This window comes from Saccostrea cucullata, unplaced genomic scaffold, assembly GCF_032062105.1.
Source record: "Saccostrea cucullata isolate Sc308-1 unplaced genomic scaffold, CSIRO_AGI_Scuc_v1 ctg2263, whole genome shotgun sequence".
NCBI classification, from domain to species: domain Eukaryota; kingdom Metazoa; phylum Mollusca; class Bivalvia; order Ostreida; family Ostreidae; genus Saccostrea; species Saccostrea cuccullata.
This window is the reverse complement of record NW_026921474.1, coordinates 1-134,323: the sequence shown is the minus strand read 5'-3', so window position 1 is coordinate 134,323 and position 134,323 is coordinate 1. Positions and strand designations below refer to the sequence as shown.

The 134,323-nt window shown below is 33.3% G+C and overlaps 9 protein-coding genes across 9 annotated transcripts; 6 read left to right on the top strand and 3 right to left on the bottom strand.

Annotated features, from left to right (window-relative positions):
• The first annotated feature begins 2,653 nt into the window (after positions 1–2,653).
• LOC134260071 (uncharacterized) lies at positions 2,654–17,408 on the top strand. The gene is made up of 8 exons (XM_062742656.1): positions 2,654–2,897; positions 4,187–4,251; positions 12,736–13,125; positions 13,236–13,392; positions 13,536–13,658; positions 15,414–15,551; positions 15,763–15,912; positions 16,315–17,408. The coding sequence occupies exons 1-8, from the start codon at positions 2,816–2,818 to the stop codon at positions 16,485–16,487; spliced, it is 1,278 nt and encodes a 425-aa protein (XP_062598640.1). The 5' UTR covers positions 2,654–2,815; the 3' UTR covers positions 16,488–17,408.
• Positions 17,409–18,951: 1,543 nt separating this feature from the next.
• LOC134260063 (tripartite motif-containing protein 2-like) lies at positions 18,952–20,707 on the top strand. The gene has a single exon (XM_062742649.1). The coding sequence runs from the start codon at positions 19,064–19,066 to the stop codon at positions 20,570–20,572; it is 1,509 nt and encodes a 502-aa protein (XP_062598633.1). The 5' UTR covers positions 18,952–19,063; the 3' UTR covers positions 20,573–20,707.
• Positions 20,708–37,807: 17,100 nt separating this feature from the next.
• On the top strand, positions 37,808–47,669 carry LOC134260070 (FMRF-amide neuropeptides-like). The gene is made up of 3 exons (XM_062742655.1): positions 37,808–37,879; positions 40,016–40,158; positions 46,068–47,669. The coding sequence occupies exons 2-3, from the start codon at positions 40,029–40,031 to the stop codon at positions 47,378–47,380; spliced, it is 1,443 nt and encodes a 480-aa protein (XP_062598639.1). The 5' UTR covers positions 37,808–37,879; positions 40,016–40,028; the 3' UTR covers positions 47,381–47,669.
• A 5,748-nt stretch (positions 47,670–53,417) lies between these two features.
• On the top strand, positions 53,418–69,863 carry LOC134260069 (lysine-specific histone demethylase 2-like). The gene is made up of 20 exons (XM_062742654.1): positions 53,418–53,492; positions 54,507–54,573; positions 54,788–54,925; positions 55,180–55,269; positions 55,664–55,880; positions 56,076–56,117; positions 57,090–57,249; positions 57,648–57,826; positions 58,142–58,327; positions 59,598–59,675; positions 59,843–59,977; positions 60,311–60,482; positions 60,667–60,725; positions 62,529–62,729; positions 63,029–63,103; positions 63,409–63,525; positions 63,838–63,966; positions 66,550–66,672; positions 68,064–68,216; positions 69,493–69,863. The coding sequence occupies exons 2-20, from the start codon at positions 54,551–54,553 to the stop codon at positions 69,592–69,594; spliced, it is 2,379 nt and encodes a 792-aa protein (XP_062598638.1). The 5' UTR covers positions 53,418–53,492; positions 54,507–54,550; the 3' UTR covers positions 69,595–69,863.
• Positions 69,864–74,797: 4,934 nt separating this feature from the next.
• LOC134260066 (uncharacterized) lies at positions 74,798–96,371 on the bottom strand. The gene is given in 14 exon segments (XM_062742652.1): positions 74,798–76,021; positions 76,197–76,364; positions 79,420–79,593; positions 80,109–80,247; positions 80,943–81,099; positions 84,425–84,452; positions 86,850–87,095; positions 87,229–87,372; positions 90,406–90,433; positions 92,791–92,806; positions 93,554–93,605; positions 93,957–94,208; positions 94,533–94,710; positions 96,142–96,371. Coding segments are annotated over 14 exon segments (2,349 nt in total). The 5' UTR covers positions 96,145–96,371; the 3' UTR covers positions 74,798–75,257.
• Positions 96,372–98,417: 2,046 nt separating this feature from the next.
• On the bottom strand, positions 98,418–113,519 carry LOC134260068 (xanthine dehydrogenase/oxidase-like). The gene is made up of 34 exons (XM_062742653.1): positions 113,390–113,519; positions 113,126–113,189; positions 112,868–112,964; positions 112,062–112,170; positions 111,720–111,846; positions 111,515–111,573; positions 111,337–111,384; positions 111,117–111,191; positions 110,767–110,905; positions 110,340–110,504; positions 109,983–110,062; positions 109,625–109,721; positions 109,123–109,217; positions 108,847–109,031; positions 108,404–108,542; positions 107,935–108,121; positions 107,281–107,459; positions 106,407–106,526; positions 105,586–105,807; positions 105,410–105,473; positions 105,115–105,184; positions 104,435–104,522; positions 104,033–104,092; positions 103,477–103,668; positions 103,186–103,331; positions 102,971–103,052; positions 102,495–102,590; positions 102,146–102,274; positions 101,931–102,005; positions 101,755–101,807; positions 101,426–101,510; positions 101,143–101,229; positions 100,477–100,644; positions 98,418–98,631 (listed from the first exon to the last, which is right to left on the bottom strand). The coding sequence occupies exons 1-34, from the start codon at positions 113,423–113,425 to the stop codon at positions 98,443–98,445; spliced, it is 3,807 nt and encodes a 1,268-aa protein (XP_062598637.1). The 5' UTR covers positions 113,426–113,519; the 3' UTR covers positions 98,418–98,442.
• Positions 113,520–121,063: 7,544 nt separating this feature from the next.
• LOC134260062 (perlucin-like) lies at positions 121,064–122,291 on the top strand. Its single transcript, XM_062742648.1, has 5 exons — positions 121,064–121,197; positions 121,479–121,576; positions 121,655–121,751; positions 121,845–122,076; positions 122,204–122,291. Exons 1-5 carry the CDS (start codon positions 121,149–121,151, stop codon positions 122,232–122,234), a joined length of 507 nt encoding a protein of 168 aa, XP_062598632.1. The 5' UTR covers positions 121,064–121,148; the 3' UTR covers positions 122,235–122,291.
• Positions 122,292–123,844: 1,553 nt separating this feature from the next.
• On the bottom strand, positions 123,845–125,469 carry LOC134260061 (uncharacterized). The gene is made up of 2 exons (XM_062742647.1): positions 125,182–125,469; positions 123,845–124,131 (listed from the first exon to the last, which is right to left on the bottom strand). The coding sequence occupies exons 1-2, from the start codon at positions 125,402–125,404 to the stop codon at positions 123,986–123,988; spliced, it is 369 nt and encodes a 122-aa protein (XP_062598631.1). The 5' UTR covers positions 125,405–125,469; the 3' UTR covers positions 123,845–123,985.
• A 999-nt stretch (positions 125,470–126,468) lies between these two features.
• LOC134260060 (uncharacterized) lies at positions 126,469–134,316 on the top strand (the record flags this gene model as incomplete). Its single annotated transcript, XM_062742646.1, has 13 exons — positions 126,469–126,566; positions 126,943–127,021; positions 127,958–128,044; positions 129,281–129,298; positions 129,865–129,924; positions 130,720–130,756; positions 131,235–131,322; positions 131,528–131,612; positions 131,825–131,893; positions 132,129–132,204; positions 132,929–133,094; positions 133,649–133,845; positions 134,138–134,316. Coding segments are annotated over exons 2-13 (1,096 nt in total), but the record flags the coding sequence as incomplete, so codon positions are not given.
• Between the last annotated feature and the right edge of the window lie 7 nt (positions 134,317–134,323).

The window sequence follows — 134,323 nt, the reverse complement described above, 5'->3', positions numbered from 1 at the left end:
CTCAATTACTTACCCCCCCCCCCCCACCCCCACCCTCACCATTCACTTTTTAAAAACGATGCCAGGTCCCGGATAATTTTTTGTTTGAAATAGATAATATTTCAATAAATCTTCAAACAATATTCATCTTTAAAAATATATTTTAGATAATGAGAAATATTCAGTAATTATGACGTGCGATCAACCAGTCAATGCTTCTTTAATTTGTTTCCCCTTTAATTGCATGTATTCAAATATAATATTAATGAACATAAAAATTTGAATTTGTAAAATGTTCGAGTATTATACTTAAAGTATTCATAAGACTGTTCACTCATTGTCGAGAGGTGAGAAGTGCATGTAGATGTGTTAATCGTTTTAATGACTTGCAAAAGCTTAATAGTTTTAAATCGAATTCTTGTGAACCATATTACAGGCAATAAATCTAGTAATTTTTATAAATTTTCTAAAATATTTCCATTAAAATTAAAAATGCGTGTGTTATAATGCAAATGGTGTTTGTACATAACCCATTCATAAAATGTTTTACGTGTGTAAATTTCTTTCTTGTTCAAGGCGTCGCACGTATATAAAATCATCGCTTACTGTGTCAAAATTGTCATTTTTTGAAGATTTGTTTAAAACTAAGGCACTTGAAACCTTTAATTCTCTGCATATTACTTAAATGAATACATCAATATAAAGATAAAAGAAATATATAAATTTTATTCTTTTACAAAACATAAATTTCATTGAAGTTTATTGACGTCTAAATTTTAACAAAAAAATGGAGCCAAGGAAAACCAAATATCTAGGTCTTTAAGACAACTGATCATTATTTAAAAAAAAAATCTCTTATACATGTTTTGATAATTCTTTTTATGATAATTATGATTTCATAACTGATAAATTGTTGACAGTACGCCTGTTGGTCGGGGGCTCTATCCCTTCACTCTCTACCTGCGTAAAGTATTTTAAATACGGAAAAAATTTCCTTCAGATACTGGTTGCCCCCCCCCCTCTTCCCCCGACTTTCAAAACTTTTGCTACGAGCCTGTTCCAGCCCCTAGCCCCTAGCCATATATGGCTTTTACTCATAGGAAAATTACTTTTCATTCCAAATTCTCACAAGTACATGTATGTATAATTTTGTATGTACATCATTTGGTTTTAATGTTGATATCTAATATAACACTTGTGGATGTAGAGGGGGAGGGAGGCTGTGTCCAAAATTATAATAAAAGATTTACTCAGTCAGTTTTGTTTAGTGTGGCTGTGGGGGCCTAACCCGACCCCAATCTGCCCCCTTTTTCAAGATTTCTGAATCCGCTACTATATATGTAAATGCTTTGAACTTGAAAATACAAATGGCTTTGCGTAATACATCTGTTCGAAAGACGGTGAAAGGGGAAAACATGCAAGTGTGCTCGTGCTTCCTGTGCTTTACATCCTTTATTTAGGTTCAAGTGTGATATTAATTTGATCCGCCACATGTCACTGTAGTCTCTAAACCAAATAAAATCTGCGATCTGCGCATGCTTAGTACCTAGCGGAGAGGTCTTAGTCTTAGGCCCAGTCTTACACCGCTTTCTGAAACGCGATTCAGGCCCGTCTAAATTTTGGCGTATTTTTTTTAGTCGGACTAACTTAAGCCAAAATCTACGACTTTTTGAGAAACGAGCCCCAGAGGTGAAACAGGTGCCATGGAGGAGTGAGCATCCTCTGCCGACCGGTCACACACGTTATGTGCTCCTTGTCATAATCGGGAAACCGTCGACAATTCAGTATGTAAATAATAGTAGTCATCAATTGAGTTCAATATACAGTCGTTTGTATTTTCTGACAAGGTCATTGTATCGACTATAAAACTTACGAAATGATGACTTTAAACGAAACTGCTGATATCCTTATTTCATCAACTTGTTTGTCTTTAACTCACCTCGTTTTTTGAAATTGTAAATACATAGAGCATGTTCTTGCGGATCGAATCAAAAGAGAAGTATAAACCCTGTATGCAGGCAATAAGGGTATATATGGCTGCATAAGTAAGGGAACTTGACGATTGAAAAGTCATCACGTAAATCAAAGCTTTGTTAGTTTTTTAGTATAATATTTTTCTTGTAAAATATCCAAGCATGAAATGGACTCTATGTCAGACTCTGTAGTAGCTTTCATTTCAAACTCACCAGGATATATGGTATCGACATAAGAATGGAAATAATTAATCATTGTTAATTGACAATACATCTATAAATGGCGAGTTGAAGGCCACAGAGAATATCTTCTATTCACATATGTTTTTGAACAAATTCTACTTCCGATGAGAATAAAAATAGGTCTGCCAATAACGGGGTGCAACGGTACCCATGGGAATTCCAATGGATTGTTGGTCTGCCAATCAGAAACTCGAGTATCTTTTTAATTTCAACTTCAGAGTACTTGTGTGTACATGTACAAAGAAGTTTTTTCCTCAGTATATGCGTATCATTCAAAGATATGAAGCTACCACTATTCAACTAAACCAAAAGAATTTTGTGCCATACACTTTTAAAAAGTTCATAAACTGTATATCACACTTAAATATGGTGTTTCATTTTCGGCTGCCACTGTAGTTGCACTTGGCAGCTTCTCGTTGCACACACCCCTGTAGTTCTCACTAAGTGATACCACATTATATACGATCATCATCACTACAAGTGCCTAGCTAGATCACTTAATTTCAGGCAATCGGCGAAGAACCTGTGACGATATTAATTTGTGATTGGACCCCTCATTATGTGATTCTGGGGCACTTTATTTATACAAACTTTGAAAAAAGAAACTGATTTTTATCAAAATGATCCGTAATATTTATTTTGTTCTTCAGTTGGGATGTTTAGTGTCGGTAGTTTTATCCCTTAGTATTGGAGTCGGGAAAAGTAAGTAATAAAGTACATTAAACTTTATTCAGATCAATTACTACCATAAATGGTTTTTTTTCTTATTTCTTTTTTGGTTATTTTTTGAGTTATGAAGACCATATTATTATATGAAAAATGTACAAGTTTTTCAAATGTAAAGTAAACACATGTATTAATATTCATTCCAACTACGACCAGTCTTTTATATCATCATCTTTATCGTGGTATAGCTAGTATACTGCGTTAAAAATTGAACAGGTTTCTAACCTATTCTTGTACGAGAACCCCAGAATTCCTTCTTCATAAAGGACTTCATTGTTAATAATATTATATAATCTTACCAAATTCTGCGGTGCACATTTTCGACGAAACAATCTATGGTGTATGTCTTAAAATCTTTTTTCAGACGTAACATATTATTCGAAGCCATACGAACAAGACCTTTTTGAACTGTTCAATTGATTTTAAAATAGAATAGGTATTATATAGATTAAATGCATGCAGCAAGTTGATTGATAGACCTCAGAAATATTCACTAATCAGGAAAGATTTTTTTTATTAGGACAATCATTAAAACACCGGTTCTTTAACTCGCTTAAGCATACTGGAAATTGGTTTATATATATAAATATAAATATAATAAATCTTTAATAGAAACAGAAAGTTAAAAAAAATAACACATCGTTAACTGTAGACGCACCCTTAATAATGCAGAAATCAAGATCCTATTTCCTCTTTCGCCTATTAAACAATTTGTGTAGAGTTTTGTGGGTTTGTTGTTTACTAATTGGTATATGGCTGAATCGTGGTCACATTGACGTTTGAAGTGTGCATTTTGCGGTCAATGAATACTAGGCGTAAAATAAATGATTATTATGGTTCTTTAGCTGATGCGCTTGTCTAATATTTTGGCTGATTCAGTAACCTTTGATATATCCTTGAATATGTTTACAACTCCTGTTCCAAAGATTCGGGTTTTGTACTTGATAACACAACCAGAAGGCTTTTATTAAGAATTCAAGGCCAGAAATGATACATCCAAGTCAAACTCTCTTAGCTCACATTGAAACTAAAGAAAACTGTGACTGAGCGAATTTAATATTTGGACAGAATTGTTTTCACGTGTGAAAGGACAGAAATGTGGACGAAAATTCCCTGTATTCTCTTAGTTTGATCGAAGCATTATTATATAACACCGTTGTTTTCTTTTTACAAAACGCTTCTTTATATATCCCCTTTCCTTATCGATATATACTGTAAGATGTAACTACACTCTTGAGTAAAACTCTCCATCATTTTTGTTTTAGTTGTTCAGAGAAGGGAAAAACCAGACCGAGTACGTCGCTCACCCCAAGATGGCAATGACTTACCGGTAGGTATACATACTCAGTATTCTTCCAGGGTCCTTCTCATTGGTCGTATTCGGGTTTTTTTTCATCACTTTTTATTTTTATTCAGTGTTTTTCTCTGATTAATCATGAAATATCCTTACTATAAGAACATTTTCAGTTTCTATACTTTGAATACTAGAAAGTATCTGTAGCTAACGGGAAGTATTTATTGTACTATCTACCTTTATAAACATTTCTTCTGCCACTGTTTCGAATACAAAACTAACATTTAAGCTTTCTCCTATTCTTGCACATAATTTTAAATTTGTTCAGAAAACCCAGTATCGATATGAAACTCGATCCAAAGCCATGATAAAAAGCATCAGGAGTTATTCACCTATAGAATCTTACAGATCTAACCTCTTTCCTCTAATTCAAACTTTAAGGATTATGTATATCGTACTCTTCGTTCAATATGCAAAACTCAGAATTATTGAAGATATATTTCAACAATACTGGATCTTGGTTTAGATTTAGCTTTATATGATAAACGTATTGACTTACTTTTCAAATTCAACTTCTTATACTTATACACCAATATACCCTTATCGTCTGCATATATAGGGTTTATATCTCTAAGTTGATTCGATACACGCCTGTGTATGCTATACGTATAAACATTTTTAAAAAGGGATAATTTATTGACTTACAAGTCGACGAAACAAGAATATCTACGGTCTGGTGTAAAGTCACCCTTTCGTAAATTCGTTAGTCGATATAATGACATTGTTAGCAATTTATACAACATATCATTAGTCATTTTTCATACTACTTGTTAGGCCATTATACGGGACGTTCAATAAAGAATGTCATCAGCTCGATGACATATAACATAGAAATCATATGCCATTAAGTTTGACTTTCTCTAATTATTGAATCTTTAATGAGTTGATAACAGTTTAAGTGACCACTTTTCATCACATAATTCCATTGTGAGGAGCTGGAAAATAAGGGCTACTCAAAGACACTGCATTTAAAATGAATATAGTCAAGAATCAGTAAACTAGAGTGAAAATAAACGCTTCATTAAGCTGCAGTAAAAATTGTTAAGAATCCCAAAGATATATTAACTGAAATATGTGAAAATTACAGCAACCAATACCTGTTTTATACACACATGAGCAGGTGGATTTCAATGAACAAAAATGATATAATGAGCATCAAAAATGGGTGCCGTCCTTGGCTACAAGGACATACAACAACCAATATATATTTGCAAAAATTCAACAAATTATAACTGATATTGTTTGATTGTCTTTAAGGCACATAGCAAATTTGATAGACATCATTTTGGGGGTAATGCACTCTTTTTTAAAGAAAAATTCGATAGTAAAAAAGTTTAATACTCAAAGGTAACCCAATATTTTGAAAAATGAGTGAAAACGACAGCGTGTAGGAAAATCTAAACAATTATTTAAAAATTTAAAAAAATGTTCTTATCCATGTTTGTCTGAAATTCAAACAGATAGTGAAACTTGAATCCATTTTGCTTTAACCCCCTTCCCCGCAGTCACGCATTTTAACGCATATACCTTTTCTTATTTCTAACGCAAAATCACGCATATACCGTTTCCCCGCAATCTCACATTTTCACGCACTTTAAAGAGTTCATTTAAACTTAAATTAAATGCCAATTTCCTTCTATTTTATACCTGCAAAAATCTCCTAAAATAAGAAAAGTTATTTTTGTATTAAAATATAACGTCAGAATATTATTTACGCTAAACTTTAGAGAAACGTGTACCACGCTAAAGGGTGCTTGCGGGGAAATGGTAAATTTCTACTTCTATGACGTGGACATTAAGCGTATGTTACATAACAATTCAGTAAGTTGTAAAGAGTTAAACCCTCAAAACAAATTAACAATGAGATACACTTGACAAAACAGCAAAGGGCTGAAAAGAGCAAAGGATTGCAAAAGCACAACAACAGTTTTATATGCTATTTTCTCAAATATTAGTGGTCTTGTTGTTCAAATTCGTATTGGGGGAGTAATTTCAATTTCTGTAAGAGTCTAGAAACAAAATGTTTGCAAAAAAGTGAGTGGTTTATGAGAGGAAGGAGCCAGAAAGAGGAATTCACTACATTATATTTCCTCATGACAGCGTCCAAACCCACAGGCCATGAAGAGTAAAGGAGTTCTAGGGATAAAAAAGTTAATGTTTTGTCACACCAAAAATATTGGCCAGCACTTTCAACGTTTGACTTGTTTCATTTCCTAAACTTGGAAAAAACACCTTTTAGAAAGAAAAAACAAGTACAGGAAATCATAGAATACAGAATAAGGAATTCACTACATTACATTTCTTCATGACAACTTCCATACCCACAGGCCATGAAGAGTAAAGAAGTTTTGGGGATAAAAACAGAAGGTTAATGTTTTGTCACACTAACAAAATTTGCCAGATCTTTCAACCTTTGACTTGTTTCATTTCCCAAACTTAGAAAAACAACCATCAGAAAGAAAAAAAACAAGTACAGCAAATCATAGGATCTGCCATATTCCAGTATACGAAGGGTCATGCTCAAAAATGTGTTCTAAAAACAATTAGAAATTGAATAAAAATGTTACGGACATGTGTTTTCATTAAAAGAGAATATTTTAGTTTAATCATGAAGACTAAATCATAGAAAAGCGTTTTTTTTTTTTTTTTTTTTTTTTGATTTCTTTCCGAGCACCGATGACATTATTTATTGAACGTCCCTCATATATCGACGGATTTTTCTGTTATTTCGCGATCATAACAAGGAGTACATGGGGGGTTTGAACGGTCTACAGGGGATGTTCATTATTCCCTGACACCTGGGGGTCGTAGCATAAAGGCTACTTAAGTCTAAGACCGTGCTTAAGTAGGACTAAAGTACAGTCTAAAACGTAAGACCGTAACTAGAAGCGTGCTAAGATTTGGTAATCTTAGCAGAACTTAGGCGGCCGGTAGAGGTGACTTAAGTATATCTTAACTTTCATGTACATATATTTATAATTATTTAATGTTGACTTTCGATGTTAAAATATTCCTCTGTTCATATTATGCATTAAAGAAAATAATTATCTCTATTTGACGCCGATTTAAGAATTTTACTTTTTCGTTGGGGGGGGGGGGGGGGGGGGGTTGATCACTGATTCCAATATCACTCCCAACAGAGCATACATGTAAATAAAAAATTTAATTTTAGGGATACGTCTGAAATTAGTGGGACCTCGGTTATAGAAGTAAAATAAACCATGGATCTGTATGTTCGTTTTGAAAAAATGAGTTGAAATGATTTGTTAAAAACAGAAAAGAAAGAGGATGATGACAGTATATCATAAAACTTCTGCAGTTTTTGCTTCTGACATGCATGGCCTGATACATAGCGGGGATTCAACATGTATTGAACTCTTTAGAGTTTCAAATTTAAGTAGATAGACGGTCGATTATCTTTTCTTGTCTGCGATAATAACAGGGTAAGTGAACATTTGTCAAAACAAAAGGAAAACTGAAAACATCTCAGGTGATAAAATAATTGCCGTAAATTTACAATGAACCACAACTCGCCACTTTCTGACCGTGCGGTATTTGCTTCCAAACATTCCGATTAATTCATAACATAATTATAAATTTTAATACGAAATCTAATCTAACATAACTTAAACCAATAGGCAAGGACGTCAACTTCAATATGTAATGAATTAAAACCCTAACCGAATCACTTTTAGCAATATATCTATATAAAATCAAAAAACATAGGTTGGCTCATATGAAATATTTTAAACATAAGTTTGACTTAGCTAAGACCTAGCTTAGTTCGCTTTATGTTACGGTTTAAGACATACTTAAGTAGTACTTAGACAGGTCCTAAGATTGTGCCTAAAACGTACTTACGACCCTACTTAAGTCAAAAACTTAGCAAGCTTTATGTTACGAGCCCCTGATCCCAGTTTTGTTGGTTCAGAGTTCCCTGTCTGTTCCTCTGATAATTTGTGTTGTTTAAATGGGCCTTTGTACTTCATTCTCCATATATTAATATTTCATATTCCACAACATACCTTTTTAAACAATGTTAGTTTTGTTTAATTCATGGAATATCGGTGGAAGTACGAAAAAAAAAATCGGCTGTTATACATACAATTAAGGGCCGCCAAAAATGCCAAATATATAGAAATACATAGTTCTTGATCAGCCTATAGTCATAACGCCAACAATGCAAACGAACATTATTTTCAAGAACTTGAGGCGACATTTATTTCATAGGATCTTTATTCGTGGTGGAATCAAATTTGTTTACATGTTTATCCCATGCATCAGAAATACAAGATATACTAGAGGTTCAAAATTTAAGGAATATACTTGAAAATAATTTAAAAGTATTCTTCAAAGTTCTTTACCACAATACGTCAATGTTTTTTTGTAATTTCTGATGAAAGCATGACAATTCATTCTCTTTCTTTCCCATGCTTCAGCTATGTTGTCAATAAATGCTTAGTCTTGGTTTTGACATAACAATTAATAGACATTTCCTTTAATTTTTTTTTTAAAAGTTAATAAATCATTTTCAGGTAGAATAAATTCCATTTTTCTGAATGTATGGCCTCTAGTTCTGATAAGAACCAAGAGAGAATTTCAAAAGTTAACCTGAAACACTAATTTCACCAAGACAATGAGGGTACATTTGAAATTACAGTGAAATTTCTTAATATCGTCGGGTCAATTATTCGTGCTTTAAAAAAAACATTGGTTTGTGGGAACTTGGTTCGTTGTTAGAGAAGTTTTAAGTTGTTAATTTAAAAATTGTTCATTAAAAATATATGCATGGAGAAAACGAATAGTATTCAAGCTCAGAAGTCCAATAAACAATACAAAATAGGTGCAGAGCAAACACGGAACTCCGAAACATTAGAGGTTGGGTCAGGTGCCATGGAGGAGTTCAAAAACATCCCCTGTCGACCGGTCACACCCGCCATGTGCTCCTTATCATGATTGGGAAATAAGGGGAAAATCCGTCGTCAATTCAGTATGTAAATAATGGACTAACAATTAGTATGGAAAACTCAGTCACCATTTGACTTAATGACAACTTGTATTTGCTGACAAGGTCATTGTATCGATCATAGAACATACGAAACGATGACTTTAAACGATACTGCTGATATTCTTTTTTCATTAAATTGTTTATCGATAATTTACTTCCTTTTAAAAATTGTACATACTGTCTTCCCACAAAATTTTATTGAATAGAACATTTGGTGTTATGACTAAAAATACTCATTACACCAAATTTTCTATTAAATAAAAATTTGTGGGAAGACAATAGAGTATGCTCTTGCGTTTCGAATCAACTGAGACTGAGATATAAACTCCGTATGCAGGTGATGAAGGTATATTGCTGCATAAGTAAAGGAAGTTATTGTCCCCCGCTTTCGCGAAAGCGAGGGGACATTAAATCTCATTCGTCTGTCTGTCTGTCCGTCTGTCCGTCAATCTGTCAGTCTGTCAGTCTGTCCGTCACAAAAACTTTAACCTTGCCCATAACTTTTGATTTAGTGGAGCTATGACTTTCATATTTCACAAGTGTGTTCCTTGTGACAAGACCTTTCTTTGGGTACCACCAAATTTGACCTTTTGACCTTGGAGTTTGACCCACTTTTACACAAAAATTCCAAACTTTTACTTTGGCCTTAACTTTTGAATAGTAGGTACTAGGACTTTCATATTTCACATATGTATTGTTTGTGGCAAAACCTTTCATTGAATAACAACAACCTTGACCTTTTGACCTTGATTTTGGAGATTTACGTACTTATGAAAAAACTTTAACCTTGACCATAACTTTTGAACGGTGAGGACGAAGGCTTTCGTACTTCACATATATAATCCTTGTGAGAAGACGTTTCATTGGATACCAATAACTTTTGCCCTTTGACCTTGACCTTGGAGTTTTAATTACATTCTAAAAACTTTAACCTTGGTTACAACTTTTAAACAGTAGATACTAGGACTTTTATATTTCACATATGTATTCCTTGTGGCAAGACATTTCATTGGATACCAACAACCTTGACATTTTGACCTTGACCTTGGAGATTTATGTACTTATGAAAAAACTTTAACATTGACCATAACTTTTGAACGGTGAGGACTAGGGCTTTTGTACTTCACATATGTAATCCTTTTGAGAAGACCTTTCATTGGATACCAATAACTTTTACCATTTGACCTTGACCATGGAGTTTTAACTACTTTTTAAAAATACTTAAACTTTGGTCACAACTTTTGAACGGTAAATACTAGGACTTTTTTTTTACATGTGTATTCTTTGTGGCAAGTCCTTTCATTGGATATCAACAACTTTGACCTTTTGACCTTGACCTTAAAGATTTATGTACTTATGAAAAAACTTTAACCTTGACCATAAATTTTAAACAGTAAGGGCTAGGGCTTTCATACTTCACATATGTAATCCTTGTGAGAAAACTTTTCATTGGATATCAACAACTTTGACCCTCTGATCTTGACCTTGGAGTTGACCTACTTTTAAAAAACTTTTTACTTTGGCCATAACTTTTTAACGGTCAGGATTAGTGTTTTCATCCTTCAAAAAAATCAACTTCAGAGTTACTTTCTAAATAAATGACATATGATAGGATGTTCATATTACACACAATATGTCATAAAAATAAAGTTTTTGTGACGGACAGACTGACAGACTGACAGACTGACGGACAGACGGACAGACAGACAGACGAATGAGATTTAATGTCCCCTCGCTTTCGCGAAAGCGGGGGACAATAACATCTCACCCACAAAGACACCGAAAGCGGGGGACCACAATTCTTTGAATTTGCTTGTTGTATTGTAGATATGAATTCATGAGTTTCTTCATACACTAAAACATTAAAAATTAATACCAACGAAATTAAGTAATTTTACAGTTCATATTCCTTAGATTCCAAAAATTTGATTGAAAAAAAAGACATAGCTGCGCATGATGGAGATTCATTATAGTAATTTGTCATTAATTGTGTGTACATGTAGCCGACATTACTGCCCTTTCGTTTGGTTTGTAAAACATTTATCTGAATGAGCAATACGCTTCCGAACAATGTACCACAGTTTATAAACGGTTAAAAAAGTTCCAACGTGAGATAAGAAATTATGTACAGCGTTATCTATTCGGTTGTGGTTCTATTGCTTGCCAATAATAATATTTGAGCTTCACAATGATAAAGAATACATCGTTTTCTTTAAAAGAGCTTTGCACTTCTAGCTTTTAAAGTTGTTATCGTTACATTTTGTATCTCTGTAACAGGGGAAAAGAAATTGTTTAATGATTTATCTTCTTACTTCACAGGTATCTCTTGTCAATTACCTCAAAATCCTTGGAAGGAAAATCCTTATAAAATCGATTTAAATGAAAATGAGTTCATAACATTTAGAAAAGTCATTAAACAATGTTTAATGTTTAAACTAAATTAATGTATGGTGCACCTGTAGTCTAATTAAAATTATCAATCTCTTGTTCAGAATTCGAAAATTATTTATATCAATTCAAAAAAAAAAAGTTAAACTGCTTAATTCACAGAATGAAGTATGAGTTAATATGATCGAACAAGTTCATAATCAATACGTCTACTTATTCCCTTACATTCTTATATTGACCCTCTTTCCCTTGTGCATTTCTAAGCTTGAATCTGAGAAGGTAGATTTTCTGGTAGAGGTCTCAATCCCAATGAGTTCTTGAACCTCTTATCTCTCATTTCTTTGATTGCAATAAAAGTTCTACAAAAGTAATAAGCCACTTATTGTCTTTTAATGATTTAATTGTTTCCCAGATATTAACTTCTAGAAACCCGCTAAGTTCTCCACAGTGTTCTACTGTAAGACATTCATGTGCTCATTATGGAGGACGGTAGATGTTTTACGTCACAACATATCAAATGTGAATGCTTTAGATTAGATGTAAACATTAACAACTGCTCACTACAGAGGTGTTCGAAAATGAATACCAGTCACCCATCCTCTATATAACTTCTTCATCTATTCATTATTACCTCAAATAATATATATGGATTGGTTGCTTTTAAATTCATTCTTATAAAAAAACATTTATTAAAATAAGACACAAGTTATTATCATTATTTTTTTTTTTGCTAGATCTTTATTTCAAATCCGAGTTGCCATTTTTATTGAGATTGCCTGATCCTGAATATGCTTACTATTATAAAAAATAATCAAGGTCACTCATAATATGTAAGTTTTACTAGTACGAACAAGGGGACGTTTTCAAATTGTATGTTAAGCATGCAAATCTTAAAAAACCAAGCCTTCCTCGAGTAGAGTAGAGTAGAATCATATCATGACTCCAACATGAACTGGATGAAGCAGAGACCTGTTAAATATTTTAGAGGGCTTGTTGCATAATAATATGATTACTTTGAATTATAATATCCTCTCTACTTAAATTTTCCTTCCTATTTTAAAAAGCCCCTTCCAATGACAAGTGGATCAAACCAAAGAGGAAGTTATCAATCTTCAACAGGATACGGAAGTGACGCAGGAATTCAAATACCGAATTTCGAACCCGAATATCGCTCATATGACGTTTCACAAGGACAAAGCAGTTCAGGCCAAACAGATTCTGGAAGTAGCAGCAGGATCTACAACAGTCGACCGGACACTTCAAGGCAAACAGTGCACGAGTCCAGGGGAAGAACTTCCTATACTAATTATAATCCTGGTAACACGGGTGGCGGAACTACTATTTATAGAAACAGTGGCGGTAGTTATTATCCGTCTGGAAGCGGTTCTGTGGTTTATCCTGTAAGCAGGGGCCGCGGAACGTCGCCTGTCACCGGCAGAATGTCCAATGACCCGGTATAACCTTATTTTACCTTTTTTTCTTCATAATTGTAATTTTCATCATTGATTCTTTCTATGAACGATGTTTTTAACAGGCCTTACTGTATTTTTTTTTCTCATTGAAGAATTGTCCGGCGGCTAGCGGGTATGACGTTTACATTAACGGCTTAAGGTGCAATGAGGCCGTCCGAAGTTTAGGGAAGTTTATTTGTTACACGTATGAAAGAAGTTCCAAAGACTGCTGTGAGTCGTGCCTTGCTGTCAAACAAAGCTACAACAGAGGCGAGTGAGAACATCTTTTAATGTTTAACGTCAAATTTAAGTTAATAACAAAGAAGTTGTTACTTGTCTTGAGTTCTAATTCTTTATTGGTCTTTTAATCGAGACACTTCTACTAGTTCACAATATAACCTGCTGCATTTCAGGATGTGAATATGGAGACCGAAGTTACCAATGTAGAAACATTGAGCCATTCGATTGTTATGTGGACAGAACCCGGGAAATCTGCTGTGATCGGTGCGCTCAATACTTACGTCAGCTTAACACAGGTATGCTCTTAGGACTGTCCAAATTTACTCAATCACACGTAGATAAGGGGGAAAACTATGTCAAAACTTCCGGTTAAAGAGTGTTTGATAAAAATTCTCTTTCTGGAGTTTCCACGGGTCTAAACTATAGTTTTATTGTGTGAAAACTACAATAGCGAAACTCTTCATTTTTATACCATATATAGCTTACATTAACTTCAGTGTACATGCAAAGTTTGGGGAAAATCTACCGTCCATCTATGTTTGAGGGACCGTTTCAAAATACAGGTATATTTACTATTGGATTATATAGGAAAATGCAAATTATACAAATACTACAATAGAAATTTTGTTCAAACTACTTACGTCAGTTAATACAGCAAAGAATTAGCAAATTTTACTATTTTTATAGAGTATTACAAAATATGACGTACACAGAGGATTCAAATGAAAACATTATAAAAATATTGGAGATATTCTCAAATATCTATGTTTTAAATTTCAAGAGCGTATGTTCATTACTTTTTCTTTAATAATATTTTTATTACCCCTTTCTTTAAGAGCTACAGATTATCATAACATCAAAAACACACTGCAACGACGTCAACCTACCTATCAATTGAAAATCGGTTAAAAAATCCGTTATATCAAATTGTAATTACATTTTTATACCTATAATTTCTTAATTTTGTTTAATTTTAATAATTAAGCGAAAAAGTTGCATTAAAACAGTAAATAAGCTCCATTTTACTATGATGCGCGAAATATTGCGCAATGGAAACTATAGTCGGCCCCCTTAATTCCGCCGATTCACAATTTCTGTTCAGTTTGCAAGTCGAAAATTATGCGGATTTCTTGGTTTGCAATGTCTGAAATGCAATTAAAATACCACCAGAAAACCCACATTGTGTACGTAACTGAATAAAACTTATGCGGGAAAAGTTTGTCAAAGGTGTTTAATAATTATTAAAATGATAACTATTTGATTCAAAATAACACTGCCTATCAAATTGAAAGAAGTGTTTAGCATTTAGTCGACAAATCACAAAGCAAAAGCGCCAAGATTTGTTTTGGGAAAATTTAGAACTTTTTGAAATCAACCCGGATGTCGCGCGTCATTGCGACGTCGACCTTGAAGCCGATTGGTCGCAGTCACGCACCATTGCCCTTGAAGTCGATTGGCCGCTAGAATCTCTAGGTCAGTAGTTCACGATACGTACAATAGATCACTTCCACATGCTGATGTCGTTAAATTACTCAGCGGGTAATTGATCTTAAGAGGGAAGTAATGAGGAACTAATTGTCGCGAATTCCTGTCGCCGTTGAGTTTGTCGACATCTTGAACTTCAAAGACAGTAGTACATGCAGTAAGGCACCGGTAAAGTGCATATGGTTACCCTATCAAATTTGAGACAGAAGTTTAAAGCATTCTTTTAATATTGTTTCGTGAGGTGATCTTTTAGCTTCTTTTGTTCAAAAATCAAAAGAGCTTATTATAAAGGCATCTCAATGGTAGTCCATTCGTCTCTCTGTCCGTCTGTCTGTCAGTTTTAATGCAAAAGTTTGATTCAAAAGTTAACGCTAATTCTCTTTCATCATGTACACCATTTCATTTTCAATATAAATTAGGATTTAACTAGTCTTGTTTTCATTAAGACTTCTTGCTTATAGTTCAAATCAAATTAACAGCCTCATAATACGAATTTTTCCGTTGAAAACGAAGTTTCTTCTTATCATCTTGTACGAAAAGTTAAGTTTGTCGGAATTTTATTCCAGGGGTTTCAAACTGTGCCTATGGTGACCTGACCCCCCGCTGTACAGTCGTCAACCAGAAGCGCCATCTATGTTATTTACCAGAGAATCAGAGACTGTGTTGTATTACATGTCCACGAGTTGCAACCGATTCTACCCCAGGTAATGGCGCCTTCAACATTACTTACACTTGTTTCCATGAAAATCATTTCTGTAGAAGCCAGGAAAAAAAGACTTTCTTAATCAAATTAAGTCTTAAATTAGAAAATTAAAAGCGGTAAGAAACTTTAACATTTTTTGTCATTTTGAAATTTTTTTTTCGTCCTTATAATTTTTTCTTCAATGTGACATGGTACGTCATTAACAATTCCAGGCTGTCGGTGGGGTGATCAGAACCCTGAGCTTTGTACACCGTATACCCCTGACGGTCAGCTGAGGATCAACTGTTACCAGAGCTCAGTCAGTCAGGTGTGCTGTAGAACATGTGACCACATCAGAAACAGCGTCCGCAGCCCTGTAGCGGGTAAGAGAACTGAAGAAAGAGAGATAACTCACACACGAATTCTTACACTGAAATGAAAATTGCTGTGATTTTTTCCTTATTTCTTTAAAAAATATAAACTAAATTACTTCTATTCTTTAACTTTGTTTAAGCAAATATATTACTAGTAGTTCATTTTAACAAGACTTTTTTTTTTTGCTTATTTTTGATTATGAGTCGGATATTGCATTTTCACTAATTTTCATATTACTGTTATAGTTTTTTTTTCGTTATTTCTATGTTTTTCATAAAAAAAATATGGATAGTATGTAAAAATAACATATTGAAGAACCTAATTAACAAGTAATTATTATTATTTTCAAATTAATAATATTTTTTCAAAGAGAATTTCAAAGCTAATACTCAACGTTTTATCTGCAACAGGTTGTGAGTATGGGGATAAGCCAGTATCGATTAACACACCGAGAGGCACGCTGAACTGTGCGGATTACATTCACTACGCCGGAGTAACGGCGTGCAACGACAGTGAAATTAGGAGTTATTGTTGCCATACATGCTACAGGTACCAGCAAGCGAGGGCAGGGAGTGGTCAGTGACGTCATAGTGACGTCACATCGGACGGAGTGGTGTCTGAAGATTAGCCTGGTTCCCTGTCCCTGTTGTGTTACGAGTACTCTGTCAGGGAAACAGGCTAGATGTTGATGAAATAATGGAGACACGTTGAATTTAACTTTTTACAAACAAATAATGACTAATTCGTTGTACATATGTTTTTTTTAAAGGAGAAATTTAATTGATAACTTATCATCCACATTGTACACTTTGTTATTTATTTCATATTATTCCAAAAAAATGCTTATTTGTTGCATTAAATTTATTTATCATTTTTAAATAGGCAAAAATAGTATTTTATCTTTCTATTAAATCATTTAAATCTAGTTTTCATGCCTATGTCAAATTTACAAGAGTAAATTAAAGGGTTTTTTTTTAATTCAAAATCTTGAATTTATTAGGGATGGACATACCTATTAAATAATCTCGTAACGAATCTTCCTGTTCAATATCTATTGACTTTATATCTCAGGCTATTTGACAGAAGAATGAAGGTAATAATTTTCTATGATGAATTACGTATTTCTGAAATAAAATATTGATGTTTTGTTAAGGCTGGGAGCGTTTATAGATTCAACTTATCTTATTATTAACTCATTAATTCAGTGAATTTAAGAATATCCATGTATCAGTCATGTATTTATAATAATTTTATTTTTGTTTGTTTGTTTGTTTTGTTTTGCACACTGCATGATTGTAAGGAAGATTTAAATTTGTAATAATCTTAGTACATCTCATCAGAATAGAATCTATGAATTGTTGTTAAAAAGTCAAGTTTCAATTTTTCTAAGTTAGTAGATTTGGAATAATCAAATGTACAATTATTCATGTAATGTCAATTAAAAATTAACATATTTGTGATTTGATATTGAATTTCATAAATAATAAATTCAACGAAAAAGTTATTTGTTAAAACTTTAATTATATACTAAGAAAAAAAACCCATTTACCTTAAAGATTAGTTGAAACATACCGAAAACATGATTGTTTCTTCTATAAAAGTACAGTCAAACACCTTTATCTCGAACTCAACAGCACCGACAAAACCCTTGATATCCTAGGATTGGAGACATTGAGGGGATATAAATAAAGAACACATGTTTGGAATTTCTAGATCACTTCGAAATTTTCGTTCAAGAAAACGATTCTATATACCTAGATAATCTGTTAATACACCTTCGTAATTTCTGATCAACACAGTAAATTATTTTATATATATTGATTTGATTAGATTAACTCGGTAAATGTTTCAACGATATTTATTTTAAAAAGGATTTTCATTCCAAAATTTCTATGCTTAGTCAAAATCAGATGAAATACTATAATATACACATCATTATTTAATTAATAATCACATTCGTAACCCATGTTGATCATACTTGTCAAAGTTTATTCAAAAATGTTACTGAAACGACCTGCGGAGAACAATATTCTTATACAAGATGAAGAAAACCAATTCAATTCTTAGTTATAGTATACACATTTGCTGTTATTTAAAAAATCACCAATCTAAACCCATCTGACAACTTATGATATGATAACAATTATTTACTCCCATAACTAAGTTATGAAATCCAATTTTAGCTAAGAAGGCTTTTCTGGGGCACAAAGATTCAGTTGTACTAGCCGAGATTAATAACCTCAGATCTCATAACGTAAAAAGAGTAGAATATAGGCTTCGTTTATCTTCGTAAAACATAACTGCGTCACATGATATGTCAATCTATCTTTCAATCAATAGGGATTAAGGAATATATCGTTTTATGTATTGGAAATAACAGATGATCAATGCAGGGGGACGGTCTAATCAAGCGCTGCGCGTAGTATCGTTACCCAATTATACATAAAGTTTATTTCTTAAGTCTCCCGAGTAACTGAAAATTATTTTAGTTCGAGACAAAATAGACATACGTCAAAAATTGTTTATATCACCAATTTCCTTCTGAATAATTCTAAATGCCAGCGGAGTTATAAAATCTGAACCGGGCACGGAACGGAATCGATTTGAGACTTGTAAAAAAAACCAAAGAGAGGGATTTTTGGTGCTGTCTTGTTTTTAAAGTTTTTTATCCTCTATATATTTCTCTAAAAATTACCGTGGATGACTATATCTGATGCAAATAATTAGCTTATCAAACTTTTTGCAGTATCAGACATTCGGTACTGTACGTTAAGATACTAAAACTTTTTTGTTTTACTAAATAAGAACCAAAGGACATTCATGACCAAAAATAGGTTCAAGATTATTGAAATACTTTAAAATTTGTTCATTGTAATAATGAAGACGATGGGTTTTACAAAGAAATGAAAAATAAACCGATTCAAATGTACGCAAGTGTATCGATGCGGGCGGACGCTACTATAGAAATTTCCCATGTTAAATTCCTAAGTGAAATAAAGAAAGACGTAAACGAGCAGTGATAATTAAATCATTAATGACCCTCTAACAGTTTCAAGATCGAGTTTTTGTTTTTAAGTATGATCCTAGCCGCTGGGGTTAATACCACCAGCGCCTCATAGGAGTTATTACTACGAAATGATTTAATTTTAAAGTTGTGAAATGGCAGGCCAGATCGATAACTTGATTAACGTCTGCAGCTTCCATACCGAGGAGGAATTGGATCACTACTGTAAAACCTGTGCTAGAGCCCTTTGTGAAGAATGCATTAAACTAGACCATCGCGATCATGACTGGTGTAAACTTAGGAAGGTCGCCCAGGACGTTCGACGTTCTACAAGTGATAAAATTACCGAAATAATCAATCAAGACATCCCCAAAATAGAGTCTAACCTAAAGGCAATAGCTGAAGTTGAAGAAAAGAATAAAGCCACTAAAACTGAGAAAATCAACAGGATTAAACATCGCGAGAACGAATTAGTTTCCGCGGTCAAGGTCATCTCAGACAACTTAATCAAGGAACTTTCAGAAGGAGGCTCTAGCGTAGCAGGCGAGCATGACAGATCTTCGGAGGACAACGATATTACAACATTGCACAAATTAACTGGGTACTTTACAGAAAACAAAGATAGTGCAGATGACATCGTTATTGTTAAAGTACACGAGAAAATTCGGAATCGGCTGAGCGCCATCAAATTGCATGACCCACAGAGGTCAGAGGACCATGTGGAATTTAACGAAGGTCAAATCGATATCCACTCCTTAGAACATATGTTTGGGCGCATCGTCAGGGATAATTATCACCACTCCCAAATTTCGGCAGCTGAAATCGAAGGAACAACCTTGACAGAACTTTTTAATTTCCAGGTGACATCTAATCCGGTTATTTCTATTGCCGAAAAATCGCTGGAGGAAACGTGGGTGTATGGAAGGAACGACAAGGAGATCAAATTATGCAACACAGATGGCAATATCCTCCGGAAGTATGACCTGGATAATGTATTCATCAGGGGCTTCGTCCGCCTTGACAACGGGGACTTAATTATGGCGGATAGCGGCAATAGGGTGTTAAGTCGATGGTCGATTAAAGATGGCGAAATTAAAACTATAACGAATTTGTCACCCTTTGAGCCCTTGGGGCTGGCACTGTCACTGAAAAAGGAGTTACTTGTTGGGACGAAAGATCGATTCAATACACGTAGAATTGTCCAGAAAATGGCGATCAATGGACGCGTCCTGCAATCTTATGAGTACGAAGAAGGTCATCGAGAGTGGATCAAATATTATTTGTTTAATTCTCCAGACAGGGTGGCTGAAAATTTCAATAGGGATCTCTGTGTAGTAGATACGATGAGTCGAAACACGGGCCGTCTGCTTATCATTTCGGAGGCGGGAAAACTCCGCGTAATCTACGAAGGCCAAAATCTTGGCAGAATGTTCAAGCCTTCTGACGTCTGTTGTTCAAAAAATTGTGAAATTATTCTGAGCGATCCACGAAATAATGCTATCCATGTCCTTGACAAAGACGGGGCATTCCAGAGATTTTTACTGACGGATTGTCTCATGCCATCTGCTCTGAAACTCACCCCAAAAAGACTATTGGTGGGGTCCGAGAACGGAAGCGTGCATGTTTACGAATATGAAGAAGGTAATCAATCAAATGGAAACTAAAGGACTGCGCGCATGAGTAAAGAAGCGGCTGATGCATTTTAATGAGGAAACTTTGAGTAATTGCATATAAAAAATATGCCTGTAAATTTTCACTGTAAATGAAATATCAGATGAATCCTGCACTTGTCATACATTTTGCTGGCTCCAGTTTCACTGTAAAGACCTTTATGTAAAAAAAAATTAAGCGGTATAATGTATTCAACTTAAAACTTGAGTACATTTCTTGTAGATTTAATAAAATTTTAAAAATCAAAGCTATGCTCTGAAAGTTACGGAAGCCCGTTGAGGCCAGTTCAGAGAGAGAAATATTTTTTATTGCGTTTAATCGCAATAATTATTGCGTTTAATCGCAAAACTTTGCGTTTAATCGCAATAATTATTGCGTTTAAACGCAAAATTTTGCGTTTAATCGCAATAATCATTGCGTTTAATCGCAAAAGATTTAAACGCAAATGTCACGATTAAACGCATAATATCAATTAAACGCAATAATTATTGCGTTTAATCATTTTAGCGTTTAATCAAATTTTTGCGTTTAATCAAATTAAAACGCAATAATATTGCGTTTAATCGCAACTATTATTGCGTTTAATCGCAATATTTTTTTGCGTTTAATCGCAATAATTTTTTTGCGTTTAATCGCAATAATTATTTGCATTTAAACACAGTAATTTTGCATTTAAATGCAATACTCTTTGCATTTTATCGCAATAATCCTTCCTTTTAAGGATCATGTTGCATTTAACCATAAGTGATTCAGTGCTGTAGTTTGAAATCAAACATCGGCTTGCCAAAAATTATTATGAATACTATGGTCTGATTCTTTTAAGAAGAACCTTTTGGTTCTGTGTATTTTTGCAAAATGTTACAGTGTGTGAGATTTGAAGTTTAACAACTGCATCCTAAGTAAACAGCCAGAGTTTTTAAAACCTATTAGAACCCAACACTTTAAAAGCAGCCATTAATCAATTCCTTAGGTATCACATTAAAAGAAATTAAGAATATTTCAGTGGCATTAATAGCCACATCAATTTGGTAGTACAAATCGATCAATCTGTTTTCATTTGATTTATTTTGATTTCATATGATTTCATCCCCTAAATTTTCGTGTTCTCGTATTTACTTTATGTGATGAAAGGAAAGGTGAATATACAGGAATATAGACATCTATACATGCTAAAGCTTTGTTTCATACTAAGGTTGTCTTTGTTTTTACAGACCGACACTTCTTTCATCTCTTTAAATCCATAGGAATGATTTAATCATTCAGACTTGTTCAGAAGAATCTGAATCTATTATATGCTTAACAATACACAATTCTCCACATAGGTTAAAGTACAAAAGAAAAAAGAAACGAATATCAGCGCGGAACAATTGCACTCTTCAAAAATCAATAGAAATGATTGCTTTTAAATACAAAGATTATTGCGTTTAAATGCAAAAAATATTGCGTTTAATCGCAATAATATTACTGCGTTTAATCGCAAAAGTATTGCGTTTAATCAATGTTATGACTTATTGCGATTAAATGCAATTTATTGCGATTAAACGCAATAATATCCTTAAACGCAAAGTTTTGCGATTAAACGCAATACTGGAGTAATTATTGCGATTAAACGCAATAAAAATATTTCTTTCCCTGGACTGGCCTCAACGGGCTTCCGTAGAATTGTGTATTGTAAGCTTTATAAAATCAGATTCTTCTGAACAAGCATTTTCTGAATGGTTAAATCATTGTATGAAAATATAAAAACAAAGACAACCTTAGAAAGAAGAAAAGCATGCAAAACTTTGCAAATAATTTTAAAGGAATTTCGAAATAAAAGACTAGAGAAGAAATAATGATGGAAAAACTATCACTCCACGTTGCGGTCACAAAGTTTACATCATGTACCTTTATAAAGGGCTTAAGGAAACGACTGATGAAATGTTAAGACTTATGTATATGTACATGTACATATTATGTATATGTATGTTCACAACTTTCCTTTGATAACGTACAGTAAACACGAGAACACGAAAATTTAGGAGATGGAATCATATGAAATCAAAAATAAATCAAATAAAAAAAGATTGGGCGATGTGTTCTACTAAATTGTTATGTCAATTAATACCACTGAAACATTCTTAATTAGCTGTGATACTTAAGGAATTGATAAATGGCCGCGTTAAAAGTATTGGGCTCTAATAGCTTTGAGAAACTTGGTTGTTAGGATGCCATTGTTAAACTTAAAATCTCACAAACTGCGAAAGACACAAAACCAAACGGCTCTTCTTTAAAGAATGAACCTTTACAAAAAATTATTTGCGATTAAAAATTAGCTTAAACGCAAAAAATCATTGCTTTTTGAATTTGAAGTTACTGAATCATATTGCGTTTAAACGCAAAAGATTACGTTTAAACGTTTCAATTGCGATTTAACGCAATGTTTTGCGTTTAAACGCAATAATTATTGCGATTAAACGCATCTCTCTCTGAACTGGCCTCAACGGGCTTCCGTAGAAGTCAACATATTCATAGAAAATAAAGGAACAGTTCATTATAAGTGAAGCTTGGACCTGTAGGATCGGGATTGGTTTTATTCTTTGTAAAAAAAAAAATCTTGTCGATTTCTTATATTTCTCATTAATCATTTTAGTTCAGTATACAGAGACAGAATGAACCTTTTCGGAAAATTAGCTAGGGAGCTTTTCGAATTTGAAGTTACTGATACTGTTTCAAAACTATCTGAGTTATTGACATCGAATGACTTTTTACAAAAGTACATGTATGTATTGCTAAATATATTAGCTCACATGATTATTCTTTCCAGAGCAGTGACTAAAAGAAGTACAATTAGTACAGAGGAAATAAAAGCAATGCAATACATGAATTGATAATATTTAAAGAGTATATACATTACCAACATGTGTTTGTTAAACACTGATGTACCCGTATGGAAGCTTATGGCGAAGGTTGAAGATTCTCAAAAGCAAGTCCATCTCTAAGGTCAAGGGCAAAAGATCAAATGTGTTTTTTACCCAAAGAAAGGATTTGTGTCACTACTTGTGAAATATGAAAGCCCAAGCACAAACCATTAAAAATTTATGGCCAAAATTGAAGTTTTTTCAAAGTAGGTCAAAGTCAGTGGGTCTAAATTGATGATACCAAGAGGAAGGCATTGTCATACAAATTAGTTAAATTAGTGCAAATTACACAAGAGAAATAAAAAAAAACCTTGTCATCGGTACCAACTGTTCAAAAGGTATGGAAAAGTTTAATGTTTTACAAACTTGAGGTGGTTCAAACATCAAGGTCAAAGTCAAAGGGACAAAATAGTTGGTATTCAAAGGAAGGTCTGGCTACCTGGAATACAAGTGAAATTTAGAAACCCAAGTAGTGACTGTTCAAAAGTTATGGCCAAGAATTTGGCTCAATTTAAAAAAAAACTTTAATCTTGGCCCTAACTTTTGAGGAGTTAGTACTTCGGCTTTTATATTTCACAGGTGCATTCCTTGCAACAAGATCATCCTTTGGATGCCAACAATTCTGCCCTTGACCTAAGGGTCTGATATACTCTTGGAAAACTTTAGTCTTGTCATATCTTTTGAACATTTGATGCTAGGGCTTTAATGTTTCCCATGTATATTTTTTATGAAAAGGCCATCTCTGGGATCGGATCTTCCCCTGGGTAACTTTAATTCGACTCTTTGACTTTGACCTTGGATTTTGACCCACATTTTTGATAATTAAAACCTCAACCATAACCTTTGAATGATTAGTGGTTGGACTTCCATATTTCTCATTGAGGCAAGCCCTTTCTTTGGGTAACAATATGTTTTGACTTTTAAGTTTGATTTGCATCTGAGATACTGTAATCTTCCATCAAAATTAAAAGCTACCAAACGTTGGCATCAGTGTTTCACAAACACATCTTTTTTCCTTGAAACTTTGTAAATGTTGCCAAAATCAAATTGGAACGGATCTACTCTGTTTTACTTTATGTTACAGCTATTGGACCATAATTCTAACGGTTATTGTTTGGTTGTTTGCTCTACGTCCGTTAAAATCAAGATGGTAGCCATTTGTACATTAGGTGACGTGTTTTTGTTTGTGGTGGAGATGCCTTTGGATATTTCTATTTAAACGCCCTGGGAAATAAATATAATTTATAAAAATTATCAAATAAATGGCATAGAATGAGACATAGCCACCTTTCTGAACCTAATCTCAGGTCCTACTCACTATAGCAAACTTTCCATCAAGTTAACTTAATATCATAGGCCAATAAAGCCAAAACACCTTAAGGAACATTGAAAAATGATATCTTCAGGCAATGAACCAAAGGCTATGCTCATTTCTACAGACTTCTCGATGGGATGTTCTACACCAGACACTTGTTGTTCCCACAATGAAGCTTCAGGGACCTCGTAACAATTATAACAGAAATGAATTAGCCATCATTCGTGAACAAGTTGAAAATGAGCGTTGGTATGATCATATTTATTTGGTCTTAATGGGATGGAGTGCTAGATGCTGGGTCACCATTAGGACAATAGTTATTTGTATAACATCTTGAGACATACGAGAACGATTTCAAACGTGTTGTGTCAGAGATGAAAAGAAAGTCGGATTCCAATACTGCTCATTGAGCAACTTTAATAACTTAAATATTGTATACATGTATAATCTCTCTCAATCTGAAACACACAATTTACTTGATACAATTTATACAAATCCAAGTATTTAGATGTCCGTTTCAATCTTATAATTAGCTGTTGTTCCTTTTGCAATTTTGGTTGATTTGCAAGAAAGAATACATGTACATATTGTTTCGGGACTCAGCTTCAATTTCGATTTTTTAAAAGGTTGTGTATATATATTCTTGAAAGGCAATTTGGTCATAAAAGCCATTAAATATAACCTTGTGAGTGTCAAGCTAAGTGTACAATTTTATAAAAATCCTTTTTCATCACATGCAGTATCTTCCAGATTATGTTTTTATCAAGGCGTAAGGATATGTTTATTAGTTCTTTGTGTTTTCAAAGGAAATTATTCAAGTTGTTTACAATGTTATGACTTTTTATATTCTTTCTTTTACCATGTGGATAGAATTAAGAAGTTAACCAGTACTGAGAAAGGATCATTTCGAAATTCGATATTTTAGCAATATTTGATCTCCCATAATTTTATTTTTTGGTACCGGAGCATCAATTACGTCACAAAGAACGATTCCGCGAAGCAATCAATCTCAATAAGAACCTTTCTCATTTTTGTTTACAGTTCTTTGTAATTGAATCTTTACTATGACGAAGAAAAATTTCGGTTTTCTGTGCATTCTTAAATAAGGAGGAACGCGAGGAACGGCGGACGCCCTATGATTGACATGCCTCCAAATAAGGCCCAGACATGCGATTTGAAAATACAGCTCTCTCTTCATGTTCCATGCACACATCCAAAATAATTATTGCAAAACGGCGATAATCAGAGAATTGACAACGTTAAATTGCCCGCTGCCAAAACTCCATCCCTTCTGGAATTGTAATTGGTCATAGACTGTCAAGCAACAAACATATAATACAAAATCATTGGCTTTCGTGCTTAGTCTTGCCAAAGTTTTTGTCTTTGCTCAATTATAGAATGGCTACAAGGTCGTATTTGACGTTGACCAACGGTTTCAAATGGCCGGGCTGAAGGTCGATCAGATTGTATGGCCAGCAGTCAAGTCAAACGTATATTTATTTAGTATGGGTTTTATACGTCTCTGGACGGGGGCGTTAGTCGTTGTTTCCAAACATAACGATGAACGTAACTCAATCACATAACAATAATCGTAAATCGTAATATCATGACTTTTAGTGAAGCATCCACTATTTTCTCTCAAAAGTTAATGCAAGTGCATTAATCAGAAATAGGACTAGAAAAAGTTAATCTTTCCGGTCCAGATGCTGCAAATGTTTGTTTTTAATGCAGTGTGCAGTGTATTTCTAAGATCAAATTACTCATCAATTTGAAAGTCAATTAGATTTTAAATGAAGTTTTGAATTACAAAATGGTAATTTAAATAAATTGAATTTCCAGATTTCTGCACAATAGGAAATCTAATTTCAACTTAATTTCAACACAATTGAATGTTGACTCTTAGCTTCCAAAAATTCACAGATGGTTGTACTATGAAGGCTTCGGGTACCAGACTTCTTTGTATGGCAGTGATCCTCAGTATAAACTTTGATAAATGTTTCGATATTCTTTGATTTTCAACAAAATATGAATCAACCTTATCAACATCTAAAAAGGAAAAATAAGATAAATGGTACTAAAGTTCTTCAATATTAAATACATGAATATATTGAATATACATGTATGTAGATGCGATAATGTACATGTATTAGTTATTTTAATTTCTTCTCCTTCGTCCTGCTTTCATATACCGTTATTAATAACATGTGAAAATCTCCCCAGAGTCTAGGGATTGGTTTTGCTAAGGTTCATATTGATGTGTCACTGGAATTTGGTTCGTCTTCCTACGACCAGTACCCCAAACACTGGAACAGATCCAACTTAATTCAGATTTCCTAAGAATCACAATATATAGATTGGGCACAGACAGAAAGAAAATGAAACACAATTGGTGTAAAACTATAGAATAGAATACGGAGTACAGAATATTTTAAATTGGATTTTAATTTTCTTCGAAGGATTTTATGTACATGTGTGTAATATATCATACTTTTTCTTACAAAAAATGTCATTTTTTTCCTGGTCTATTTCAATCCAAGTATGCCAAGAAGCAACAAACATCGTTTAAAGCACTCATATACATGTATTCACTTTGTCAGAAATATCCATGTTTTACAACCAACCACTAATCCAGCATTCCATTTTTAGCCAAAATCCTTATTTATAAACCTTCTCGTGACCTGGTTTGGTTTGCATGCCTAATTTGGTACACTCTATCTACTCACGAGATCGCCATTTTGACTCATATGATATTTGACAGGACTCGACAGAAGGTCTCCCCCGCAAGTCTCCCTCGGCCATCTCCTCAGACTACTGCCTTGCTCCTTTATGATGATTGTTAGATTCCGAGCGAATCAAGCCACCTATATTGATTGGGAGGCCCAGGTCCCCAATATTCAATAAGACTTCCACTTTCTACACACTTCTCTTTGTAAAATGAGATTTGATAAATGGACTATGAGAGATATTTAAGAAGTTAGTCATAAAACAGGTCAAAGAAGTGGTTCTGTCTGCGCCTACATGAATACAACACAAGATTTTGAGCCAAAGCGCTCACTGATCATAAAATTCTTTAACGACAAATGACTCTAAAATATGTACTTAAATTCTTCATTATACTCTCAAATCGAGGATCATGATTTCATGATAAAAATTGTTAGCTTTCTTTTCGGAAGTTAAAATCATTTATGACAATTTTAGTAACAAATCATTCTTACCTACAAACTACCAGGTAATTACCAAAGATCTTGTAAAGCTAACTGCTCAAATTTTTGGGAAGCATTACATGTATAGACTACAAAATACAGAAAATAGCCTTTGCCTAGGATATACATGTACATGGATGTCGCACAGTTGAGTCAGGAGCTAAAACTGTGCTGAAACCGATAATGATAGTATTACTCTTCCTGCAGTTGATTTCTGGTATTTCTGCTGACAATCTTACATTTAAGTCTTACATGTTACGTTGGAAGTCAAGATCTTAATATCTTTTTTGTGCACCAATAGATACCAGACGATATATAAGTAGACTACTAAATGTCTATCAAACAATAATTAAACACCACAGATCTGGAATGAAGGCCTTGACTGATCTATAAAACATCATAATACATCATGATAATCTCAATTTGGATGCCCTTGCGTATAAGTAAATTTATTGAATTTGAAAGCCAGATTGCTTCTTGGTTGTGTGAATGGTAAACTATTAAATAAAGAAGATATTCATTACTAATGCATTTATGTCTTTTACTTCGAGACGATTGAGAAATTATAATTTTTACCATCGATAATACAATTAGGACATTCTCAAACGCCTAATGTTGTAAATTTACTCAATATAAAACTCAGATTTTCCAGCCGTCAATCGATATTTATACCGATGATAATTGAACAGGGTTCCAATAATTCAAGGACTTTTGATTTCTTTTTTCAGTAGAACTGTATGCATTTAACTGCCAAATGGTGACAAGGATAGGGTCTTACTTACATGAATCCATAGGCCTATATCAATTAATAAAAATGAAATAAAAATGGTAGTTGCTACCAAAAGATTCATCTAAGACGAATTATTTTGAAATTATTGTGTTACACTGTTCTCAGTTCTTTCTACGATGCCCAAGTTTAAATTCAAAGCTTGCAGCAGGTCTATAAGTTTTTGACTAGACTGGTGCTGCAATTAGTTTTCTGTTGTCTGCATAGAGATCAACTTTTCATTGCTCTCTGAAGCTCGGTGATACATTGGCCGAATAGCGGTTTTAACGGACCGATGCACTTTTGGAACTACATGTACGATTTTGGTCTCCCTTGAACATTTCTACAAGTCTGGTTAAGCGATAAAGGAGCAAAATGAAAACAAACTATCCTTCTGTGTTCAGTATTTCAGAAGTGAAAAAGAAGTAGAAAGATCACACAATCAGTATGTACTGGACCCTGCTGACAAAGCAGGTAACAACATTGACTTTATTTGTAAGGCTCATTTTAGAGAAACTGGAATTTAATTCTAGTGGTAATCCAACTTATAACCAAAGCTCCTTTTCTGAGGAAATTTTGCAAAATCATATGTCATTTTTTATTTCATATTCTTAACAAGCAGAATGAATTTGAATGACCATATCTATACTGGATGTGAAAATACATAAAAATCCTTACAAACAAAGATACATGGATTACAGATTCCAGTAAATGCTCTACCAAGCCTCTTTTTTTACTCCCTACTAAAATGTTAACAGTGTGAATTAAGGAGAAGCTTAAAGAGTTCTGTAGAAAAGTGGTCTAAATCAGATGTGGATAATTAAAAATCCAAAGAAACTCTTGGAGAATTTGAAATCACAAACTTTTACCAAAATCAACAGCATTAAAACATGACTTTTCAACTTTATATACAACCATTCCCAACGATAAATTAAAGTCCATGCTTTTTTATATCATTGACTTCTGCTTTTCCAATAAAAATGAAAAAGATAAATGATAATTGTTCTCACCTTGTCATTGGTCATTTGCAAAATATTCTGTTAAAAAACAGGCTGATTATACACACAAGTACTCTGAAGTTAATATCAAAAAGGTGATTGAGTTTCCGATTGACAATATCTAGGTGGTTTTTGGAGACCAGGTTTTCCAGAAATCTATTGGAATTCTTACATGGGTATTAATCGAACCCCGTTAGTAGCAGACCTGTTTTTGTATTCATATGAAATAGAATTTGTCCTCAATCTTATACATGAAAAGAAGAAAACACTTGGTGTGGCCTTCAACTCGACATTTAGATATATCGGCGATGTATTAATTGTCAACTAACAATGGTTATTTCCATTCTCATGTCGATACGATATATCCCGATGAGCTTGAAATAAAAGATACCACAGAGTCTGACACATCTGTTTTATATAACGATATTTTTTACTTGAAAAAGATGTTAATGGTAATCTAACAACCAAGCTTAATGACAACTGAGATTACTAACTTTTCAATCGTCAAATTTCCCTTCCGTATGCAGCAATATACCTTCATCACCTGCATAAGGAGTTTACATCTATACGCAAGAGCATGCTCTTTTAATATGAGGTAAATCATTTACAAACTAGTCTCTGAAACAAGAATACCAGCGGTCTCGTTTAAAGTCATCATTTTCGTTAGTTCTATGGTCGATACAATAACATTGTCACCAAATACAATTTATCACTAAATCAAATGCTGACTTATGTTTTTCATACTGATTTTTGGGCCATTATATACACACTAAATTGTCGACGGATTTTTCTCATTTTCCGATAATAACAAGGAGCACATGGGTGGGTGTGACCTGACCGGTCGGCAGGGGATGCTCACTCCTCCATGGCACCTGATGTTTTAAAGGTCCGTGTTTTCTCTGCTCCTATTTTGTATTGTTTAATGGATTTTTGAGCTTAAATATTGATCGTTTTCTCCATATATTTCAACAAAGGCTCAATTTGAAATCTTCTTGTTCCCTAAATACTACCTGTATGTGTATTTTTGTCCTGCAGAGAAAATGTTATAAGAAATTTTGCGAAGATATGTTTCTGTTTCTTTATTAAAAATATGCCATGAATCTGACACAGCCAAAGTAAGTCGATCGAAAATCCAAGTAAATGTTTCACTTAGAATAGCAACACGGTTCAAAGAATTTTTAAAAGGTCAGTGCTAAAATTTTTAAAATACATAGCAATATAATTGTGCTTCAGAATGCATTTAGAGTCGTGAAAAGATCTGTTAAAATTTTGTTTTACCTAAATGAGGATTTTTATATACTAAAATGAATACGTTAACTTAACAGTAGTAATATCCAACATATACATGTAAAGTGATTTTTTTAAAGTCGTAAAACGAATTTTGAACGTAGATTTGCAACAATGCCATTTGATTTAACTTAGTTATGACAAAACATCATAAATAATCATTATTTAATTTCCCAGAAGTTTGATTTAAGGGACAGAATATTTATTTCTCTTTTGATGAGCATAATTTTCTGAAAATGATCCTGATCGATCATAGAAATCTCCTTCTAAATAATTTTTTATCATTTTTTATACTCAAGATAGAGTTTCTTAGGAAAATGTCAAAGGGTAACATATTGCTGCAAAGAGAATGAAAATAATGGAGGATTTGTGTGACTTCTATTTTTCTTTATTTGTCTCTGTTCAAATAAACAATTGCCAAGAAATCCATCCACTTAACTGCACGCAAATTCTTAAAGACATCTTAAATACGTCGTTATTCTTTGTTTTCGCAAGGAAAGTTACCAATCTAAAACAAATGATGTCTCAAGGATGTAGGTATTTTTGAAAAGTCTCCTAATGAATGATAATTAATTAATGGAATAAGTAATTAAACATTAAGACACGTCCTGTCCATGAATGTCTCATTGACTGTGGTTCAAAAGTACTTGGGTGATGGTTGATTTTTTTTACTCTTTTTACCAATGATATTGGATGAAAGCAAATGGTTCATTCATGTTTGTCAGCCCCATAGTTGTCATTTTTACGGTTATTTTTATAGACAAAATTCATCATCAAAAATCGAATACAGGATTCCCTCTCTACTAATACATGTTTTCTTCCGGTCATTTTCCAATAAAAATAAGTTACAACCCCACCCCCCCCCAAAAAAAAATCTTTTCACAACTATATTTGCTATCTAATTATGAAATGTATCATTAGAACAATATCTACCCTTTATTGTCCAGACTTATCTTTTCACGCGATTTCGAGCATTATTTTAGCTAAAAAATCCAGTTATTATATTCCAATAATCATTTAGAATTTATATGAGCCAAAATTTACCCCCTTTATCAGAAAAAATTGGATTTTGTTTTAAAAAAGATAATTTATTTAAAACGTAGATATTGGAAGAAGGAAAACCCATTTAGGCAGTTTGATACATCCATAACGTATTATTAAGCAATAGTTATTTTTATTTGTAAATCATCTGGACCTATCCCTGCAAAATCGAAATAAAACTACAGAGTCCATTACATGTACATCAATCGAAATAAAACTACAGAGTCCATTACATGTACATCTGGTCCATACTTGGATGATTTACTAAATATAGACGACAAAGGACAACTAATAACTTAAATATACGACAAACAAGCTGATTTTTTTAGCTCACCTGAGCCGAAGGCTCAAGTGAGCTTTTCTGAAAAAAAAACTTTTCACATTTTCATCTTCTTCAAAACCACTGGGCCAATTTTAACCAAACTTGGCACAAAGTATCCTTGGATGAAGATCAAGTTTGTTCAAATGAAGGGCCACGCCCTTTTCAAAGGGGAGATAATTATGAATTAGAGAAAAATTAATGGCATTTTTAAAAAATCTTCTTCTCAAGAACGACTGGGCCAGGAAAGGTGAAACTTATGTGGAATCATCCTCAGGTAGTGTAAATTCAAGTTTGTTCAAATCATAACCCCCGGGGCAAAGGTGGGGCCAAAATGGCTGACCCAAGTTTTACATAGGAATATATAGGAAAAATCTTTAAAAATCTTCTTCTCCAGAACCACTGGGCCAGGAAAGGTGAAACTCATGTGGAATCATCCTTAGGTAGTGTAGATTCAAGTTTGTTCAAATCATGATCCCCGGGGCAAGGGTGGGGCCAAAATGGCTGACCCAAGTTTTACATAGGAATATATAGGAAAAATCTTTAAAAATCTTCTTCTCAAGAACCACTGGGCCAGGAAAGGTGAAACTCAAGTGGAATTATCCTCATTTAGAAAAAAAATTGTTTAAATCATGATCCCCGGGAAGGGTGGGGCCAAAATGGCCACATAGGAATATATAGGAAAAATCTTTAAAAATCTTCTTCTCCAGAACCACTGGGACAGGAAAGACGAAAATCATGTGGAATCGTCCTCAGGTAGTGTAGATTCAAGTTTGTTCAAATGATGACCCCCAGGGCAAGGTGGGGCCAAAATGGCCGACCCAAGTTTTACATAGGAATATGTAGGAAAAAATCTTTAAAAATCTTCTTCTCCAGAACCACTGGGCCAGGAAAGATGAAATTCATGTGGAATAATCCTCAGGTAGTGTAAATTCAAGTTTTTCAAATCATGACCCCTGGGGCTAGGGTGGGGCCAAAATGGTCCACCCAAGTTTTACATAAGGATATATATATAGGGAAACATTTTAAAATCTTCTTTTCAAGTACTTCAAAGCTATGATTAGTGTTACTTATATGGAGTCATCCTCAGGTAGTGTAGATTCTAGTTTTTTCAAATGATGAACGCCTGGGGGGGTGTTAAATTCAAGCCCGATGTGCTCAGGTGAGCGCTGTGGCCCCTGGGCCTCTTGTATCGTCTACCTATCACCGACCCAACCCTTTTGAAAGAAAAAAATTCCACAATACCTATAGTGTTATTCATAAACCTCCTTAGTGGTTCGATACGCAAGATCATGTTCTGATTAACTTTTCTTACGAAGCAGATTAATAGCAAGTAAATAAGTATCAATATCTCGTTTAAATTCAGTATTATGCTATTTTTGTGGTCATTCTTATGACCTTGTTTTAAATATAATCGAACAGTTGGCCGCACCATCTCTGGCACGATTCCCTGACCAAAAAATGTAAGCCCCTTTGTTTTTATACCATCATGACTCCCTGATGAATGAAGAGGGTCCAGCGCTGCTGTCACCGGCTGCTTACTCACTCTAGGCAACTGATCCCACCTTTCCAGATAAGAAAATTCGTATGCTTTACTTGATTAATGAACTTGATTACTCTTCTGCTATATTACATTTCATGAAAAAAAATTCAAAAGTATCAAACAGGAAGGGAAGTAAAACCAAAGACAACAAACCTTACCATTTTTTATCTATACTGAGCCAAAGATACTGTATAGTTTTTTTTTATTGTACCTGAGAATCTGATTCAATTAAAGACTAGGATATTATAAGTAAGTTAGTGATTTATTTATTTATACCGACATGCGTACATAAATTTATATTCAAACCTGTATAAAATAACAACACCCGGACCATCGAGCCTATATGCTATTTTAAACACAAACTTCAGAAAATTTGGAAAATAACGAATGCAACATACAGGCGCGTAGCATCGTTTTTGAAAGTGGGGGGGGGGGGGGGGCCCCCCCGGTATTTTTTTTTCTTACCTGAAAAAAGTTGACAAGCAAAAAAAAAAAAAATTGCCCAAAGTCGAAAATCCTTTTCGGGGGGGGGGGGGGGGGGGGGGTAAACTTTTTCTCAGTGTCAACTGCTTTCGGTACCCATTTAATACAACATTTTCGGTACATCACTAAAAGTGGGGGGGGGGGGGGCAACCAGACTTTCAATTAACAATTCCTATAGTATAAGTAAGGTTGGGAAAAAAAGTGCTACGCCCCTGACATAAAGAGATAAACAAAAAATACCATACAGATTAACATAATGATGAAACAAATACATTTTGTAAGTATACTCTGTATTCTTTGATAAGAAGAGTCTGGTTTTAAAAAATGTTAGATAGATATTAAATATCTTCTTATTTTCTGAAAATAAAACATGAAACATATGGAGATAACCGTACAGTATTCAAGATCAAAAGATCATAAAACGATACAAAACACGAGCAGAGCAAACACGGACCTCCGAAACATATATATAACTGATTATATTATATTAGGGATAAGGCTTGGCTTGTCTAGTCCAGAATTAGACTAGTCTTATATTTTTACACTGGATTAAATAACACATAGCCTAAGGCTTGTTGGTACATAGCCATAAAACAAATTTAAATCCCTGATTAGGATTGATGCTTTTATTTTCATATTTTTATTTATGCATATCTTTCAAAATTTCTATTAAAACACGTTTTAGCTTATTTTGATGCATATTTCTGTCCTATAGAATACGTACAGTATACAAAGAAGGGCATTAAAACTTTGCAAGAACGATGAAACATTTTTCCTGAGAGGACTTATACATGAAAATGAATTTAAAATATTCAACATTTTCACAAATGAATTATGGAAATGACGAAAAGTAAAAAGGCTCAAAATAAAAGTCCATATAAACAATGCAAACCAAGAGCAAAGCAAACAGGTATTTCCAAAAAAGTTTAAAACATCAAAGGTAAAAAGATGCTATGGAGGAGTAAGCATCCCCTGTCGACCGGTACTAGTGACACTCACCTAGTGCTCCTTGTCATGGTCGTGCAAACGGAGAGCGTAGACATTTCAGTGTGTAAAACATGGCCTAAGTCCTCACAATTAGTATGGAAAACATCAGTCAGCATTACACATAATGATACATTGTATTTGTTGACAATGTCAATGTATCAAACATAGAACTTGCCAAGTGATGATTTGAAACAAGACTGTTGATCTCCAGGTGTCATCACCTTGTTTGTCAATAGCTTGTTCGTTTAAAAAAAATGTTCTTATGTAGAGCTGGCTCTTACATGTGGAATTAACTGGGAGACATAAAATCCATATGTGATAATGATATACATTGCTACATAAATAAGGAAAGTTGGTAATAGTTTGTATAGGTATGGTAATTCCAAATAAAAAGAAAACACCGATTATCAAATAATTAAAATATATTTTTAAAAAGTCTCTTAACCCATTTTATTCGAGATTTCAACTTTCTAAAAATACAATTGACGTCGGGGTTTTCTTTTTCATTTTGGCCCAACGTGACGTAATTTTCTTTAAAAAAATAATAATATTTTTGATATTATGACGCCAGTTGAACGTGACGTAATTTTCTTAAAATTCATAATATGTTTGATATTATGACGCCAGTTGAAAGGTTTCCTAAATCATTCTTTTATTTTCACACCATGGTGCTTCTTTTTAAATATATTTTTATAAAGTTTAAGACTGCATGGGTATTGCACAATGGAAACCCCAGCCCCCCCCCCCTCCCCCTTTAAATGAGATGAAATGAAATTAAAAAGATGCAGTTTGCATTCTTTTAAGATCGCTTAATTTGAGGTATTTTTTTTTCATATATGCGTTGATTTTTTTTTCAAATCATATTCTAAAAAAACAAAATTAAATGTATCCTTTGAAGACACATAGACGTTACAGTAGATTTCAAATTAGAAGTGAAAGAAACTAATCATGGATGGTTTTTATTATACATCCTTAATTTATGAAGTAAATTTAATATAACCTTTCGTGTTGCAAAAAATTAATATTTTTCAAATGACCCTGTGCACATGAGCACAATTTTACAAAAAGAAAGAAAGCATTATCAACGTTCGTAAAAAAAAAAAGGAAAAAAAAATGAGATTTAAAGCCAAATATTGCTTACTATTTAAAACATATTAATATTGGTATCAAATTTATTTGAAACAAATGAAACAAAAAACCCAATGCCCTCATCATTGAAAACGTGAAAATTAGTTATCCTAACCGTAGATATTGGTCGCACATGGTTGGAAACCAAATTTTGGTTTATTTCATTGTTGGTTATATTATAGTTTGCTTGATTTTGTCGTTGTTATTTTTAATTTCACAGGGCCTTCACAGGGCTTAAATTCTAGTGTGAAGAGCGGCAGAAGTACATGTACTTTATACTAACAGAACAATGTAGAACCCGTCTTGAAAATAACTTATTTATGGTACTGACTAACCGCTCTACCCAATGCCTGATATAACTGTCGATACTATGCCATGACGTTTTGCAGTAATGAGGATTTGTCTTGTTATTGATAGACAATACGTCAAATATGAGGGGTTAAACGAAACTACAAACAAAGAAAGTCTAACAGAAAGAAAAACTAAGCTAATTTGGGTGACTGGAAAAGAAAGGCATGGATTGAAAAAAGACGATAAAAAACGTTTTGGTCAAAATGATTGTATTTTAAAAATACTTTATCATTGTCAGACATTTATAATGACAAAAGATTGTTGCCATCTGGATTTGGAGTAGATTATAAAGAATGATTAAAAATAAAAGTACTTTTATCATCACGTTCTTAAATTATCATTATTTTTATTCTAAAAGTTGCCATCTTAATTTCATGCATGAAAATTCTTCAGTTCTTAAATTATCATTATTTTTATTCTAAAAGTTTCCATCTTAATTTCATACATGAAAATTCTTCATCAAACATTGCTTATTGTACAAACATCCAAACAAATCTTCACGAGATCAATTTCTACAGCTAATAAATAAGCTCCTCCTCAAAATAATTTTTTCAACAAAGTGTAACTTTCAAAACTTGAATACATTCGTCGTCTCTTAGATTCTCTTCATTAACTCAAACATATTTCTTTCTGATTTCAGACTCGCCTTCATTTCCAGAATCCTACAAGCATAAGTGAATATAGTATTCACATACTACTATTTACAATTGACCTTTTCTTAATGAAATCATATTTACTAGTCAATTGTTAAGAATGATTAGGACTGTCTTTTGCTTGCAGAATATTTACATAAACAAAATTTTCGTCCATCGATCCACAAATATTGTAGGAGGTTTCGCCGTCTTTGCCAAGCGTCCAGCGGAACGATCACGTGATTACATCTTATTTAAACACAATAGAGTCATTTACGAACAATCGTATTTTGAAGAGAAAGGGACTAAGTCTAGAAGACCAGCACTAGGGCAATAACTAACACACAGTAAGTCAATTATATACAGCTCTTAAAGCCTTTTTAATGTAACTTGGTATTTGTTTATCCATCATGCTGTAAAGTATTTATTTATATGAATTGCTTTGAAGAATTTTTAAATTTTAATTAAAATTTGCTTTCTATCTATATTATTTTTTTAAAAGACAAGAGACCAAAGACACGGTGTTGCTTTTTTTTCTTTTCCATTTTTTCTTCTTAAATTAAATATACTTTTATAAACATTACTTGATATAGAACGTATTTAATTTACAAATCAAATATTAAATTACTTTTACATCTCTTGAAATTTAATGTAATTAAAGAAATGGACTTGTAAACTTTGTGTTTATATGAATAATATATATAAAGTAATTATTTTGAGACAGACGAGACAGTTGTAAAATAGAAATGATAAAATCGGTTATAATAAAACGTCCCAACACTGCACCCATGGGAAGATAAAATAACACCAAATGCAGGAAATTTTGGATTATGGACCAGGTCCTGTCTTGTATCAGCTTTATTGTTATTATCAGAGAAGACAGAAAGATTCAAATCTGCTGCAACAAGATAGACTCTCCATAGAACTATTCACTTCCGGCAGAGAAAATCAAACATTTCGATTGTGTTTAATTTGGCTCAAATTCACAAGAGAAAAAAAAAACACAAGGGTTTGTGGGAGTCCAAAGATTTACCAATTTGAAGCATCGACATAATGTTGCTTCATTATCAAATATTTAAATGTTGAACTTTTGATATGATAGTCTGCGGTCAAATGCATCTCAAAGGGAATTGGTGAGTCTTCCTTGTGCTTAATTCAATAAGAAAAGGAATACTAAGCATGTAGTTTATTGTCCGTTTGTTCGAGAAACGGGCTTCTTTGACCCAATGTTAGGAAATAGTCAACATTTTAGTGGTAAATGTAAAATTACAATTTATAACTTGACCACTTGCACGCACTTGAAATGATGTTAAAAAGGGATTTTTAAATGGAAAAAAATAGTGATAGATACAGTGTACTACTCGTTCTGTCGTTATTGTTTCAAGTAAAAGACTTTTTAGTTTTGAAAACCGAATTTCAACAACGCTCGGTTTCACATAAATTACATATGGTCAATCGTTAAATATTGGATAAATTTGGTTTCCATTTGTTGCTCTTATCTGTACATTCAATAAGTCAATAATAGAATAAATGATGAAAATCCTTGAACCTTAAATTCTATTAAAGTTCATCATATCTGTAAGGGCCCTAGGCGCGCCATTTCACCTTATTTCGTAATTCAATATGATATGAATATCAAATATCCGAATCAAAAGGCTGGTCATTTGAATTGTACTGGACCTCTGGGGACCGTGTTGACGTTTATATATTAATTTGCACTGTCACTTTCTGGTAGTCTTGAAGCGTTCGTCTATTGATAAACTAAACGGCATATTGAAAACATAAAATTAATTAATCATAAACTTAGATATTTGTCTCTTTATATTTAATCAGAATGTTATATAGAACAAAGATCAGATGTCAGTTTGACATATTTTAAATTAATTTTAATTTAAGAGGGAATCCTTGCAAATTATAGTGGAAAAGACTCAAACCTTATTTTGGATAGACCATAATAGAAGATAGAGTGCAGCTATCTACATTGCCACCGTATAAAATTCTTGATAAATAATGATCATGGAAATTAACATCGTATTATAGTACCAATCACCGCTTTTGTCATAGATGACTAGTTCTCTAACAAGCAGCGCAACCGGCGGTCTTTCATGTTAATCGGAAAAGTGTCAAGTTCAATAAAATTCCAGTCAGGTTTGACTTGTCTTCCATATTTGTAATGAGATTTAGGATAACAGTATATTTTGAGTTAATGGAAATAACGCATAATTATGACTGAGGAAAAAACGAAAAGTCATAACCTAGGAGCGTTCGATTCCCGCGTCTTTTCGGGTTGAAACGCACGATAACCGGAAACGTTCACAGGAAGTATAAAAAGGCAAACTATAATAACTGAAAATAAGCCCAGCATGTAATTTAATTGTTACAGCGAAATGCAGGTTTCAGTTAAATTTGGTTTTTGTAAAGCTCAGATCGAAGATTTTTTTTATTGTCATATACACATTAAATTTTTCCCTTTTGTATTTCAGAAAACAGCAAGGCATGGGGACGTGGTCATATGCGGGTTTGCTGGTCGCTTTCTTATTAAACTGGTTCACAACCGAAACATCTGCAATAACTGGTTGTGACTATTTTCCAGAACTCTGTGATCAAGACATAGATGTATACTTAGGTAGGAACATAAAAATGAAATATTAATCATTATTAGAGTACAATTTATTGTCAAGAGAGTAGATTTTGCTTTATATTCATGTTAGACTTCTTAAGCAATATAACATACCAATAGTAGTCAATACGTAAAGATCTAAATGAGAAACACGAATTGGTCAATTTTGAAGTCTATGTTATTATAGAAAGTACACAAATACTGTAGATTTATACTGTGAAATTATCATTCTTCTAGAAATTTTAAATTTTGAGGCTTTTCTATCAGTATGTAGGCTATGTTTGGACAGTTTTCATCAAACCGATTTTAAGTATTTTGTTTCAGTTTTGTCATTTGTCAGTAGAGTGCGTTGAAAAATTTGAGTTTACAGGTTTATTAAAAAAAAATGATTTCCAAAAAAGACACAAAATTACTATAGTACTTGCTACATTTTTCCATTGTTATTCCAAATAAAAAAAAACATGCAGCAGAAACAAACACAACGCTGTTAAAAATGCGCTAAGGGGAAAAAAGCCTTCAATAATTATTTTCAAAAACATATTGCTCAAATTATTTTCAAATTATGAATCCGTCAGATTTAACGTTCGATACTAGGAAACAAGTCGTGGATCTCGGTCTGTTACCTCGACTGAAAAACGTATAAATTTTGTATCCAGAATGGCTTATCACGAACTCCCAATTTTATATTATGGAAATGTTAATCAAAGAACTTTTAAAAATAATTGTCCAGTTTTCCAAAGAATCATGAGCCTATGTAAATTAATGTATGTCTTGCAAAAGTGGAATATTTTATGCTTTTCCGCATCTTCTAACTTGTCCATTCCCTTGTACTCTTTTAAATTCAAGAAGCTTTTCAACCTTTGGATGCTTAAGACAAAAAAATCATCTTCCTATAAGCGGGAAAGAATTGATTTTTATGGATTTTAATTTGATGACTATTATTATCAGAAAAATGACATAATATGAAATAATATGTTAAAAAAAAGTCGGAGATTGTTCAAATAAATGCATTTATTCCGCCTTAAATTTTAAGTTAGGAAACACACAATTTTCTAAACAATTTGGGTAATACTGGGTTTCGGAATTCAAACTTAACAGTATTTTGACAGTTACTCCAGTTCCCTAGCATAGCAGACACCCTATTTAATCAATTTTGCGAAAATAATTTCAGGCTTTGTCTTAAACATCAAACGCAGTAATCATGGCTTTCAGAAATTGTCTTCCTCCGCGGTTATTTCAGGCATGCGTTATCAGGTTTTACAAAAGACATCCGCGGTTTGCGGTCACGTCACATGTACAATTGCACATAATTTAACTTTTTAGATTTCATGGTAACATAAATATGTCATAATGTTCCTGATATTTATTTATCTGAAATCACAAATGAATAACTAGTACCTGAAAACCAAATTTGTCATAATACATTGTGGAATTATGAACTGAAAAAAATTCTAATTTAAAAATTGATCTTTTGTATTTAAATGTGCTTAGACATAGATTCGAACTTAATATTTTCTCAGATTTTCTGTATAATATCACGACTTATGCACTGCAATATCATTTCACACGAAAATATAATCAAAAACTCATTTTATCTGGAAATTATTGGAACTACGAATTCCGGGACCCGTTTGATTAACACATCCTTGCACTTTCACAATTTTTAACTTTATCCTTAATATTTAAGAGAAGTAGCAATTTGGTTGACATTAAGCAGAAAATTTTAGAAAATATTACCTTCAAAACTGTGTCCAAACACCTTTTAAAAAAAACTAAAGAAACACAGTATTTAATCTACTAGTATTCAATATTCATTTCCTAAATTATCAGTGAAAGTAGTTCGCTACAAATTGGCACTTACGTGTTGCACTGCCTTTGCTCCTGGATTTACAAAATAATTTATAAAGAAAATGTTTGATATAATAACCTCAAAATACGCATAGAAATAATTCTTCTAATAAGCACGAAGACTTTTAAAAAACGACACAATCAATTTTCATACTAGTATGCTGTGTTCTCATTGCTTTTGAATTATAGGAAAGGGGGAAAGTTGTTTGTTCTACACTGTCCTTCTTACAGCAAAAAAGAATTACCTTTAATAACCTAAGCCAATTTTTAATTTATAAAAGATAATTCTAAGGAAATGTTATTATTTGGGGGGGGGGGGGAGGGTTCAGCATCACGAAGAAAAGATTTTCTTCATGCCTCAATTCAAAAGAGTTTAGATAAAAATATATGATAGTGGTTTATTTAAATTAACTTTCCTTCTTGGGTGTGAAGATTCAACAGTAACTTTTTTACATAAAAGATGCATCTTAATTGTAAAATGTTAATTTTATGAAAAGAATATGCCTGAATAAAGATATAATTCATTATCACTTGAAAATCCTTTAGAAATCAATTTATATTACACATCGTTAGTGCTGTAATTTTTCATTCAAAGATTTTGGAGATATTTCATTTTGCTATCAATTCTGAGTACAACATTGTTCATGGGAGAAGTATGAGAATAATTCTAAAAACAACAATGATTCAAGTTTTAATAATAAATTATTATTCTAATATTTTTGTATCTTTCGAAAGTACAAAACTTCATTGAAATCAAGAACTAGCTAGTAGTAATCCATGAATTTTTATTAACATTAGCATCCTTTCCGATGGAGTCCAAGGGCGTTTATGATGTGATTAACTTAAGTATATTCGTCGTCAATCCAGGGTATTAAACCTCCTGGACATAATGCCCTTTTGCAATAATGTTCTTTTCATTCTATTTCGTTTTCAGTGTTATTGGAAATGGATCCGACATTCTTCTTCGTTTACTCTTATGAATGAACCATTTTTCTCCTGTTCATCCACCGTAAGAGATCAATAGAAATTGTGTGACATCTTTATTAAAGGTGTAAACCGCATGACGCTAGTCAGTGTTCCCTCTTAATTTACTCCAGAATTTGTAAGAAATATAATTAACCATGTTTCCACCTTCTCGGAATGTCTCTGTGGGTTTCGATAGCGTGACAAAGTTCTGTTCCTTCCTTTCTAGTGGGTTTCATATGGCGGTTTTCATCCCGCGAACAAAATACTTGGATGATGTGCGCAGTGTTTCTGGATAAAACGTATTGCTTCTTATCAGCCGCTTCCAACACTTCGTTGTTTTTAAAAATAGAATAAAAACGTTTCTTTATTCATAATTTGGTCTCTTGGCTACTATTTACATTTTGTTGATATTTCACGTACGTTTTGCCATACCGTACATTTTTGTTCATTGTGTCTTGCGATCGAGAGTTTGTTGTTTCATATCTTCTTTCCTTCATTGCATGAAGACATTTTAATTAAAGTATTCGGTCATCCCCTTTTTATTACAACAAAAGAGTTCGAATAGACCTTGCGGGCTGTATAGTCCTAAAGGCCAGCCAGAGTCTAAGACCATAAACCATGCTTTATTACAAACTTAGTAATAAATACAGATTCTTTGCATATGCAATATGGCTGACGTCACAATAGACGTATCAGCCCTGCAGGGCTGATACGGTTATTGTGACGTCAAATCACACCCTCAGTAAATTAAACCACAAAAACAGTACTTGTGATCATACACAATTTTTGGTGGGTTCATATTCTCTTAATTTTAAATTTTTGAAAATAAGGTTAATCTTAATTTACAAATGCATGTAATAGATTATTTTCAAATTACGGATCGAGTGCATTGAAATAGAAGTAGAAACAAACCCAAATCATATGAGACAATAGACCATGTACATGTATGTAAGAATTTAAGTCCTTGCATGATTATTTACTTTTTTCCTTCTCAACTTAAGGCATGCTGTATTTTATTACTAAGTATGTAATAAACATATTAATGCATACCCTTTTCCACATCACATCCTGACCAGCCAGAGTCAATATCAGCCCATAAACCATCTGCTATATTACATAATATCAAAAGGGTATGTATTATTCTCTATATATTACATAATATTGAAATACGAAAGCATTATGAATTTTTTTTAATTTTCAAAATCATTTCAATAGTTCTTTCAATTTTATTATTATATTCAAATACGAAAACATTATGAAAATTTGTTTCATTTTCAAAATAATTTCAATAGTTGTTTTTTTTTTCAATTTAAAATCTCAAGTTTTTTCTCAGCTTATAGTCTTGGGGCCAGGTAATTTTTACTCAAAATGACGAAAGGGGCTCTTAGTGATACAATATGAAATCGATTTGATACAGAAAAAATAAGCATAAATTGGCAGGAACATTGTGTAGATTGCAAAATCAACAGCTTTTTACATCAATCAGATGAAAACTGGTGCTCCTCTCACTATTAGACATTTTTTTCATCATCTCTTCCCTGAAAAAGAGATCGTCTGCCCCCATTTGTTCATTTGTTCGTCAAGATCGTTGAACCACAATCAAATAATGGTCAGTCCGGCGTCCCAAAGAAGAAGGCCACGTGATCTGGGGGGACTTCATATTAATACGATAATGACTGTGTAATAGAGACGGAATAACAAAGATGATCTATTGCTGTTCATTTGGGGAACTCGATGGATAACCTCGTCTTTGGGATTCAATTAACTCCTGTGCTTTATTTCAAAGTCAAAATGATATTGATTGCCTTGGCCAATGATTCATTACTGTATATACTCATATAGGCTCTACGTAGACTTGTTTTGGAACATTTTGCAATTTCTTGTTTACCTATCATGCGCTGTTGCTTTTCAACTGCTTTCAAATTACGTCACTGAGAGGAGGCGTAGCAGAATGACATCATCAAAGATGAATTGCTGGGTGCTACCGGCTTCCATTATCAATTCCCTCTGCACTTCTTTAAAAGTTTTTCTTTTCTGAGATTACTATATAGGGCAAACATCGATAAACTAAATAACAAGATAGGGGTCTGATTTAAAGAGCCGTCCTGCCATCATAAATTCTCTCTTGATCTTGTTACGTACAATTTCTTGTAAGGTCGTCCCATACTAGTCAAGCATACTGTATGAAATGATCAATTTATCTCTCTTAGGCCATTTACGTTGTTACCAAGAGATTATCGATACGATTTTTTGGGTCTATATGTGCATTAGAAGGCTTTTGCAATTGAATTCTTTTCCAAATCATGAAGAAAATAGAATGTGTATGATATGCTGTTTTTAATGCTAGAAAATCCATGAACTCTATACACAGTACTTTACATATTTTTGAGTTCATCGTATAAAATAATCAAGAATTAATCTCAAGATTTTCACTACCACCTGTCAAAGCAGCTTAACTTTCAAGGATAAATTTTTGACATGCGCAAATAAGTATTTCTCGCTAAATTATGAAAGATTCTTTTATGTGCTGGCTATTCCCTCAAAGAGGTCCTTTTCTTTGTTTGACTCTCTCTCTCTCTCTCTCACCGTTTTAGGATCTGTCTTGCCTTCCGATCTTGTCAAACAGAAATTTCTGTGTAATTTATACCAGTGATTGCCTGCATCACTCTACTGCAGCAATATGGACTGTTGTCATTGGATATCCTGCTGCGCTGAATAAATCAAACTTAGTGAATGGTCGTCCAGATTTATTTCCTTTGCAATGAAAAGAAACAATGAAAATATTTGGATTGTCCCTTAAGAGAAATTTATTGTGGTTCTTAATTGAGAATTCTAACTGTGATCATAAATAAGATCAAATAAACATAAATATTTAAATGACTTTTAATTAACTGAATGTAAAACTCTTTTAATCATATTTTTGTTTAAATTCCTGATTTAAAACGTTTTAAACATGTCTGGTTCAAGATTCACTGTATCTATATGAGCGAGATACCAGAAAAATTGTATCTCATTATGAGTACTTTTTCTATAAAAACTTTTCCCCACAGAGAATATTACAAATCTGCATTTTTTATCCATACTACATGCATATTTTGCAGGTGAACCAAGAGCCCCCGAAAAGAGATTTCTCAGATTTGGAAAGAGAGCTTTGAGTGGCGACCACTACATCAGATTTGGTCGTAACAGTGACGATAAGAGATTCCTCAGATTCGGCAAAAGGAGTCAGGAATCCAGTGTAGAAAACGATTTACGAGCGGCTCTAAATAAAGTCCTTCAATTCAAACAGGAAACAGGTTTTCAAATAAGAAAAAGAAGATCAGCCGATCCACCTCTAATCAAAGATGTACCAGAACCAAAGGATAACGACAACTCCACAGAAAAAGAAGAGTCCGAAAAACATAAACGCGAAGCCGGTGAAGTTTCCCAAGACAAGCGATTTATGAGATTTGGAAGAACTCCTTCTGCTGACTCTAATCAAGACAGCATCTATATGAAAAGATTCATGCGTTTTGGAAGAAATCCTGGTTTTGAGAAAAAATTCATGCGTTTCGGTAAAGATGGAAATGAAAAAAGGTTTATGCGATTTGGAAAAAGAGAAGACGGCGATATGGTTACAGACGATAAGCGGTTTATGCGTTTTGGGCGTGATCCTAAAGATGACACACTGATGGAAAGATTTGTTCGCAACGGACGGAGCGGAGACGATAAGCGATTCATGCGATTTGGAAGAAGCGGAGAAGATGAAAAGAGATTCATGCGATTCGGCAAAAGAGAAGATGATGAGAAAAGATTCATGCGATTTGGCAAAAGTGGAGACGAAGAAAAGAGATTCATGAGATTCGGAAAGAGTGGGGACGAAGAAAAAAGATTCATGAGATTTGGCAAAAGTGGAGACGAGGAAAAGCGATTCATGAGATTTGGCAAAAGTGGGGAGGAAGAAAAAAGATTTATGAGATTTGGAAAAAGTGTAGATGACGAAATACAGGACGATGAAAAGAGATTCATGCGATTTGGTAGAAATAAATTTGACGATGAGAAACGTTTCATGCGATTCGGAAAAAGTGGAGACGAAGAAAAACGATTTATGCGATTCGGAAAAAGTGGAGACGAAGAGAAACGATTCATGCGATTCGGCAAAAGCGGAGACGAAGAAAAACGATTTATGCGATTCGGAAAAAGTGGAGACGAAGAGAAACGATTCATGCGATTCGGCAAAAGCGGAGACGAAGAAAAACGATTTATGCGATTCGGAAAAAGTGGAGACGAAGAGAAACGATTCATGCGATTCGGCAAAAGTGGAGACGAAGAGAAACGATTTATGCGATTTGGAAAAAGTGGAGACGATGAAAGTAGATTAATGGGATATGACCAAACGGACAAACGTTTTATGCGATTTGGTAAATCCTTGTGATATTTCTTAAGTTTTCTTAAGGAACCTTAAAATATTTGAATGTAAGCAGAGTATGCGATACATGTATTATATTGTAAATATTGGGCTTTAATTTTTTGATGAGAATGTTAATAAATTGTACATGTATGTCATTTCCGGAAATTACATTCAATAAATATTATTTTCTTATACATATAACATATATTCATACATAATGTACTTAGTATTTTTGCCCAACTATGTTGAGCATGCTTGGGTATCATGCTTCGTTTATAAAATAGTTGTTAATAAAATTATTTTTACTCATTAATTTTAGACTATTTTCAGGTCCTGTATTTTTCGTACCAGTTAAGAATGGATAAAAAAGAGAAAATATAAGAAAAAATATACCCAAATCTGGGGTAACCCTGTCAGACCGTCATCCGCTTCCCCTTTTCTAGAAATGTTTAATGTTCAGCTTTGCCTTCCTTGGAATTTGCGGTCTGGGAGAGATAATCCTAAATTTTGTTTTCGCATAAATGTTTACATTTTTTGGTTTTTCGACGCATTTGGTAAAGATTAAAGAAATAAATAACCTTTACCCGAAACAGATAAATAGTGAATTGATGGATACTACATTTCTGATTTTTAAAGTGAGTACGTGTAATCGCAGCAATGTCCCGATGGTCTTATTTTATAATTAAGAATGGTTAAATACAGAGCCTTCTTTCAATCCTTGCTTATTAATTTGCTCTCATTAATCTAATGAAAAGACAAACAACAGTGATTATAAGATGAATTTTAGAATTAAATAACTCGTAAATGGATCAACGGGGAAATTTAACCTAAGACGTCCCGAAATTTTAGACATCATCTCAAACAAAATAATACTTGTGTTCATATTCCAGAGTTCATTTGATAAAAATAAAATCTGACAAAAAGGACGAAATACATGTATATCGATCAGTGGCGGATCCAGAAATCTTAAAGGGGGGCAGTTTTGGGTCAGGGCAGGGGTCCACAGACACACCAAAAAAACCTTGATTTATCAAATCTTGTGTTTTTTTTTTTTTTTTTTTTTTTTTTCATTAAAGGGGGCCCGCCCCCTCTAAATCAGCCAGTGTCGACCGTAAAACGTAAATGTAAATCGGGAACTAGGACCGTTGGAACTGGGGAAAGAGGATATAGGGATCTAATATTACACCCAACCATGCACCCTCAAAAAAGGCGGCATATTGCTTGGCACCTGTCGATATGTCAGATGGTCATACCATATGTCGTGCGATAAATATATCTTGAAAAGCATGTTTCCTCGTGAAGGGTAGATGGTCCCTAAAATCAATTCACCAGATAAAACTTTAAAGGTCAAGAATCAAACTAGTCTGCGTATAGAAAGATATCTCGAGAATCCTTTATTTTACATCAAACTTTTAACACAGGTATAACTCATAAAGTAAATGACCCTTACTGAATTTGAAGTCACAAGGTCAAGGGTAGAATTGCTAAACACTTAAAGAATATTGCTCAAAATCTTTAGAACATTTATAACTTGACAAAGATTAAACATGGAACCCCCTACTGAGAAGATGACCTCTATTAAAATTGGCAATTTCTTATTCAATATATGATTTTGTATATTTCTTTCCAAATATAATGAAAAAATACGTATTGAAGTTAAAAGTAGTAATAATTATATTTGTAGAACAGTTGAATTTTGCATGAGCTATAACTCTTTCTTCAGATTTTAAGTACAGGTATCTGTAACATTGAGGATATTTGTTCGTAGAATTTTTTAAAATAAATTTATTTGCTATTTTAAAACAAATATGTGGGTGGGGTACCCATCTTAATTTTAAAAATCTGGATCCGTTCATGCTATATGTACAATGTCATTTCTCTTCGTATTCTTTTGAAGAACATAGGTTTGGGTCCGATGATAATGTACAATCCCATGTGACTACTGCTTACGAACTGTTGCATTTTTATTGTTGATGGACTTACGACATTTTTGACATATGACTAACATCAAAGAATTTAAAATCTAATACAGTAATTAATGGTAAATTTCATTCTGAAAAGTTTCTTCACATCAATGCAATTCGTTGATTTTGGTAAATCGGACATGCAGGTGCGAAATATACTTACCAAAAAGGTGACCAGCATTTATATCTGTGGCATATTGCTTTAAAATTGGCTGACCCGGTGGATTTTCTCCAGGAAACGTCTGGCAGTGGGCATGTTTAATTTCGTTAATCTTGTTGACGGCAATGTGCCAAACACTTTCCGGTAGGAAGTCATAATATGTCCTCCGTCCTTTGGGTAAGGTGTAAATTGCTTTGTGGTAATTACAACCTATTTCCCTCGTCAACTTGACTTGATTATGGAGATAACTGTTATCCACGACGAAGATGCTACCAAAGAGTTTACAGAAGGAATAAGTGTTATTTATTGTAAGCGCACCGGTTTGGGCGTAACTTATTATTTAAAAGTTTAGAAATAAATGATCAAAAATGTACTTTTTCAATCCTCTGATTTACAGATTTAATAAAAATAATAATAATAATAATATCTCTTACTTACGTTTTCAATGGGAGTGATATTATTATTCCAGAATTTACATAAATTATAGCGAGCGCAGCGAGCGTCGCGAAGCCACGCTAGTCACTGCGAGCTCTTAAAGCAACGCCTGTGCGAAGAGAAAATTCGGACTACTGCATATTCATTCGATAGAATTTTTTGATGCAGTAATTTGGACCCACAATGCATCACTTGTTAAAGATACGTTCTCGCGAGAATAGCAGGAAAAATTTCAACTAAAAGTAAACATGTCTTGATTTAATGGATAAATATTGAAGATAAATAGTAAACGAAACTTTCTTCATTTACTTTCAGCACTGTTCAGGCTTCTTTTTGGATATGTAATGCCCTGTTCACACGGAGAGTTTAATTCGAATTAAACGTAAGTTTACTGCGAATTAGCTAAATTCACTCTAAATTTACATGCGAATTAGTTTAATTCGAATTAGTTTATGTCATTAAATTACTTTAACATTAGCTCCATGTGAACGCTAAACAACTTAATTTATTTAAATTTCTGACGCATGCGTAATGGCAAAATTTAGAAATGCCACTTGTCGGTGGTCAGCTATAGGTACTTGTGCTATTTTTGAGTGAAAAACTAAGGAAAATTTTGTTAATCATCAAAATGTGCATACAGAAACTTTGCCATTATGTCAAATGGATCTGCTTCTGCATAAAGTGACGTGATCTGCAAATGACGTCATAATAGCCGTGCTGACGCCGGGCTGCAGAAGTAAAACTTTAATTCGCATTAGTTTACTTCGAATTAGCTGTCGTGTGAACGCAATTTAATTCGCATTATTTTAATTCGCATTAGTTTACTTCGCATTAATTTACTGCGAATTAAACTCTCCGTGTGAACAGGGCATAACTTACATACGACGTCATGTGACGTCAGAGTCTAGACGCACCAAATATCGCGTGCAGTTTGACGAGCCCGATCTAAACTATAACAAAATAAATATCTGCGCTCACCATAACGGTCGCACCATCAACATATTATTTTAAAAAGTCAGAAGGGATAATATCATGTTGTAAGTTTTGAATTTACAAAGTGGGGTAGATGAAAACGAATTGTAAATTTCGCCTTCATCCAGTAAATTCAAATTTTCAACATGATAAATGATCTCGTCAAAACGTAAGCCGAAGTTTTCCACTCGATTTTAATATTTCACGTGCCATTTGTGATAATCAAAATATTGAAAAACGTGTTTTTCATACGTTTTGTACGATTTTGATATTTAGTACGTTAAATATGAAAATGGTGAAAAACGCCTGAAAAACGTCGCCAAAGAACCACTGGATCAGAAAAGCTGAAACTTATATAAAAAATTCATGCGGTTGTGTAGTTTCAAAATTGTTCAAATCATGGTCCCCGAGGTAAGGATGCGGACACAATATGCAATCAAAGTCTTATACTGAAATACATAAGAAAACTTTCAAAATCTTTTTTCTTCTCAAGAACCATTGGACCCAAAAGAGCTGAAACTTACGTGTACGTGGAAACTTATGAGGCAGTGAAGATTGTAAATTGTTCAGATTATTGCCGCTGGAGTTAGGGTGGGCCACAGTAGAGAAATTAGATTTTTATATTGAAATATATGAGGACAAAAATCTGTAAGGACCCAGGGCTGAAACTTTTGTGGAAACTTTCTGAGATATATTGTGGATTTTTAAGTTGTTCAAATCATGATCCCCAGGGTTAGGGTAGGCTGCGATCGAGGTTTTAAGTTTTATACTGAAATACTAGTATATAAGAAACATCTTCAAGAATTTTCTCAAGAATCACTGGGCCAAAAAAATTGAAACTTGTGTGAAAGCTTCCTGATCTGAGGTAGTGTAGCTTCTAAATTGTTTAAGACTTATTGGCTCTTGTGGGAAGGGTGATGTCACAATAAGTAATCAAAGTTTTACATTTACATTGAATTTTCAGCTCATGGTCCTCTTGAATCTACTGGAACGCACTTTGAAAAGATTTTCAACACACTTTGAAATTTTTTTTCAAAGTGCGTCAAATTTAGGACAACATTAACGCACTTTGTAAATATTTTTCAAAGTGCGTTAAAAGTGTACATCAACAATATTTTACCATGGAGGCACTTAAACGCACTATGAAAAAATATACTTCAAATAAAAATTTTCAGAATTAGATTTTAATAATAGATATGCAGCATTTTTTCCTTATATTTCTTTCGAAAACCAGATGAATTGATTTATATCCTCATCGAGAAAGAGGAAATGACAGGTAGAAGGAACCTCAACCAATTTCTTTATTGCAGCCCGGAGGACCGGGCTGCTCTATACATATAAGTTTAAGTGTTGGTGTATGGAGATTGAGGTGGGAGAAGTTATTCAGAATTAGAGGTTTTCAACATTAAAAAGATTGTTAGCCATAAATTACGATATACATAATATTTAGCCAAAGTGAATCTGTAATATATATATTTAATATATAAAGTTGCAATTTATCAAAAATATGAATATGAAATGCATATTTTTTTTTTATATTCTTAAAGTGAAATACATTGTTAAATAGGTTATGCATATGTCTATTTAAATTACTTTACTTGTATAAAGTTTAAAAGGGCCATTTTATCTTGCACAGGAATTAGAAAATTTTATATACTTCTAAAAACTTATCAATTAACTATAAAAAGACCGTTATGTTGTGATAGAGGTTTATTTTTTAATCAGGATACAAACTTTGACTCCATTTTGTTGCATTTTCTTATATCTTCAGATCTATATCGTGATCGTAAGCAACAAAAAGTTATTAAATTTTTTAGCCAAAGTAATAACATATTCAAATAAAATTTGCAAAAATATAAATTCTTTATAAAATTTGCACATTTTTTCAAAGTACATGTTAATATGATAGGCTATATTAACGCACTTTGAAAATAAAAATTATTTTCTCAAAGTGCGTTAACTTGGTCCCAAATTTAACGCACTTTGAATTTTTTTTTTTTCAAATTGTGTTGTAACAGGGGCCATAGTAGAGAATCAAAGTTTTACATATAGTGAAATCTTCGGTGGAAGCGGTGGGATGTAGTGTACTTTATATTGTATGGTAGTTATATTTTTAAATTTCAGCTACTGAACATGGTTGGGCACCAAAATTTTACACATGCAAAACTGGAATTACATGTATATCACAGACAATAGTTTCTGTGATTATTTTTTTATTGTGATAAAAACATTTATTATATTATGTGTTAACAAAAATCAGTACTGAAACAAGTGCCTGCATGCGATGTCTATTGGGGAAAATCTGATGCAGAGTCAGGTGAGTGTTGTAGCCAATGGGCTTATTTTTAATATTAATCAGGATTGAAAAGGAAGTCTAATTTCTTTAGTTTGTAAATATTTATTAAGACACGCTTATATCTTTTATTCACCAAAAAAAATTAGTCCTGAAAATTAGAAAAATGTCCTGAATATGTGAAGAATGAATTCGCCGGAATTAATTCTGCCAACAGTATCTCCTCCGTTTATTATACAAACCGGATGTTGATTGTTTATTTCATATTTCCCGCGAGGCGACGAAGGAACACCGTGACCACCTTCAAAATACGTAATTATATGGTTCTTTTACTTTATCTTATCTTATCGTTTGGTTTGCATTGTCGTTTAATACTTTAATGAATATAGTGCTCTATTTTCCGCTTATTTATAGGAAGAATAACAGTTGTATTTCTAAGTTTGAATTTCCTTTAATTTATTTTTTAGATAATGCTTTTATATGTTTGGTATGTTTTAATTAATTTTCTATGTTTACAACTTATTACAAGTCATTCAATATAGATTTAGACGTTCATATAACCATTTTCATCTGACATTAAAATTAATATAAATCCCCAGGGCCTGTATGGCTGTAAGTCAGAATATGTACTGTACACTTTCATATGAAAAGAATGATAATAAACAAAAATTGTAGCAGGAAAGCATAAGTTACGACTGAACAGTGAATCAAAGCTGGGATTCTTAGTTTACCAATCGGAACATCACTTGGACTTTTCCGTTAAGTTGAGGAAAAAACAACTAGTTTTTTTCTCAACTTGACAGAAAAGGTTGAATGATGTTCAAATTGTTAGTTTTCCAGTCATGCGCCTAGAACATTAAGCCACCCAGGCAAATACCCAGAATCCATATGTAGCCAAAACCACCATCCTCCCTCCTTAGATAGTGTTACCCTCCAAGACACAGAAAAAGAATTCTTTAGCCCTTGACTGGACAATTACCTGCAAGGCCTTTTGCGGTCAATGGCACCAAATGCAACAGGTCAAAGAAGAAAATTGTGGCTGGACCAGGAATCAAACCCTGGGTCTAGCATCACTAGTCACTGTCAGTAGTCCGAAAAATCTGACGTTTTCCTGGCATGTAAAATATCAAAATCGTAAAAAAAGCCAGGAAAACGTAAGTTTTTTCGGACAAACTGTCAGGCGCTCTAACCACTGAACTATCTGCACTGATATCCAGGGTCCATACAATGTAACTCCGTATAGCACAAAACACTACAACAGAGAAAATCTCTTGAGTAAGGTACAGCATGTTACTAAAACTGGAAGATATAATTTATATTTTACAGGTTATAATGTGAGCTGATATATTTTTGCTGAGTCAGTGTCAGTCATGTCTACTGGAGTCTCCTCCAGGTATGTCTTTCTTTATATACTTAATGTTTGCCTTTTATGCATGTTAGAATCGTTAATCAGAAATCGAAGAATCCTTCAAGTGTTGTCATTTTATAACATGATCTTGAATGATAAAGCAAACACAGTGTTGAATACCTCTTTCTTAACAATGTTTGGGTTTTTTTTGTTCCTATATTGTTTATTGTACACATACTTTATTAAAAATATTTTGCAGTGGTCGTAGAAATGTGAAAAGAAAAACACTAGATAACACTGAACCTGCATCGGATCCGTCATATAAAAACATCCGACGTTGTCCTCACAGTGGCTGCCCCACCAAAGTCCCTATTTGTTTTGTGGGTGCTACAGAGAGGTGGGTAATTTCTGTGTACATGAGACGACAATTTTGGTCCAAATTTTAGATCCAGAAATATTTAATTTTATAAGTTGATATGCAGCATTTTTTGCATAATGCAAACCATGTGTCTTGTGTTAATATTCAAAATTTTATATGTCCATGCAGTTCAGTTTATTTATTCTCTTTGAGTGATAAATTTCTCATCTCTAGAAAATATATTTCATGAATCAAGTTGCATTTAAAACAGATGATTGAATTTCTCTACACAGATGTGCTGGGAGTGGCTACACATCACGCTGGTATCACACGAGTGCCGCTGAGCACTACTGCAATGAATGTTTTGATCATTACTATAGATGGTGGGTATTGCATCAACATACTGTTTATGCATATGCAGAGTTGTAAAGGGATTTAAATTTGTTATCTCTCAATTTTGTGCATATCAACACAAAATTAAAAAATATAGCTTGTACATTGTACAAGCACTGTAAAAGTGGAAACTTTGAGTGATTTAAATTTGTTGTAAAAGTTTTCTCGTCAACTTTCACATTTGTGCATATCATTACTATAGATCATCAAATGTTTCCAAAATTACTAAAAATTTTCAACCCTTTAATATAACCACTTTTACAATATATCTGTACAATCATGTATTACAGTTACGTTATTTGAATTTAAAGTTGAACATCTAGTAAATATCTTTTAGTTTTACAACGTGCAAATCTTGTTAATATTTTTAACAAACCATTTTAGCCACAAGGATGGTTACGAGGTGTACCTAGCCTGGAAGAAGTCTTGGAGCACACACGGGACAACGGACGCTAGCATCAGGATGTTCATGACCAACAGTATTCTGCCATTCTGGGTCCAGTGTACAGATTGCCACAAGTGGAGGCAGTGGTCCAAAAGCTCTACGCCTATCCCAGAATTCTTCAAAAATTATGTCTGTGGGACTATGGCCTCGGGCAAAGTTGGTGTTTCTTTGGATATTTTTTAAATCTTTTCATAATTTTGCAGAGAATGACTGATTAGCTGAAATATATCAATTATCAATAGATTTAATTCAAAAAAAAATTAACAAAGCAAAAGAATCATTTAACATGTACCACTGTAGTTCATTTTATTGGGTTAATATATCGTAAATATCTTGTTTTTTATATCCTAGAAATCCAAACTGGAAAATCCTTGTGAAGTTCCTGAGGATCAGGTATGTTTGTTTGCCCTGTGTTTATGAAATACAATGTTCACTGCTTACACAGTTATGATAAGGCTGTCCGAAGGCTTAAAATGCCTAAAAAATATACATTTTATTTTGAGCTAGATTTTAATTTTGATTTGTAATCCTTGCTTGAAATTGCAGTCAACTTGAGATAATAGTTTAATTAGGTTTTATTTTCAAGCATTTTTGAGATGTCACATGACTGTGTTGATCACGTGACGTAGATTTATTATATTCCTAATTGTTGCACAAAAATCGCTTCGGCACAAGTGCAAAACAAAAATATTGTTCAAAGTTTGTTACATAGATCAACTCATTGTGATCTCTGGGACACAGAAAGTGCTGGGGGCAGGTTTAATTTTTACTCGTTAAACAAATATTTTACTTCAACTTTTTTTCCATATCGCGATTTATACAAAAATGGATAAACCACACAAGCAAAATTCAGTTAGAACATACTTCTCTTGTTCTCACAGAAGCCCTTGTTTATCACTTGTGCCAGTCCAATATAAACAAGATTCTTAAATTCTAAGTCTGTCTACGGACGTATAAGGGTAGCATTTCACACATAGTTTTTGGTTATTGTTTGAATATGTGCATATCTGTATTTAAATTTCAAATGTTCAACATAACAGCACATTTGAAATCCTACAATAAATCTACATGCTATTTAAAAATTATGACACTTTCCCCGGCTCAAGTACTTTGATGTCATACTATTATGACGTCATATCTAGGTAGTTCAGAGAAGTTACTACAACTTGAACAGTTTGATATTTTTATGGGTAGCCTTATCCTAGCTGCGTACTTTGTTATGGTATAGCTTTAGCTAATCTAGGCCAAGCATTTTGCTTTATAATATTAAACTGCTAAGCAATTGGCACAGTTTCCAGCAAATTTGATGTACAAGTGTATATGTAATTCTTCATGTACATACATCATTATATTTCACCCTTTCAGAGAGTAAGCTTGACACGAGATCCCTCATGGACCCCCCTATTGAGTAGTCTGTCTTACATGAAGAATTCCCCTGCCTGGCCCCACCTTACCTCTTACTTTCCAGACAAATTAGGCATGAGTCCATCAGACCATGAAGTCTTCAAAGAAAGAAAAACACCAGGTAAATCCATGTCAGGAGATTTTATAGAATAAAATAAATTCAAATCATATATATCTAATTCTTGCATATTATTGTGCCATGGGGATTTCTTTCTGTGCAGTAATTCATTGGTATGGAAGGAAATAATTTGAAATGAAGTAAAGAAAAGAGCGAATCATAGATATGCTTTAATTTACATTCATTGAATTTTTTTTTAGATTATACCATATGGTTTGAGTTGACATGGATTAACAATAAAATACAGATTCTGTACAGTTTACACATTTACTTGTGCAGTTAACAATGATTGAATTAAAAACAAAATTTTTATAACAAAACAAAGTACTTTTAAACAATATTTGTACAATGAGTCAGTGACCTTGCATTTTTGCATTTTTACGCATTCCTTTCTGTTTCAGTGATGAACAAGTACCTGCGGCCGTTTGTCGAAGTGGACAGTCCGGAGATAGCCAGTGGTGTGGTGCCTGATGTCATGGAGGAGCTGGAAATGGACGAATTCCCCGAATATTCAGCCATACCTTCCATGTATCTAGCCATTAGAAATATTTGTCTAACTCTGTGGAACTTAAATTTTAAGGTGAGGTATTTTGAGTACTGTATAAAATCACACATTTTCATGGGGGGGGCAGATTTCATGATTTGAAAAAAAAAATATGGATTCATGGGGAATTAATGTCATTGATGAAGAATACGGTAATTGTGTAGTTAGTTATGTAAAAAAAACATGTACATTTCTTAGTGGACATAGATTTGTAGGCCTTGTCATACCTTGAAAAAAAAAAAAAAAGAAAATTGAACTAAAATTTTTGATTTCCTAGTATTATGTTCATTATACATGTATATTATTCTTTTAATAGTAATTCTAATGAATTGATTTTTCTCCTCACGACAGGAATGGTTAACGAAAGAGAGGTGTGCCACCCAGATCATCTGTCGGGGTTTGGGGAGGGTGATGTATGTAGAGAGTCTGGACAAAATCCTGTGGTTCCTCACGAAGCGGGGCCTGATCAATGTGGGGCTACTCAGTATACCCAAGTCTCCTCAGGCTACGTATATATCCAACAAATTCATCAAACCTGTAAGTCTGCCATGTCTTAAGTGGTGGGTAATGTCATTATTTGTTTTTGGTCGCCCATAATGTTATATGGGAAATAAATTTTCTAGAAATAATCCTTTTAAAAAAATTCTTAAAAGATAATCTTGGAATTTAATTTTAAAAAGATTGCACAAAACAAATTGCATGCACCTTGGTATGTTGTTAATGAACAATATTATCACCCGATTATGTTGTTTTTGTCCTGTCTGTTTGTCTGCCTGTCTGTTGTCAACTTTAACCTTCGCCATAATTTTTGAACCATGAAAGATAGAGACTTCATATTTGGTATGCATACTCCACAATAAAGTTCTTTCGATTGACACCAAGGTCAATGACCTTGTGACCTTGACTATGACCTATTTGCTAAAAATAGCTTTTTCGAATAACTTTTGAACCATGAGAGATTTTATATTTGATATGCATACTCCACCAATGACGCTCTTTCAATTGACACCAAGGTCAATGACCTTGTGACCTTGACTGTGACCTTTATGCTAAAAATAGATTTAACAAACTTTCTCCATAACTTTTGAACCATGACAGATAGAGACTTCATATTTGGTGTGCATACTCCACTACTGAAGATCTTCAAATGACACTAAGGTCAATGACCTTGTGACCTTGACTGACCTATTTGCTAAAAATAGCTTTTTCGAATTTTCACCATGAGAGATAGAGACTTCATATTTGATATGCATACTCCACCAGTGACGCTCTTTCAAATGACACCAAGGTCAATGACCTTGTGACCTTGACTGTGACCTTTATGCTAAAAATAGATTTAACAAACTTTCTCCATAACTTTTGAACCATCACAGATAGAGACTTCATATTTGGTGTGCATTATAATTATCAATGACCTTGTGACCTTGACTTATCTTCTGAAATTTTTTTTTGAACTTTGTTGTCGTCGGGCGCATAGTGTTTCACAAACACATCTTGTTTTGATTTATTTACAGTATTACGAAGTACATGTCTTTTGTGTTTATCTATAGAATTTATCTGTGATAGTGTTTAATTATAGAATTTATCTGTGATAGTGTTTATTTATAGAATTTTTCTGTGATAGTGGTTAATTATAGAATTTATCTGTGATAGTGTTTATTTATAGAATTTATCTGTGATGGTGTTTATTTATAGAATTTATCCGTGATAGTGTTTATAGAATTTATCCGTGATAGTGTTTATTTATAGAATTTATCTGTGATAGTGTTTATTTATAGAATTTATCTGTGATAGTGTTTATTTATAGAATTTATCTGTGATAGTGATCGGGGCAGGAACAGCTGGTTTAGCGGCAACAAAAAGACTTCATGAACTGGGAGTAAAGGTAAGAGAGCCAGGAATTGAACTTTTCAAAATATATAAAAACATGTATCCATAAATCAGCAGTCACTTGATCTGTGCTGTCAATTTATATCTTCCATTGAAATATTACAATTAATATGATAATTCAGTGATCACCTGCGGCTTTGATTAATGTTGCTTTATTTTTAGGTAACAGTATTGGAGGCAAGGTCAGAGATAGGTGGGCGTGTCTGTGATGACCAATCATTAGGTGTATGTGTTGGGAAGGGTGCTCAGATACTGAATGGAGCTGTCAATAACCCAATAACCATTATCTGTGAACAGGTAAATTTTATAGTTAATAAGTTTTGTTTAGGATGAGGTATGAATTAAACTACAATACTACAATTCCATTAACTATAAATCACTTATATTTGTGGGAAGTTTATTTTCTCTTAATTTAACAAGACAAAGTACTTTCAAAATTTTCAATCTTGTTTATATTTTTATTAGTAAAGATTATATACAATAATGACCTGATTTTGTGAAAAATTTGTGTACATTATGATTTTTTTTTAAATACACATGTACTTTTCTTGCAAAATTAAGGTATTGCAAATATTTGATTATTTACAATAAGTATTATTACAAAGTTTTACTTGTTTGTGGTATAAACAGGCTGGTATACCCGTAGTGAGACTGTCAGACCGGTGTGAGTTAATCAGTGAGAAGGGAGAACTGGTCGATCAGAAGACAGACAGTAGGATGGACTTCCATTTTAATGCCATTCTAGACATCATAGCAGAGTGGAGGAAGGGCAGGGAACTAGCACAGGATACCAGTTTACTGGGTAAACTGATTTCAGCTTTTGAATGCTATGAAGTTATTTTAAGCTCTTTTTAATTCTGGTTTTCAGAACATTATGTCACAAATATTGTAGTTTATAAAGATAAGGTTATGAAATGATATTAAAAAATTTAAAATTGCCATAATTTAATGAATATTATCCTATGTTCTGGTGTTGTCAATTTCAGCCAAACTAAAGGAAATGCATCAGCAGTTTTTAGATGAATCTCAGCTTTCCTTCACCACAGTAAGTACTGTGTAAAGGTTCATTAAATGTATATACTACTTGCATCTAATACCGCATGGCACTCATCATGTAGCTATCTGCATATTTCACTCAAAAGTCATCTTTGATTTTCAATTGATTCTTGATTAAAAAAACCCCTAATTTTGAACATACTTGTCCAAGAGGAGTGCTTACACTTCATGTATACCCGTATACCCAATGTCAAAAAAATATCTGTCCATCCCAGCATAAATCTAATCATAGGCCACTGTGAATGCTCCAAGAACCAGATTTGCAAGGATGATACAATTAGGGCTGTTCTCTCTCAGTAATGTTTAATAAATGTTAAAGCTTATGTATCCTACATTTTCATTTGGACTGGCCATATCCATGTTCTACCCTTACTTTCATTTACATGTACATGTATGCATTGACTGCTCTCAAACAAAGCTTGGGTGGTATATAGAAATCATAAATTAGACTTTCAATCCATGTGTGAGTCTCTCTGTGGAGTCATTTCCAAGATATAACTGAGAAATACTGAAAATTCATACTTGACACAAAAAGGGTCATGATCTTGACCTTAGTTATTTTGGCAAGGTCAAGGCCACTGGCAGAAAAATGTTTAATCAACCCTAGTCTGGTCATTAATTTTGAAAGAATTGTTAGCTATGTTACTTCTGAAAAAAGATTGTTAGATGATTTTAAGTCCTGGTTGGTCATACATGTAGTTTGAGAAATACATAATAGTCATATGACTAAGAGAGGCCTTTAATTCTGCTCTCTCTTGAAAACATACATTGTGTCATTCATTTAAAAAAACAGAGTGAATTTATTCAGGAATTGAATCTAACTTGGCAATTTTAATTGTTTTCCAGGATGAACACCAGAAGATGATTTCTATGTTCATTGTTAGGACCTAAATCTTTGTCCTTCCCCCTCTCTCGAAATACATGCATCATTTTGGAAACATTTCATGGATATTTTGAAAAAAATGTAAAAGTTTTATTTTTTAATCTAGTTATTATGATGTATCTTGAATCATTATTGTTATTATCGATCTCAAAAAATCAAGTCCTGCCAGTACATGTTATATCAACAATTTCTAAAAAAAAAACTTCAAATACACAGTTTTTGCAACAGTGCATGCAAACAAATATAAATTTAGCTCTGAAAACTACAATTGAATTCCATGATAGTTGTGATATCATATTTAACTAAATATTGCATGATGATAACGTTAGTTTGATTGGAAGAGCTAATGGTGCACTTTTGAATGATTAGTCACATACTTTCGTGACTTGCAAATGCAAATACTGTGCTTTATATCAAGACCAAAATGATGAGCAGTATTTCCTAACAACTCCTATTCCATGCTAAATTTATGGAGAGATGGTTGTGCATGAATTTTGTTTTTAGTTATATTTTTTGGTTTTCATATTTGCATGAGCAGCTGTGTATGGGATGTCAGGGTTGGAATCATTGGAAAGTTTGTAATTTGCAGACTGCAGTTTCTCATATTTATTACTTTCATCAAAGATTTCTCTAAAAAACCTTATAATTATTAAATCTTTATAATTTTAAAAATCAAATAAATTTATTAAATCACTTTTTTTTCCCTAGAAATTTTTTTCACTTAACTACCGGTACTTGAAGCCGTCTGATAGGTAGAATTTTGATTTTCTCTTTTTGGCAAATAAGCAAATCACAGCTTTAAAAACTTAGCATTTTATTTCATGTTCTTTTAAAATAAGTTCTTTGATTCAAAAACAAATTCATGATGGCCTCCTCCTCTTACAATGGTTTCTGATTATTGTGTTAAAGGAAGAGGAGTCCCTGATGAATTTCCACATCAGTAACCTGGAGTACGCCTGCGGAGCCAATCTGAAGGCCGTGTCTGCCATCCACTGGGACCAGAACGAGGACTACCCCCAGTTCTGTGGGGACAATCTCATGTTACCCGAGGGCTACTCCCAAGTGTTATCTAAGCTGTCAGAAGGGCTGCACATAGAATTGAATACACAGGTATGAAATAAAGGACGATTACTATACATGTACAATAAGGGCTAATGTTCTCTTGCCCGCATTGCAACTGAATAATCAAAATTTACTCCATTTTGTTCAGCCTCAATCTTCATCAAACCTTTGTGGGTTGTATACTTGTATTTCCATGGTTACAATAAAATATAATGAGAATTTTTGCAAAAATACTGTATACAGGGACACTGTTGCCTTAACCATGTGTAAATACTTTTTTTACATGTTTCTTCTATGATTTTTATGTTTATTACTATGATTCCTCTATATTCTTGCATCAATCGCAGGTGAAGAGAGTAGAATATGGGGAGGAAACAGTAACTGTCATCTCAGAACAGGGGAAGGAATGGAAAGCTGACAAGGTATATAACTCCTGTTTGTAGAGTTGCCTACTGTGCATAATTGACTGCTCAGATTACATGTTAATTTTGTTTTTCCCCTACTTTCTGTTGAAGTATAACAACTAACATATTTTAAAATAACATGTTATAATATGATAAGTTTTTTTTGGTCATTCTAATCTATATACAATATTTGATTGTTGAGCCAGAATTCATGATAATACCTTCATTCCATAAATAATTCATGTTTGATTTATTTAAATTTAATCATGAAGACTTTTATTGAACTATACATTACTTGAATAGCTTGATGTTCTGTCTGACAGGTGTTGGTGACACTTCCCCTGGCTGTATTACAAGATGACGATGTGGAGTTTGTCCCCATCCTGCCAGAGTGGAAGTCAAAGGCCATGAGGTCATTAGGGGTCGGGAAGATAGAAAAGGTAAAGTACTGTAGATGATGAAATTTTTGTGAAATCTTATTTTGGTGAGATTGTCATTGAATCTTGATTGGTGAGACATAATTTTCACAAATTGTTATTCCTCTATATAATCATAAGGAATTCTATCATACACGAGAATAAAATTTTTCCGAGCTCATTGGCTTGTGTAATTATGCGAAAAGAAAGTTCTCACGAATAAAAAGTGATTTACAGTAGATAATATTTTAAGGCTATTTTGGATGGATTCTAAATTTTTAAGATGTAAGAAAATAGGTTGATTTTCTTGAAATTACCACTGCTCTTTTTTTTCAGGTCATTTTGAGATTCCCCAGACCCTTCTGGAGGAATAAGATTAAAGACTGTAGAGTGTTTGGACATATTCCTAATGAGCTGGAGAACAGGGGATACTTCAATGTCTTCTATGATTTCTCTGTGGAAGAGGTCAGTTTTAAACATTTACATCATGATCAGAAATACATGTTAGAGAAGAAACACTGATATCTAAGATCCTTTTAAGATTTTCAAATCATTTAAAGTGAAAGTAAATGTATGTTCTGAAAAAAAAAAAATCAGGATTGAAAAGAAGTTTGTTAGATAACTTCAAAGATTATTATCAGTATTAACAAGTAGAGCTTTTTTAAAAAGCTTCCCGTCTTTAGCAACAATCTTAAACTGTAAACTGATCTACACCTATCAGGCCGTATAATTCTTTTGAATTTCTTGATTTTGTATTTCTACATTAACTTTTTACTGGCATTAGCCCTACCACGGTTGTCGCTCGGTCATCTCCGTAAACTTTGACTCGCCGAGAGCTTTCGGCAAACCTCGGCTGATTCCATTTCCTTCTTCAAACAAGAAAGGGGAAAAGAATAATAACAAATTGTAAAGCCTGCAAGCAATAAAAATCAAAGTTTATTTATAATGAAGTTAAAGAGATCTTGTTATTTTTTGCTATACAAAAAATCATGTTATTAGGAATTAATTACTGCTGATTTTGTTGTTCGTTTTGTCAATTTTTTTAAGATTGAAAATCTTTCAAAATTGTTAAGTCGTACGAAAATTAGATCATCAGAAAGTTATCTCCCTTGCCTTGAACAGCATTTTAACCAATGAAATAATTGAAAATTTTCTCATCATGCATTTTCTACCAATCACAAAAGAGAGGAAGTGCATAGTCCGAAGACTGTAAAAAACTTCAACTATACAATACCGTCTTCCAAGGAAGACGGTAATTAAAGTAGATTTAATACTTAGTGCAGTTTTCCCTAATAAACCAAATCTATTGATTTTTATACGCCCGTCTTAAGACGGGACGTATTATGTTATAGGCTTCATGTCCGTCCGTCTGTCCATTCGTGTCCGGCTCATAACTTGAATACTATTAGACCTAGGATTATCAAACTTTGACAGTTGATACTTCTTGGGTAGACGGTGTGTTGCGCACAAAATGTAGGTCGCTCTGACCTTTAATAAAGATGCTATGGCCAAATATGGAAAAATCCTGTCCGGCTCATAACTTGAAAACTATTAGACCTAGAGCTTTCAAACTTGGCAAAATTATACATCTTAGGTAGAAGGTGTGTCGCGGCCTATTTCAAGGTCACTGTGACCTTTAATTTAAGTGAATTTTTTTTTTAAAACGAAGTCTTTAAAATTTTAAATTTCATAATCCTAAAAAATGTAAGAATATAGTTGTATCCTTGTTTAAAAATGTTAAATCAAGTAAAAACTTATTTTTTCATCAAATACTTTACAGCAATCTGTAACAAATGTTAATGTTTTGAGAGGAATTCAGTTTGTCCCATGGGCATAATTATCAAGCACTGGTCAAGAAGAATTTTGATAGCAGAAATTTGCATGTCAAATTAGAGAGCAATTAATGAGTTTATTGTCAGGAGCTAACTGGTAGAGCAGATCTCTGATAATGCAGCTCTTACCTTTATCTTTAATCTCTTGGGAGTTGGGCAAAAAGAAATGGCCTCATAGTTGCTTGTGTTAATTAAGAGTTCTTGATGGCTAGTTCATAAAAAGATCTATCAACTGGTGTAATGTAATTAAAACAAATTGATGCTTTAAAATAAAGTGTATGATAAAAACTAAATTAATATTGTATAATATAATTAAAACTATAAATCCTTAATAAAAAATGTTAGATTAAGTAAAAACTTATTTTTTCATCATATACTTTAACAGCAATCTGTAACAAATGTTAATGTTTTGAGAGGAATTCAGCTTTTCCCATGGGCATAATTATCAAGCACTGGTCAAGAAGAATTTTGATAGCAGAAATTCACATGTCAAATTAGAGAGAAATTAATGAGTTTATTGTCAGGAGCTAACTGGTAGTCTCTGATCATGAAGCTGTTATCTTAATTTATCTCTTGGGAGGTGGGCAAAAAGAAATGGCCTCATAGTTGCTTGTGTTAATTAAGAGTTCTTAATGGCTTTAGTCCAGATAAAGATCTTTCAATTGGTGTAATGTAATTAAAACAAATTGATGTTTTAGTGTATGATTAAAACCAAATTAGTATTGAATAATATAATTAAAACTAATTATACATGTGTTCATTGAAAAAAAAAATTACATTTCAATTTTTATTTATTTGCAACAAATTGCAGTCATGCCTCACTTAGAATTTTATAGTCTAAAGAATAATTTATTTTTGATTATTTTATTAGACTGTAGCATTTCCATTATTCCATAAAATATGCAATAAACAATTTAAAGCTGCAGATGGATATTTGTTAAGTTCTAACACAGCCAGTTTAGAATTATATGATGTATTATTTGTTATAATTAATCCCTACACTGTAAGTCTCTTAGAGATGTATGTACAATATTTTAAACATGATAAGAAATGGAAATCAGATCATTGAAATCTGTGTCAATCTGTTAATCAAGGTTATCAGATTTTCTTGCACCTTAACCAATTTATGATTATTGAACAATATATTTGACGGGCGTATCATGCTGTGGCGGGGCACTTTATTCTCTATTTTATCCAAGTCTGGTTTTTCTTGCAGGTGGAGAAGATGTATATATTGGTGACCCATCTAACAGGAAATGCCCTCATTCTACGGGAAAGGTTAGACAGGGATATAGTGGCTGCCTCTATGGAGGTCCTCAAATTAATGTTCCCAGAGGAGGTATGTTTGTAAATATAAAGTGGAATGTAGCGGATATGTGTTTTCTTTGGTTTCTTCAGTTAGTTTCACAAAATTTCATTATTTTTTATCAAAATAAAGTACAGGGATACAAATTTCACTTTTAACAGTTTTAACAAGCTAATTCAGAGAATTTGTGTCCCCCGCTTAAGGAAAAAGTAAAACATGTGCAGTTCGGGGGAAGGGAGGGGGGAGAGTTGAATCCCCCTCACTGAATTTGTAGAATTATTATATGTATACATGCATGTATACTGAAGCAAATAAAATATACCATTATGGATATAAAGATTTAATTGCTTATTCTTTATTATGTGTATAGAAGATTCTTTTTATATGGAATATTTATCACACTGTAATGATGATTTTATGAGTTTGTACAAGCCAGACCTCGTAAATTTTTCATTTCGCGTGCTGAATACTATTATTTAGTAAAAAAAAAGTATTTTTTAAAAAAAGTCTGTCCGGGATTTGAACTCGGGACCTCTCACACTGGAAGCGAGAAACATACCACTAGACCTAGTAGACCACGGAATTGCTTTACATGGAGTCAAGTATATGCAGAAGTGAAGTCACATACATGTATATATTCATGTTCAGTATTGTCAAAATTTTACACAATCCATGGTGTTTGATTTATTTAGCCTTTATTAAACAGTTCTAATAGATGTAATAAGAACATAAAGTCCGCCGAGAACCTGTTTTATACGCAGTAACTCTTCTCATGCCCCTGTGCTAAAAATAGTAACATGTAATACTATAAATACTAATGAAACAAACGGGGCGGGGCACTTTGAGAGGGGTGAGAGAGGTCCTAGGGAGTTTTGGTATAAAATTACTAGTACATTGAATAAGCTCAAAATCTTCTTGAAATATCGCCCGGAAATAATAGTGTTACACACGGACAGAATGTGTAAATTTATGACCTTGAACTTTGACCTTTTGACCTCAAAATCAATAGGGGTCTTTATTAGGCCACAGGGAGTTGTTATGTAAAATTTCATTGCAATAGCTCAAATGGTTCTAGAGATATCGTGTGGAAACGAAATTATCATAACAGACAGAATTTGCTTATTTATGACCTTGACCTTTGACTTTTTGACCTCAAAATCTATAGGGTTCTTCTTTAGTCCATAGGGAGTTGCTATGCTAAATTTCATTGCAAAAGCTCAAAGGGTTCTCGAGATATCATGTGGAAACGAAAGCGTTACAGACAGAAAGACGGACGGACGGACAAACCCAAATTAATATCTCCCACTTTTCAAGCGGGGGACAAAAACTATGTACTTGTTTATAAAAAGATAAAAATTTCACTTTAATGTGGAAACTATTGACTTGTATGTAAAAAAAAATCATTCAATTCTGTATGATTGCAGACAGTCCCAAAACCACTGGATTATTTTGTTACAAAATGGACTAAAGAGCCGTTCTCCAAGATGTCCTATAGTTACATACCCATAGGAGTGGATGGGGATGCTTACGATATCATGTCACAGGATGTGGGATCCAAAATCTACTTCGCAGGAGAGGTAAGTCATAGACATGATTCTTAGTTCTGTGTGATATTTTTTGCCCAGTAAATCTAATGAAAAGCAGTACTAAATGTATTGTATTTATAATAGAATTAGTATAAGCAAATATTGTTTAAATACTTATTTAAATAATGTTTAAAGGATAAGTCTCAGATAAAGTTATATTTTTCACGTAGTTGAAAAGGAAGAATTGGTGGACTTAACTGGCCAGAGAAAAAGCCATAAATTTAAGTTTCATAAAATGTTTATTTTTTTTCTATCACATAAGCCCCCGATATCTAACCCGTGTATTCATGGTACGGATGTGAATTTAAAATGCTCTTTTCTGGGTAAACTTAATAAATATCGAAGGTATGGTGCCTGAAGATTTCTTGAATATCAATAGATAATCAGGGTCACACGTTTTTCATCGTCTGAATACATAGTCAGCACATGTTTATCAGCTGTTCTTAAGAAAACTGTATTTGTATTTCGAACAAAATAATGTTATATCAAAAGGAGAAGAGCCGATAAATGTTTGCTCACACTTAATTTAGCAAAAAACGTGTTCGAAACACACTTCTCGCTTCCATTGTTATGTCTTCGATTGACCTGTTATTACAATTCATCACGTGATGTCCACCTGCCAGTGTACTCGTGAAAACAGTTACATTGTATTCTTCTACCTGACCTCGTTGTAAATCATGTCTTTGAGCATTTGTGGTTGCTGTTTTCAAAATTTAGCAAATTAAATTTTGTTTTAATTTTGCGTGTCATCACTTTAAATAATTTCATATTGACATCGCTGTAATATACAAAACAAGCATTTGAATTTTTGGAGAGAGAGAGAGGGATAGAGAGAGAAATATCAACAATGACACCGATCGATAGCCCCGCCTCCTATAAATATTGATTATGTGATCTAAACTCCACTGCGGGTATATGTCAAATTCTGGAAGACGACTCTTATGTATCGTTTCTTCAATTTTGATACATGGCAACAGGGCATTGATTTTGTACAGATGTTCCACCCAATATAACCAAGTATACGTCGCTCTTTCCATTGCTTGTAATATATTTTGGATACACTTCATTTATAGCTTGGTAGAAGAGTCGCAAAAAGATCCAAAATGGGCGTTATGTCCACCCATTCTTTCACCCATTTTACATCATTCATTCTGGAAAACGGGAATTTTTTTTCACACAAATTTGCAAAAGAAATTTTTAAAATCTTATCAACAGTTTATGTTTTGGAGTGAATGATATACTGAGGATACATTGTTGTGCATTGCAGGCCACAAATCGACAGTTTCCCCAGTCTGTTACCGGAGCATACATTAGTGGAATACGGGAGGCACACAAAATCTTCTCCACGCTCGTAGAAGATGACACATGAAACTGACAACATGGACTAGATCATTTTTTTACGAAAGTTATTTAAGTTCCTAAGTGGCAGTGAAATTGACAGTCTTCATTGACAATTCACGGTCAGCAAAGGTTCGTAATATGTACTACCTCAGCACTTAACAAGAGTGAATGTTGATGGACTTGGGAAGATAAATACAACCCTTAACTTGATAAAAGACTTACGAGAGAAAAAATACAAGATGCCCCTTTTCATCTTCTCGTTATTGTCATCCAAAAAAAACAACCAAACAAACAAAAAAAGCAACAGCATGTTTTTGTGCTTTTGTGAAAATTTAAATGCTAAGGTTTGATGTCTGTGAAGCAATTTTGTATTTATCATTTTTAAAGAGAAAATCTTCACCATTTGTCCATGTACTCTTATGTGTAAAAATTTTAGGTGTCATTGATCATTAATCCACAATCACAAATCACAAACAACTAGTGCTAATTGTAACGGGAACCGTTACAGATGTTCCCCAAACGCTCCCCAACTCCCTTTTTGTGCCATATTCCCTGTAAGCCTTATTAAATAAGACAACATCTGTGCATTTTTGACTTTAACAACGGTTTCCCAAAAGGATACCAATTATATTCAAATTTTAACATTGCACACGTGCCCCTGTGAATGCACGTGCATAATGAACATATAATTTTGTCTACACTTTCTATATATTAAAATATACTTTATATGAAAGCATTTAGTCCAAAAGTATTAAAAATCACTCATTCAAGTGTATTTTCAATTTCACTCGTTCCAAATGCACGCACGTGCGTGCACGTGCATGATGACAATACCTTCTTGTAGGAGGCCCTTATATCTATCTATGTTCTAAATCCCATCCTGTTTGGTTGAAAACCAAGGGAATTATAGCCATTTCAAGTTTCAGCCAATCAGATTGCAGCACACGTGCATCCACGTGATTTCAATATTTTTTTTCTAAATCATATTGTAGAATATCCTAATGCATAACTATGTTTCAAATTTTAAAGCATTTCGTCAAAACTCAAAGGAGATATAGCCATTTAAAGTTTCAGCCAATCAGATTGCAGCACACGTGCATGCGCGTGATTTCTTGAAATTTTTTGTATATCATATTGCAGGATATCCTAATGCATGACTATGTTTTAAATTTCAAAGCATTTCGTCAAAAAATAAAGGAGATATAGCCATTTAAAGTTTCAGCCAATCAGATTGCAGCGCACATGCATGTGCGTGATTTCATGAAATTTTTTCCATATTATATTGTAGGATATCCTAATTCATGACAATGTTAAAAATTTCAAAGCATTTCGTCGGAAAACAAAAGAGATATTGAGATTTTTGTTTCAGCCAATCAGAGGAAGGCGCACGTGCATGCGCGTGAGTTCATGCTAATTTGACAGTGTCATATTATTAACACTTTTAATATATCCTTATGTAATGAGTTTCAAAGCATTTCATCAAAAAATGTAAAAGTTATAGCTATATTAAGTATATCAGTCAATTCACTCATTTCACGCGCACGCACGTGCAGGCGTATGCGCGCAAAATGACCTTCGTTCCGCACACCTACACTACACACCTATTAACCCTAAAAAGGTTTTAGCTCAGTTGGGTGAACAGTTTCTGAGAACACTCGCGGACAAAAAAGTACCGGAGAACAAATAAGAAAAAAAATAATAATAACTAGTGCTAATTGTAACGGGAACCGTTACAGATGTTCCCCAAACGCTCCCCAACTCCCTTTTGGTGCCATATTCCCTGTAAGCCTTATTAAATAAGACAACATCTGTGCATTTTTTGACTTAAACAACGTTTTCCCAAAAGGATACCAATTATATTCAAATTTCAACATTGCACGCGTGCCCATGTGAATGCACTTGCATAATGATCATATAATCTTGTCTACGCTTTCTATATATTAAATTATACTTTATATGAAAGCATTTGGTCCAAAAGTATTAAAAATCACTCATTCAAGTGTATTTTCAATTTCACTTGTTCCAAATGCACGCACGTGCGTACACGTGCATGATGACCATACGTTCTTGTAGGAGGCCCTTATATCTATCTATGTTCTTAATCCCATTCTGTTTGGTTGAAAACCAAGGGAATTATAGCCATTTCAAGTTTCAGCCAATCAGATTGCAGCACACGTGCATCCACGTGATTTCAAGAATTTTTTCTAAATCATATTGTAGAATATCCTAATGCATAACTATGTTTTAAATTTCAAACCATTTCGTCAAAAATCAAAGGAGATATGGCCATTTAAAGTTTCAGCCAATCAGATTGCAGCACATGTGCATGCGCGTGATTTCTTGAATTTTTTTGTATATCATATTGCAGGATATCCTAATGCATGACTATGTTTTAAATTTCAAAGCATTTCGTCAAAAAATAAAGGAGATATAGTCATTTAAAGTTTCAGCCAATCAGATTGCAGCGCACGTGTATGCGCGTAATTTCATGAATTTTTTTCCATATAATATTGTATGGTATCCTAATTCATGACAATGTTAAAAATTTCAAAGCATTTCGTCGGAAAACAAAAGAGATATTGAGATTTTTGTTTCAGCCAATCAGAGCAAAGCGCACGTGCATGCGCGTGAGTTCGTGCTAATTTGACAGGTCATATTATTAACACTTTTAATATATACTTATGTAATGAGTTTCAAAGCATTTCATCAAAAAATGTAAAAGTTATGGCTATATTAAGTATATCAGTCAATTCACTCATTTCACGCGCACGCACGTGCAGGCGTATGTGCGCAAAATGACCTTCGTTCCGCACACCTACACTACACACCTATTAACCCTAAAAAGGTTTTAGCTCAGTTGGGTGAACAGTTTCTGAGAACACTCGCGGACAAAAAAGTACCGGAGAACAAATAAGAAAAAAAATAATAATAATAAGAAACAGAGTAAAAACAATATGTTCCCAAACTCCGTTTGGGGAACATAATAATAAGAAACAGAGTAAAAACAATATGTTCCCAAACTCCGTTTGGGGAACATAATAAAGGTCGGAATAATCTATTCATTTATGACAGATTTTCTTATGTTTCATTTACATGTAAATAGCTCATCATTCAGTTGTCATCTTTCATTTTGTATTATCTACATGTATATATACATTGTACATACATGTACACTGTATCTCTCAAATATCCATAACTTGTTGTATATAGTATTTTAAAATACTTGTTTATCAATGTAGTTACGAAGTCTTCATATCAGCATCTGTTCTAACAAATGTTATTGAATTGTAGAATTTAATGCCAAAATAAAACAAAAAATATGAAATAAAAAGATGTGTTTGTGAATTAATTGAACTTAAAGATGACATTTACTCAGAGTTTTTGTTGACACAAACAAGTTGTTTAGCTCACCTGAGCTAAAGCTCAACTGAGCTTTCCTAATCACCCATTGTCCTTCCGTCCATCTTTAAACTTTTCACAATTTCATCTACTTCTCGAGTACTAGCCAATTTTAACCAAATTTGTTACAAAGCATTTATTGGGAAAAGGAGAGTTCAAAATTTTTAAAGTGAAGGGGCAAGTCCTATTCCAAGGGGAGATAAACAAGAAAAGACAAAACTAGGGTGGGGTCATAAAAAAATCTTCTCAAGAACCACTGGGCCAGAAAAACTGAAACTTATGTGGAAGCATCCTAGGTTAATGTAGATTCTAAATTGTTAAACTCGTGACCCCCCATAGAGCGGGGCCACAAAATCCAAGTACGGAACATGTACTCGCGTCCTTCGAAACATGCCATATAAACAGATGTCCCGTGTCGCAGTAGATGGCTGGCACGAAAAATTTATTTTTCGAAGGAACGTGAAACAAAACCAAATAATATGGTAAAATTGCGCAATTTTCATATCTTGCATCGTTATGCTAAGACCCGGAACCTTATCAAACTGTTACATGTATCAGCTGGTCAAATAAATCATGGAAAGGATTTTCAGAAAAGGAAATAAAAAAGGATTATAAATCTCTGACATTTCCCTAAATCAAGATATTTACAACATTTTTAGATCTCATATGACAAACAACTTATGTCAATTGTATAACTCAAGCACCTGTTATTAGAATTGAATGGACAGTTGTCTTCTATTTTTTTCATTGTTTGTTTGTCTGACCCAAGAATCAAACTGTTTGCCTGAGGCCGAAGGCAGACAGTTTGCTTCGATGGTCGACAAAACGCATTTGAAGCCGAAGGCAGACAGCTTGGTTCGAGGGTCTACAAAATGCATTTTGCCCGAGAACTCTGTCAATAAATGTTTTGTTAGACCTTTCATTTTATTTTAATTTTTGACATACACATGTCTTTTATACTGTCGTCCGTGATGGCGTGATGTAACATTAGGTCCGTCACTGTTGAACGCCAACGAATGAAATTGAGTTTATGCTTCGTCCATTCTGTGACGTAAGCGGTCCAACATCTCATCGACCGGTCCAACATCTCACTCAGCGGTCAAACATCGATTTTTTTATGCCTGCTCACCAAAACCTTAGAAATGTTAGACTTTTTATTGTATAGATTTGTATAGGAACAAATTTTTAAAGGTATAGCAATTATAATTGTTCCCGTTTTACCCTTTCCTACGCTCCAGTACTCACCCCCTTTTTTAAACGAAATATTACTAGTATTACGAATAATCAATTTGAAATTACTAGCTATCAATTTGAAGGAAAATAAACATTCATCTTGAATTTACAAATTATTTCAAATTACAAATTTCGTGTAATAAATTAATAAATTCTGCATATATTTGTCATTAGTTTATTACCAAACAATTTGTAATCGGTTTGTGTCTTTTTCCATAATCCTTTTAATTGGACCTTGAGGGGATGTGGAAATATCTGGAACCTTCCTTAACTAAATGACATTTTGATTTCTTAAAATAAATATTTTACGTGTATACATGTCCAAATTCAGGGCTATCATGTGGTGGATAGGAGTGCGAGGAAGGGGCTACGAGCGATACACCCCTATTTTGCCCGTTTTTTCTGACTTTTGTTTTGGTATTGTTTAGTACATTTTAATTCATTTCTTCAAATTTCATAATAAAACATTCCTAAGATAGACGAGCAAAGAAGAATTCTGTTTAAAAAGTGTGTTTGATTTGGGGGAAGGGGGGGGGGGGGAACACCTCCCCTTTTTTAAGATCTTGATTTTGTTAGAAAAATAAATATTGAAAAAATGCTTCAATTGAAAGAGAACATAGATTTATTTTAATGATATTTATGATCAACTGCTTCTAGATCCTTGTCTGTCCCCAGATACACCCCACCAAAATTACTGGATCCGCCTCTCATCTTGGTGTTGCAGTGATTCTTTTCAAATGTCAATCCATTAACTTTTTTCATCTGTTATAGTGTTAACTCCTGTTACTTTTTTAACAATCTTGAGGCAATACTATTAGTAGTAATTTCGTCACTGACCAACCGAACCAATTCGCGTGGGGTCAAACCTGGTTTATGAGGAAACATAAAATATTTGTTAAAATGTATTGTCCAATAAGATTAAACAGAGAAGAAGAAAGTTTTGTTCCTAACATTTCTATCCTTGGAAAAGAACCTTCTAATTACAGGCCAGCTGTAATGATATCATCTTCTGTCAATTCACACTTCTCAAATAGCTCTGTAATGATATGTAATCAGTAATCATTTAGGAATATGTCCTTTTTCAATATACTTGAAAAGTCGCATAGCCTCCAGTTTCGAAAAATTAAACTCTTTCTGCAGATCTTCAACACTTAGTCCCGCTAATATTTCACCGTCAACCATTTCTTCTTCAAACTTTTCCACATATTTATTCAAACGCAAACTGCGTAACACATTTCCGATATCTTGTATACTTTTCTCTTCTATATCGAATGCGTTAGAGGTGTTTGTTACAAAAGGCTTTTTACAGGGTTCGTCCACACAGGACGTTGAATGCCCCCTTTCACGAGCAGGAGGCGTTATGTCTTTAGGAGTCGGGGCACCTGCATTTGGTAAGGATCTACCCCGTACGTTAGGCTTTTCTGCAGGTCTAGAGGGAGGGGTCTCTTCAGGTTTACTGATCACAACAGGTTTTGAAGGAGTTGTATTTTCGTCAGGGTTTTCCATTGGTTCATACATGTCCCCTTCATCGTCGTCTGCATCATCCTGTCCAGCAACCAATGGTTTCACTTGACACAACCTATCGTTGACGTAACTCGGCGTTCCCGCCGCTGCCGCTACCCGATATGTGTCGACCTCTTCCATTGGCTGTTCCATGACCTCGTAATCCTCCCCATCATCATCATCCCCTTCCTGTCTTGCTTTCTTGAGCGACTGCCCTCTGACAGGAATTGAAGGAGGGGGGTGGCTCACAGTAGTCTCGTTTTGGTAAGTTTGGAGAACGTCTTTAAGTTCATCTGCATCGGGTTTTAGAATCTTGATTGCTGTAAAAACGAACAGAAAAACGTACCCAACAATAACATTTCACTTAAATAATAGAAGATACAGAAGCAAACAGTTATAACAACATAAATATGTTTAAGTCAAGTGCTATACTAGAATTTCACTGAGTATTCGGGATTTATTGTAAAAAAAATGGGCATATTAAAAGGATGTTACCTAAATTGCATTGACTTTCAGCAAACACGGTGTTTTTGTTGACGTAACCCTCTAGCTTCTTGAGGTATTTATCGTACTCCTTCTTTGTGCGGTCAGTAAAACCTTGTATCGGGGCCACGGAGATTAGTGGACACAGGCTAAAACTGGACGGATGTTTGGTTATCTTGCCTATAATAGAAAAAAAACGATTTTCAAAAAAATTAATTTAATTCAGTCAATATTATCACAACATCAGAGTTCCTTTGTCAATCAATTGCCATGGAACCCCAGACAAATTTCACTTTATATTTCGGGGGCCGACAGCAGTTTTTTTTAGTACAATTCTCAGTTAACCTTGGACTTTCAGTAAGGCGTGGTATTCTCGACGTCACATAATTAGCGTCTGAAATTTACACAGCTTTTATTCACTGTTGAAATATACATGTCGTCTCATCGTTGTCAACAATTTGAAGTTCTTGATATTATTTAATAGCCATTCTCTGTAACCACTTAAACTTCGTTGCCACGCATGGTCACCGATTTTGATGAAACTTCACCCATGCTTAGTAATTGACACCAGAAACAAATATCAAACAAAATTACGTTGCTAAGTGTCTCGGTTGCTATGGCAACAGCCGGAAAAATTTGAAAAATCGAGATTTTCAACCACTTAAAATCTTGACTGTGGCTTAATAAAAACTAGAAAAAGCAAACAAACCATTCTCACAAAAACATGACACCTTGATGTCACTTATACTGTAAAGAAACTGGTTAGAATATATCTCTAAGTAAGTGGTAACCAAGGGTACATTTGGAATACATTTAAAATGCTGAAATATGCTGAAAAACACTCCGTATTCACTAATGGTAGGTGTTACATGCTCAAACTCAATCAACGACTTAAGAAAAACAATGAAAATGTTTGACCTTAAGTATATAAGTATATGCAATATTATTCTATAAATAACTTTTATGGTTGCCATGGTAACACAGTGTAACCATGCAAAAACAGTAACTAAGATTGGGTTAATGCTACTGTCTTGACATCGTCGGAAACCCACGGGTGATCTCGTCCTTAATTATCACCCGTGGGCAAACTCGCCAAAATATCGCCGTAAAATATGCTAATTTGTTGTTTTTAGTCAACCAATCAGAAAGTTGGAACTCTTCAATTTTGAAAAATACGTTTATTACTTTGCTATTTATGGTAAATATTTTGACGCTCGTTAATTAAAACGTGCGAAGTTTGATTTAAAACAATGAAAATCAATTCGTACAGGTCAGTGACATTAATATCCGTCAGATATTTTGAAGGATATACCTCTTTCTCACTGCAAAATGCACCGGTGATTTATCAGCTGTGTTAACTACGGAATGAGTTTTTCATGTTTTTGGCAATGCCGAACTTGCATACGAAACGTGAACTGTGATTCGTTGTTACGCATCGCGACTCTGTAATGCGGCCAATCAAATGACCCATGCATATTTAATTACATACGACGATTTTTCGGCGAGTTTGCCCACGGGTGATAAGTAAGGACGAGATCACCCGTGGGTTTCCGACGATGCTGTCTTGAGGAAAAACATAAAAATTCAAGACTTGCAAATATGCATCCTTAGGACCTTTCAACACCAAAACCATAAGAAAAACTGGGTATAATTGCTTCTTTGCAGTGTTACCATGGGAACAAAGTACTAGTGCTTAAAAGTGAAATTTTTTCGCTGCATTAAGAATTAAATTGCCATATAATCAAGAAACAAATTAAAGGACTCAGCTTGAATAGTACTTATCTGTTAGAACTGAATTTGAATATCGTATATTGATAAAATTTGATGAAGAAAACAACACTGTTGCTATGGTTACCAAGAAGAGAAAATGTTCGATTTTGTGAACTTTATATCAATATTAAGCCCTGTGTGCCAATTTCTTGCATCCATTTAGAGATTGGATGATAGCCAAAATTAAAAGTCAGGTTAGCTGTTAATAAATATCAATCATAAAAGTTTTGGGAATCTACATTTAAGGGTACGTATCCAAGGAAAGAAAATATTTTTCAGTTTTTCTAAGCATATATTTTCTGCTTATTTCCATAGCAACGCTCTATTTAATGAATCTAATCTGAATTTTTTCAAATGGGAAAACTAGGAGCACACCAACATCTTTAAAAATTGATCATTAGTTATGAGGAAATGTGCTTTTTTAAAAGATAGGATCAGATTTAAACATACAGAGTGCTACTTTGAAGGCTCTCGATGGTATAAAAACCTTGGCAACCATTGCCATCCAAAATGAAATTTCATATTTTGTTCTTGGTATATGTTTCAAGGCTCTTTTTTCTATTATTTGGTCACATTTCATCCTATAATTGCTTTTTATTTTTAGGTGTATGACTTTATAAAATTCAATGAATATTTTTTTTAACTTTTGAATACTTTGTTATCATAGTAACGTATGTAATAGTTGATTTACCAAACATGTTTATCATGCATTTGAGACATCTGACCTTCAACTTTTGGAAACAGTCATTGCCAATTGTTTGTTTTACCGCAAATGTTAATTATGGGGCTCTACACATGTTAAAAAATGCCATTTTTCGAACTTTAAGATATGTTGCCATGGTAACTATAAAACATAGCAACCAATTTTTGCCTGATTTCAGTTTAGGGTATCAATAACTTTTATCACAGAGAGTTTGGAGAAATTCTGAGACTATGCGTGCCACAGCTCCTATATAAAAATTCAAGTCATTACAGAGAATGGCTCTTAATTTCTTAACCTGTGAGAATCTATTCGCCATTTGACCGACGCTAACTTCGTAGCACCGAGAATGCCAGTCTTACTGAAACTTCAAGGTTAACTGAGAATTGTACTATCGTTCAGACAATGAGGTACACGTGTAATTTAGGCGTGAACTTGCTGTTTACATTTTCTGAGAAGCAAGCCCCCCCCCCCCCCCCAAAAAAAAAAAAGCGAACGGAATTTGTCAGGGGTCCCGAGACAACTAGTTGATATAGGACCCCTGACATTAATGCCCAGAAGTACATTCTCTTACTCTTTTTTAAATATTGTCATGTACAAACGGCCCTCAAAACACACTTCACCTATGGTATGCTGCAAGAGATCTTCATATATTTTAGTCTCTGTGATGTACATGTATAAATATATATGGCACACCGGTTTTTAAAGAAAATGACTTGTTATTGTTATATGACAGAGTAATAAAACAAGCCGTCTTGACATTACCTTCCGTGATAAAATTCCCTTGTATGAAAACTTCCTCGTACACGTGCGTAATAAGAAGCTGATAGGGCGTCCCTTCCCTGTTTCTGCCCTCGGAGGGAATCTCCTGAGACTCGGAGAATTGTATAAGTACAGGTAACGGGTACGTGTCCAAGATCTCAGCCAGTGTGTGGTCAGCTGTAATCAGAATTCAACAGGAAGTCAATAACAAAGGTAGCACTCAAGGCTTTTCTTATTCACGGAAGGAATGTCATAAACTTTTTATGATTTTAAATTAAAAAAAATATTTTAAGAATACGTATATTGAGTTTTCTTACAAAGGAAGTAGTGATTAGTAAACAGAATCTAGAGTGAAGGGACGATACCTCGGTATTAGACTGAGGTAAAAAAGATCAGTAGCTTCAATCTCTAGGTTTTGACAGACGGAGCCCCCTCCCCAGCCATTCCATCCCAAACGAATTACATGTAACATTACTAAGTAATGGAATTAAAAGATTTATTTCAAACCCCTGCCAGTTATTTGCTTAGTATCTATAAATATTCCTAATTTAAAAAAAGAATAGTCGTGTATCCCTCCCTGTTTTGATGTGAATACCCCCCCCCCCCCCGTTCATTAAGAAAGGTTAATACAAGTCCAGTGAATGACAAGTTAAGGTCATTTCCTTATGAATTACTATTGAGAAATTAATTACCTTTATTCTTGGTGGAAATTGATTTGATGACGTTGAATTTATATTTCGCGTTGACAGGAATGCTGATGTAATTCCGCCTCGTCTTGGGGTCCTGCGCTAGGGCTCTTTTGACACTTTGGAATTTGTTGTATCGTATTATCTGTCAAAGTGAAATATACATTAAAATAATATAAAATTGGCTAAAACGCTCACAGAATTTGAAAAAGAAATCTTCATGTATAACCTACACATAATTAAAGCATATATGCAGTTTGGAGAAAACTTCGTCAGAAATGGTCAGTTAAATTAAATTTTCTTATCTAATTAAATTGAGAGTTATCTCTCTTATCAGAGGGTCAGTGAACCTTAATAAATAAAAATGACTGTGGAATTGTGTGAAATCACAGGACTTCGGACCACTTTATTCCTACTGATATCTTAAGGGAACAAAAAATTTAATTATTGCTTCCCCTTGTGTAAGTCAGATGAAAGCTACGTAAAGGTTTATGCGTTTTAAATTATATTAAAAAAAAATAAAAAGGGTTCAAAAGCAGATTATTGCCAAACTCCAGGTGAATACTAGTGCATGTATAATTATACAATTTCCATTTTTTAATTTTCTTAGTTCCTGTTTTAATTTTACCTCTTGAAACACAAAATTAATGTAAGAGTTTTTGTTACATTTTGCACGAATCACATTGTCAGTGCTCGCGTACAAGTACATGTGGGCCAATATGTTTGAAAATAAACTTATTATAAGCAGTTTTTCCTACATCCATTACCATGGTTAACCATTTAAGAGCTTAATGATACTAATGCAGGGGGATTCTCAGTGGACTACAAGTACTATCTTACGGTGTCACTGGGCGTGTCGTCAAACTCCGTTGTTCCATTGTGTCCTCCAACAACGACCACCAGCATCGGTAAACACTGCCGGTACTTTTGGTAGAATTCCGGAAGACTTATCTCGTCCTCCGGGTTAAAGAGACATCTGTCGAACTCCATGGATCAGCTGTTTAGAAAATTAAATTTTAAAAATAGTTTTGCTTTGATTACTCTAGATCAATGTGTAAAAAATGATTTTTTGTTCTTTCTATTATCTTCCAATAATTTGTTTTCAGTACAAGAATTAGCTCGAGTTTGGCCCATTTGCAAGTAGAGAGAGTTACAAGCAGCCTCAAAAGAATAGTAGCAAAACTATAAGAATACCCGGTCCGCACAAGATTCATTAGTATTGGAACTTAAAAAAAATGGACCTTGTTTTTTTTTTTTTTGGTTAAGATAAGGGTCATGATGAAAAGTGATGTCAAGGTCACTGGAAAAGTTCAGAAATTTGTGTCACAGTTGAATAACTCTGACCGATTCGTATGAGTGCATCAAGTTCAATGAAAATATATTGAAGAGTGTTTCTAAAACAAGATAAATGGTAAAGTCAAACGTCATTGGGGAGGTCAAGATAAAAAAAAATGAACTCAGTTGATGCGAAATAATGAAAGATAAGATCATATGAAAACAGATGAATAGCTCTCAAATACGTATATGTATCAATGTATGTGTTTAGATAAAACTATCTTGAATATTTTATTTAAACTGCACTAAATACAAAATTAAAAATTTAGGTCAAGGTCATGAAGAAGGGTAGACCTTAAATATTGATGCACCAATATGTATTGGCAAATGACGTATTAGAAGAAATACACGTGTATTGAATAGTTTCTTTGAAACCGCTCGATCACAATTTAAGAATAGTTATAATATCAAGATCGCAGAGGGCAAGGTAAAAACATTTTGATGCTGCTTCATAGCTCTCAACAATATGTATCAGCAACTTAATTCAATAAATCCTAACCAGTTTCATTGGCACCGAGCGAACATAAATTAAAAAAATAGTCATATCAAGGTCGTAGACAAAGATAAATTGAATAGTTCTTTGAAACTGAACTAAACGCAAATTAAAGTGGATGTAATTATGCTCAGATTGTTACCAACGATCTTCTTTAGACATAGCTGCAGATCTGCAGCTACTTTAGACAGCACTTACGGGGATAAAATTATTATGTTAACTTTTGTTTTCCGATTTCATAGTACATAGATTGAGTTGTTCATAAGAAAATGACCCAATGCCCAATGATAATGAATAATCACGAGTGGCAGTTTTGTAGTCACGATGCTCTCTCTCTCTCTCTCTTATTAATTTTGATTTTTTAGAAAATAATTAACCCTTATGAACAATTTTCTATATACTTTTGGGGATTTATTTGCACTGGCAAATAAATATATTGATACATGTACAGTAGCATAAAAACGAGCGAAATCCATCCCCACATTAGTAGATACAGATGTAGATCAGATATTGAAATGGCTTTATGAACATAAGGCAAATTCAAACATCTGTAGCAATCACAATTTTTGCAAAATAATCTATCCTAAAGCATTTGTTCAAAACCAAGGAATATCGAGAATATCTACCCGTAGACGACATCCATGAGAATACGTTTTAAGCATAACCAGACCCGGTATCCTAGATGTTTATGAATAACCACCTTGCTCTGTCTAAAATATAAGTAAGATATCTAACCATTTATACCGTATTTTTTACTCAGATCCGAGGTTGTCCACAAATTAATTTTGTTCATAGAACCCTGATTACTAGTATGTCATCGAAATAGAATTAACAAAATATGAGATATTAATTCTGATATTAAGTAAAATACTTTTAAAAAAACGCTGTTCGTTGCCAAAAGAAGCAACGCTAGCAAAATCCTCTAAAATATTAGCAAAATGTATGTTTCTATCGTCGCTAACAAGCTAGAATATCTGTGTAAACATGGTAAACTAACGTCATTCATAAAGTTCGTATGCAAAATATTCTTGATAAAACGGAATTTGTACATCTAACCACTTACCTTATCCTTTAATCACTGCAATGGTTGTTTGCTAAATGCGGAAGTGTTTTAAAAGCCTTCACTTTTTATCTAATTTATTTACACAAGTTGTACACTATTTTAAAATATTTTAGCTGTGACCTATAAACTGCTTGCTTCGTGGATTTTCCTCCTCGATCCCAACTTTCGTTTCACTTGACTATGTTTTCTTTATTATGTCATACAGTTGATTTTATTTCTGTAAATCTTATTTGAATTTTTTAAATAGGAAGTTTTTTTCCTGCTATGATCGAATCAGGAGACAGTACACAAGAACACGGAGGAAGTTTAATTATTGGTTGTCTACACCCATTGTTAGTTTTGATGTGTCACGTCCTGGTATTGCCTGATGATTGGGTTTTACTGAATGGTTCTAACAATTTAATATATGTCTGTACATTATACTCTATACACGTTGATTGTTAAATGGACGTCTTTGAACAGTAGAAAGCCAACTTCATGACGAAATATATGGAGATAACGATCAGTATTCAAGCTCAAAAATCCATTCAAACAATACAAATCAGGAGCAAAGCAAACACGGACCACTAAGACTTCAGAGATAGGATCAGGCGCCATTAAGAAGTGAGCATCTCTATGTACACAATGATATAATATATTGAAGGATTCACCGAATCATTTGAAGAATTGTTGAAGGAGGATATAATTTTTGACAATTTTTTCTATCCTATTCCTGGATAATACAATTCTATATGCGTTCGGAACTAACATGGAAAGAAACAGGGAATTGTAGAAAATTAATGGAACATATTTCCCTCATCTGGCTTTTATATATCTATTCTTAACTGCACATAATTAAAGCTTTGAAAACTTTTATTCATTAATGAAATTATGTATTAATAATAATGCATAAGTGCTCAGCGTATGGAAAATATATACATGTATAAACTAAGCATTTTTAGTCTTCATTGGACTTTCAGTAAGGTGTGGCATTCTCGACGCCACATACATGTAACTAGGATCTCTCAAATGGCGAATATATTCTCATTTGTTTAGAAATTTATAACAACAGGAACTTTAAATTGTTGATAGCAACGATGAGATGATTTGAGCCCCACTTCTTTGCCGTACGAAACGTTATCATTGGCCCCTTGCTACACTCATTCGTCCGAATTTCTGTCCCATGTATATTTCAACAGTGAATGAAAGGCTGTATAAATTTCGATCAGACCCTGATTACTAGTATGCAAGTCGAAAATGTCGCATCCACTGCCAAGTCCAAGGATAACAAAGAATTTTACTACATGAAAAAAAAATTCTTGTCTCTCTTGTCATAAGACTATATGCTGTACTTGAGGGGGTCCTGGTAACTTTTCATCCATTCACTCTCGATATCACACGTATTTAAATCCAGTTTAAAATGTGTTTAAAGTCTTTATGTTGCAAGTTCACATCCGTTTACAAAGGCATTCAACAAATTCTGTAAGGGAAAGAGAAAAAGATATGAAATCATTGAGAGTTGGGAACTTTTTTTTAAAGTTTTCTTTATGATGAAGAATCTTATCTCAAAATTAAAAACAGAAATCCTTGGGAACTGAGCTCACAAAAAAATTTGTATGACATGTGACTTTGACGGGGTTTAACATCGCGCCATCGTTTCAATCCCGCGGTTAGGAATCCGCTATAGCTCTCTCCAGAGAAGGAGAGGATCGTACATTTTGGCCGTGGTTTGCAACGATGCCATCGCGCCATCTAGGTAAATTAACACATTTTGAACTCTGTTGATCTCAGAGTATTAAGCCAAAAAATAGAGAATCTGAAACAATATTGAAAGCCAGGTTTGTTCTCCACTGAGAATTTTTCACTCATATGTAGATGCCACCACTTGCCAGTGGAGGGTTGCAAATTTAGACCTACACTCGTCACTCAGGACTGTTGTGCAGTGAGGAATCTTTTTCGTGTCAACATATATATTGCAACATTGGATCCCGGTTTTAAAGGTCTTGTTGAGTTATCAAGAAATCAACTTGACCATCTTTCAAAGAGTTATCACAAAGAAAACAAATAGAAATTAGAGATAAGGGTCAACTACTTAGTCTGCGATTCTAGAACAACCCATTGCGAGACATGATTGCCGGTAATAAAACTCCAAGATGAGTCAGCCTTTTTTTAAAATTGTTTCATCACTAAAACTGACGATTTAGTTTCATAGATAAAACAATGCTTTTTGATTGGTTCGTGCAAGATTTTATGAGGCCAATCAGAAAGAACATTTCAATTCCCGTCAAAGTCAACATATTGGTCAAGTGTTGAAACAGCTTTTGACTTGGGAAGATGATAATTTTTTTGTTGATATTTAAGCTGTTTGCTCTTTACTTCGGGCCCAAGTATATTATACGTTTAAGTAGTTCCGGACATTGCGCATTTATTTGCTAATGAGCCATAGATCTAAATGAGTTTACATTTGTAAAATTGATTGAATATTAATGATCGTAATTTACATAAATGTACCAGATATTTAAAGAATGAATTAGTGATAATGTAAAACATGAGTTGGGCTTGGATGTTTACGCTTTGTAATGAGACGCAGGTAAGCAGGTCGACATGTCAGCAGGGCGACAGGTAAGCAGGTCGACAGGTCAGCGAACTAAAGTGAGATTGGTAAAATGATGAGCGAGTTGATAGATCAGAAGGTTGACAGGTAAACAGGTCGACAGGTAAGCAGGTCGACAGGTAAACAGGTAAAAACTCAAATTGGTAGAATGATCTGTTAGTGAAGAAACAATTATACAGGTAGATAGATCAGCAGATATACATGTATACTTAATATAATTTAGGGAAAAATCGGTAGAGGTATAATTACTTTAATTGAGTATCTAAGTTAATATTCATGTCTAACCACTGATGAGTAAACATGTATACCTGTTGACATGTCGACCTGCTGACCTGTTGACCTGTCGACCATCAAATTAATAGAGTATCTGTGGTAAATATTTATTCATGGCTGATCTGTCGACCTGTTTACCTGTCGACCTGCTGACCTGTCGACCTGCTTTCCTAAATTTGTTGTTATTTTAAAACTTAATGAATATATATATTATGTAGATGTTATGAATAAATATGTAAATAAAGTATTAATAATTTTATGGACTTTGCCTAATTACTCATTCTGTTAAGAGTGAAAATCCGCAGGAACTACAATACCGTATACTGCACTTGAACCAATATGGTATTTGGGACCCATTGTAAAAATTATTGCACCTATCGCTAAGTATTTATGTCTTTAAAGAAAGCCAAATAACATGTAACATGTATTTATCAAATATTTGAACCTATCTTCAAACAGTTCTACCTATCTTCAAATTGAATTAAAAGATATGTCTAATTGAATTAGAAAATAAGTGTAAATAATTAAACTTATCTTTAAATAACTGAACCTAGTTTTATATGAATTAAACCTATTTTTAATACTAGTACATTAAAGAAAAAAATATTTTAGCTACAGATAGGAAAAATTGAATTATACCTGTCTTTAAATCAGTGAAGACGAAACGATTGAAACATCTCCACAAACGATTCGAAGACAGGTATACCAATTAAGGAATGAATTTAATAGCGACCACAGGCCTTTGGATCTCTAAACAAAATTGTGTGTGTAAATAAAGATATTTTTTTACACCTCAATTTTTTTCTAAGCTATCTAAAGGTCTGTGATAGCGACCTATTATATGCTAACAGCCCTTACCCTAGCTGCAGATCTGTAGCGTTATGGTTTTATGGTCAAAGACAAATATATAAAACCATAACGCTACAGTTCTGCAGCTACCCCTACCCATTCTTTTTGAAAATACCATAAATTCCAATATCAAGTTCATACCATCAACATCAATTTTGCCGTCGTTATTGGTGTCCGCTAATTTCATTAATTGTTTTATTTCTATGTCTGATAGAGGTTCTCCTAAACACCGTAGTGCTTTGGTCATCTGTTGAAGGTTTAGGTAACCTTTCTTTGATTTATCAAAGGTCATAAAGGCTTCCCTTAATTCGGCTCTGACGACTTCTGGGTCTACCATGTAGCTCGATATCAAACTGACATACTCTGCTTTACTTAATACCCCATCGCCTGTATTAAAAAAATAGACAAGCTAAAATACAAACTCAGTCATTTGCCTGATGATTGATAATTAAAAAAATGTCAGATTGTATTCTTAACCATTATACCTTACGCTCATTAAAAACGAAAGGAATCCCCTTACCATTTTTGTCGGCCCTTTTCATGATCTCGTCTACCTTTGCCTGCGATGGATTTTGACCTAGAGCTCTTAGAATTGACCCCAGCTCGTCCACAGATATTGTGCCATCGTGGTTTTTGTCGAAGATCTCAAAAGTGTCAATAAGCTCTGAGAGAACAACAAAAAAAAGATGTTAGTCTATATTTGCCTGTGCGTTAGCAAAAGAAATACTCAATACTATAGCTTTTTGTGTACATGTAAAGTTTATGTTGTTGAAAATCTGAGGTGGATTTTTTTCCTGGATCCGCATAGGGACAAGAAGTTGGGAGGGATTAGAGGGCTTTAGTTCTTTCACATAGACCTGTATTCGCCTATGCTTTTGAGTACATGTAGGTATTTCAATGCATTTAAAACCAGAAGTCTCTGTCGAGACTGTAGCTCTACTGGTTTGTACTTATCAAAAACCATTGCACTATTTTATGTATCTTTGTGTAGTCTACTTGTGTGCCAACTTATTTTGAAATCAGACCAAAACTGTAGAAGGAGTAGTGTTTTAAAGGAATTTCACAGAGAATTCTATTTTTAGTAACCATGGCAACACCTTTCACCGATATCAAAAACCAATGCACTATTCTATGTATCTTAGTGTAGTCTACTTGTGTGCCAAGTTATATTGAAATCAGACCAAAACTGTAGAAGAAGTAGCGTTTTAAAGGAATTTCACAGAAAATTCTATTTTTTGTAACCATGGCAACACCGTTCATCGAAATCAAAAACCGATGCACTATTTTATGTATCTTAGTGTAGTCTACTTGTATACCAAGTTATACTGAAATCAGACAAAAACTGTAGAAGGAGTAGCGTTTTTAAGGAATTTCACAGAAAATTCTATTTTTAGTAACCATGGCAACACCGTTCATCGAAATCAAAAACTGATGCACTATTCTATGTATCTTAGTGTAGTCTACTTGTGTGCCAAGTTATATTGAAATCAGACCAAAACTGTAGAAGGAGTAGCGTTTTAAAGGAATTTCACAGAAAATTCTATTTTTAGTAACCATGGCAACACCGTTCATCGAAATCAAAAACCGATGCACTATTCTATGTATCTTAGTGTAGTCTACTTTTGTTCCAATTAAGTTATATTGAAATCAGACAAAAACTGTAGAAGGAGTAGCGTTTTAAAGGAATTTCACAGAGAATTCTATTTTAAGTAACTATGGCAACACCGTTCATCGAAATCAAAAACCGATGCACTATTCTATGTATCTGAGTGTAGTCTACTTGTGTGCCAAGTTATATTGAAATCAGACCAAAACTGTAGAAGGAGTAGCGTTTTAAAGGAATTTCACAGAAAATTCTATTTTTAGTAACCATGGCAACACCGTTCATCGAAATCAAAAACCGATGCATGATTCTATGTATCTTAGTGTAGTCTACTTTTGTGCCAATTAAGTTATATTGAAATCAGACAAAAACTGTAGAAGGAGTAGCATTTTAAAGGAATTTCACAGAAAATTCTATTTTTAATAACTATGGGAACACCGTTCATCGAAATCAAAAACCGATGCACTATTCTATGTATCTGAGTGTAGTCTACTTGTGTGCCAAGTTATATTGAAATCAGACCAAAACTGTAGAAGGAGTAGCGTTTTAAAGGAATTTCTGGGCCTAAAAAATTAATGTACCAGCTGATTACAGAAAATTCTATTTTTAGTAACCATGGCAACACCGTTCATCGAAATCAAAATCCGATGCACTATTCTATGTATCTTAGTGTAGTCTACTTGTGTGCCAAGTTATATTGAAATCAGACAAAAACTTTAGAAGGAGTAGCGTTTTTAAGGAATTTCACAGAAAATTCTATTTTTAGTAACCATGGCAACACCGTTCATCGAAATCAAAAACCGATCCACTATTCTATGTATCTTAGTGTACTCTACTTGTGTGCCAAGTAATATTGAAATCAGACTAAAATTGTAGGAGTAGTAGCGTTTTGAAAAATTGTTTACAGACAGACGGACAGACAGACGGACGGAATCCGGACGCATTACTATCGCATAAGCTCTTCTGGTCTCTGACCAGTAGAGCTAAAAACGTGCATTAGATTTTGGAACAGGTCAAGGGGACATTTTTTAAAGATCAGAATAAAGGCGAGTTAATTATTTAAATCACTTAATAACTTAGAAGTTCAATTTTAATCGGTCCAAACACAGGTTGCATACAATTTTGCATGTCGCAGATAATACGTAATTAAAGAATTGGATCAAAGGTTAGACCTTTTTAACCTAATACCGGTATCCTATCTTTTCTTTCGTGTAGCATGTGTTCATATATATACATGTTCACGTGCACTTCGTTTTTTATAACTGTAAAGAAATTAGAAAAAGAAAATTAAAATATAAAAAAAAATCATACAGGTGTATTCTGTAAGACAGACCCACCTTTCTAAAAATGTTAAAAATTACTAACATTTAATAGGCTAGTATTTTATTTTTCTTACACTAAATTCAGGATGGTATAACTTTTAAAACGTGTTCTAGACTACCACCTGTAAACTTTTGAACCTTTGGTGGCTTTATTCCAACTTTAAAACATAAAAACAATGTAGATCGAAATATTACGGTGTATATCACATAAAAAAAATCTTTATTTAACTTCCGATGAAGTGGTTTTAGATAATTATACATAACAACTAATTTCTTGATTAGTAATATCTGTATTTGGAGCCAGATGCCAGCTTTAATTTTATTTAGCAACATTGTTTCCTGTTTTCAAAGAACAAGACTGAAATATATTTTTGCGAATTATTCTGAAAAAGTTATATAATCTTTTACAAAAATTGGAAAGATTGTGGACAGAATAACAGAACAGCTATTTCCTAATGAAATAAAAAGACTTTAAAATATGTGCCAGATACTTCGTTATGACGAGTAAACTTTTAGATTTCTATAGCTTATGTTCAGCTTATATCATTTACTTACTTTCGAATTCATGTTAAAGGTGAATTAAAGAAATGCACAAGCATGCATAATTCTTTATATTTGTTTATTGCGAAACACATGAAATACATTTAGCATGGATATGCAAGAAAAGTTCTTTAAATCAGAATGATTCTGATTTTTAAATAACCAGGTTTATATGACATCATAGTGACATCATATCAATTCATCGAAAATGTTAATGCTGTAATTGTCTTACCTTCAGCATCCGCGGGACTAAGCTGGGCCTAGAAAAATTAATGTACACAGTACTAAAAATGTATACTATCAGTCAGACACATGGAATATATTACTTCAAAAATTTGAGACCATAAATTTTGGGCGTTCATATTTACCATAGTATTAGGATAGTCAGAACACGGTGACACAGACGTCAATGTCTCTGCCTATCAGCTCCTTTTAAGCTTCCAAAATCAAAAATAACTTTCTGAGGACTGATTCAACCCAGCTGATTAAGTATTCCCAGTATTTGATAATCCCACCATTTAAACGCTGTAAAGCACCAATTCGTTTTCATTTTGGATTAAGGATTATGCTAGTTAATTTATCCTAATTAATCTTTAGATAGCTACAAAGTGCACCTGAAGTTTTTTGCTACCACAAGACTAATCTTTTTTTTGGATTGATAAAACACTGGATAATCAATGTTATGATTTACTTGCATAAGGATTTCCTAAAATAGCTTTTAACTAAGGTCTATTAAACAACAACCCCGTTTGGAACCATGCAATCACAGAGAGGGGGGTTTAACAAATATTGTAGACAACATGGAATCAAGGTTGACGGGGCACAGGGGATCTAGATTCTTTGATCAAATAGAGCTATAATCCAATTTTAAAACATTTTATACCGGCAATAAAAAAATAAATACACCACGAGCAATAAAAACTGTACTATTTTTTTTTTACGTGTATAAAGGTAAGAATTATAGATATGTCCGGCTGCATTTCATTTCCGGAATTTTTCTTATTTATCAACTTTTCATTTCCGACATTTTTATGTTTTGATTTCCGACATTTTTTTTTGTTTTCATTTCTGACATTTTTCACATACATGTAGTGCCTTTAGTAGCAGATTTGAAGACTTTACCTTATCAAATGAAATAAAAAATGTCGGAAATGCTATGCAGATTTCCGGAAATGAAATGCAGCGATATAACCTAACCCTGTTTCAAATAATCTGCACGTGGAACAACATATAAAGCATATTATATAATAAACATGATATCTTGAAAGTTCGTCATATTACAAAAATTCCATCATAGGTTAGTTCTTGGTAAAAGCATACAGTCTGCTGTGATTATCGATGTTCTTACAATGGTCTCCAAAGAACAGATTAATATTTAAAATCACCAGTTTTCTTGCCTCACTAAGAAACATTTTCTAAAATAAGGAAACATTTATCTTTTCACTAATCTATTTGCTATTTTGCTTAGCTAATCAAGTGACAAAACTACTTTCTGAGTCTTTCTCGCTGTGTGTGGTTTTGAAATTCATTGATTGGGGCTTGCAGATTTTTATATAATTATTGAATTGTATCAGTTTATCTCATCTGAGCCAGGGCAGGTCCAAGTGAACTTTCTTACTGTCCGCTGTCCCTTACACAAGCAACTGACGAATTTGTGTCTACGGTTAATATCCACTACTATCTGTAATATATTAATTCTGCCATTTGAGAAAAAGGCTCTTGTTCTGGCAAAAATTTATCAACATGCCTCATTCCTGAGGGACAACAATTAGTGGATGGAAGATTTGCAAAATGCAAATGGAGGAAGGAAAGAGGGACTGACTTTTCCTTTTGGTCTCAAAAATATGGAGTCTTTCCTAGCTATTTAGAGTCGTGAACTTTATTTTCATTACAAAAAAGTCAAAGATGACTAGTTAAGTTAATAAACTGATAACTATTATTATTTATGCAATTTATATACATACATATGAATATTTTTCTTTTTACCTTTGACCGCCTAAATAGGGATTGTCTTTAACTTATGAGAGTTACCACACACACACACAGGGCCACCTTCACCCACCCCCCAGAATGAATGATAAACAGATGGAAGACATGTACCCATTTTACTAACCTACCTTTTGATGTGAAGTCCCTAAATGGCATGTAAAATTCCCAAATACATGTATTTTTGAGTAACTTGTGCATTGCCAGAACAACGTTCAATTAAAGCGTATTGTCTGATAAGAAATAATACACAACTGGTTTCTGCAGTTTAATTGTTTTATTATTACATGTACTCAATGCCACCTGAATGTCATCTACAAATGTTTTGTACTGTTAATTTCTAGATCCTAACAACATTAAGAAAAACTATAACATCACAACACACTGATACTTAGTATACAAATGTTATCTAAAAATATAATATGGCCATGACTTCAGACGACTATACAGCTGTATCAAGAACTGTTTCTGAAAATATTAACATTGTGTTACTATATGCATTGTAGTCCAAAAACAATTCTTGTAAAATAGTTTTCTATATAACCCCCTTAAAAAATCAAAATCTTATGAAAAAATTGAGACATAATTATGTCTATTCAAAATGCATTTAATATAATAATATTTTGTTTACTTTTTTGAGAATATGGCTACAAAAAAAGGATCAACATTGATTGACATTAAAAATACATCATATTATACCAAAACAACAAATATTTAATACACAACATGAGTATGTCTCCATGGATCGACTTTTGCAATTGTAGGAGAGAATCACTGATAAAAATCAACCTGAAACAAAACGTATTTCAAGGACAGAATATTCTTAAAAACTTGCAAAAACACTCGGAATGCTCTCAAATGTATCTATAATCTATATAATTTTAATGCTAACATTTTACATCAACCACATGATAGTAAAATTTAAAAGAAGAAAAATTATTTTCAATAGAACTTGTTACTCTACCAGGAAAGTGAGTTATAATTAGAATTTTACCACTGAAAAACAAACACAGTTTTATAAACGAAACAGGGTCTAATATGTTAAATTGTTGTTTCACTGAAATAATTGCAAAATATAACAACATAAAACAATTGTCAAATCGGTCCATATCATGGACATACGTACAGTCATGTAAACATGTGTTAAAAACTTTGCGTGAATCGAAAATCCAACATCGTTATCCGCTTGGAACGGAAAATGGTGGATTAATATTCCGATGATAAACTATAGCATTAGTTCTGAATAAAATCTAGAAATGCCAATATTATGCATTTTCTAATGGATTCTGGTGTCAGATGAAGAATTAATATCAGAAACCTGTCCTCTAAGGAAAATGCTATAAAACCTAATACCCATGCTGCCAAAGACAATATCTGTTGTCGTAATCTTTCACTGCCCCAGTGGAGTAGTATTCAGGACGGGTCTTGTAATGAACTTTGTAAATTCTGAAAAAAAAGAGAATTTTGTTTTTAAAAGATAAACAGAGAAACGGTGAAAATACAGCGGTGTTGCTAACTTCTGAGAATTAAAATTGCTCGTTAAAAAGCTTTCAACAAACTATATCAGAAATCAAAAAGAAACATGCACTTGGTATATGCCGAGCAAATTGAGAGGCTTGCATAGTACAAAACGGCAATGGATGCTCATTCCTCCATGGCACCTGATCCCACCTCTGATGTTTTGGAGGTCCGTGATTGCTCTGTTCCTATATATTTTGTATTGTTAAATAGACTTTTGAGCTTGAATACTGTTCGTTATCTCCATACATTTCATGCACTTATATATTTTAGACTGACCTTTGTAATCAATTAATCCGTCTTTATTGGCGTCCGCTATCCGGATCATCTGCTCCGCCTCCTCCTCTGTCAGCGGTTCTCCTAGCGTCGTCGCTATTCTCAGAAGCTCCGCCCGCTCGATCACACCGTTTCCATTTTTATCGAATATCTTGAAGGCTCCCTCAATGTCTTTTTGTTGTTCTTCTGGTGTTTGTGAGACGTAAATTTTGGACATTAAAATCTTGAAGTCTTCAAATTGAATTTTACCATCACCTGATAAAGTATGAAATACCTTAGGTCATGAAGGGAACATTCAAGATAGTTAATGTATGTACATATGTACAATCTTATCAAAAATATTAAAAGGCTTATAAACCCCATTTACGCTTACCAGTTTTACGAAACATATTTAAACAATGGTGAATTGGTATAATTATTAAAAAAAAATATGGTTAAGACAGCCGACACGTAACCCCCACCCCACCCCATCCCCGAAATACGATCTTCGAGTTCGGATACCCCCCCCCCCCATTTTTGTTTTACTTATCAAAGTTTTCATATCGATATTATATAGGTGAATTATAAGAATGGACTCACGATTCTGGTCAACCTCTTTTATAAATGTCCGGAGATCTTTCATGGTGGGATTAAGGCCCATGCTCCGGACCACGGTGTCCAGTTCACGTAGACTGATGTGACCATCCTTATTCTTGTCGAAAATATCGAACGACTGTCGCCAAACTTCTATCTGTTCCTCGCTGTGTTCTTGATCCGCCTAGAAATAAGAGGTGGTGTTATTAGTTAATAATAAGTAAAAATAAACTTTTGCAAAATTTGGAAACTCTTATGTGAGGTATATCTGGGTCCAATGAATTACCAATTTTACATCTTGAAAAAGTTTTTAAAAGCATTTATTTCTTTAAAAGAAAAATAAAAAAAAAAACCAGTGCAAATACCACCCACCCTCCCGGAAAAAATTCTTTTCTTGTCCTTGATGAAATTTCGTTGATTTGTTTAAGACTAGGGTTCTTAAATGCACTTACATGATGTAAATACACTATTCTAATATTTCCAGACTTTAGATTTAAATATTCATTCAAAGGTGAAAGGTGCTTGGGGGATAGGACCCCCCTTCCCCCGTGTTCCGTACCCCAAGGGTTCTTTGACTTTTAAAATTAAAAATATTTTTCTAGACATATTCACAAAGTATTACAACTAAAAAATCCAAAACCTGAGCAATAACTATTCTTTTATAAAAAAAATCATTCTCTCTGATACTAACTGATACTAAAACAGAACGAGGGGGGAGGGGGATCCGTCCCAAGCACCTGTGTATTCATTTACAGAAATTCAACAAGAGTGCGTGCATTACAGTAATAACTTTCAATATGAAAATAATTATGATTCTGAAAAAGTTAAATATTTCATGAAAACAATTTGTTCGAAGCCAAAATTAATAAGAAAATTGGTCGCAACTGATGATAAATTAATTATTAATTTACTCGTTTATTTACTGAAGTCAAACTCTTGATTTTTGGACTTTAGAGAACTGCATGCTCAGAAAAAAAAATGATTTGCTTCCTAGATACAATCTAGGCCACGGAATTCTAGTATAAATCGAGGCAATGAACAAATATTAACATTTGAATGTTATGCAATGCAACAGTTATTAACATTAATTGCAGTGGCACATTCAATTATTGTCTTCCTGGATTTCCAAAGAGGGAAAAAAATCAATAAAATACGGAAATTCACAAACATTGCGAAGTGTACTAAATACTGAATCAATATTTCCCAGAATTACAATAGATTCAACTTTACACTGAAGTGCAGTTTTTAGAACTTTCTTTTATCTGGCGATTATGATTAAATTTCTTCGTCCAAGAAGTACAATACGTACCTGTATGTAAATATTTTCTTAGAAATATTCTATTCAAATCTTTTAAACTAGTATAGAATGCATTGCATAAAGTACGAAATTAAGCTTATAAAGTCATCATAGTGGATCGTGCATACAGAAATACTGATCACTCAAATGATACCCCATATAAACAATTGAGAATGAATGAATGAAAATTCAACCTTGTAAACAAGGTGCATAATTAGACATGCATGTTTCAACACATGCAATTCAATTACAAGCTCGACTGTTAACTGAAAATTATGCAAATCGAAAGAATTGATAGAATAGTGATAACATACATACCATTTTTCGATAAATGCGTAAATAGTTTTCTATTCTCTGTTTAATGTCACGAATATACTTGCTTGTTGTTGTTTTCGTTCACCTGAGCAGGTAAACGTGTTAAACGGGTGGCGATTGGATAGATTATCTGTGTAACTGTTATAGATTTTTTGATTGGATAAGAATACGGGTAGTGTTTATTGGATACCGTTTACAAACTGACAGGTAAACCACTGTACAGATCGATCTTTACTGCCATTATGAACCGTGCGACGAGCTCATTAAAATTACATGCACAAGTCAGTCGCAATAAAAAGACACGACGATAAGAAACTGCAGTCTCATTGAGGGACCAAATATTTTCAGAAGGGGGGGGGGGGGGCTACCATACAAAAATTTCTTGATAAGCAAACAAAAAAGTTCATTCTAATAGACGTTACGGTTACAGTTTACAGGGCACGCACATAAAATAAAGTAGCTTATATTTTCTATAGTCTTTCCTAATTTACAATTTTCTGTAAAATGTCAGTAAAGCATCTCTTAATTTTATGCAACTTTAAAATAGAGATTTAAATTAGACTGAACCAATTCTACGCATTACTTACTACTATTGAAATAAATTCATACTTTCATCTAGGTTTGTACACCAAGTGTTTGGGAAAAAAAGTTTTTAACTTGTGAGAGTTTCCCAGAAAATTAAGTGTCGGATGACCGTGAAATTGTTCAAACTTTAAAAAGATAATTCAGTAAAAAAGAAGTTTTGAATACAATCAAGAATATCTTGTGGCAGATTTGCTTTACGCATTAGCCATACACATCGTAACAAAAAGCGCGGGAAGGGGTAGGGTAACTGAAGGATTAATTCTTCGACTGTGCCCGCTAACTTCGTTGTTGTATATAATAAAAAAGTAATCTTTTATCATTTGTGATTTAGGATTGTCGAATGATTCTTTTCCTAGCACTTCGTCGTCAAAATGGGAAAACCTCCTTTCACCGCAAATTAAATTTGAAGTTCGTGTCTACATATTGAGTTAAAGCTATCTATAGACATATAGACTCTTACATAAATATAACGTACAGATTAAGAATACTTCAATATTTTTCGTGCTTACTCCCACTACGAATTAAAAAAAAATTGTAATAATACGGAAATGAGATTAACAATTTCAACAATTGCAGAAAAACGTAAAATTTCAAATACCGGGGCATTGGGGAGTTTTTTTCGCATTATTTTTAGCAATCTAAAATCATGTTTCGTTACTACTATATAAAACTTTAGCTATTTATAATAATTAATAAGGAAACATATAAGGATATCATGTCTTAAAACTTGTTTCTGAATCCTTTTTGATTTTCCTGCACTTATTACTATTTCCTTTCTGCTTGTACTTCTCAAATGAAATATTACTAAAAAAATTCCATAACCACTTTAGCAGGTTTTATATATATTTCCTGCAATGGCTGCAGCCGTGAGTGCTTACAAGTATCAATAACTTTGTCGACTTTTCACTCCAAGACGAGTGCGCGAAGTACACCCGAGGAACTCCGAGTGAAGACTTCTTCACAAAGTATAAAATAAGTATTTTTGATGTAGCATCAAATAGGCCAAAGGGAGCTGACAACAATTCATTAAAACTTGAAAAACAGTAACACATCCCTAAAAACGAAAATCACGCAAATACATGACTGTCCGATGCAATTTTTTAAATTTATGAACTAAGAAATCAAGAGAAATGTCCATGATTTTCAGTAATAGAAAACAAAAATTTGTATAGTTTTCAATAAAATGTTTATTTTAAAATAATACTGAATATGCAACAAACCTTGTTATTTATGATTACAGTATGCATATTTTTCAGCTAACTAGAGTAAAATTGTCTATAAAAACCAGTATCACAGACATAACTATACATGTACAGCTATTTTATTTCTCCAAAAGTATAGGAAAACTCTTAGGCTCCGAATATTTAAACTTGATTAAGGACAATTTCATCACAAACTTTACCAGTACATCTATTTTATTTCTCCAAAGGTATAGGAAAACTCTTAGGCTCTGAATATTACAACTGATTAAGGACAATTTCATCACCAACTTTACATGTACTTCTCTTTTATTTCTCCAAAGGTATCAAGAAAACTCTTAGGCTCTGAATATTTAAACTTGATTAAGGACACTTTTATCACAAACTTTACATATGAGTTAGCTCACTGTCATTTCAGATTTTAAGTACATTTACACACTGCAGACTTTGAGTACTTTAAACTTTAAATAAGTCACTGTCACTGCAAATGTTGAGCACTTTTACTCAATCAAGAAAACCATCATTGCAGACTTTCAGTTCTTCTATCTCCAACACCTACACTGCAGGCTTTGAGTACTTTTGTAGATGTTACTGGACAATCTAGCTGGACATATTCAGTCAGCCCTGCATCTCTCCTGGAAGCTAACACAGCTGATCTGATAGCTTTCTGGACGGTTATAGCCAGCAACAATGGGGGTTCTCCTATACCCTGTAATACCAAAACAACATGTTATAAAATTCCACAGAATCTCTTTGATATATTTATTATCATTTTCCATATATATATATATATATATTTCTATTTTTTTTTTTTTAAATCACAACTGTTTTTTGAAGTTTTTTTGTTAATTTTAAGTACAACTTTGTATATATATATATATATAAAAAAAAAATCCCTCCTGGGTCAGAAAACTCCCAGGTGGCAATTCCAGTCAAATATTTCTATTTCTTCAAATTAAGATTTAAAATCTCTGAAATGTTTTCTTATTTTCTTGATATTATTGAGAGGAGCTGTTACTGAAAACTTATAGAACTGACAAGACTCAAAACCCTTCGTTTGTACCAAATTAGCAATAGTAAATAAAAATTATTCAATGTGTCAATTCATTTAGGTACTTTCTTAAATTTTTCTAAATTGGTTAGAATGAAGCTTCATTTTATCCATGGAGTAAACAGCTTGTTTATATCTTAGACACGTAGACAGCTTGCTTTTACCTTAGAGGAGAAGACAGCTTCTTTTTACCCAAGGAGTAGACAGATTGTTTTTACAGGTTTAGACAACTTGTTTTTACTTTTGAGGAGTAAACGGCTTTTTTTTTTTACCTTAGAGTAGTAGACAGCTTATTCTTACCTTAGCAGAGTAGACAGCTTGTTTTTCCTTTTAAAGGAATAGGCAGTTTGTTTTTATCTTATATTTCACAGAATGGTTTTACCTTAGAGGAGTAGACAGCTTGTTTTTTTTTTTTACCAAAGTAGAAGACATATTGTTTATACAGGTGTAGACAACTTGTTTATACTTTTGAGGAGAAGACAGCTTTTTTTTATCTTATAGGATGAGACAGGTTGGTTTTACCTTAGAGGAGTAGACAGCTTCTTTTTACCCAAGGATTAGACAGATTGTTTTTACAGGAGGAGACAACTTGTTTTGACTTTGAGGAGTAGGCAGGTTCTTTTAACTTTTAAGCAGAATACAGCTAGTTTTACCTTATAGGTAAAGCACCTTGTTTTTACCTTAAAAATGTAGACATCTAGCTTTTACTGTATAGGAGTAAGCAGTTTGTTTTTTTCCTTAGAGGAGTAGACACATTGCTTTTACCTTTGCGGAGAGGCAGCTTATTTTTACCTTAGAGGAGCTAATATCTTGTTTTTACCCTTGAAGATAAGCTTATTTTTACCTTGAAGGAGTAGACAGTTTGTTTTTACCATTCAGTTATAGACTTGTATTTACCTTAGAGAAGTGGACAGTTTGTATTTACCTTAGAGGAGTAGACATTGTTTTTATCATTTATCATTCAGTAATAGACTTGTATTTACCTTAGAGAAGTGGACAGCTTGTTTTTACCTTTCAGTAATAGACTAAACTTGTATTTACCTTAGAGGAGTAGACAGCTTGCTTTTATCATTCAGTAATAGACTTGTATTTACCTTAGAGGAGTAGACAGCTTGTTTTTATCATTCAGTAATAGACTTGTATTTACCTTAGAGGAGTAGACAGCTTGTTTTTACCATTCAGTAATAGACTAAACTTGTATTTACCTTACAGGAGTAGACAGCTTGTTTTTATCATTCAGTAATAGACTTGTATTTACCTTAGAGGAGTAGACAGCTTGTTTTTACCATTCAGTAATAGACTAAACTTGTATTTACCTTACAGGAGTAGACAGCTTGTTTTTATCATTCAGTAATAGACTTGTATTTACCTTACAGGAGTAGACAGCTTGTTTTTACCATTCAGTAATAGACTTGTATTTACCTTAGAGGAGTTGATATCTTGTTTTTACCTTAGAGGAGTAGACAGCTTGTTTTTATCATTCAGTTAAAGACTTGTATTTACCTTAGAGGAGTAGACAGCTTGTTTGTTGGGACAGTCACTGAGCAGAGTCACGTTGAAGTCATTAGGTAAATTCCTAACATAAGGAAGACTATAGTTACTAGGACCAGTACATTCAATTTCTCCATTGCTCTTCATTTTCCATTCTTCTAGTGCCACCATTCCATATCCCTACAAGATACATCATTATTAATCATGCAGTTTGTAAATATCACATCAAAAAGATTTACAAAGAGAACTCTGAAATATAACAGCAGTTTACTCTTGCAATTTCTTTTGAAAAAAAAGTGTTTATTTGGGAATTAATTTTGTGAAGGTTTAAGAATTAATGAATAGTATTGCAGAGTTGTTTATTGTGGTATTGTATATGAAACTGGCTGCATGCTTAGCAAGAAACAAGCAGTGGAGCATCCCCTTACAAAAGAACACACTGAATTTAATGTAAATTATTGCTGCTGATAAGCATACATTCCCTCCGTCACCCACACACTCAACTCTATTGGCAGGGAACAAAAAAAGGCGGAACAACATTATTATAGACAGAAACAATGTAATAAGAAGCAACTGTGAATTTTTTTCATGGCAAAGATGGAATTGTAGAGTAAATTCCCTTTGTAATCTAGACCAACACAAAATTAAGATAAGCAGGATATCAAATAACAGACTTACTTGTAGAAATGCTCCCTCTATCTGTCCAACATCAATTCCAGGATTTAAACTTTTACCAACATCCATAACAATGTCCGTGCTCAGAATCTAAAATAAACCATAAAAAGATTCAGCTTTTTAACAGATAAAAATGATCCATTAGAAAATACTAACTTAAAGCATAAAATTAATCAGTTTCCTTGAAATAATACATGGTACTTTCTACAGGTGCTAGCACAATTCTCAGTATAATTACTATAACAATAGATACATATACAATATATCTACAGAGGTTATACCAGACCTGGTGTTCTCCTGAGAGACAATCAATCTCCACCATAGAACAGGCTGCTCCAAATGTGTAGTAGAATATTCCACCATCACCAGGACTAGTAAAAAACAACAGTCATTCAAATAATGATTTAATTCACATGTATACTATTGTGAATAAAAAAAAGATAAAATCTTTCAATTTTTGTCTGATCCATTGCTCATTTTTGTCTCAGGATGTGAATTACAAGCATATGTTTTTTTTATTGTATAACCATGCATTATTGAATACAATTGACTTTAGTCTTTAGAATAAGGTCGGGTGTTACATTTCTAAACAGAGGGAAAATAACAAAGATTTACCTTCCATGACCCATTACTGATAAGCTTATCCTGTTAAGGAAGGCATCTACTACCTAAAAGGTGATTCAAAAATAGATTATACAGATGAACCTGAATAAGCAGAATTTGCAGCAGTTTATTTTATTTTATTTCAATTTAAAAATATAATACCCGGTATTAAAGATTTAAAAACATACTATTTCTTCCCAAGTTGCATGTGGTTTCTTTTCCTTTAATGGTTGGAGTCTGCTTAGTAATTCTTTACATGCATTCTACCATGAAAAACAAAGAAATGCTAAATACATCCTACTTTTCAATATATTTTGACTATAAAAGGTTTCAAGAATTCCATAAATCAGGAAAAAGGAAATGAGTAAAATTGATCACTGATGGATTCTCGAGCCCTCCTTACCAGCACAGCAGCCCCTATGATGTCTGTGGTACAACTTCCCATGGTGGAGCCGGCATTGGCCACTGTCTGTGTCGAGTTCTCTGCTGTGTAGATTTTACTCAGAGGTATACCAAGGGCTCTGGAGGCAATCTATAATGAAGTCAAAAAAACATAATTTCTAGCTCCCTCTCTGGGCCTGATGGGTTGGGCTATAAAATCTATGTTTTAGTTTTAAAAAACACTAAATACTTTTTTTTAAAACATTGCTACAAACTTGTCACTAGCCAATTCTATTGATTTACATTATTACCCCTACTTTATTTCTGTTATAAAAAGGGAGTTCTGATGATAGTATAAAAGAAGTAGGCACCTGTAAGAGTTTCATGTTTAGACCTTGCCCCATCTCACAGCCTCCATGTGACAAACTTACAGAACCATCCAAGTATACATGTATTAAAGCATTGCCCTGTAGATAAAGGTTAAAGTCAAAACTTTATTTCTCTCAGTCTGCTATACTACCATTTCATTTCCACTGAAACTTGTCTAATCTGAACTCCACTAGTACCTAATATATATTGGCTGGATTAGACAACATTGCTATTTTAACAACATCTCAACAATTGAATTTACTGAAAGAACTTTTAAGTTAAGATCAGATTAGGCAGAATTTTGAATTACACAATACCCAGATAGATTAAACAATAAGTTACACTATAATTTCATAAATATACTTTCTACAACATTTTGGTGCATAAAAGTGGGGACAAAATTAATTTTTTTGAATTTATACCATGAGCTGTTTCCAAAATTTGTGGAGCACACAGATATATTTTAAAAGAGTATAACCTGGTTAAGGAACGGAAGATCAAACCCAATCTTAAATCTGACTGCCATCGTAGCTAGCCCCCTCTTTCTGTGTTTGGATTTTCTGAAAATGAGGAGGAAAACAAACTAGATAAAATACTTTCCCTCTCATACTAGAACGTATATTTTTCCAAGCATGTAACTACTAGTATCCTGTTGAAAATTGCCATGAATGAATGTACATGTACATCTCTTACTCATTAAATGCAGCGACTTCTGCCTCTTTTTTGGTATACTGGGCCTGCTCCTGGCATTGGTGCCACGCCTTCAGCATGTTTGTGTCCTCAACTGGTAGTTTGGTAAATGGTACAAATCCAGTCTTTGCAAAATTAACTTCCTGAACCTAATTAAAAATACATGTACATGTAAAGGATTCTAATCTTAAAAAAAACTTTTTTCAAAAGCAATCTCAAATTAGAGCTAATAAACTTGTAATATGCCTTGTGTTAATTGATATATGCATAAAATTAGAAAAATAAGTGAGTTACCTGTTTAACAGGCAGTTTCAGGGTATGTGCAATGTGATCTATTATTGTTTCCATGGCAACGTATGCTTGTGGAACCCCAAATCCTCTAAAGGACGTATTAGACACAGTGTTTGTTCTACACAGCTTACCCTCAATGTGGACGTTAGGTATGGAGTAACAACCCTCCAGGTGGTCCACGGTACATTCCAAAACCTGTTATAATCATAGAAACAGAAATGAACTGTATACCAAATTTATACACGGTTGAAAGAAATGTAACTTTTTAAGTATTTATTTTCATTGGTTTCTTTAGAGAAGTATCTGAAAATGTTCAAATGTTAACACATATATATACCGATATTGTGTTGATAAAAATGCAATAAATTTGTTATGTATAAAACAAACAGACGGACGGATAAACAGGAAGTCACCTGAAAGATTGTGCTAAAATTTCAGTCATCTGCGATGAACAGTTGCAGGTGATAAAACAGAAAGACTAAACAGGAAGTTGAAATCGGATTGCCTTACGTATGACTGCCTAGATTGTGAAAATAGGTCCGATGAGAGCATTTGTTACAGCATTTGAGTAAACTTTGACATGTAGACTTTCTATTTTACCACCTTTACAAAATCCCACCTACATTTAAATGAATAAATGCAAGACGCAATGATGGTACATGTATAAGGTATTAGAAAATTGTAAAGAAACCTGTAACAAAACATATTATACTGAGTTTGTTAAAGTTCACAACCTATAAAATGTTGCTTAAACTCTATTGATTTTCCAAAAGAAATAGATTTTGTAAGTAAAATTAAACAATCAAAGAAATTATTACAAGGCAAAACTGGAAGAAAAAAGACACCTCAACTTGGCAAATTACATGTTTAAAGAAATTATATAGACATATATGTCATAAAGAGTTATCCCTCTTTTCAGAGTATCAATGAACCTTAAATATAAAATACATGAGACAGAGACCTTGTACTTAAACAAATAAGGATGACGTTTTCCTGTAATGGTCAAATCATCCTTCCTGGTTAATATCCCTCGCACAGGGCAACCATTCCTTAAGACAAAAAATGAATTAAATATTTACCAAGATCAACATGCAATTTATTAAGAATTTAGAAATAAGACAGCCTTAATTTATATTTTGACAATGATTTATTTCAAGATGAACTTAGATCTAATGGCAAACAAAAATTAATTTTTAGATTATGCTAAGTTTAAGAATAGTAGGAATAATATGTTTATACAAAGAAAATATAAAATGAATGTTGCAGAAAAGAGTTTTTACAATTAGGAAATACTTTCAAGTATATAAAAAAAATCATTACTACTGTTTAACTTGTCAGAGTAATTTTGGAAAATTCAATTCTTTGAAAATCTTGAATTACTACTTGTTTTATCTTTTCCCTTTAATCCGCAGGTAGAAAATTACGCGGATTTCTCAGACTGTCTTTATATATGCTTTGCATTTATATTAAGTACACTTGGAGAAATTTCCGCAGAAAATTTGTGACTGCGTACATAGCGTAAATTAATACCACACGGAAAAAAGTTTCAGTCTTATTTTCATTGAATGTAAGATAATAAGATTTGACTTCACTATAGAGCTACTAGTGGAAAAGCCCTCAAGTAAACTGAACCATGCCTACCTTTGAGCGGCTAGAGCTACAGGAGCACAGATCTTCACCGGCTGAGTCTCCTTCCCTCCAAACCCCCCTCCTGATATAAAAACAAAACATAGCGGGCATCAACCTTTTAACTGATGTTAGATTATATGTACACTGTACTTTAAAGCTTGACTAATCTCTGGAAATTGTCTGAATTAAACAGCATTTAAAACAATTGAATTAAACAAGATTTCGGATTAAACAATTTTGGATTAGACAAGTTTCACTGTACTTTAACAATCACAAACATATTTAGTAATAATATGTGTTTACTCACCAGTTCTTTTATGACGAACAATAACTCGATTGATTGGTATGCCCAAAGTTGAAGCTACGGATTTCTACAAGGATATGTAAGATTTAGAACATATAGTTGCTATGGATTTATAAACAAAATTATTCCAATTATTCATAATATCCTCATATGACAACAATTTACATATAAACACAAACCTGAATAAAGGCAGGAGACTGGTGAGTAACAAACATTTCTATCTCATGCTGTTCCCTTTTGGGGACCCCAATGGCTCCAATGGTCTCCATATAAAACTGTTCTTGAGTTCCGGTGCATACAGAGCCCTCAAGGATTTGATCCGAAACTGTAAAGCCCTTGGAGACATCTCCACGACATCTTGAAATTGTCGCATCAAAGAAGGAATCGGAATTAATGGCATCCTAAAGAAGCAGAAAACAAGAGGCCCATTGGCCATATCGCTCACCTGAGAAGCTTTGACCATGCTATTCTTAACCAGATTCCCACCTTGTAACACTTATTGTGACCCCATCGTAACCCACAGGTCATAATTTGGACAATTTAGAATCTACACTACCCCAGAATGCTTCCACATGTTTCAGTATTTCTGGCCCAGTGGTTCCTGAGAAGAAGATTGATTTTTTAATGACCCCACCCTATTTTTGTCTTTTCTTGATTATCTTCCCTTGTGAGAAGACCTGGCCCTTCATTTTAAGAATTTAAATTCCCTTTACCCAAGGATGCTTTGTACCAAGTTTGGTTAAAATTAGCCCAGTGGTTCTTGAGGAGAAGTCGAAAATGTGAAAAGTTTACAGACTGACAGACAGACAGACCGACGATGGACAAAATGTGATCAGCAAAGCTCACTTGCGCCTTCAGCTCAGGTGAGCTAAAAATGGATAAATTCATTATCAAATATTTCAATGTCTATACTTTATCTGTTTGAAATCTTATTTTTAGCACATTAGAAATGGTATTCATGTCTCAAGTAAGGCCTAATGATATACTGCAGTATCAATACCTCAATACTTAGAATCGGCTTCAGCTCCTCATACTTAATCCTGACTTGCTGAGCTCCATGCTTTGCCTGTTCTCTTGACTTTGCAATCACAGCACCTACTGGCTGTCCCCAGTAAACTACCTATGTAAAACAAATAGTAGTCAGATGATATAGTTGTACTTTATGATAGGCAGATGTGTTTGTCAAACACTGACGCCTCAAACTCATAGGCAATGTTCAAATTTTTAAAAAGTGGGTCAGATGTCAATGTCAAGATTATGAGGTCAAAAATATTGGTATCCAAAGAAAGGTCTTCTCAAAAGAAAGTTAATTTTGAAATTTGAAAACTATTACTCAAGCTTTAAAAAGTTAAAGTCAAGGTTAAAAGTTTAAAAGTAGATCCATGCCAAGTTAAAATCAAGAGTACTAGAATTTTGGAATCTAAAGCTAGGTCCTGTCAAATGTGAAATATGAAAGCCCTAGCTGAAACCATTTAAAAGGTTTGTCCAAGTTTTTAAATGCTACTTTAAGTTCAAGGTCATGACATAAAAATGTTTGAACCAAAAAGCTATGTCACAAGGAATACAAAGATAAAATATGAATATCCTATCATTAATCATTGAAAGTTATGTCCAAGTTTATAGTTGGCTTAAAAAGATTCAATAGTAGGTCAAACTCAAAGATCAAGGTCTTGAGGTCAAGAAATGTCAGTACATATCCAATGTAAGGTATACAAATAAGAAAGCCCTAGTAAAACTGCTTGAAAGTTATGGCTAAAGTAAAAGTTTCTGCAAACAAATATACAGACAGACAACAAAATATATCTCCTGGAAAAAAATTTTCCAGTTAGAACACACACATCTTTTTTGCATATTATTAAATATATCAGTAAAACCTCTTTGGAAGCAAATAATTCCTCATCGCAGACAATCATTCCCCACATGTTGCTGCCAGGGACAGACGTGTGGTCGATACAGTCCACCACCCCCGGGGAATCCCTGGCACCTGACCAGTCTACACTGACAAGCTTAGCCCGCGCCACATTGCTCAAGACCAGGCAAAGATAGAGCTCATCTACAGGTAGAAGCCAGACGTTACAATGTTCAATAATAAAAATATCAACATGCAATTACAGAACCAAAACCGCACATAAATATCAAAGCTTATGCCATTTTTTGAAAAAAAATTTCAATTGACCTCTCTTGACAAACTCAAATCTTTCTTTAACCTCCATGAAACTATTTTTTCTTTTCATTTTTAATTTTTTTCTCATCCCCAAAAATAAAATATTAATTTTCTTTCATATACTGTAGACATACTTTTTTCCAGGGGGTCATCCCCTCAATTTCTGTTTAATAAAATATTTTAATTTTCGTTACATATATTATATACGCTTGGAAAATTTAGCAAAATTTGATATTAATACCACGAAAAAAGTTTTTTATTTTGAAAATTTAGCATTGATATTGATATTTTTTAACTTAAGTCAGGAGAAGGCAAACAAACATAATTTAATAAAGACGTCCTTAAAACAGCATGGCAAACCCACTCTGGAATGCTGGCATGTCATCAATAAACATGGCCTGTCCTGACACCAGATCCTCGGCGGTGGTTTGGGGGATCGGCCTCCACACGGGGTCAGACTGGGGCTGGTCAACCGGGGCACTATCAAAGACAATGTTAGACCTACACGGCTCTGGTTGTGTCTGGATAGGGAGCCTCTCCTCCATGGCTTGCTGTATAAATATTCAAAGTATTAAGGATCATCATCATTCTTAAATAAAATTCTGTTTTATATACCATTGACTTTAAAAAAGAAATATAATTTGTAATTTAAATGACTTAAATGTATACCTCGCAGAGGAAAACTTTTAAATTGTATCAAATTGCATTTTATACAGGAATATTCATTTATCTCAGCAAAAGTTATCTCCCTTATCAGGGGGGCTAGGAGCCTTAAATGTATTCCCCATGACTTTGAGTCATGCTTGACACATGCATACACGCCTAAGACTTACTGTGTTTACTGAAGTCTGAACTTTCTTTATGAAGCCGAGAGAGAGAAGCAGTAATTCCTCCTTGACTTCTACTTCTTCCACAAAAAATCCTTCTCTCAGTAGATTTTCTAGTTTAGCAAACGAGAGACTTTTCCATGTCCTAATGAGAAAAAACAATGACTTAAAATACAAGTATATAAATAATAAAATCTATTAATGTACATGTAAATGTATTCCCAATGTCTACAAGTAACAAAATCAAGGTCTTGTTATAGGAAAAAAAAAAACAAGTGTAAGGTCAAGTTATGCATGACTAAGTGTTAAATTTGTGAACAAATTGTTGTTATACATGTATCATTGAGATCAGATTATGAAATTGGGGGGATATTTAAATTTTAATACTTCTGACTCTTTTTCCATTCAAATGCTTAAAGATAAAGGACAAACTTATCTTCAACATTTACCTCTCAGCATCAAACAAATCATCAGACAAGACCACTTTTACAAAATGCTGAGTAAATCCTCCAAAACAAGCAGTAAAATGTTTCACAACTCCCATATGGGTGATGTCTAACACCACAGCACAACTGACCCCGATATCGTCATAGCCCCGTCTGTTTGGTTGTTTGTAGAATATGACATTCTGAAACTAGACATTAATATAACCATTAATGTAGAGGACCCAACATTGACAAGCTTACAAGAACAGAGGATACACTGTAAATGTGTACTAGTCATACCTCTTTGTGGAAGGGTATATGGACATTCAGTACAAGTTCCTTTGCTGTTTGTTCATCTGACAAATACTCTTCTACTGTTAACTTGTGTAATGCTCCTGATTAATGACAAATGAAAAGCATACTAGTAAATAAAATATTCTGAATGATCAAAGGACCTTTGTCTCCTACAGCCTTTTAATGGAGTTTTCCAGTGTATATATAATGTAAAACTTTGAATGTTCATTGCAGTCCCTCCTTACCCCCTGGGATCATGTTTTTAAACTTGCATCTTCGTGAGGATGCTTCTTCAAAAATTAAAATTTTGTGCCCAGTACTTCTTGGGAAGATTTTAAAAGATGTCATTAGTTTTCCCCCTATTTCATAAATACATGTATCCCCCCCTGGAAGAAGGAGTGGCTCTTCATTTGAACAAATTTAAATCTCCTTTTCTCACCGGTAGTTTACAGATACCAGATGACACTTTACTTTATTCCATGATTTACCTGCATAACTGATTTCTTACCGGTGATGTCCATTAGAGTAACAGTGGCTTCTAAGGCTACAAACAGCGGGGTCATGTCAAGGTTAGTACCCTGGCAAGCTAAGTGACCACCAATAGTCTGTAATAAAGTGTTAACATCCAACTGTACAAATCTATAATAATTAAACAAAATCAAATAATAGGATGTGATTTCATGTGAAAGATGCTGAAGTAAAAGAGAGAAAGAAAGATTTTATAATTATTGTGTCTCATGCATGACAAATCTTGAAATTGATGTCAACAATTAATTTTCAATCCAATATCTACCATTCTATGATGTAAAATCACTGCATACTTCAATAAAATCAGTCTTCTAACAATGCAAGTATTGTAAACTCACTGCCACATTGCGTATCTGGTCAGTGGCCAGCCATCGAATACAATCCAAGAATGACTGCAACACCTGTAATCTGTTTGTATCTATAAAATACAAATAATTGATTTATAAACATTTCATATTTTTAGTATTTAGGAAAAGGATTTTTCAAATATGGGATTAATTGATTTTCAAAAGCACCCCACAGTAAGATTTTATGTTCACAATCTTTTCCCTCCAATCACTGTTACAACAGGAGAGTTGTAATTCACTCCTCCAGCAAAAGAAAGAATAAAAATCATAACAAATTTGTAACTAAATTGTCCAATAAAGTCAATTTCCATTCTAGTAGTTTGGTAGATAACAATACTAGAACCAAACCTTTACTGGACAGCTTGGCCTTTATTAGGTACTCCTCCATTACACTGAAGGTGACAGCACCCCCAACATCTACACCTGTGTCACTGACAGACATCTTCTGTAGATCAAAAACCTGATGACAACTTATAAAACAACCACCCTTTTCTTTTCTCGTTATTTGCTTCCCTGTAAAATTGTAAAAAAAAAAAAAAAACTTTGGTGGTTTTTATTTGCAGATGAAGATTGAACATCTCATTTGTATGTAATATCTTCATCAAATTGCCTTCTAGGCATTGCAGAATAAAATCTACAGAAAGAATTCCAAAAATAAATATAGTATTTTGCAGGTTTTTTTTAATTATTATTCTTTTAAATTTCCAGTAAACTGTTTTTTTTTTTTTACAATGATATCCCAAATCTTAAGATAGAATCAAAGTACTGTGAGTACCCAGAGCTGTGCCTCCAGCAACAAATCGGGCTGTTGGGTTCTCTGACCAAGAAGTTTTGAGATGTTCCATACTGAATGGAACAATCCAAGTGGTCAAACCAGATGTCAGTGAAAGCTTATTATCAGGAGGTTCCCATTTCTACAAACAGAAAACAACTGGAAATCAAAAATGTCACTGAAATTCGAAAAATGTATACTGTACATATAAAAAGTAGTCTAGTCTGATTCAAAAATCTATTTTATGTATTATACATTATTTTAAAAAATAACTAACACATCTTTCTTTAAAAGCTGCATCTGAAATTTTCCTTCAGCAGATGGAAGGATGGTAATTTACAAATCTTACTGACCTTTAGTTCTGGAGGAAAAATAGCAGCTTGAGTAGAATCCATTGTCTTGTATTCTGAGACATTTTCATCACCTTCCTTTAATTAATAAACATTATAAAAGTAAATTAAATACTAAATTGAAACTTTCAAAATAAATTTGGCAGAACTTAATTTTTTTATTTAAAAATGCAGTAATTTTAAATTAATTCTAAAGAATGAAAAAAAAAATCAAACAATTTACCAATTTTTTTGCCTCTGATTTGCAACAATTTTCTCCCAAAGGGCAATCCTAGAAATACATAAGAAACTGTTAAGGTTGCAATAATACAAGTATAATTTAATAACAGATTAAAATATAATAAAATAACAAAGTATTATTATTTCAATTTTTTACCATTTTATTTGTCTTCAATACTTACAACAAAAGGCTTCAATGAATCCAAAATAGGACGATACCCAGTACATCTACACAAATTTCCTGGAAAAAAAATTATAAAGATACAGCAAGTCACTTTAATAAATCAAATTGCAAATCCTAACATTTTTCATAAAAAAATCACAAAAATGTACATGTGATTGGTCTATCAATTTAAAAGCTGTTAAAGAAATCAATTATATTAAAACCTTCGATGGCTCTTTCCACGTCATACTTGGTAGGTGATGGGTTATTCCGCAGTAAACAAGAAAGGGAGACAACTATTCCAGGAGTGCAGAACCCACACTGAATTCCATGGCTTTTTACCAAACTTTCCTACCATAGATAATGATATTTATAGCATCATCAGTGTGCTTAGTCAGAAATTCAACATTTGACTTTCAAAGAATTTTGTAAAAAATTTTCTTTTTTTTCAAAGCCTAAAAAATTGAATTATATATTTTTCTACCCATATAAAAATTAAATTACACTAGTGGTTAATTTGATTGTAGAGTAGTTGCCTGAGACAAAACTGACTGTATATATATTACCTGAATTGGATGTAAGCCAACTCGTGGTGTACCTATACCCTCCACTGTGGTCACAGCACATCCATGTAGGTAGTATAATGGGGTGATACAAGCATTCACAGTCACATGTCTGTAAGGTCAAAATACACACGTTCATATTAAGGCAAATGTAAAAGTATGCATATGGGTATAAAACAATGAAGTGATACAACCATTCTCAGTCATGGGTCAAAGATATTCATGAATGCAACAACAAATGCATCTATCTCAAAATAAACGTACAAATTTTTGCAAAGAGATAAAAAAAAAATCACATTAAAGAATATTCTCAACACAATTAAACCCAGGTCAATATGTTCCTGTTTTTGTATAAACAATAGAAGCATGACTGCCATACTCTTCATCAGAAAAGGCATAGAAAGAAATGCAAATCACATGTGAATATGTAAATCTTGATACAAGGTTCCTTGCTTATTATAGAAAATTATATATTATTTCAAAGGTTTTGGTCCCACCCTAAGTCTCCAGAAAATTGAAAGGGCAAGGTCAATGAAGTTTTAATTCTTTTTGACTTTTACATGCAGGTGTACCAAAATTAGTTAAAAAATTAAGAAATGAAACTAAAAACTTCAAAAGCTTACACATTATTTTCAAAAAGACTTTTAAGCCTATGTCACCACTGTGTCTTATAATTATATATACATGAAAAACTTAAATGATCAATGACTCTTATTTATACTATATATCAAGTTCAATCAATCCTACCTCTAGCAAAAATGAAACTATACTGTATTGCTAGACAATGTAAGATAAAGTTCAACATTTACCTTATTTTTTGTAATTGGTGGTCAAATTTTGACAAAATAACTGAGCATGCTCCACACCCACCCTGTCCACAGGCATTCTTGCTTCCTGTTAGGTGCACTTGTACTCAAGTTAAGGAAGGTAGAATCAGTGAAAAATTTCAAATATGTGTACTACATATAAATCTGAAGGAAATTTCAAATAGAATTTTAGTTCAAAACAAATTTAACGAAAAATTGCTTTATTACAAAAAAACATTAATTAGAGAGTAAAAAGGATACATCTGTTTCTGAGAAAAAACAACAGTTTTGTTCCATAATCTATATCATTTTCATTTAGCTCAATCTGCAAAAAAAAAATTCTTTAGCATGCATTTACCGGTATCCATTTTAAGCAATATCTTAATTTTAGTATGCCATGGCTTTGTGTTTTGATCATCTCACTTTCAAATGGAAGGTTTAAATTATCAAAGATAACACTTGATTAAAATTAATTTAATTAATTAGCTTAAATTTTGAGCTAAATGTACCAATAAAAAATCTTACTTTTTTGCCATTAACAAAAAACATAAGTGTCCCCATGGTTCATATATTTGGGATCAAAGTTGTTTTCCCTCAAAATGAAGCTTCTGTTCTGCAAACATTCTCAAAAGACCCCTGAAGACCTGAAAAAGGCAATTCTGAATATATTTGTATGTAAGAAATTAATATCAGTTTGTCTAGCCGCACTTAAACATTTCCCCAAAAACTTTTTTACATTGTTGTTTATTTCTTAATTGTACTGAAATAAATAATGATAGACAAATAGAATATATTAAAATGAAATATTTAATTTAAAAAGTGTTTTAGAATTTTTGAATGGATCAAATAATACATAATAAATCTTGATTTTTCAAAAACTGTTTAATTCAACAATTCTAATATGTTATATAAACTGTACCATACCTATTACAATTTACCACAGAAGAATAACAATTTTATTAATCATAAAACAATAATTTTATTTACTAACTAAATGTTAAGTCAGAAAAACTTTAGAGGAAATGTAAATTGATTATATCTTGTATAAAGTACCATTGTCAAGCAATTCCGTGTATATACAAAACACTCCGCATTTTATTTTTGTATATAGCAATGTCATCCATATTTTTTACTTCCATAGATATATTTACATGCTTGGTTGTTCTGATGACGACAGTCACAGGTCAAAAACGGTCAACAAAATAAATTTACTGCTGCATTCTCATGGAGTGTAGGCGATCTGTTTTATACTTTTAAATTTTATCAAAAAAGTTAATAGAAAAAACTGGGTGTGACAGGTCGGCAGGGGATGCTCACTCCTCCATGGCACCTGATCCCGCCTCTGATGTTTTGAAGGTCCTTGTTTGCTGTGCTGCTGTTTTGTATTGTTTTATGGATTTTGATATTGAATACTGTTCGTTATCTCCATATCCTTTATTGATATACCAAGTTGTAAGCTATATGCATTGGCACAAGAACAGGCTATATACGTGCAACACATTTTTGGAGAAATTGACTATTTCGCTTTAATCAACCACTGATTCAATACAGCTCCTCAGCATTAATATTAAACAGTTTAATATTAATGCTGAGGAGCTGTATTGAATTTTAACAAATTGTCTCTTTTGCTTCTTAAACCTTCTCGAAACCTGTCATGGCTTCTCCGTAAAATGAATGTTATGCAAAATTGAAGAACGAGGGTATTGACAGCAATCGTGAATCAATAAGGATATTACAAAGCAAATTTTAGCAAAGATATGTTCCTTGATATGAATGCTGTATGAAATCAAGCAATTTCTATTAAGTGAAAACCTCTTTAAAAGCTGTTAGCTGTTAGAGCCTGAGAGGAGCTGTAGAGTACTTGTCAAGTGCATGTAAATATGTTTTACATATTAATTTTGGAATCTGTATTACATCAATGCATGCACTTGACAAGTACCCGTTTGAATTCAGGAAATTATAGCATTATAACATGGATTCAAACTGGTAAAATCTTTGCAATCATTGAAAAAAATTAAACTAGAGGTCTAAATGTAAAATATACCAGTCAGGCAGTCTGGTTTCGTTTCTGCAAGCTTTGCAATTGTTCGTAACCCGATCCCGATTTATTTTAATAAGGAAAAGATGAGGTCAATTTGGGTGACATTTAAATGCATATACTTGCTGTTATAAACTTTTTCTAAAACATTTGGGATTTTTAAAAAAATATTTACACCTAGAATATATATGTTAAATTAATTTATTTACCTTTCTTTCTTTATACAAGATTTTCATAAATTGATATCTTCTCAAAAGCCCAGCTGGTAATGCATGCTGATTTTCTATGCCCCCATAAACGAAGTGTTGGGGGTATATAGTTTTTGTCGTGTCCTTCCGTCTGTCTGTCAGTCTCTCTATTTGTCTGTCTCTCTGTCTGTTTGTACTTTGCATATAACATTTAGTGGAGCTATGACTTTCATATTTCACATGTGTATTCTTTGTGACAAGACCTTTCTTTGGGTACCACCGAATTTGACCTTTTGGCCTTGACCTTGGAGTTTGAGCCACTTTTACACACAAATTCCAAACTTTTTCTTTGGCCACATCTTTTGAACAGTAGATACCAAGGCATTTATATTTTACATATGTATTTTTTGTGGAATTAAAGACCTTTCATTGGATACCTACAATCTTGACCTTGACCTTTGAGATTTTCGTATTTACGAAATAACTTTACCTTGGCCTTAACTTTTGAGCGGTAAAGAATAGGTCTTTCATACTTCAAATATGTAATCTTTGTGAGAAGACCCCTTATTGGATACTAAAAACTTTTACCTTTGACCTTGCCCTTGGAGTGTGACCTAATTTTAAAAAGCAAACAATAACCATAACTTTTAAAGGGTTAAGACTAGTGCTTTCATACTTCAAATATGTAATCTTTGTGAGAAGACCCCTGATTAGATACTAAAACTTTTGACCTAGTTTGACCTCGACCTTGGAGTTTGATCTACTTTTTAAAATTTTTAACCTTGGCAATAAATTCTGAACAGTTAGGGTTAAGGCTTCCATATTTCACAAATGTATTCGTTGTGACAAGACCTTTCTTTGGACACCAATTACCTTTACCTTTTGACCTTGACCTTGGAGATTTTCATACGTATGAAAAACTTTAACCTTGGCCATAACTTTTGAACGCTAAGGGCTAGTGCTCTCATACTTCACATATGTAATCCTTGTGAGAAGACCCTTCATTGGATACCAAAAACTTTGACCCTTTAAGAAAAGTTTAATCTTCGCTATGTTGCAATACGGGGGCATATATACATATATGATGGCACTATGATCTTAAATCTAAAATATTAAAAGGTACGTTGTATATGTCCTTAATAGAATTTAAAAAAAAAGACAAGAGTGGAAACGTACGAAAGCCTACAAGGGTCAAATTAGAAAATGAATTGATGGGGAAAAGAAAATCTCGATGCTCGCTGATGACACTTCTCTTATATTAGATGGCAGTGAGAAATCTTTACAATCAAGTTTAGGTACCCTTAGAGATTTTGCAAAAATGTCCGGCTTACATATAAATTACGATAAAACACAAGTAATATGGATAGGTAGCAAAAAAGGTAGTGATGAGGTTTTATGTAAAAATCAATCTCTTGAGTGGGGAAAGAAAAACTTTAGGTTACTTGGTATTGAATTTGATATAGATTTGCAGAAGATACTTTCGAGGAATCTCAGTTCAAAGTTAGAAAACATAAAGAAAATGATAAGACATTGGAAACATAGGAATCTCACACCACTAGGACGATTAACAGTTTTGAAAACACTTTTATTGCCAACATTGAATCATATTTTTGCCTCCCTTCCAAATCCCACTGATTTATATATAAAAGATTTAGAAAACACCTTTTATTCTTTTGTAATGGGGAGTAATGCTTTTAGACTAAAAAAAGGAGTTTGTATTAAAGATCTTAAAGATGGCGGTTTCAAGATGATTAGTATTAAAGAGTTTATTATGTCTCTGAAACTTGTATGGATGAAAAATGTCATACTGCAAGGTAAATATTCATATCTAACTTTAGATTTAAAAAAAACAGTTTTTTGTGGAGAAGAATACATTCTCAAGAAAATTAAAGATGTAAAAAATATGTTTTGGAAAAATGTTTTAGAAGCCTGGCTATTTTTTTCTAAAAAATTACCAGAACCAGAAGCAAGTGCCTCTATGGAACCACTATTTTTTAATAAAAATATACTGATTGGCAAGAAAACAATTTTTTATAAGAAATGGTTTGAAAATAATGTATTTTTCGTAAATGATCTCTTAAGAGAGGACGGTTCCTTTATGGACATTAATATGTTTAAATTGAAATATGGAATCCATACAAACTTTCTTGAGTACAATGGACTTATAGCTGCTATCAGAGAATGGATGAAAACCAAAAATATAATTTCTATGCCAACTGTGTACATGCCATATATTACACAAAAAACATTCCGTTTATTAAATGCGAAGAAATCAAGAAATTTATATGAAATTTTGAAAAGCAATGATATCAAGCCTTTAGGTCAGACTAGCTGGAATAGAATTTTTAACTTGAATGATAGTGAATGGGAAAAAGTTTTTTCATTTCCTTTTAAGCTCACAAAAGATACAAAACTTCAGTGGTTTCAGTTCCGCATTAATCATAATCATATTAGCAACAAATTCCTTTTTACATAAAATTAAGAAAATAGATTCATACAAGTGTTCTTTTTGTGAAACTGAGACAGAAACTATTGAACACATCTTCTGGGAATGTGAAGTAGTACAAGACTTATTGAATAGTTTTGGTAGTTATTGTTTTAGAAAGATTCATATTAATGTTGTATATTTGAAAAAAGAATTCATATTGGGATCTTTTGCAAAATTAGACAAAATAAAATATCTCATCGCTCTTCAGATTAAATATTTTATCTACAGAATGAGATGTAGTGGTAAAAATCTCTCCTTGAATGAACTGATATCCTCCATCAAATATATGTATGAAATAAACAAGTATATTGCATATAAAAACAATAATCAGTTGACTTTTGACGAAGCCTGGAAACCCTGGAAGAATCTGTTTTTGTAATTTTTTTCTTACTATCTCTTCTCGCCCTCCTCTCTCTCTCTCTCTCTCTCTCTCTCTCTCTCTCTCTCTTATAAAAAATTTACAGAAAATGTATATTTGTATTGTATAAGTATGTATTAGAATCTGTAAATAAAAAAAAAAAAAAAAAAAAAAAAAAAACTAGAAAATGAAGAAAAAAAAATTAAGTCGTAATAACGACTTCTTATCTCGTAATAACGACTTTTTATCTCGTTATTACGACTTTTTATCTCGTAATAACGACTTTCTTAAGTCGTAATAATGACTTTTTATCTCGTTATTACGACTTTCTTAAGTCGTAATAACGACTTTTTATCTCGTAATAACGACTTTCTTAAGTCGTAATAACGACTTTTTATCTCGTTATTACGACTTTTTATCTCGTAATAACGACTTTTTAAAGTCGTAATAACGACTTTTTATCTCGTAATAACGACTTTTTATCTCGTTATTACGACTTTTTATCTCGTAATAACGACTTACTTAAGTCGTAATAACGACTTTTTATCTCGTTATTACGACTTTTTATCTCGTAATAACGACTTTTTAAAGTCGTAATAACGACTTTTTATCTCGTTATTACGACTTTTTATCTCGTTATTACGACTTTTTTAAGTCGTAATAACGACTTTTTATCTCGTAATAACGACTTTTTATCTCGTAATAACGACTTTTTTAAGTCGTAATAACGACTTTTTATCTCGTAATAACGACTTTTTATCTCGTAATAACGACTTTTTTAAGTCGTAATAACGACTTTTTATCTCGTAATAACGACTTTTTATCTCGTTATTACGACTTTTTTAAGTCGTAATAACGACTTTCTTAAGTCGTAATAACGACTTTTTATCTCATAATAACGACTTTCTTAAGTCGTAATAACGACTTTTCATCTCGTAATAACGACTTTTTATCTCGTAATAACGACTTTCTTAAGTCGTAATAACGACTTTTTATCTCGTTATTACGACTTTCTTTTTTAAGTCTATTTTCAATGGTTTGCTATTTTTGACCTTTCCGTATTCCGGAAACTTATGACCGCCTCGTGAAGTTGATTTATACATCAAACTGACAAAATAAAATGAGTATCATCTGCTTATTAGGCACGTTAACGTTGCAGGGCGGGGGTGGAAGCTTCCCTATTATTTTCTTAAACATAACTATATATATGGTAATTTGGTTATATATAACATAGACTTTCAAGTTGATATTTTCAAAGTTTTTGTCTGTGAACGAAGAACATTTGAACAACAATTTAAACCCCTTTTTTGCAAAGAAATACATTATATAGTCTACATAGGCATTGATAATTGGGGCTTACTGAGTAGCCCCCAAACATTTTTTGTTGGTTTAGCCCCCCCCCCCCCCCCACACACTTTAGTTTGCTTTCGACACGCGCTTATGTATCATATATACTAGTAATATTTTGAAATGATTTCTGCGATGTGCAACACTAATGTCTTCAATTTAGCGGCATATTGATTTAGATAATAAGTGTGTAAACAAAACACGTCCAAATATTGTCAATAATTACAGATTTTTGTCATAAATAAATTGTCAAACTCTGGTGCAACTGTTTTTGACAATTTTATAACTAAACAATCATCGCGTTTTCAGCTACACGACACCGTTATACCGGGTACGTTTCCGTTTTCTCTCCTAGAAGGATCAAGTTAAAAAAAATATTTCAAATGAAAAAAAATAAATAAAAAGTCGTTATTACGACTTAAGAAAGTCGTAATAACGAGATAAAAAGTCGTTATTACGACTTAAGAAAGTCGTTATTACGAGATAAAAAAGTCGTTATTACGAGATAAAAAGTCATTATTACGACTTTAAAAAGTCGTTATTACGAGATAAAAAGTCGTAATAACGAGATAAAAAGTCGTTATTACGACTTAAGAAAGTCGTTATTACGAGATAAAAAGTCGTTATTACGACTTTAAAAAGTCGTTATTACGAGATAAAAAGTCGTAATAACGAGATAAAAAGTCGTTATTACGACTTAAGAAAGTCGTTATTACGAGATAAAAAGTCGTTATTACGACTTAAGAAAGTCGTTATTACGACTTAAGAAAGTCGTTATTACGAGATAAAAAGTCGTTATTACAACTTTAAAAAGTCGTTATTACGAGATAAAAAGTCGTAATAACGAGATAAAAAGTCGTTATTACGACTTAATTAAGTCGTTATTACGAGATAAAAAGTCGTTATTACGACTTAAGAAAGTCGTAATAACGAGATAAAAAGTCGTTATTACGACTTAATTTTTTTTTCTTCGTTTACTAATTTGACCCTTGTAGGCTTTCGTAGAAACGTATTAAGACAATTATCTTTTTCACGCCTCCGTAATCGAAGATTCGAGAGTATACAAGTATATAGCTTTTGCCCAATCTGCCCTTCAGTGTGTCTGTTTGTTCGCACTGTCCTTGCCCATATCTTATGACTTTCAAATTTCACATGCGTATCCCTTGTGGCAAGACCTTCTTTGGGTACCATCATATTTAATCTCTTAATTGACCTTGGAGTCTGACCCACTTTTACGAAAAATAATCAAACTTTAACCTTGGTCATAACTTTTGAACAGTTGATGCTCGGTATTTCATACTTCACATGTGTAATGTGACAAGATCTTTCAGTGGATATACATATTTGTGACCTCGACCTCAGAGTTTGACCAACTTTTTAAAAACTTTAACCTTGGCCATAACTTTTGAACAATTAGAACTAGGGCACGTGTATTTCTTGTGGTAAGAAACTTCTTTGGGTACCAACAATCTTGACTCTTGACTCAGTTCGACCTTTTGAGTTCGACTTGCATTTGAGAATGTTTAACACGTATAAACCTTGTCATAAGTTGCCATGCGGCCATCAGTGTTTCACAAACACATTTTGTAATGTATCCTTAATCGGGGGCACATATTTTCTGAATTAGCTTGTTTCTGTTTGTATGTATGTTTGCTTGAGTTTGTTCAGTCAGAGATTTAAGAGATCAAAGGTAATTTTTCTTGATGAATATGTAGGACATAATTTATTTCTGTCCAAAGTAGTGAGATATTTGACTTTACATTATCTATATTATGTCTACTGATAAAACGTGCGGGCCTTTCTATTTACGTTGAACGTTTCAATATATATTGAGAAATATCTGTTTTACCCTATCTTCGACCGTGATGTTTCGACATTGCCTCCTGCTTGTTATTGTATTGTTCATTGAAAAAGGTTTGTACTCAATTTTTAAGTATTAGAAGTTTTCAACATAAAAAATCTTCAATTTGGGCGATACGAAGGTTGAAAAATACATTTATTGACAAGCACATCTTTGTTTATGATTACATGGAGTTGATTTATTAAATTTTTTGTAAATGACAAATTAAAACAAAACTATATATGCGGAAATTTTAAAAATTGCGTTTTTAGGTCCACTTAACAGTGTTTGAAAATTGCGATACTTATAAATCCTTTTTTGTGTATGAGTAAACATATAACTTTTCATGTTTAAGGCTATACACAAGTTGATACTTGTCGAGGAGGATGGGAATTTTTTCAAGAAAGTTGTTATTACTTTGGGACCCAGAAGGCCACTTGGCCGGAAGCTGAGGTAAATGCAATTTTCATTGGTCGGTAAAAAATGTAAAGATCAAAAAATTATAATTTACGTCTAGTTCACATATTTTAGGCGTATTGTATGAGCATGAATTCCATGTTGACGGAGATTGAAACAAACGTAGAGAACAATTTCCTAGAATCCCGATTAAGGGCAATCCACAACCACAGTAAGAAAAACAAAAGTACCAATTTCATAAGAAACCTTAAATATTGGCTCTTCATGTTATGTACACTTAACTTAATTCTATTATTACATGTAGCTTCAACAACAGATCAAAACGAAGTTTCCTATTGGTTGGGAGGAAATGATATCGAAATAGAGGGGGTATTTAAGTGGGTGAAATCGGACGCGCCGTTGATATTCACTGATTGGAATCCTGGACAACCAGATGATGCTAATGGTGAGGACTGCATGGAACTCAGGGGTGCGTTCCATTACCACTGGAATGATCTTCCTTGCACCGTCCCTCACCACTTTATCTGCGAATCATCGTGAGTTTACATTTTCCTTCTAATGCACAGAAAGATAATTTGTATGATTTGGATACACATGTATGTTTTGTGTATTATGTATATATCTTACTCTTGTTTATATTAATTCCTTTTTTTTCATTTTTAGAGCGTTTGAAGCCCCCATCATAGGAAAGTGAAGATGAAAAAGAAAACATCTTATATTACTTCTGTACTCAACTAAAATTTTAATTTGATCTCAGTATTATCAGTATGTATATGTAGGGAAAAAATCTTATCCTGATTTTGGCGATCGAACGTCGATTCCATGCATTGAATCATATACATGAAAACATAAAAACTGAAAAAACTGCAGCGTTTTACAAAGAGTTTTGCCACCCGATCTATAATCCAATATTTCTCCCGCCAAGGAAGAAAGAAATCGCCATAGTTCATCTGTCGTCTTGTTCTTTTTCATGCCAATCAGATCTTTCAGAAAGTGGTGAAAGGCAGACATCATAAAATTTATAGGATAAGATGTACCTTATATTGCAAAAAAGAAATTGTCAGGATATTGAGCTAGTTATTATAAAAGTGAACACTGATTTGTTTTTCCCTCTTTTTAATTATGTTGTATTAACAGTGAAGTTCAAAAACGGGAGATAAATCGTGATATTGTGATTGTTTGCGTTTAACCAGAGACCAAACTCGCTAGAAAGGGGTAAAAAATTCGAGCGAGTTTGGCGCCTGTGGGTTTTACCCTCTGGCGCCTGTGGGTTTTACCCTCGACTGTGGAAAGTTACTACATGTAGTTTCTGCATGAACCCCCCCCCCCCCCTTACTGTTCCACCGTGACTGTTCACTAAAGAGTTTTAATTTCATGGCATTTTAAGTTCATATAGATTCTAGTAAGAATAAATTAATATCTGCAGGACATGTTTGTATATCACAATGTACCCCAATAAAAAAATTCAGGAAAAGACTGTTGTCTTAAAAAAAAATTCCATGGGGATGTATAGTATCAAATACATGTATTTAAAATGTGAACGATAAAGTCATATTTACACCCTTGTATTTTCGCAGAGCCCAAAACATTTTCCATTGATGTATAAAGACGAGTTGGTTTTGGAGATATACTCCAAGATTATCTTTTTAATTCTTTAAAACGAAAATGTTAGGAAATTCTTAAAGTATTCAAAATTCTTTGGGAAAACTTCAAATTGATGTCGTCATGGAAATGTTTCTTAATTCAATGATGCAACGAAACAAAATTAATTGATAATTTTGTCCATACACTAAAACAATAATTAAGAAAACGCGTACTAACATATGAATAACATTTTATGATGTTTTCTAGCCTCAGTTTAATTTTAAGTGCAAAAAGTTTACATATATACACATGTATTTTTACACAAAAATAAGAAAACACGATAATATGCTTGCAAATAATTAGTTTATTAAACCTTTGAATAACAGATTTTTGAAAAGAGGGGACAACGGAGCTTCAGGACATCTCTAAACGGATGCTTCGTTTACAATTTAGAAGTTTTTGACGAGGAACCCCCATCCCTGATCACTGACGGGATGGGTGTTCCAACGTAATACCCATTCCTGATCCCTGACGGAATGAGTATTTATAGAGCCAAAGTTCCGAAAGACATGAACATTTTGGAAAAGTAAAATTTTGTTTCGCAATGCTAGTCTCAGATCTGTCTCCAAGGCCCCACATTGCGAAATGAATTTTTTTTAAATCGAAAGGCAAAAAAAAAAAAAAAAAAAAAAAAAAAAAAGAAAAAAAAAAAAGAAAGAAAAAGAAAGAAACAGGTGAAATTAAAAGCCAAACACAGCTTATAAAGAGCTCGGGTGTCCCCTCTTTGGTTCCAATGTTAAAAATTACAGATTAAAGTATTGTGTTAATTAAAATTTTAGTCAATGATATCAAGAGTCTAATTCATTGGGCAGTGCTATCGATGTTGACATATTTCTCGAGCCTCTCCATCTCCTTGTGGGCCACTTCAATCTCTTTCTGGATACGGGCTTCCTCTCTCTTCTGCTGTGCCCGCTCCTGCTTCTCTGTCTGGGCTTTTTCCTGAGACTCTGTCAAACATAAAAATAATCAAATACAAAATGTTGTAATCTCAAATTGGTATAAATACTGCCACTTTTTCTTCGTCATAATCATTCGCATTCCAATCACTTAGAGCAAGCTTATGCCTACTACCGTATAAGTGAGTATAAGTGGAAATTTTAGCGAGACGCAAATTTAGCGATTTGTCCTTAAAAACGGGTAATTTATTTTTAGCGAGATGTTATTTGAGCGATTTTAAAATGCATATCAAAGAAGCTATTACAAATAAAACGCAATTAATATTTAGCGATATTCAACTTTAGCGATCTCGACACCCTCGCTAATAATGCCAAAATTAAATCCTCGCTAAAAATTCTACTTATACGGTATATTGGGTTAAAAAAGTTTTAGTATAACAATATATACATATAAGAAGCTTTGGCCATTTTGTTCTTTACAAGATTTCCCCCTTGTAATACATATTGCGACCCCACCCTACCCCACTGATCATAATTTAGACATTTTGAAACCTACACTACCCCAGAATGCTTCCATGTGCACACAAGTTTCAGCTTTTCTGGACCAGTGGTTCTTGAGAAGATTTTCAAAGATTTTTCCTATATATTTCTATGTAAAACTTTGATTCCCCATTGTGGCCCCGCCCTACCCCCGGGGGTCATGATTTGAACAATTTAGAATCTACACTACCCCAGGATGCTTCCACATAAGTTTCAGCTTTTCTGGCCCATTGGTTCTTGAGAAGAAGATTTTTTAATGACCCCACCCTATTTTTGTCTTTTCTTGATTATCTCCCCTTGTGAGGGGACTTGGCCCTATATTTTAACAATTTAAATTCCCCTTCACCCAAGGATGCTTTGTACCAAGTTTGGTCAAAATTGGCCCAGTGGTTCTTGAGAAGAAGTCTGAAAATGTGAAAAGTTTACAGACGGACGGACGGACAGCTAGACAGCTAGACGGACATGACGGACGACGGACAAAATGTGATCAGAAAAGCTCACTTCAGCCTTCGGCTCAGGTGAACTAAAAACCTCATTGAATGGATATACATAAACACCTACCTCTCCATTTCTCAAAATCCTCCTTTTTGTTTTCAAGCAATCTGGGTGGAGGCATCTTTGGGATTTCCTCTGAAACGAAGGTGAGATCAAAGGCCACACCGCCTTTCTTTTTTGTTACTTCCTTTGTAACCATTGTACGTCGTACTTTCTCGTACGCCTCTATCTCTTCCTTCATCACGCCCACTTTGTTATTTTTGGCAAAACAACTCTGAAAAAGACCCATGATCTTTACAGAGCGCCAATGCAATGACTGTATCTAACAACACACAATCTATTTGTGACGTAACAATGAGTTTGTTGATTATGACGTCATAATACTTTGCAAAGGCATTATTTAATTAAAACAGAAAAAAAATATTACATGTACAGAATATATGAATTTATGAGCTTTACATTTGATCATTCGCAATCTAATTAAAATTAGATCTTTGATCCGCTCCAGTTTTTATCGCTACACAAAGCATAGTGTACACAATCTACACCCTGTGCAGGGCCTGTGTAGGGAATTGCACCGAAAATTCAATATGGCTGACAAATGCCGAGAAACTGCAGAATTTCTTTTTCTATATTTGATATTTCCTGTCGAGTATTTGATAGGTTGATATATATATATATATATAAATCTGTGATGAATTGTTTTTAATAATTTAGTGGACCGTGTTTTGTGCATTTTATGGAAAATGAAAAACTTCATATTTTGTAAAATAAAATATAAGCAAGTTTTGCAAGTTTGAGAGTTAAAGTCTCTAGATATTTTGGACTTTGGCTAGATATTTAGTTATAGGGGTTATATATATATATATATATATATATATATATATATATATATATATATATATATATATATATAAAATCTTTGCCTTTTCATGAAATGAAAGACATCTGATCTAAAATTTAATTGAGGTCTTCTTTTAGCCATAAGAAATTATGATATAGAATTTCATTGCAAACGCTCATATAGATATGTGCGGTAGGAAACGAAACAGTCGAATTAAAACCATGCACCCCCTTCTCCTAACCATGCTAACGACGATAAGATTAGGGTTGGCTAATCAGAGTAGAGAGTGAAAGTGTAACTGTTAGACAGACAGACAAACAGACGTCCGGACAGACAGACTGACATACAGATAAATCCAAATTAATATACCCCTCTTTCAACGAGAGATTGAGCGGGGGGCATAAAATGTTTTTAACATGGGCTTTGTATTTTTTTCGGAAAATTTGAATCTGTTCTGTTTGAATTTTAGTATATGCAATCCGAGTTATTTGGATGTTTGAATTTCAATTTTCATGTAAACAAATGCATCTAAATGATCAGAAGATTTGTCACACCTTAAAATATAACTAATAACTGACAATGTAACGCAGGATGTGAACTCGAGGAGGTAAGAAAATTAAAAAGATTCAACATATGAAGTGCTTTCTTTTCGATGAAAACGAAAAAGATAGCATCTTTTCATCAATATTGCGAAATGGCTCGTGCAAATTGGAAGTCCTCATTAAACACTAAAACTGATGGAGGCTATGTTAAGCTACTGCATATAAAATGGATATTGAATGGTAAAGAAAGATACCAAGTTATATTTTGTTACATTTATATGATTGTTTGCAAAACTTAAAAAGATAAGCCTTCCCACTTTATTAAAACATTATACTCCTGCCCCACCCCAAAATGAGAGGGCTACCTTATTGCAACTAGGGATGGAGAAACTAAATTAAAAAAAAACATCTGATAAATATTAATGCATTTTTTATAAGCAGATCTTCAGAGAAAAGGAAGTACAGTGAGCTTCCACACAATCAGTCATGGCGGACAGCGGTGACAGAAGGCAGGACAGAGGTATGTTAATTAGGGAATAACTATCTTCTAATTTGGTATTAGCGAAGCCGGTAAAACGGATGTGTGCAACCTTTAAATCAGCATTAACGGTTGCAAATACCAAATTAGAACTTAGTTATTCCCATTCTAATGTAATCTATGCAGTATTGCTGTTTACGTCTTATTTTGTTGAAGTTTTGTTATATGAAATATGTCACGGAGCCTTGTGTTTTTTGCATCGCTCTGTTTTGCCGTCACAATGGAAAGCTTTCACTCTTAGACTCATTAATGCTCATTTTACTGCTTTATACATCAGCACATTAGCCAATCAAAACGTGTTTTACAAAACAATTGCATTAGAATGGTTGTTTTACACTATTTTTATGAAATAAAGAATCAGCAAACTGTTAATTTGATGAAGTGAAAACCAATTCCTACAAAAGGAGGGAAAAAAAACCATGCACAAGTTGTTAGTCACAGGTTGTTTCCTGAACACATGAATGCATGTAATGAGGCATGTAATGTGGTGTCAGTCACCACAGTTAGAATATGTCCCATATACTTGCAATGTACCAGCAGGCTATTCTATTTTTTGAGATTGCTAACATGGTTTAGGTTTGATATCAGTTATTATCAGATTCATAATTCCCATTCATTAGCAGCATTAATTTAAATTGAAAGAGTTTTATTTGCAATCAATGAAACTTTTTTTAAACACAGTGACATGGAAAAATTAAACATGTTAATGAAAAAATTAATGACTTTTGTCTGTCTTTTATAATTGTTTAAATCATGTTCCAAAAAAGTTGCAAATAAAATTTCAGTGCATTATCTGACCTTCTTATATTAAATATATGTTTTATTCATTGCGGAGGGTTAACTGGACTAAAATTGATAGAAAAGTGAAGAGTGAGATGCCTATCCCCTACGTTTGATGTTGTCAATGTTGATTTTCAGATGAAGAGGGTGAGGAGAAGCTTAAAATGCAGGAAGCAGCGAGGAAGGTTCTCCAGAGGCAGACAGAGGCAGAAGGCCAAGGAGTAGGTAAGGCAAACTTTTGTATACTAGCCTTATTAGGAGTTAACAAGTCCTTTAGTTAGTTTATAGAGATAAGCAGGGAGTAAAACTTGAGTCAGAGTTTCTTTATGTCTATACAGTAATCTCTTTGGAGACCAGAGTTGAATTCCTGAGAATCTAACCTCTTTAAAACTGTTTATTGAGAAGGAGTCAGAGGCCATAGATTTAAATCATGGATGTAATTAAATTTAAGAAAATTATTTCATTATTAAGGTCTTCCGTTTCCAACGGAAGACCTTCTACTGATTCTGTTGGTAAAGATTATTATTCTTTTTTTTTTCTTCTACTTCCTAGACGCCAACTTTGAAGCCTCATATCTCACTCATTTCTCAATTGATTTCGCTCAAATTTTCAGAGGTACTAGAAGTTACTAAACTCTATCAGAATGCTGTCTAAAATTTCAAAAAGCCACTTCCGGTTTTGAGTTATTTCCCTTTAAACGAAAATTTATAGGCTTTTGTTTCCAGACAAAGGCTCAGAGACGGCTAAAGCTGGAGCAGAAATTCTACTGATTTTAGATAATAGAAGGATTGAAGTTGTGCACATCGGTTTTTGTTTTTCGATTTCTTTATTCAAGATGGCGCTATATAGGGGTCAAAAATTAGAACGCTTAAAAGAACCAAAAATTACTTATATTTTGTTTTTTTATCTTGTAAACTGAAAATGTTTTGTTAAAATATATAGAACATAATTTGTGCTGAATTAGAAGATCTTTCAAATGATGTGTCGGAAAAAGAACTGACCCCTAAATTAAGGGATCTAGAATGGCCAAAAGCTTTTTTTCCAGATTTCTCAAAAAGTATTCAGAATTTGTTATACATCAATGAAGCAAAGTTGTAGAAATCTCTGGTAAAATCTACTGATGTCATCAAAGTACGTCCTGTGACGTCACTTCCGGCCAAACCGGAAGTAGTTTGAAACTGCATATTTTTGACATGTTTTGGGGAAATATTTGTCACTGGAAGCATAAAACTTAATTTTGTCCGTCGACGTCACTTCCGGTCAAACAGGAAGTAGCAAAAATGGCTTACTTTTGCAACTATCAACATAGATTTGGAAGATTTAAATCATTAGAGACGTCATTTCTCTCTTCTTTTTTTTAAAATAAAACTTACTTCCGGTCAAACAGGACGGAAGACCTACTCGTTGCTTTGCAACGAGCTTTGCTCTAGTTTAACTTTAAATATTTTACTTCTTTTGCAGAACTACATGAAGTTACTGGTATGTATGAACTGTAATTGGTGTTATTAAAAATGCACTTGACTAATTTGACCATAGGAGATACATGTAATATGATGGACTAAAACAGATAGCATGTAAATACTGTTTTGGGGGGCATTGGAGTATCTGTAGAATGTTTATAAATATGAGGGCAATTCCCTCATGGGCTGATTTCATGTACATGTAGTCTTTTACAATTCTGTAAACTGAATACTACAATATATTTTTAAAAAAAATCTTAATTATATAGAAGCAACATTAGTTAGTTGAGGGCTGTCTCCTCTTAATAAGTAGTTTTGTCATCGGTTCTGTGTCAGAGACTATAAATGGTTTAAGTATCAGAGTGTGATAAATTTGTGGACCACTGCCCACATTACTGAATTACAATCATGTACATGTACCAGTTTATACTGGTATATTATTTCAACTTGCATAAAAAAATAGTTAATGATCAGCCTTATATGTTTATAAAAAATGTAAAGGTTTAAATGTCAATTTTAAACTTTTACATAATTAATGGTATTTATTGTTTAATATTTTATTTACATGCACTGTATTTATATTAGCAAACTTGAGAGCAAGTAACCATAGCATTCCACACCATGACAACAGTGCAAATCAGGATGGTAAGTCACACTTTTTGTAAACAGCATTGAATATAATAGACCACACTTTTTATTTTTACCCAGTTTCTTTTTTTGGAAAGGGGGGGGGGGGGGGTTAATGCGTATAAAATAAAATTCATATTTCCATCTGACTGTTCTACCTGTTGTGCAGGTTATGGGTATGTTAGAGAGAAGGTCCAAGCTCAGTATTACATATTCAAAATGATTCTTTAGATGTTCATACTAATACAGTTCAGGCCTGGCGGCCAAAAACGTAGACAAGCTCACTTTTGATCTTGGTCTCACTTTTATCAAAGGAATATATCTATAGTGGAAAAGTGAGACAAATCAAAAGTGAGCTTTTCTAAATTTTATGGCCCCCCAGTTGTCCTTGACCAGAGGATCCTTAGCCAAGATCATTTTGTCAAGTTCACAAGGTGCAGAAGAGCAGTGTTTTGTTAGGATTTAAGCAGTGTTATGCAGATGTTTGACTTATGGTTTATCGTGATAAGGAATATGTAAATAATACATTTGTAGTTCAAATATTGCATTGAATCTTTTTACCTGTAATCTTATTATACTACAGAGTCTTTTTAAGCAGATTTTCAAGTAAGCAAGCTCACAGGGGGGCATTCATTTCCTTATGACAGTTCAAATTATTTGTGTGTTCTTATCCAGAAACATGACATGGCGTTGGATTTCATCAACACCTTTGTATTTTGATTTAATGCAGAAAATTTCAAAGTTATTGATTGTTTATGCCTAGGTTTATTTATACAGATGATATAGTAGTGACCAATAACCTGAATTTTGTAGATCAACTACCAACATATGAGGAAGCAATGAATACGAGGTAAGGAAATGTATGAAGTCCAAAGAAAACAAAAACAGAAAAGATAGGTAATAAGTTTTCTTTAATGAGAATTTTTTCAATTGAACTGCGGATAGCAAGTTTCAAATTTTGAAAGTAAAATAAAATCTTTCCGTTGTTTCCATTACTGTAAACCAACTATTCGCACCATCTTTTATTCGTGATTCCTCGGATTAAAATCAATTTGTGAGGAATAATTTTCATGATTGATGAAACATTCTCTACACATGAAGAATGCATGTTTTAATGAGTTGCCATTGGTGAAATAATGAAAATACAGGCATTTTAGTGAAAAGAATTAATATTAGAATTTTCATAACAATTTTGATTTATCTTACCATGAGAAATTGAGCTGTGGTATATGTTATAGAATTTACCAGGCCTTCAGAATGCAAAGTCAAAGTTTGAAATAACAAAAATAATATAAAATGTATATAAACAATTCACCTTTTTATGTCAGAGATCAAAGTCATGATGATCAGGGAATTTCCTCATCAGTTGATGATCATCGAATTTCGTCACAAGAGGAAATTGATGAAGTGGAGCGTGTAAGTAGATGGGGAGAGAGGAATATCAAAAAGAATGTAAAAATTCACACTATAAGGTGTAATGATCACATTTTGTGTTTAACTTTTTGATTAACAACTACTTTTAGATTGTGAATACATTTTAATGTTAAATAAAATGTCTATTATTAGTTAAAAATGCATGTAATTCTTCTAAAAATAATTTTATATTGATATTGTATTTTAGCGTCCCCTACGACCCTCGTATCGACCTCACAGTCCAGGGGCCAGGAGGGATTTATATATAGTTCCAAGGACAGATCAAGATTTTGGTAAAAATTCATATAAAATTCAGATAAATGATAATTATTGAGTGGATCAGAAAAACTTATTTTGATTTGATTAGATTGCTGTCTGTGTTAATTATTGCATATGCATGACTAAATGTATTGTATAAAATATTTGTGATTATCTGATTTAATAAGTAATTTTGACACATTGATTGTATATCTGATTGATATAATATTTGATCATTGTATTTCAGCTTCTAATGATGTCCCTGAACCACATAAAACTCCACCGGCTTCTCATTCCGCCTCAATGATGTCATTAGGTGAGGACCAATCAAATTACATATGTACCCGGTAAATTAGATACAGTGTAATACATAATACATTCCATTTCTCTGCAAAAAAAAATTATATATTTTTACAATAATAAAAAAAATTCAACTTCTTATGATAACCATTGGACTTTCTTGGAAGTATTCTTTTATGAAATGAATTTCTTATTCTTAAGTTTAAATGCTACATCACATTTAATTAAATCCGAAACTAATCTTCTTGTAGAAGAACCTCCGACACCCATACCAGAGCCATCTCCTGTGGGTGTATTTACAGTGGAGGAAGGGAGAACTCAAGACAGGTACAACGACATAGTATTGTATCTTAAAATAAAAACATTTATTATACCCCCTGCTTGAAAAGTGGTGGGGGGGGGTTACATAGTGATTGGAATTTCCTTTAATCTCTACGTCCGTCTGTGTCTGTCTAGCTGTCTGTACATCTGTTATGCTTTGGGGAACCTATATCTTATCTGCAACTCCTCATATACATGTACCACTGACTGAAATTTATTGAGACTTTTACAGAATCCTTGTTACATAGAGCCATTGTGCGCCTCCTGTTTTATGTTTTTGATCTGACACATATTTAGAGTTTCTCACAGAAAAACTTGGACACTGCCATTCTTTCATTTGTGGTGAAGGGTACTCATCTCTTATGCACAACTCCTCCTATACAACTGAGTAAAAATTAATGATTCTTTCACAGATTCTTTTTATTACATAACGCCATTATGCAGAATGTGCACCTCCTATTATTATTTCGAGCCTCCCAGAGCAAAACAAGGATGTTGCTATTATAACCACATGGGAGACGAGGGTATCATTTAGTGAGTTCAGTGCTCACAGTACTTCTAATTTAGACCTGAAAGAAACTAGTTTGCTTTTAATGCGAAAAAACTTTAATGTGCAAATATCGCTAACAGAATGCTACTATACAAACTTTATGTCAAAAAGCTCATTTCTAAAACGTTTTGTAGGATAGAATTTGTTTGTTGAGCATTGTTAATTTGTATTTTCTGACAGAGAGGAGGAGTCGGGATCTCGTCTACAGAAGTTTATTCGCCGTCGTATGGAGAACGTATCGTTTAATCAGCTGTGCTGTGCTGTCATTCTGGTGACTGGGATCATCTCAGCCATTGTCTTTTTAGGGGTTTTCCCTGCCAGCTTTGTGTATTTAGATTATCATAAGGTAAAAATGTAATTCTTATAAAAGTTTATCTTATCCACAAAATAGTGATTTAAAGAAAATGTGTCCTTTATAGGGAGGTATTACATGTACATGTATTTATTAAAAATTTCTATAAATAGTTTTTATTCAGTTGATTTTTGGAAACTTTTAAAATGCACGGCAATTCAAAGCTGCATTTGATAATATCACCTTAAAAGCTTGTGAAGAAAATTGTCCACTTTAATGAAGAAAAAGTCCAACAGCATTTTAAATACATGTAATAACCTCTTTCCTCCAACTACTTTTTACTTTTTATTTGCGAGAACTTTATTTTCGCGTAATTACGCGAGACAGCGTGCTCGCGAAAATTTATTTCACGCATATAATAGCATTCCTTAAGATCATATAGGGCAATAACCACAATTCGTGAAATTTTTATCTCTCTAATCATGAGTCAATGACTATCTCGCGAAAATAAGGTGTCGCGAAAATTTAGTGATCTACAGTATTTGAATTCATCTGAAAATAAGACAGCACTGATGTTTTATTAGAGTGAACTTATTTCTTTTTTATAGATTGCCATGAAATATAACAAAATTACTGGTGTGGTGGATAGATCCACCACTTATGAGTTTGGCTGTTATATCCTGGGCCCTAGTGTGGGCTTTCTGGAGTTTGATGCGACTGCCCACACTGTGTCCAAAACTCACGGTGTCTTCACACTTGACAAGCTGCCCATCGAAATTACCTACCATGTGCAATACTTCCTTAAGTAAGAATATAAAATTAAACCGTTATTCAGTAAAGCATGCTTATATAGCAAAGTGAAAACAGACATGGAATCTTGATTTGTTATAATCTTAATTAATTAAATCCATTACAATTTAATACAGAACATTTTGAAATCACAAGGATTGAAATTCCCTTTGATGTTCTGTTCATGTATAAGAATTTTTGCTAATACCATATTTTGATATATCTTGATGCTTCACTAGTCTTTAAAAATTTCAAAACATCCCAATGAATGATCATCTATTAAACTTTTGAATCTATCTTGATTACAGAAAGAAGGAGCTTGGAGATCTCCATAAAGAATTCGGAGTGGATTATGATTATGTCATTAGAAGTGTCATAGAGAGTGAAATAAAGAACCTGGCGGTACCTTTCAGTGTGGATCAGTTTCGATTACATCGACCCACGCTGGAGAAATATTTTCATAGAAAATTAAGAGAAAGGCTGGAAGGTATATG

What these genes read in the sequence shown, in the direction of transcription:
- LOC134260070 (XM_062742655.1), top strand. Translation starts at nt 40,029, where the DNA reads ATGGGGACGTGGTCATATGCGGGTTTGCTGGTCGCTTTCTTATTAAAC. An exon ending in AGACATAGATGTATACTTAG is followed by an intron (nt 40,159 to 46,067) that starts GTAGGAACATAA and finishes CATATTTTGCAG; the next exon opens with GTGAACCAAGAGCCCCCGAA.
- LOC134260068 (XM_062742653.1), bottom strand. Translation starts at nt 113,425, where the DNA reads ATGGGGACACTTATGTTTTTTGTTAATGGCAAAAAA. An exon ending in CTTATTTGTTTAAGTACAAG is followed by an intron (nt 104,093 to 104,434) that starts GTCTCTGTCTCA and finishes ATTTAAATGTAG; the next exon opens with GTGGGATTTTGTAAAGGTGG. An exon ending in AAGCTGTCTACTCCTCTAAG is followed by an intron (nt 98,632 to 100,476) that starts GTAAATACAAGT and finishes TTGGTATTACAG; the next exon opens with GGTATAGGAGAACCCCCATT.
- LOC134260061 (XM_062742647.1), bottom strand. Translation starts at nt 125,404, where the DNA reads ATGGGTCTTTTTCAGAGTTGTTTTGCCAAAAATAACAAAGTGGGCGTG. An exon ending in GGATTTTGAGAAATGGAGAG is followed by an intron (nt 124,132 to 125,181) that starts GTAGGTGTTTAT and finishes TATGTTTGACAG; the next exon opens with AGTCTCAGGAAAAAGCCCAG.
- LOC134260062 (XM_062742648.1), top strand. Translation starts at nt 121,149, where the DNA reads ATGTTTCGACATTGCCTCCTGCTTGTTATTGTATTGTTCATTGAAAAA. An exon ending in TGTATTGTTCATTGAAAAAG is followed by an intron (nt 121,198 to 121,478) that starts GTTTGTACTCAA and finishes TTCATGTTTAAG; the next exon opens with GCTATACACAAGTTGATACT. An exon ending in CACTTTATCTGCGAATCATC is followed by an intron (nt 122,077 to 122,203) that starts GTGAGTTTACAT and finishes TTTCATTTTTAG; the next exon opens with AGCGTTTGAAGCCCCCATCA.
- LOC134260063 (XM_062742649.1), top strand. Translation starts at nt 19,064, where the DNA reads ATGGCAGGCCAGATCGATAACTTGATTAACGTCTGCAGCTTCCATACC.
- LOC134260069 (XM_062742654.1), top strand. Translation starts at nt 54,551, where the DNA reads ATGTCTACTGGAGTCTCCTCCAG. An exon ending in CTCAGCTTTCCTTCACCACA is followed by an intron (nt 60,726 to 62,528) that starts GTAAGTACTGTG and finishes ATTGTGTTAAAG; the next exon opens with GAAGAGGAGTCCCTGATGAA. An exon ending in AGGAATGGAAAGCTGACAAG is followed by an intron (nt 63,104 to 63,408) that starts GTATATAACTCC and finishes TCTGTCTGACAG; the next exon opens with GTGTTGGTGACACTTCCCCT.
- LOC134260071 (XM_062742656.1), top strand. Translation starts at nt 2,816, where the DNA reads ATGATCCGTAATATTTATTTTGTTCTTCAGTTGGGATGTTTAGTGTCG. An exon ending in TAGTATTGGAGTCGGGAAAA is followed by an intron (nt 2,898 to 4,186) that starts GTAAGTAATAAA and finishes TTTTTGTTTTAG; the next exon opens with TTGTTCAGAGAAGGGAAAAA. An exon ending in AAGATGGCAATGACTTACCG is followed by an intron (nt 4,252 to 12,735) that starts GTAGGTATACAT and finishes TATTTTAAAAAG; the next exon opens with CCCCTTCCAATGACAAGTGG.